The sequence below is a fragment of the Orcinus orca genome, chromosome 7, assembly GCF_937001465.1.
Source record: "Orcinus orca chromosome 7, mOrcOrc1.1, whole genome shotgun sequence".
Lineage (NCBI taxonomy): Eukaryota > Metazoa > Chordata > Mammalia > Artiodactyla > Delphinidae > Orcinus > Orcinus orca.
The window spans coordinates 19391896-19536074 of NC_064565.1; the positions used below are offsets into that span (position 1 = coordinate 19391896).

The 144179-nt window shown below is 37.0% G+C and overlaps 1 long non-coding RNA gene across 1 annotated transcript; it reads left to right on the forward strand.

The window, feature by feature from the left end:
• Positions 1 to 3654: 3654 nt before the first annotated feature.
• On the forward strand, positions 3655 to 101775 carry LOC125965056 (uncharacterized). The gene is made up of 3 exons (XR_007478538.1): positions 3655 to 3669; positions 11551 to 11649; positions 101590 to 101775. It is a non-coding gene; the product is annotated as an uncharacterized LOC125965056 (long non-coding RNA).
• The last annotated feature ends 42404 nt before the right edge of the window (positions 101776 to 144179 follow it).

A 144179-nucleotide genomic window follows, 5' to 3' on the forward strand; every position in this document is an offset into this window, starting at 1 on the left:
TGGTCTGGGAAGATCCCACATGCCGCGGAACAACTAAGCCCGTGCGTCACAACTACTGAGCCTGCGCTCTAGCGCCCGCGAGCCACAACTACTGAGTTTGCGTGCTGCAACTACTGAAGCCCGCGCACCTAGAGCCCGTGCTCCGCAACAAGAGAAGCCACCACAACGAGAAGCCCATGCACAGCAACAAAGAGTACCCCCACTCGCTACAACTAGAGGAAGCCCACATGCAGCTATGAAGACCCAATGCCGCCAAAAAAGAAAAAAAGAAATTTATTTAAAAAAGAAATTGTGAATACATGTCATATTTACATGTTGTGTGTGGATGGGCTGCATTGCAGTCACCTGGATTTCTTTATAAACCACAGCTTCTGTGTGTCTTTCCAAACATGTCTGGGAATGAAAGCCAGGAAGATGTACTTTACTAATCTCCCCATGTAAGTCTTGTGAAAATTAATATTTGCTTTAAGCTATATGTTTTTATGTAGACATGACATATAATTTTACACAAAAACATGAGTGAAATTATATCATATATGCTGTCTTTGGTATTTACTTGCAATCTTCTTTTCTGTGCTTGCCTCCCTTTCCCACCCTTATTTAGGTAAGTTGGATTAACCACCTTGGATATGTTCTTCCATATTTTTCATCACTCTTATGTATATATACACAAACATATAGACATAGATATACAAACACTGGTTTTTTAATACCCTATGTGGTTACATATGATATACTGCAGTCATAACTTTTCAAAAATGGAATCATATACTTTTTTTGCATCTTTCTTTCTTTAGCGAACCAATACTTTATTGAAATCTCCAAGTTAACTGATATAACTGTAAGGTTTCTGGAACAAATTCTAACGTGTGTGCTTGTGTGTGTGTGGATGGGGAGTTTCCACACCAATAAGAGATTCTTGGATAGTAGCTGGGTGTCCTGCACTTCAACTCAATTCTGACAGTCTTCCCGGACATAGCATCAAATTCCATAGGTTAAGCTCTCAGTCCCAATCAGGACTGCCTTCCACTTCAGATGCCACTTGCAAGCCTAGGTTGCTACAGATACTTCTGAGAAACTGGCTATAGGTCAAAGATTCCCATGACTCCCTCCTTGGGTTCAAATAATTTACTAGAGCTGCTCACAGGACTTAGGAAACCAATTTACTCACTAGACTACCAGTTTATTACAAAAGATATTAAAGGATACAAATCCACAGCCAGATGAAGATACACAAAGGGCAAGGTCCTGAACAAAGGAGCTTGTGTCCTTGTGGAGTTTGGGGTCCTACATGGTGGCACATGGGAGCATTCTGGTTCACCAGCCTGGAAGCTCTCCATACATTCCTTTTGGGTTTTAATAGAGGTTTCATCACATAAGGCATGATGGATTAAATCATTGGCTATTGACAGTTAAACCTGCAGCCCCTTCATTTCTCCGAAGTTTGGGGAAGGGGGGGACTACAAATTCCAAACCTCTAATTACATGGTTGGTTCTCATGGCAATCAACCCTCAACCTTAGGTGTCTCCAAAAGTTACCTCATTAACATAACAAGAGATACACTTATTGCTTTCATCACAGGGTATTCAAAGGGTGTTAGGAGCTATATGCCAGAAGTGAGGATGAAGATCAAATTATATACCTTATTATAAACGACAGTATTACACACTGTAATTTATTTTGTAATAGCTATAAAATATTCCATTCATTATATCTGTATAGATGTATAATAATTTATTCAACCATTTCCCTATAATCAATATTTACTTTTTGAGGACTGTTCCTTACAATATTGCAATAAATACTGACATCTTGGAGATGATTGTTTTTGATTTTAAGTGATAAATTCCTTAAAGTAGAAAAGCTGGGTCAAAGGACATATGCATTTTTAATGTTAATAGCATAACCAGATTTCTTTTAAGAAATGACTGGGACCATTCATATTTCAATCAGAAATGTTTAAATGTGAATTTCAGTAATTTCTCTAGTAGCAATTGATCTTAGTCTTTTAAACACTTCCAATTCTGACACCAAAAATGTAAAATACCATTTTATCTTTCAGATTGCAATCGCTATTGAATTTAAGCAAACTTTCATATGTTTGGTGACCTTTTGGATTTGTTCTTGTTGACTGGAAAATAAATACCACTCGCAACATGAGAGCTGTGAGTTTTAGCTTTATTTGAGGACTTACTGAGGACTATAGCCTGGGAGACAGCCTGTCAGATAGCTCTGAGGAACTGCTCCTAAGCAGTAGAGGGGAGAGGCCAGTGTATAAGTGATTTTGGTTAGGGGATGCATGCAGTCAAGCATACATCTCGGTGAAAGGTTAGTGCTAGTCACAAGGATCAGATATCTCAGTTAATAATTTTAGTTCTTTTCTGTGTACAGGAAGATGCAAAAATCTGGGTTCATTAAAATTTTTCCTGAATGATAACCATCTAAGGGCCTGTCTTGACTGTCTTCCCAAAGCACAGAGTCCCTCGCCCCGTCCTTCAGCCTGAATTCCTTTCGTGGTGTATTGTAGGTCAGTGACTGCAGTGGCTGTTGACTCAATCCTAGTAGAACCAGCTGACAAATGACAGTCCTTGCTTTACACTCTTCTGTGAATTGTCTAGGCATATCCTTTGTCCAATTATTGAATGTTTATGATCATTCTAGTTTGGCATTATAAAAGTTTTATGATAGACAATTTTTAATATAAACTTTGTTTTTGGTTGTTGATGGTGATGGTGGTGGTGGTGGTGGTGGTGGTGGTGGTGTGTGTGTGTGTGTGTGTGTGTTTTAATATGAATGTCTAGAAGCACATTGGTGAAAATACATGTATTTTCTAGGGCTCTTGACAGATGTAAATTGTCCCTTGGAATGGAGTTATCCGTTTACACGTACATTGTCAGTGCACAGGAAAGCCCATGTCCCTTCACAGTTGATACTGGGCATAATCTCTGCTAGTTTGATAGTTTAAAAATGGGATTTCATTTGTCTAGTTTGCATTTCCTACTTTTAACTTACTAGTAACGTTTGACATCTTTGTCATGTTTATTAGTTCTTGGTGTTTTGTCTTGTATCTGCTCCGTCTATCATAAGCATTCACCAGCTCCCACATTAAATATAATACCTATCTACATATTTGAGAGAAATAATAAATTGCAACTCTGCAATGTGATTGCCTCAATATATTATAAAGTGTAACCGCTTTAACCCTTTTCTAACAGTGCAAACATCAGCGAGTTGTTTTATTCATTTGTTTGTTTGAAACCAATTTAGAAAAATTGATCTCCAGATATACAGGGCAGTATATTTTCAGAACATCGTGTGGCTCATTGGATTGTTTACCCTCTTAAGTCTTTTAGGTCTTCCCTTTAGCCTCAAATGGGCTACATTGAACTGGGGTGGGATTGCTGAATATCTATCTACCTATCTATTTACCGATGTTTTATACATATACGTATATTCAGAAGGAGACAGGATTAGATTGGCTTCATTATGAAATAACTTTAAAGATTTTTTTAAAAATAAATTAATTAGAGGGGTATCTCTCAAGCAGCCAGAGTTAAAAAGGAGGTTGAAGCCCTGTGCCTCAGTCTCAAACTAAATTCTATTTATTAATTTATCATCAGCTTAAATTTGGAGTGTGCAGTAGTGGTTGATATGAGAAACATGACAAGGTGTGTAATCCCAGCAGGTGAGCCCTTTACACAGAGATTAGTGTCAATAACCACGTGCTTCTCTTGCCCTGGGTGTTTGGAGACATTCACACTATTCAATCACACATGTTTAGTGACCTTGCTGCAGTGATTGTCAACTTTCTTGCTTATTAGGTATGGACAAGACAATCCTTCTGCATAATCCAGGGGTGGGGCGTATCAATTACACACTGTGATTGTTAAATTGGAATTTTAATCCAGGAGAAACCAGGATCTGAGACTCAAGGTGAGTCACAGATGCACAGCCTGAGGAGGTGGGTGGCCTTTTTCTGAAATGTTAGTGCAGGGCCTTCTGCCTGTCTGTGCATACGTGAGCATCCGCTTGGTCGGTTGTAGGACCAGCTGGCAGAGCCTGTCTTTTTTCTTCGCTGATTACTTCCCTCAGTGTGTGATCAGCCAGAAGAGCATACGGCCAACACTCCTACTTGAGTCAACTGCTCCCATTTCCAGAAACTTCTTTGACTCTCTCCCCAATATTCATATTGAGGTGGGTGTTCCTCCTCAGCGTTCCCACAGCTCCCTGTGCCTGACTGTACCATACTCTTTACCATACTAGGCGGTTATCGTTTGTCTGTATTCTCCATGACGCTGAACACTATTTCAGCGCTGAACTTTCTTTCATCTCTGTCCCCTTAAAGCCTAACACAGTGCTTGCTACATGATAAGCACTGTAATGAAATGTGCTTAAATAAATACATGATTAATGGGCATAAGAACAAATGAATATGCTTTTCCATTTTACCAAATTGTATATAAGGCTCTGGGTGCTCACCCAGGAAACTGAGGGGTCTACCAATGAGAGGCTGAGTTTTGAAAGTCAGCATCCCTAGGAAGTCAAATCTGAGATGGAGATTAACCTGCAGGAAGTTTATAGATCGACACTTGTGGGGAATATAAAGGAAGGAGGAAGAAGCCAAGGGAGAAGTTGTGTGTCTTGCAGTCAGAGACTCAACCACTCCCTCCGGGAATTCTGCATTTGTGATGACCCTGCAAACCTGTCCCTAGGTGTGCCAGGCACTCAGGCCTCTGCACACCCAAACAGACTGGTTGTTGGATGTCTGGCAGATAATAGGCTCTCAATAAATGCTTACTGAGCCTAAAGAGAAAATATAGTGAATAGCTCATCAATTTAAGAAATCCTCTTATATAGGAAGAGTTGAAAGAATTGCTAGGCAAGCCAAGACCATTCCCTGGCACAATTCTACCCTGTCATATGCCAATCTGGAAGAGCGTGTCATGTCACAACACTAGTAGCTACATCTCATCTGAGGTCAGAATTAGAATGTCACAAAGCCAAATGACATCCGTTGGCACTCCCTCTGACACATTCCCACAGCTCCAGCCCCCAGTCTCACTTTTAAAAGGTAGTAGATGCTTTGTCAAGCATCTGGCTTCTCCTACATGCCTTTTTGTCATCCTGTCACCAGACCCTGATCAGGGGAAGAGTCACTCAGCAGGGAAATTCACTGCATCATAAATTCATAATCCATTTTTCTCCATATGCTCTGACCAACTTCTGATGTTCGTAATTAAAACTTTATGCAGACTTACAGCTACTGAGACAGGTTGATTCAGTGCTGGTTGTAGAGCATCATAAATCACCTCAGCTTACTGTATAATTGGGCCCCAATAATTATTCCATCAATGTTAAGCAGGGCTGGCACTGGGAAAAAATGCAAGGCAGACACACTCTTCTTTCAGGACCCCTGCATTTCTTTGTGATGCCATTTTAGTACCAGCCCTTGCCCTGCTCCTCATTTTTTTCCTGGTTCCCAGTCTTCCTCAGTATGAAACTTTCCCACATATTCCAGGCTCCATTAAACTACACTTCTACGAAGAAACCATCTCAGCGCATTCCATCTCCCAACAACCTGGCATGCAGTATTGGCACCATTCATGTGAAGACTGACTTTGTATTGCCTCATGGTGCAATCTATAGATGGCCCCAAGTCATCAAATACCTTGAATAATTGCACTTCTCTAATTGCCAATGAAACGGTCTCTTTCCTGTTTTTTTCAGAATGCATTAGAGACAGCTTGACTTCTTGGAGAATATGCATGATCTGGGGCTCAATACTATTGTAAAACAAAAAATGTTGTCCATCATTCCAGTTCTATAAGGCTTCAGTTGCTACCTAAGTGCAGTTGACCACTGACAGTGAGCGCTGAGGGGATTCAGGATGGAGAAAACAGGAAATATTCAGGGCCCTAGATAGTTAAGATGCATATCTAAGGGAAAATTGTAATGACCCCAGATTCTTGCATCTTCCCATATATAGAAAAACACTACAATTATGAATGTGAGGTGTCTGTTCTTTGTGATTAGCAGTAAACTTTTTGTGCTTGACTACATGTATTTCACAACAAAAAATTCATATATTATATATCTGGCTCCTCTGCTTCTTTGGAGAAGTTCCTCAGATCTATCTGAGAGTCTGTCTTCCAAGCTATAGTCCTCAGTAAGGTCCTCAAATAAAACTGAAATTCACCACTCTCATGCTGTGCTTTTTTTTTCTTTCAGTCAACAGTTTTGGGGACCATAAAGGGACCCAGCGTAAACTTCTCTCCTTGCCTGAACTCTATGAGGATCCAAATCCTTGGTACAAACAAGAGACCCTTTTGCCCATCTGCCTCCTTGGCAAGCCCACGTGAATTTGGGGGAGTCTTTCCTGATCTTGGATCTCCTGTAATTTGTTGATGATCCTCAGTTTTATTCAGCAGTGGATAAACTCTTTGCTGTGAGAAGTAGGTTTTCTTTGAACTTAACTTCAAGAAGAGGTACCTGGGTTACCCCAATTGAGCAAAGGCTGGGAGGGTGTTGCTCAGAGACGCTGAGGTGGTTTGGGCTGGGTGATTAGATAGAAGGCTGATCTGATGTCTTTCTTCAATTCAGCTATTTCAATAGAGTTTGTTAGAATAGAAGTAAAGATACCAAATGAGCACCCCCAGCTCCAAAGAAAAGGGATGCATATCCTCCTAACGGGCTACAGCTTTCTCAGGCAACTGAGAAACTTGTTAGAGTGATCTCATACGGAAACCCACTCACTAACTAAAACTACACTAGTCTGGGGAGGTACAAAAAATTGGTCACCTAGTACTCTGAGCACCTATGGTGGTCTTAGAGAAGACACATAAAAGAGCTGAAATGACTATAGGGAGACACCCAGAAGAATTAAGCTCACAAACAGCACATCAGCCCATCACACAATTATCAATAGTGATTTTATCTCTACAAACCAACCGAAGAATGGGAAACAAAGCTTTCAAAACAAAAGAAAGATAGATGACAGGTTACCAGTCTCAGACTAACACCCCAGCCAGGTTCATGCACAATATGTAGGGAGCTTACACTTGCAAGTAATTTCTTAATTAGAAACTAAGGAAATATCACCCTAAAAATGACCAAGATGGGGCTATTTTGACATTCCAAACTGGTTTTTGCATACGCAGTTAGAGATAGCAGGCTTGATAAAATATCTTTTCAAAATTTTGACCTTAAAGGAACAAAGGCTCTTCTAGGAGGAGCTTACATTTCTCCCCCTGTGTCCTTGAGCTGTAAATGTTCTACCTGATCTTCATAGGCATCTCATTCTGTGTTTTGAGAGCTTGGTCTCTGCCATCAGAAAGGTACACATACAGTGTATATTTGGCAGCCAATCAAATAGACTGAGATTCCAAGTAGTCTCTTTGTCTGGCCATACCAGCCGTAAGAGAAATTTATCATAAGGGGTCCCAGCCCATAAGGGGCCTCTATCATCTCAACCTTGATTGTATCTGCCTGTACAATGAAGGCCTTTACTTTCTTAGACTATTTTTGGGAGTAAACTTTCTGGATCTTGTGAAGGTTGCAAACTTTGCTCTCTCTTGTGGAGACACCACTTGCATCTTATTGATTTGAGTTCCTATTAAAATGCTAGTCATAAATGGCCAGATGATGGATCCTTTAAATTGGAAAAACTTCTAAACTGGTAAACTTCAGAGAACTCTCATTTATAAACAGCTGCTTTATTGGTACCTATGGAAAGACAAAATCAAAAGGTGGATACAAAGATATATAACAGATAACCTTAAGAACTTTCTTAATCAAAAAAAAACCCAAAAAACAGTTTGAGATGCCTTTTTTGTGGTTTCAGCTTTCCCTCAATGGGTCTCACATATACAGAACATAAGGTCAATTAGTGTTAATCAGGCTGATTAAAAAGGGAACAGGAAGAAGCTGAGGGGAAAGTCAAGAAACTTCTTCCCAAAAAGGTGGACATTTTAAAGGGACTCATCCCAGCAGGATGGAAATCTTCATATGGTTATTAAGAAATAGGATAAATAAAATGGACACTGATTAGATTAAAACAAAAGTTTTGATACAACACTACCTAAGGTTGGATGGGTCAAAGGGACACCCTATTAGTTACCCCCCAACATTAAAGGGCTCCAAACAAGTTTGCTCCATTTACCCCAATTTAGAAAAATTTAAAAGACAGAAAGAAAAAAAAAAAATGACACCAAGATATCTGGTCAGCAATTGCTTGGGGGCAAAAGCGAATTAAGCAAGTTAAAGATTGACAAAAGGGCCTGGATCTTTTGGCTTGACCCCTCACTGTGGACCCCAAAGCTTTTCATACAAAAAATAGATAAAATGGCCAAGAGATGGAAAGGAAGTTTCTGAGATGACTCGTAAGACCAAGACTTGCTAGTGGAGTCCTAATGGAGGGTAAAGTTAAAGGTATAAGAGACTTTAAGTACAGTGGTTGCATCTCTTTTGCCTGATTATATTTGGGGACGGACAGTATGTTTCACTGGGGAATGCTTCCTCTGCCTGCTATTATAAAACAAGGCATTTATATCCACCTCCCAGGCAATATTATTTAAACATGCTAAAGAAAAACAATAGGGTTACCTGAGCCCACATAGTATGAGGTAAAAACTAGGAGCTAATATTCAGGGACTAATAAAAGCAATAATGTAGTGTTTTTTGTTTGTTTGTTTGTTTCTTTTTTCCCTTATGGTGAATTGGCCTGGGTTTGACTTGTGAGCTCAGAAAGACGGCCTTTGTTGAATGCCGTGTGCAAACTTTTGAAGGCTTGATACACTAAACCCTAAAGCTCTAGAACATAGAAGTCTTTTGATTTCCAATTTAGTTGGAAATTTTTTCACAGATGTAAAGAAACAAAAATTTTTAAATGTAGTTAGACCAATCAATCTTTGCTCTCATTTAGGCGGCAGCCCAGTTCTTTGGGGAATTAAAAGCAACTGTCTTTGTCTTGCAAATCTTTACAAATCAGAAATGTAAATACAGCCCACAGTGACCTGAGACTAAGCCTGGTTAACTCAATCATGAAGAACTTAAAACCAAAAGGAAAAAAAAAGTGGTGGGGCGTGGGTGGGGGAGAAGAAGCTTTTTAAAACTCAAACTGCTTGAAAGTCTTCCTCACTCAAAATCTGATTCACAGTCTCCTTAAGGCTTTATCAAGAACAAATACCTTAAAAATTTTTTCTGTGACTAGTAAAAAGCCTTAGCCTTCTGAGCAGATAAACAACTTATTCCAACTGTTATTATAAATTAGTAAGGTTATATTGTAACACTTTCTTCATAACTTTTAAAAATGAAGCATTATGATCTCTTATTTTGTCTGTCTATATGTCTGTGTGTACACTGTAGATATGTCTCTACCTCTGTGTGGTATTATCAAAATTAATTTGTAAAAGAACTCTACTTAATTGACTTAAAAGTAAGCAATGATAAATTAAATATTTCTCAATGTAATAGAAACTAACCCAAATTAATTTCAAGTTCATGTGATCTGAGAAATATTCAATATTAAATTAATGTTTAGTATTAAAGTTTAAGTTTGTTGGTTTAATTAATACAAACGTATCTTACTTTTATTGCAACTAGGTTTATTAAAAGTCAAATAAGGTCATATTATCTATGGTACAAAATTTATCAGAAAAAAAAAGAAAAATAGCTTGAGATGATGGCCGACTTGTTGTAATACCTCATGAAATTTTCATGGGTAATCTAAATATACTTGTTGAGAACAAATTAATTAAGTAGATAGAAATGAGATAAAAGCTTTTATGTGAACTCTTTCAGAATACATTTTTTTTTAATATGGAAATTTGGTGTGTCTACTTAAAAAGAGTTTCTTCAGATTTTTGGTAACTTGAAACTTTAAGAGTTTTGCTAAGTTAAGTTAAATGATGGAAGTGTATTAAATATCTAGATAAAATAAGATTCTGAAATATTAATTATTAAACATAATTTTTACAGAGAAACTAAAGGTATTTAAGACTATTAATAGATGTGTTGGGTGTCACACATAAATTTTTTCTAATAAAAGCACATGTTTTTAAAAATCATAAATAGGGGATTGGTTCAAGATGGCGGAGTAGAAGGATGTGCTCTCACTCCCTCTTGCAAGAACACCAGAATCACAACTAACTGTTGAACAATCATTGACAGGGAGACACTGAAACTCACCAAAAAAGATATGCCACATCCAAAGACAAAGCAGAAGCCACAATGAGATGGTAGGAGGGGTGAAATCACAATAAAATCAAATCCCATAACACTGCGTGTGTGATTCACAAACTGGAGAACACTTATATCATAGAAGACCACCCACTGGAGTGAAGGTTCTGAGCCCAACGTCAGATTTCCCAAGCTGGGGGTCTGGCCACTGGAGGAGGAATTCCTAGAGAATCAGACTTTGAAGGTTAGCGGGATTTGATTGCAGGATTTTGACAGGACTGGGTGAAACAGAGATTCAACTCTTGGAGGGCGCACACAAAGTAGTGTGCACATGGGGAACCAGGGGATGGAGCAGTGACCCCATAGGAGATGGAACCAGACCTACCTGCTAGTGTCAGAGGGTCTCCTGCAGAGGTGGGGGGTGGCTGTGTCTCACCATGAGGACAAGGACACGGGCAGCAGAAGTTCTGGGAAGTACACCTTGTCGTGAGCCCTCCCAGAGTCCACCATTAGCCCCACCAAAGAGCCCAGGTAGGCTCCAGTGTTGGATTGCCTCAGGCCAAACAACCAACAAGGAGGGAACCAAGCCCCACCCATCAGCAGGGAAGTGGATTAAAGATTTACTGAGCTCAGCCCACCAAAGCAGCAGCCAGCTCTACCCACCACCTGTCCTTCCATTCAGGAAACTTGCACAAGACTCTTAGATAACCTCATCCAACAGAGAGCAGACAGCAGAAGCAAGAAGAACTACAATCCTGCAGCCTGTGGAATGAAAACCACATTCACAGAAAGATAGACAAAATGAAAAGTCAGAGAGCTATGTACAAGATGAAGGAACAAGATAAAACCCCAGAAAAACAATTATATGAAGTGGAGATAGGCAACCTCCCAGAAAAAGCATTCAGAATAATGGTAGTGAAGATGATCCAGGACCTCGGAAAAAGAATGGAGGCAAAGATCGAGAAGTTGTTTAACAAAGAACTAGAAGAATTAAAGAACAAACAAACAGAGATGAACAATACAATAACTGAAATGAAAAATACACTAGAAAGAATCAGCAGAATAACTGAGGCAGAAGGACGGATAAGTGAACTCAAAGACAAAATGGTGGAATTCACTGCTGTAGAACAGAATAAAGAAAAAAGTATGAAAACAAATGAAGACAGCCTAAGAGACCTCTGCGACAACATTAAACGCAACAACATTCACATTCTATGGGCCCCAAAAGGAGAAGAGAGAGAGAAAGGACCCAAGAAAATATTTAAAGAGATTATAGTTGAAAAATTCCTTAACATGGGAAAGGAAATAGCCACCCAAGTCGAGGAAGTGCAGAGAGTCCCATACAGGATAAACCCAAGGAGAAACATGCCAAGACACATAGTAATCAAATTGGCAAAAATTAAAGGCAAAGAAAAATTATTGAAAGCAGCAAGGGAAAAATGACAAATAACATACAAGAGAACTCCCATAAGGTTAACAGCTGATTTCTCAGCAGAAACTCTACAAGCCAGAAGGCAGTGGCATGATATACTTAAAGAGATGAAAGGGAGGAACCTACAACCAAGATTACTGTACCTGGAAAGGATCTCATTCAGATTAGATGGAGAAATCAAAAGCTTTACAGACAAGCAAAAGCTAAGACAATTCAGCACCACGAAACCAGCTCTACAACAAATGCTAAAGGAACTTCTCTAAGCAGGAAACACAAGAGAAAAAAAGGACCTACAAAAACAAACCCAAAACAATTAAGAAAATGGTAATAGGAACATACATATCGATAATTACCTTAAACATGAATGAATTAAATGCTCTAACCAAAAGGCACAGGCTTGCTGAATGATTACAAAAACAAGACCAATATATATGCTGTCTACAAGAGACCCACTTCAGACCTAGGGACACATTCAGATTGAAAGTGAGGGGATGGAAAAAGATATTCCATGCAAATGGAAATCAAAAGAAAGATAGACTAGAATACTCATATCAGAAAAAAATAGACTTTAAAATAAGGAATGTTACAAGAGACAAGGAAAGACACTAAATAATGATCAAGGGATCAATCCAAGATGAAGATATAACAATTATAAATATATATACACCCAACATAGGAGCACCTCAATACATAAGACAACTGCTAACAACTATAAAAGAGGAAATCTACAGTAGCACAATAATAGTGGGGGATTTTAACACCTCACTTTTACCAATGGACAGATCATCCAGACACAAAATTAATAAGGAAATACAAGCTTTAAATGACAAAATAGACCAGATAGATTTAATTGATATTTATAAGACATTCCATCCAAACACAGCAGATTACACTTTCTTCTCAAGTGTGCATGGGACATTCTCCAGGATAGATCACATCTTGGGATACAAATCGAGGCTCAGTAAATTTAAGAAAATTGAAATCATATCAATCATCTTTTCTGACCACAATGTTATGAGGTTAGAAATCAACTACAGGGAAAAAAATGGGAAAAAAAAAACACAAACACATGGAGGCTAAACAATACATTACTAAATAACCAAGAGATCCCTGAAGAAATCAAAGGGGAAATCAAAAAATGCCTAGAGAAAAATGATAATGAAAACATGATGATGCAAAACCTATGGGATGCAGCAAAAGCAGTTCTAAGATGGAAGTTTACACCTATGGAAACCTACCTACCTCAAGAAAGAAGAAATATCTCAAATAAACAATCTAACCTTACACATAAAGGAACTAGAGAAATAAGAACAAACAAAACCCAAAGTTAACAGAAGGAAAGAAATCATAAAGATCAAAACAGAAATAAATGAAATAGAAACAAAGAAAACAATAGCAAAGATCAATAAAGCTAAAAGCTGGTTCTTTGAGAAGATAAACAAAATTGATAAACCATTAGCCACACTCATCAAGATAAAGAGGGAGAGGACTCAAATCAGTAAAATTAGAAATGAAAAAGGAAAAGTTAAAATAGACACTGCAGAAATACAAAGCATCCTAAGAGACTACTACAAGCAACTCTATGACAATAACATGGACAACCTGGAAGAAATGGACAAATCCTTAGAAAGGTATAACCTTCCAAGACTGAAGCAGGAAGGAATAGAAAATATGAACAGACCAATCACAAGTAATGAAATCGAAACTGTGATTAAAAATCCTCCAACAAACAAAAGTCCAGGACCAGATGGCTTCACAGGTGAATTCTATCAAACATTTAGATAAGAGCTAACACCCATCCTTCTCAAACCCTTCCAAAAACTTGCAGGGCTTCCCTGGTGGCACAGTGGTTGAGAGTCTGCCTGCCAATGCAGGAGATACGGGTACGTGCCCCAGTCCGGGAAGATCCCACATGCCGTGGAGCGGCTGGTCCTGTGAGCCATGGCCACTGAGCCTGCACGTCCGGAGCCAGTGCTCCACAATGGGAGAGGCCACAGCAGTGAGAGGCCTGCGTACCTCAAAAAAAAATTAATTAATTAATTTAAAAAAAAATTGCAGAGGAAGGAACACTCCCAAACTCATTCTACGAGGCCACCATCACCCTGATACCAAAACCAGACAAAGATATTACAAAAAAAGAAAATTACAGACCAATATCACTGATGAATATAGATGCAAAAATCCTCAACAAAATACTAGCAAACAGAATCCAACAACACATTAAAAGGATAATACATGATGATCAAGTGGGATTTATCCAAGGGATGGAAGTTTTCTTCAGTATATGCAAATCAATCAATGTGATACACCATATTAACAAATTGAAGAAATAAAAAGCATATGATCATCTCAATAGATACAGAAAAAGCTTTCAACAAAATTTAACACCCATTTATGGTAAAAAAAATCTCCAGAAAGGGGGCAAAGAGGAAACCTACCTCAACATAATAAAGGTCATATATGAAAAATCCACAGCAAACATTGTTCTCAATGGTGAAAAACTGAAAGCATTTCTTCTAAGATCAGGAAGAAGACAAGGATGTCCACTCTCGCCACTATTATTCAACACAGTTTTGGAAGCCTTAGCCATGGCAATCAGAGAAGAAGCAGAAAAAGAAGGAATACAAATTGGAAAAGAAGTAAAACTGTCACTGTTTGCAGATGTCATGATACTATACATAGATAACCCTAAAGATACCACCAGAAAACTACTAGAGCTAATCAATGAATTTGGTAAAGTTGCAGGATACAAAACTAATGCACAGAAATCTCCTGCATTCTTATTCACTAATGATGAAAAATCTGAAAGAGAAATTAAGGAAACATTCCCATTTACCATTGCAACAAAAAGAATAAGGTACCAAGGAATAAACCTACCTAGGGAGGCAAAAGACATGTATGCAGAAAACTATAAGACACTGTTGAAAGAAATTAAAGACGATAACAACAGATGGAGAGATATACCATGTTCTTGGACTGGAAGAAATGGGAAAATGGGAAAATGACTATACTACCCAAAGCAATCTACAGATACAATGCAATCCCTATCAAATTACCAATGGCATTTTTTACAGAACTAGAACAAAAAATCTTAAAATTTTTATGGAGACACAAAAGACCTCAAATAGTCAAAGCAGTCCTGAGGGAAAAAGCAGAGCTGGAGGAATCAGACTCCCTGACCTCAGGCTATACTACTATGCTACAGTAATCAAGACAATATGGCACTAGCACAAGAATGGAAACATAGATCAATGGAACAGGATTGAAAGCCCAGAGATAAACCAATGTACCTATGGTCAACTAATCTATGAAAAAGGAGGCAAGGATATACAATGGAGAAAAGACAGTCTCTTCAATAAGTGGTTCTGGGAAAACTGGACAGCTTCATGTAAAGGAATGAAATTAGAACACTCCCTAACACCATACACAAAAATAAACTCAAAATGGATTAGAGACCTAAATGTAAGATCAGACACTATAAAACTCTTAGAGGAAAACATAGGCAGAACACTCTATGACATAAATCAAAGCAAGCTATTTTTTGATCCACCTCCTAGAGTAATAGAAATAAAAAAAAATAATAAACAAGTGGGACCTAATAAAACTTAAAAGCTTTTGCAAAGCAAAGGAAACTGCAAACAAGACGAAAAGACAGCCGTCAGAATGGGAGAAAATATTTACAAATGAATCAATGGACAAAGGATTAATCTCCAAAATATATAAACAGCTCATGTAGCTCAATATTAAAAAAAACAAACAACTCAATCAAAAGATGGGTAGAAGACTTAAATAGACACTTCTCTCCAAAGAGGACATACAGATGGCCAAGAAGCACATGAAAAGCTGCTTAACATCACTAATTATTAGAGAAATGCAAATCAAAACTACAGTGAGGTATCACCTCACACCAGTTAGAATGGGCATCATCAGAAAATCTACAAACAACAAATGCTGGAGAGGGTGTGGAGAAAAGGGAACCCTGTTGCACTGTTGGTGGGAATTTAAATTGATACAGCCACTATGGAGAACAGTATGGAGGTTCCTTAAAAAACTAAAACTAGAATTACCATAGGACCCAGCAATCCCACTACTGGGCATATACCCAGAGAAAACCGTAATTCAAAAAGACACACACACGTCAATGGTCATTGCAGCACTATGTATAATAGCCTGTCATGGAAACAACCTAAATGCCCATCAACAGACAAATGCATAAAGAAGATGTGGTACATATATACAATGGAATATTACTCAGACATAAAAAGGAACGATATTGGGTCATTTGCAGAGACGTGGATGAATCTAGAGACTGTCATACAGAGTGAAGTAAGTTAGAAAGAGAAAAACAAATATTGCATATTAACGCATATATGTGGAATGTAGAAAAATGGTACAGATGAACCAGTTTGCAGGGCAGACATTGAGACACAGGTGTAGAGAACAAATGTGTGGACACCAAGGGGGGAAAGCAGCAGCAGATGGGGGTGGTGGTGTGATGAATTGGGAGATTGGGATTGATATGTATACACTGATGTATATAAAATGGATGACTAATAAGAACTTGCTGTATAAAAAAATAAATAAAATAAAATTCAAAAAAAATCATAAATAGTATTTATAAGTTTGCTAATCTACAGAATGCTAATGTAAAAGTTTATAATTGTTCACTTCTTTGTCTTCACTAGAAATTTTTTTATAGATTAAGAATTATAATTAATATATGTAAGTAAAACTATTAAAATTAATAAGGAAAACATCTTTGTACACAATGGAAGAAGAAAAATGTTTAAAGAATGGAAATGTATTTTTTTTAAGGGAAAAGGAAGTAATTTTGTCCTGGAGAGAGAGAAAGAAAGGGGAAGCATATGCAAAATATGAATGTAAAAAAGGACTTTATAGGTTTGTGGGAAAGGAACACTGAGAAAGGAGTTCTGTGCATGGTCAGGACTGGTTAAGATTAGAATAAAATTTAATTGAGTAAATACACTTTAATATTAAAAGTAAGCTGGTAGAAAACTAAAAATTTAGTATTCTCTCTGTGTTAAAAGAACAAAGTTTTCTTGAAATATTGATTTGCTTTTGATAACAGATTCTAAAAATTTTCTTTACATTTTAAGTGGACTGTTGTAACTTTCTGTATTTTGCCTTTAAATATTTTGTCACTTTGGTTAAGTGGATAAGTATTATTTCACAGTGATCTGTGAATCTATTTGACCAATTATTTTAAAACCTTTTTTTATCTTTGACAAACTTCCCAAAATCAAATTCTAGACGTAGCTCTTTTGACCTCTCGCTAACTTTGGGATGCTATAGAAGGCCCCTGAAACATCGCAAAGAGATATACAAAACTAACTAGGTTTATATGGTATGTTAAATTACATGGGGAACATTGATGATAAAACTTCTTAAGTATATCATATGGGTAAATATTATTATATGAAGTTACTAAAATTTGGATATGTCCTGGTAAGTTATCAGTCATAATTCTAATTATTACCTTAAAATGTTGTATGTGAGAGAACTAATCAAATTTCCTTGTCAATTGTATTGTAATCAGATCTTTTAGCAAGCCATTTTTTAGTCTTTTATCATTTATAGACAGTTATTGTTTTACTCTGATGCTTTTACAAAAATAAAGTTCTTCAAGAAGATTCATTAAAATGACTTTTTGACAAATATAGGTTTCTGATGACTTTTAGATCATACTGCTGAACTGGGTAAGAAATTCTAAAACGCTAAGGAAAAATTTGATAGCTTCATAAAATACTCACAAAAAAATCACGATCATCAAAACTTAATTACATGGGACTGTATAAACTGATTAATATAATTTATAATTTTATAACTTTTTGTCAGAAATATTACTGGCTGTTAATATTTATTTCCCAGATATGAGGAAACCTTTTACACTAACTATGACTTGCAGCAATTTAATAAAATATGCCCTTGTAAATGCAGATAAAACATTTATCTTTTTCTCTCTACCTGATCCCTCCAGAATTTGGCTTCCCCAGCTGGCTCCCTTCTAAACTTGGTGGCTTATTGCAATCCAGATTGCAAATAGTTATACTAATCATTGCTTTAATTTGTTCTCTCTTTGTTGTTTTCAAACTATTTATGCTTTGTCGCTCTCTCTGACGTACCATAAATGTATTAATGCTACTAGCATTACAGGTTACTTATAATCTGCTTATTTTATAAGATTGTTGTTTCTTGCATTACCCTAAGTGTAACCAGGTCTCTAACAAAACTAATGATGGCTAAAAGTCTTGAGGCCTTCGGTCACATATACAGCTCTCTATAAAATTAATTTTAATAGTGCAACTCTAGATGTGGGAGAAAGCAACACAGAAGAAACATTTCCTGTATCATAATAGACTAGAAAGAGAGAGGACCCAGAGAAATTTTGTAGGTGAATCCTCACTTGACCTAGAAATGAGCATTCCTAGCACCAGGGGAAAAATTCTTTATGAAATACTTCGCAACCCTCAGTAAAACAAAGAATGTTGCCTTCCATTCCAGCTCTCCAAGGATTAAGTTGCAACCCACCACAGTTGCCCATTGCCTGTGCACCCTTAGAGGAATTCAGGATGGAGAAAACCAGGAAGCACTCTGTGCTTTAGATACATGGCCCTTAGATTGTTAAGACATATATCTAAGGAAAAATTTTAATGATACCAGATTCTTGCATCTTCCCACATATAGAAAAGCACTAAAATAATTATCTTGAGATGTCTGTTCTTTTTGATTAGCAGTATTCTTTTGATGCTTGACTACATGTTTTTCCCAGTAAAAAAAAAATGTGTATATATCCTGGCTCCTCCCTCCCCACCTCTTCTGAGCATTTCCTCAGAGCTATCTGAGAGTCGGTCTCCTGGGCTATAGTCTTCAGTAAAGTCCCTGCATAGAATACATTAAACTGAAACTCACTGCTCTTACCTTGTACGTTTTGGAGTTTTGGTTTGTTTGTTTGTTTGTTTTTTCCAGTCAACACTATGTAACTCTGTCACTCTTTAGCTGTGCAACTCTAGATGTTATTTAAATTCCCAGTCATAGTGTTTTTAGCTACCCAATGGAGATTATGCAAATAATATATGATAGATTTTTGTCTTGGTTTTTAGCTCTGTGAGTTTGCACAAGTAATTTAAATTCCTTAAATCTAATTTTTTCTTAGCTATAAAATGGAGAAAATAATACATAAAAAAATTTTGTCTTCCTAGTGAGGATTAGAATGAAGTAATACATGTAAAGTTCTTGTCATTGAATGTGGGTTCAATAAATGCATTTTCTTTTTTTTTCTTGCCTGTTAAAATTTTAGTGACTGATAATGAGTTTTTTTACACTAATTTAAGTGTGACTGATACTGGAGATTTCATGGCCCTGGAAAGGACAAGAGGTGGAAAATACATTAAAGTTTTGGGAACTTTAATTGTCTCCCAGTTCATTTAATATAGGATAATGTTTACTGAAACATCAAAGCAGAATGTTTTGAAGACATTTAAAATCCATTAAAACACTAGAGAACTGATATCTTGTATATTTGTGGTTAGATAATTTATATATAACTCGAGTGAGTTGTTTTTTTGTAAGTGCAGATGGGGCTAAATGGAGAGAGAATTTGTTTTTTAAGTTTTTATTGGGGTATAATTAATTTACAATGTTGTGTTAGTTTCAGGTGTATATCAATACAAATATATATATATCCACTCTTTTTTAGATTCTTTTCACATATAGGCCATTACAGAGTATTGAGTAGAGTTCCCTCTGCTATACAGTAGGTCCTTATGAGTTATCAATTTTATATATAGTAGTGTGTATGTGTCAATCCCAATCTTCCAATTTATCCCTCCTCACTCTTTACGCACCCAGTAAACATAAGTTTATTTTTTACCTCTGTAACTCTATTTTGGTTTTGTAGATAAATTCATTTGTAGCCTGTTTTTAGATTCCACATATAAGTGATATCATATGATATTTGCCTTTCTCTTTCTGAGTATGAGAATCTCTAAGTCCATCTATGTTGCTGCAAAAGGAATTATTTTGTGTATATATACATATACATATATATTATATATATATATATATGTATATATACATACCACATCTTCTTTATCCATTCCTCTGTTAATGGACATTCAGGTTGCTTCCATGTCCTGGCTATTGTAAATAGTGCTGCAATGAACATTGGGGTGCATATATCTTTTCAAATTATGGTTTTCTTCAGATATATACCCAGGAGTGGGATTGCTGAATTATATGGCAACTCTATTTTCAGTTTTTTAAGGAATCTCCATACTGTTCTCCATAGTGGCTGTACCAGTTTGCATTCCCACCAATAGTGTAGGAGGGTTCCCTTTTCTCCACACCCTCTCCAGCATTTATTGTTTTTAGATTTTTTGATGATGGCCATTCTGACCCATGTGAGGTAATACCTAATTGTAGTTTCGATTTGCACTTCTCTAATAATTAGTGATGTTGAGCAACTTTTTACGCACTTTTTAACCATCTTTAGGTCTTCTTTGGAGAAATATGTATTTAGATCTTCCACCCATTTTTTGATTGGGTTGTTTGTTTTTTCTTTGATATTGAACTGCATGAGCTCTTTGTATATTTTGGAGATTAATCCCTTGTCGGTTGCTTTGTTTGCAAATATTTTCTCTCATTCTGAGGGTTTTCTTTTTGTTTTGTTTATGGTTTCCTTTGCTGTGCAAAAACTTTTAAGTTTAATTAGGTCTCGTTTGTTTATTTTGTTTTTATTTTCATTACTCTAGGAGGTGGATTGAAAAAGATCTTTCTGCAATTTATGTCAGAGAGTGTTCTCCTTCTATTTTTCTTTAAAAGTTTCATAGTATCTGGCCTTTCATTTAAGTCTTTAATCCATTTTGAGTTTATTTTTGCATATGGTGCTAGGGTGTGTTCTAATTTCATTCTTTTACATGTAGCTGTCCAGTTTTCCCAGCACCATTTATTAAAGAGACTGTCTTTTCTCCATTGTAAGATGACCATAAGTGCATAGGTTTATCTCTGGACTTTCTATCCTGTTCCATTGATCTATACTTCTGTTTTTGTGCCAGTACCATACTCTCTTGATTACTGTAGCTTTGTAGTATAGTCTGAAGTCAGGGAGTTTGACTCCTCCAGCTCCATTTTTCTTTCTCAAGATTGATTTGGCTATTCAGGGTCTTTTGTGTTTCCATACAATTGTAAAATTAGTTATTATTATTGTTATTATTATTACATCTTTCATTGTTATTATAGTCTACAGTGGTTGGTAGTGTTCTTCATTCTGGAATTTCACTCTTGTATGTATTTTTATATTTCCCCTATGTATTGCTCAGATATTATTTCTCAGTAAAGCCTGCCCTTAATAAACCTACTTAAGATTGCAAACCTTTCTCTTAATGCTGACATTCTGTATCTTTTTCTTCTGCTTGATTTTAACCCATAATCCTTATCACCATCTTCAAAAATAATTCACTGTGCTTTCTATTTTATTTATTTATTTATTTATTTATTTATGGTTTGTCTCACTCAAGTAGCATATAAACTCCTGCTCCAGTGATATGTGGCTGAATAAGATGGCTCATGCACTTAGTAAAATGTTTCATTTATAATATATATCATTTACATTCCCTCATGCAAGTTTATATTTAAAAGAAAAGCAATTTTTTGATTCAGAATATTTATCATTACCTCTCATCATCTTACTAAGGAAAATGTGTTCCTTCTTCCCAAGCTTGGGCAGAGGAAGGTGTAGATCAGCCAAGAAAAACCCAAGTGATGAACTTTAAAGGGCTTCTGAATTGAGTCTTCAAAGTCTTTATTTGGTTTGAAAGTTAAAGCTGAATTCTACTGAATACTGAGAGTAACTTTTAGAGTCTACAGGAGAATCCCTCTCTCACCCAGGGGAAGGGGAGGAAATGACACTGATCATGAAGACAAACCTGGCTTTGCTACCACATGTAGAGATTTTCCATGGTATGGGCAAAGCTTAAGGCTCTCTCTTTTGTGTGGATGACTTTTTCTTTTTCATTTTTTGGTTGCTTAATTTGAATATTTCTTTTTTCTCCTCCCTCTTAAACAGCTGATGCAATGAAACAGACCTATACACACACATACACTGCCACATATTGCCTCTAAAGAGCACCATCAACTTGAAAGGCAATGTGAGCACCATAATGGAGTACCTGAGGTGGTGGGTTAGGGTACCTTTCTTCCAATTACCAGAAACTGAAAACTTACGTGAATCCAGAGACAAGAGAGATCCTATGAATGTGAACAGTAGCAGCAGGGAATGATAATACCTGTATCCATTTGAGAGTGAATACTCTGCTTGGGTACATCCTGATTCTTTCTTTCATTTTACTATTTTTTTAAAAAATGTTGACTGTGCAAAGCACATCTTTGCACAAATTATGGCAGTAGGCTTTAAGAATTTGAGTGTGTAACCTCTCTCTGGTGAGATAGAAAACTGTGTCCTTAAGGGAAGAGCTTGGAGGCCCAGCAAATGCATAGAAATACTCCAGGTTGAAGATGGAGGGACCAGAGTAGTCTTTACAGATGAGATCACAAATGTTCTAACCCAGCTCTTCAAAATAAGAGACCCCACAGAGCCTGAGGTCCAAAAACCTTACTAGATAATACTATATGTTTTTGGGCCTGGAGAGTTCTCTGATCCACTTTACGAGCACCCAAAGTGTAGATGGCTGATCAAGGATTAGGGGATTTAAAGGGCTAATGCATTTTATAAAGCCTATTTCCAAAACCGAATAAAATGAAGTGTCAAGACTTTTGAGTTATCACCTGTTTATATTTATCTATGTCTCATGGCTCTATTATTACAGATCTTTCATCTCTATGTGATTCAGTGATCTACTTTGATTTGGCTGGAATTTACTGGGTAGCAATATGTCAATATGTTCAGGGAACAGTACAAGCTACTATGTTAGGGGGGTGGTTAAAAAATCCCAGGTGATTAAGACATGGTCCCATATGTAAGAATTGCAATAGCTACTTGAGGGGGAATCTAAATAATACTGTGCTATAATATAGTTCTGTAAAAGCTATGAAAATGTAGGATAAAAATGACTTATACTGAATGAATTGAGGAAAAAGCAGACAGGATTTTGACAGGTAGAGGGAGTTGAGAAAGCCATATCAAGGCTGCTTTACTGACATTGAGAACCATCGGATGTATTATGCTTTACACATCACCAAATATGTGGCTCTTTTCCCAAAATTATTTTCTTTTTTTTTTGCGATACGCGGGCCTCTCACTGCTGTGGCCTCTCCCGTTGTGGAGCACAGGCTCCGGACACGCAGGCTCAGCAGCCATGGCTCACGGGCCTAGCCACTCCGCTGCATGTAGGATCTTCCTGGACTGGGGCACGAACCCGTGTCCCCTGCATCAGCAGGCGGACTCTCAACTACTGCGCCACCAGGGAAGCCCCGCTTTCATTGTTATTTTCATTTATATCATGAAGCATAGTTATAATGCTATGTGAAGTATACCAAAAAACTAAAAGCATTAACTAATATATCCCCAAAACAAAATGTTTTCTTTAATCCCAAATGAGTAGTGAAAACAATAATGAGCAACATCATACAAATTAATCAGAATTATTCCCAGAAAATGCATACTTAATCTGTAATAAGAGATAATTCCAAAAATATTACTCTCCATCCCACTTCAACTAGTTACATAACTGTGATTAGCACACTATTTTCTCCCCCTTCACAATTACCTTGTTTAATCATTCCTCAACTTCAGTTAATTGTTTTAATAATCTCTCTGGTTTCACAAGTTAGACTCTTTTACATTTAAATCACCTGGAAACAAAATGATATATAACATTTTGGGTGTTTTAAAAAATGTCATTGATTGGATCTTTAAAGTTCATAATAAATATGGCATCTGCATTTTAGATATTAGTTTGGGTGGCATTAGTACAATGCTTGGCTTGCAACTGATGTTGGATTTTTTGATGCATGGTCAGTTAGATGCCACAGAGTCAAACATTTGCTTCATTGGTTGCATATAAATATACCCTGTAGAAATATGACTGGTCTTAAAGCTAAAATATTGGTAACTTTTTGAATAATTATAATAGGCATCATTTATTAAATGTTTGCTGTGTGCTACATGGTACACATATCTATATAATTCTTATAGCTTGTTTGGTTGTTTTTCTTATGGTAAACGTGAAGACTCAGAGTCTAAGAGAAATTATGAATCTTGCACAATGTCACAGATAAAGAACATAAGTGATGAGTGAAAATCCCAAACCAGAACTATATAAATAAAAATCTATGTTGTTTCATTTCTTTCCCTGTATATCACTATGATAGGCAAAATAATGGCCCCCAAATATGTTCATATCCTAACCCTGGGAACCTGTGAATATATTATATGTCAAGGTTGCAGCTGGAACTAAGATTGCTAAACTTCAGGTATTAAAATAAACAGAGTATCTTGGGCTATCTGGGTGGTCCAATGTAATCACTAGTGTCCTTAAATGGGAAAGAGGGAAGCAGAAGAATTAGGACCAGAGAGACGGCATTAAAGGAAAGACTCAACTAATCATTACTGGTTTTGATTATGGAACAGGGCCACGTGCCAAGGAATGTTGGCAATCTCTAGAGTTTCGAAAAGGCAAGAAAGTGGATTCTCTCTTAGAGCCTCCAGAAAGGAGTGCAACCCTGCCAAGACCCTTATTTTAGCCCAGTGAGACCCTTTTCTGATTTTTGACCTCCAGAACTGTAAAATATGAAATTTGTGTTGTTTTAGCTCACTATGTTTATAGTACTTTGTTACAGCAGCAAGTCAAGCTAATACAATCACTTTGCTTCTCCAGCGATGCAACAGACGTTCTTTTATGCCTGATAGAAGCCAGCATGTGAGGAATGCAATTGAAGGAACATAGAGAAATCCATCTAAATGAAGGTGGCAGGCCTATTGAGAGGCAAGAGCAGACAGGAAATGAAAGATGCAGTTATGAGTTGAATGCCATGAGCCTTAATCATATTAAGTGTTGAACAATTACTTGCTTGATGAATAAATAAAATGATGAATGGTTGAAAAACCTGTAGACCAGTACCAATTTATACTTCATCAAACTTACAGAAACATAATTGCTAATTTTAAAGGTGAAGATGGTATCCCATTGTTTCAATGTGAATTTCTTTGATTACTAAGTTCAAAGTCTTATATATAATTATTTGCTATTTGTATTATATATTTTACTTTGTGAATTATCATTTGATTACCAGAAAATTAAGGACTTTAATTTCAATTTTGTAGGCTCTTTAGAAAGTATAACTAATTAACCTTGTATTTGGTATAAATTCTTTGCAAATGTAATTTTCCAGTTTGTTGATTATCTTTTACATAGGTTTATAATACCTTTGAAGTACAGACTTATTAAATATTTTTCAGTCAAATCTGTTGGGTTTTCAACTTTGTGACTTCTTCCATTACTTTTATACTGTAATCCTTCTAGAATATGTTTTAGAATAATATATAAAGACAACATTTATTATTTTTTAAAATAATTGGCTTAATAATTATAGCAGTATTTTTTAAAAAATCTTCTCCTTCCCTGACAATTTTTATGGTACTTCATTTAAAATACATCATTGCATTTGATATATACTTGGGTTTTTCTAAGGCTATTTATTTTAGTTCATGGGTCTGTTTCTTTATTCTGTGCCATCATTTTACCATGCTTAAAATTATTACAGCTTTATCATGTTTTCATATCATCTGTAGCTTCAACTGAGTCCACAAGTCTCATCATATCAACTTTGCTTTAAAAATAGTATTTAGTTCTAATGTCTTAATCTTCAATATAAACATGAGTCTTTTGTGTTTCTTTGTAGTATTTTTTTGACATTAGTTTAAAAGTATAAATGGACTTTTGAAGATTTGTGACAATTACAACATTGTTCTTCTGCTCAAGAAGACTGGTATGGCTTTCTATTTATTTGTTTCCTGTTTGGCTCTTGTTACATATGTGTAATTAATATTTCCCCCTCACAATTACCTTGGTAAGCAGTTTAAATTAAAGTTTGGATATTCCAATTTAAAAATCATGTTGAGAATTTTTTGTTAGATCTTCAAATTAGTTACTGCTATATATATATATATATATATATATACATATGAATGATCAACTTTTGTGTATTTATCTTAAATAGTTGACTTTGTTGACATATTTTATTAATTGTAATCATTCTTATGATGACAATATTGGATTGCTTATGTCTAAGAGCAAACATTTCTTTGTCTTTTTCAAAAAATTATACCAGGTATTTCTTTTTCATGTTTTAATTCAATGACTATCATTTCAGTATCAACTATTTGATAACTACAAATTATCTATTGGTATGGTATTTGATAAAAAGCTATTCCAGATTCCTTGGCCACTGCTCTATTAATTATAATCTTATGAACATAGTTCATTTTTTTCTCAATGATTCAAGGTTTTCATTCAAAGATTCCATTTTTGCTGTCAGGGTGTGAATAGCTGATTGATCCTTCCAGAATGGACCCCATATTCTTTTACTTTTCAAATTATTTTATCTACTATTAATTGTGTATCCCTCATAGTTTGTTCTACACTTTTAAAGAGAAGTTTTTCTGCTGTAGGCCTAAAAGTTGCCCTGTTCCATTTCACAAAAATTCTGTGACAGCAATTCTACTACTGACTCAAAAGGAGAAAAAATAATTGAATGAAGGAAAGAAGCCAGAGAAAGCAGGAGAGGAGACTCTGAAGGCAGCAGGAAGCTAGCAATGGTAAGAAAGGGCTGGAGAACAATATTCAGAAGCGTGGTAGGTGAAGTTATTTCTATCATATTCAGTTCTCTCAGTCACAGTAAGGAAACACAGGTTTAGTGAGGCCTAAAATTATCCATGTAGCTTGTGTCTTAAACAAGCTCTACCAATGGGATGCAAACAGAAAATAAAGTAATTTTTGCTGCCCACTCTCTTGCTTTTAAACAGCTCAATGGGGTTAGTGTTTCCCCTGTCCCATTAGATGACCCTTCAGGAATCTTGTGAGTTTTTTTGGTGACTTTCAGGGAATACAAAATCCTAAGATCACTTTAAATCATAAAACACAGTTTCAAATTAGAATATCTCATTCCATTTAATCGTTAACACTTTCCTCCCCAGATAGGGCCTTAGGCAGGTGGGAATAAACATCCAGAGAAGGACAGCCAGCATCTCATTTTTATAGCTCAAGTCCTCCCTTACTTTTGACTTGTTAGATTTGCACTTCCTGTGACTGGGAGATCTTTAAAGCTGACTCTTCCTCGTTTGGGTGCTTTTGAGACTGGAATGTGGGTACTCTGATATCTCCTCCACCCCAACTTCTAATGATCTCTCCTGGAGACTTTTATAGCAGCAGAGCCTTGTCTCTTGTTTGTCACATGGCTTGCAAAGACTTCTGCAATGACTAAGAATTCAGTGTTCTACCTCTTCTTACCTTTCCTTAGGCAGCTGCCCTGGGTAAGTCCTAAAATGATCTTTTGGTGGCTTTTTTTTGGCGGGGGGGGGGGGTTGGAATTCAAATCCACTCTCATCTCTCAATTACAGAGTGGAATTATAATTTATAAAACTTACTGACTAGTCTTTTTAAGGATCTTCTTACCAGGTTTGAGAGAAGGGACCCATGTCTCCCAAAGTTCTGCCTTATGGAGCCACAGGACTCACAACAGAGAGTTCTTCAGACAAATCCATCCAACCCCATAGCACCAACCTGCTCTTTTCCTCATCCTTTAATACCCTCAATGGGAATAAGGAATGGGGGGGGGGTTAAGAGTGGTCAAAATTGGATGGTCTGTTTCACAATTTACTTTGATATTTAATGTCTGCCACATTAGAATCTCAGTAGGAATTTTCAGTTTAACATTCTACTAACCACATCTTAACAGGGGTGAAGACAGGTCTTGAACTCAAGTTTTGCTACCTCCAAATAATTTGTTTTTTGCCCTAAATCATACTTATGAGTTTAAAACTCTCTTCCATGTGGTAGAGATTTCCGTAAATGTTTCTTTCTTCATATATTTATGGTTGTGTTCGCAGTAGTTATAGAAAATGTGATGCTACAATATATTTTCTACTATAGATATAATAGTTTTGAGTCACGTCTCTACTCCTAACACTTTCAAGAAAATACATCAAGTTCCATGCTAGACTATCAGTGAATTCAAAATGGAAGCAAAGGCAATTGTATTACCATGTCTTGGGAGAGATTAATTTTCTTTTTGACAATTGTAAAAAGAGAAAAAGGAAAGAAACCTTATTTGAAGCTAGGAAATCAATATGCATGAAAATAGGTCAGACTCTGGAGGATAAAACTTTTATTTCATATAAGTTAAAAAATACATTCTCTTATTTATTTAAAGTTGGCAGTCATTTTAAAAAACTTATAATATTTTCTTCAGGATTAGAATTAAAATTACAGAATATTTTCCCTCAAGACATTCTTCTTAGAAATTAAACTGCATGAACAAAGTGATTTCATTTCTCATCGTATTGGTATTTCACTGAAATTCAATTGTCATTTCTTTCTCCCTCTTTGTGGAATATCTACAAAGTCTCTGTTAGTTCATTTTTTTTTCTCTCAACTGCATTGATTTTCACACGAGCCATATTTTTCTTTTTTAATAAATTTCTCTCCACAGCTCTAACAGAGAGATCAATGATTTCCTTCTTGAGAAACCAATGGTACGGATGGTTGAAAACTTAATTTTTTTTTCATTGACAGGTATCTTTGGCCTGGCATTGAATATGCTTTTGATAAAAATTTCCTTTAGGATCTGAAAGTGGAGAAATGAGGCTTAAGTAAAATAAGGCCTGAAACCTTGGGGAGCCAGTGACCTTGCACAAGGCAGAGAGGGTTGCTGAATCTCTGAAACTTAGTTCAAAATAGACACATCTCAGAGCCACTATCTCAAGGCCAGGCCACTGATGCATTTTCAACGGCTCAGGCTAAAGCAGCCCCTGCAACCCATAAACATGCAAATAATTCATTTGACTTGGGAATCTTGAGCAAATTTTGGCCTTGATGAAATTCCAGTATGTTTGAAACAAATATTGGGCACTTTGACTCTGAGCAAAAGCTTTGATTTAAATTCTTCTTTTCTTGACTGAAGTTTTATTATTTATTTTCTGCTACTCCTCCCTATGAATGTTGATTCCTATTTCCTAAGAAAGTAAGGCCAAGTCCATGTAATATAAGAAAGGGAGGCCTGTGTTAAGGGTGTCAGGCTTTGTGTGTCTGCAGTTATTTTGGCCTTACAGAGAGTTAACTTTCTGGATGCTCTGGATGGACCAAAGCACATTAAAATTGAATTACATTAAAACTACCATAATGTAACTCAATTTTAATGTGCTTTGGTTTGTCCAGACTCTCCAGAAAATTAACTCCCTCTAAGGCCAAAAAAATTGCAGACACACAAAGCACAGCCACGATGGAAAACAGTATGGAGGTTCTACAAAAAACTAAAAATAGAGTTGCCATATGATCCAGCAATCCCACTCCTGGGTGTATACCCAGACAAAACCATAATTCAAAAAGATACATGCATCCCTATATTCATAGCATCATTATTTACAATAGCCAAGACATGGCAGCAACCTAAATGTCCACTGACAGATGAATGGATTAAGAAGATGTGGTACATATATACAATGGAATATTACTCAGCCATCAAAAAGAATGAAATAATGCCACCTGCAGGAACATGGATGGACTTAGAGATTATCATACTAAGTGAAGTAAGTCAGAAAGGGAAACACAAATACCTTATGATATCACTTATATGTGGAATCTAAAATAAGATACAAATCAACATATCTACATAACAAAAACAGACTCAAAATATAGAGGACAGACTTGTGGTTGCCAAGAGGGGGTAGGGGAGGAAAGGATCGGGAGTTTTGGATTAGCAGAGGCAAACTATTATATACAGGATGGATAAACAACAAAGTCCTACTGTATAGCACAGGGAACTATATTCAATATCCTCTGACAAACCATAATGGAAAAGAATATGAAAAAGAATATATATATATATATATATATATATATATATATATAATTGAGTCACTTTGCTGTACAGAATAAATTAATACAACATAGTAAATAAACTACACTTCAATGAAATGAAAAAAATGTTTAAGTTACCATAACTAAAGGAAAAATATAATGCACAGATTTGGGTAAGTAGTTTAATAAGTGTAGATATATGTATACATCCCTGAAACAGTCACCCCAATCAAGATTGTGACCATTTCCATCACTCCTAAGTTTCCCTCATGCCCCTTTGTAACATTTCCCTCTCACCTTCCCCCTCCCCATGTCCCCAGACAACTACTGATGGACTTTCTCTCACTGTAGATTAGTTTGCATTTTCTAGAGTTTTATTTAAATGTTATCATATGGTAAGTATTGTATTTTTGTCTCATGACTTTAACTCAGCACTCTTATTTTAAGAATCTTCCATATTGTCAAGTTTATCAATATTTCATCCCTCTATATTGCTGAGTGATACCCCATTCTATGGATATGCCACAGTCTATTCATCCATTAATCTGTTCGTGGACATTTTGCTTTTTTCTAGTTTGGGGCTATTACAAATAAAGCTTGCCCTGTTTGTTTTCTGTTAAATATCACTATCTTGACAATTGCTGTTTCATGTATTTTGTTTGTTTTGCGGTTGCTTCACGTGTGTGGGACAGAGGGGATGTGTGGTAAATTCAGTCTCTGTAACTCTATGGTGGACGGAAATGAAACTTCCACATAGAATTTCTAAACTATTATTGAATTCATTTTTTTAATGGTCAGTAATGGTCAAAAATTCCTATTATTAAATTTCAATGATTCATATGTAATGTGACTGAAACAATATGTTTATCAAACTGTTTTGTTTTCCTCTGGACACAAGAAGGTTCCAATTCCGAAACTCCTTTGCATAGAGGTGACACATGAGACTTGTTTTCGTGAGTGAACTGAGTAGAAGAAATGGAATCTATTTTCATGTCTGGCTTCTAATTATATTCCACAATACACTGCTTTATCTCTCACACACTACATGCAGCTCAAAGCAGAGACTTCTGAGATTGTTAAGACTCATAACAGGAGGAGCCCAGGTTTGAGCCCCTGCGCGGTAAAAGCTCACTCAGGGAAAACTCCCAGATGGGAATATCACCACTGGGCTATGAGTGAATGAGATAGAGACACATATTGTAATAAGGCTAGGCTTTGTTACTGATGCATAACACAACCTACTCTTACTAATACATGTGGGTGTATGGTTGGATACTCACTGTTATAAAACTATCATTCTCAATAAGAGTGGGAGTGAATTTGCCCCCCAGTGAGCAGTGCTAACAACAAAAGACATTTTTGATTGTCACAATAGGGGAGTGGTGTTCCTGGTATCTAGTGGGTAGAGTCCAGGGATGCTGCTAAACACCCTACAGTGGACCAGGCAGCCTCCCACAACAAAGAATTATTAGACCCAAAATGTTCAATCATGCCAAGATTGAGAAATCCTGATATATAAATACTCATATGTACATTAAATAACACTATATTGTCATATGTTTCTCAAAGTGACAAACTATTCTGAACATAGTTGAGAGCCTGTAAGTGCATAAAAATGGATCCTGTGCTACTGAAATATTCCAGGAAAATGAGATATTTCCATGCATGCACACATGTATCTATGGATGACATTCATAATTGTATATTTGCATATATATTGAATCAGCTTTAAAAAAAATGTACCATGTGCTATATGTCTGGGGGAAAGCAGGAGCTGAGTAAAAGAAAATAACAGACTGGGATATCAAAGGGCTTACAAATACTCCATGGGAGAAGATAAATATTGTTTATAAAGAATTACAGTATGAAATAATTTATGCTAGGTACATTTAGAAAGCCATACACAAGTTCAAAGCATACATAGATTTGGTAGAAAATTACTCTGGTTGAAGAATTCAGAAAAGTCCTTAAAAAATGACTTTTTAAGAGTTAGCCTTAAAAAATGGGTCCAATTTAGAAACAAGGAGCTACTAGGAACAACATGACAAATGGAGACATGAGCATGGGCAGCCTGAGTGGAAATGCTCAAGTCCTATAAAGAGATGTGCAAGGTTCAATTTGGCCAGACCTTGGGCCATGTGTTGGGAAGGGCTATAAAATAGAGTTTCAGTGGCAGGATGGAACTAACTTTGCTACAGAGGTAAGCTAAGAATATATGCTTAATCGTGCAGTCAAGGAAAGTTATGGAAGGTTTGTGAGAAGAAAGTACAGCATACTTTACCTTCTATACTCTTATTCAAATAACATTCCTTAATTGGAACAAGTTGAGGCTGAAAGTGAAGGAAGTATCTTAAATTGCATAACTGAGAAGAGACATAGAACTGAAGTCTCAGACTAATGGTAAAAGTGGAGAGGAAGGTATCCATTTCAGAGATAATTTAGAGGCAGAAGGCCCTGGAGGTGGTAATTCATTGCATTTAAATACAATGCATGAAGAGCCAAAACATCACAGATGATGTCAACAATCGCCCAAGAGGTCTGAAAGTCACAGTAATTGAGATTTAATGAAAGATGATAGTATTAGTTACGAAAATACTGAGTTTGATGTGGTGACAACATATTCAGGAGGTCATACTCATTAGGTATTTGAAAATGTAGGACAGAAATTTTAGGGATCATTAGACAAGTTTTGGTGGAATTTGTGTGCCTCAATGAACTAACTCAAGACCAGTCTTAAAGGAATTGATGCCACCAATGTTTAAGGGAAAAGGCGGGGAACCCAGAAAGTTAGGCATGCAAAGAATTGTCAGAGAGAAAGGAAAAACAAGTAAGAAACAGTAATAAAAGTCAAAGTCAAATCCCAAAGGAGCGTGTACTTACAAAAGCATCTTGAATTCTTTAGGAAGTTGTAAAGGGAAGCAGCCAAGAAAATATCAATGAAATTAGCGTGCTCCAACAGTCTAGAAAATCACTGAGCATAGAAGACAAAAGAAACGAGAGATGATGCTAGAAATCAGAGTCTGGAGAGATATAGACATTGAATAAGTAGGTACAGATAAAATCATCCAGAGACTGTGTACATGGCAGAAAAGATTGAAGAGTAGAGGAAGGTGAAAATATAGGAAGACATGCAATATCTTGAATATTATATGCCCTGCTTGATTTGGAGTCCCAGAAACACCAAACCTTTAGGCAGTTCCTCCATGTCCTTTGTGTGGCTTCTGAAGTCTGGTGTTCCTTTGCTCAAGCTGGCCCCTTCTACTAGAATGCCTTTCTCCCACCTCCCTTGACTCATCTTAACATTATTGTTTTATTCCTCCTAGGGAAGTCTTCCATAAATGCTTTTCTTCAGCTGAGTTAACCATTTCTTCACAGTGTTCCAGAATAATTTATTTTCTGTGTGGGTCTCTGTGCCTCTTTTGCACAGCTGCAACTGCGCCTCAGTAGCTGTGGTCTCCATGGGAGCACCAGAGAAAACTAAAGAAGACAGAGGCTGGGAAAAGTGTGTATCTTCATGCAGAAGAATGAAATTGGAGCCTTATCTCACACCAAATACAAAAAAAAAAAAAAACTCTAAATGGATTAAAGTCTTAAAGACCAGAAAGAGTAAAACTACTAGAAAAAAAGAAAAAGAAAAAAATTTTCTTGACATTGGTTTGGGCAATGATTTTTCAGATATGACACCAAAAGTAGAGGCAACAAAAGCAAAAATAGGCGAGCGGGATTGTTTCAAACTAAAAATCATCTGCACAGCAAAAGAAACAATCAGCATAATAGAAGAGCCACTTACAGAGTAGGAGGAAATATTTGCAAACCATATATTTGATAAGGGGTTAATATTTATAATATAAGGAACTCAGACAACTCAATAACAAAAAACAAATAACCAACCCTATTAAAAAATGAACAAAAGATCTGAATAGACATTTTTCAAAAGAAGACTTACAAAAAAACAACAGATATATGAAAATGTGCTCAACATCACTAATTATCAGGGAAATGCGAATCAAAACCACAGTGAGACATCACCTTATCTCAGTCAGAATGGCTGTTTTCAGAACCACAAAAAATAACAGGTGTTGGCAAGGCTATGAAGAAAAATGAACTCTTGTGCACTGTTGATGAGAATGTAAATTGGTACAGCCATTGTAGAAAACAGTATGGAGGTGCCTCAAAAAATTAAAAATAGAATGGCCATATGGACCCAGCAATCTAGCTTCTGGGTATGTACGCAAAGGAAATGAAATCAGTATCGCAAAGAGACATCTGTACTCTCATGTTCATTGCAGCATTATTCTCAGAAGGCAAGAAATGGAAACAACCTAAATGTCTGTCAGCGGATGAATGGTTAAAGAAAGTGTGATATACACAATGGAATATTATTCAGCATTAAAAAAGGACATTTTGATATTATAACAGTATGGGTAAACCTGGAAGGCAATATTTTAAGTGAAATAAGCCAGACACAGAAAGACATGCCCTCACTGACATGTGGGATCTAAAAGTATTTGAACTCACAGAAGCAGAGTAGAATACTGGGTTCCAAGGGTTGGTCAGTGGGGAAAATGGGGAGATGTTGGTCAAAAATTTTTGTCAAAGGGTTTCATGTTGGTAAAAGTTTCTGTTGTTCAAGATAAATAAAATCTAGAAATCTAATGTACAGCATGGTGACTCTAGTTAACTAGTCTGTATTGTGTACTTGAAGTTTGCTAAGAATTTAGATCTTAAGTGTTTTCACCCACCCACCCCCCCACACACAAATAACTACGTGGAAGTAATAGGTATGTTGATTAGCTTGATTGTCATGATAATTTCACAATGTATACATATATCAAAACATCAAATGGTATACTTTAAATGTATATAATTTTATTTTTCAATTATACCTCAAACAAAAAATTGAATAGTGAATTACTGCATACCCTCAGCCTATTCCCCTTAATGTTAGCATCTTATGTAACCACAGGAAAATGATCAAAACCAGGACATTAACATTGGTCCAATACTACTAAAATTACTATATATATTTTTAATAATAGAATTTAAGACTTTTTAATGTAATTATCAATCATTTGGATTTGCTTTTTGTGAAGTCTGCTCAGGTCATGAGCTAATTTTTTTATTGGGTTGTCAAATTTTTCTTCTAGTTAAATTTGTAGTTTCCTAATAATTCTCATCAATAAGAATTGCCAAAATATTCATGTATTAATTCATTATAAACACCAACAAACCCATACATGTTAACACAGTTAATATGTTGAATGAAAAATACCTATATTTTCAAAAACAAAAATCAATGTAAAGAATAACGTTGTACATTTTCCAAGTCGCTGGTATCTGGCTTAATAGAAGATAATTAAATTCACATACTAGCTTCTTCATTCAGTTTGTTATGATGCTATTTTTATTTCCCTGTGTTCAGTAGTGATGGTATACCAAAGTTTATTCAGCCATTACCTGATTGATGGGCATTCAGTTTGTTTCATGGGAATTTTTGCTTTTTTATTTTGCCATCATAAATAATGCTTCAATGAACATCCCTGTACACTAAAAAAAGGACATATTATTTACTTCACAATGTTACTTGTCATCATTAAAACACATGCTGCAATGACTGAAGCCCAGCTCAAATAGTACACTTTCAGACAGCTTTATATATATTACATCTTTCCTAGTTCTACCATCTCCATAACAAGCTACTTCATCAAATAATAAGCTGGGGACAATGAAGGAGAAGGAGAAAGCAAATCTAATCACTTCAATTACAGAGACACTCATCCCATGGCTTGTCATCTCATGATCTTACTTTCCTCTTCTTGCCTCTGTGCATCATATAACATAGGCTACCGACATTATTATGGGGAACATCTCAAGTTTCCTAGGCATTTTTGCACTGAGGATATTGCTTCCTTAATATTCCACAGTGGATGAACCCTGACAGTGTTTAAATCCTAAAAATTTATTCTGTCTAACAATATACCCATCATAAAAAGGAGCCTAGAGAGTGAAAATGCAGGATAAAAGAAGGCAACAAAAGTACTATCTGGGGAATAAAAAGGAAGAGGAATACGGACCCCTCCCATTAAACATGGGTTCCCAGTATGCATACCCCACATCCATTCAGCAATGTATTATAATCTATTCTTCATGGTCTGTGTTTCCCAATTAGACTGTGACTTTCTTTAGGTCAGGCAGCACCTATTATCTTTCCTTGTGTCCCAAGGACCTAGTACGGAGCCAGATCCAATATCGACGTCTTGATGTAGAGTGATAGTTTGGAAGAAAATAAGCAAATTGTACTAATTCATCCATTGAACACATTTTTATTGCACCTCAGACATTGTTTCAAAAGTTTAGGATACATCAAAGAAACAATTCCTGTCCTGTGAGATTTATATTCTATCAGGGAACAGATAGATAATAATTCATAAATATAAACATAAATGATATAGTATGGTTAGAAAATGATTATTGTGAAAAAAAGAAAATGTAGAGCAATATTAAGGGAATTGACAATGGGCTGGGGGCTGTAACAGATTGCATGGCTAAAAAGGGTGTTCAGGGTAGACCTTATAGTAGAGGTGAGATTTAATCAACATCGGAAGAAAGGGAGGGAGTGAGGCTCTATGATGGGCATGGCTTGCTGTACTCACAAAGGAACAAGAGGGCTGGTGTTCTTGGGGTAGAGAGAGCAAGGGGGAGAGCAGCTGGGAAGATCAAAGAAGTGGGTCACGTAGGGGCTCCTCAGTGACTGGGGTGGGTTTTGAATTAAAGTGTCAAGGGAGCAGTGAACAGAGAACTAACATTCTACATTTTAAAAGGGATCTAACTCACATTTTAAAGGTTATCCCTCTGAACTCTGTGGAGAGGAGGAGCAAGGAAAGAAGCAGAGATTACAGATAGAAGGCTCTTGTAGTCATTCAGGTGAGCAGTATGGTGGCTCAGACAAGTAGGTTGCTTGAAGATGGTGAGAAGGGTTCACATGCTAGATGGGTTTTGAGAGTAGAGCCAATCCTACAGAGATTCTGTGCTTGACCGAAAGTTAGTGAGGTCCTTGAACCTTCTTCCAGGCACATGTGTGTACATTCTTGTAAAATCCATTTTTAGCAAGAACCCTACTAAGTCTGTTTAGCAGAATTCCCCACCCTTGGTACCCGATCACCCTCAATATCTGATCACTATTCCTCACCTCCACCCTTGGTATCAGATCATCCTGACCTGTCTTCAGCAGGAATCCTGTTAGACTGGTTCAGAAAGAATTCCCCCCCCACCACCCTTGATGACTCTTCTTAGTAATTTTACAGCCACCAACTTTCCTGACCCTTGGTTATCAATTCCCACTTGCCCCTGTTGTATTTGGAATGAAGCCCATTTCGATACTGGGGTCTCTTTTGCCCTATTTCAATAGGCCTGAATACAATTTGCCTTCACAACTTTAACCTCTTTCTGACTCTAGTTTTCATTAACATTCCCAGTGGATTGGATCTGGAATGTGAGAGGAAGAAAAGTTCAAGTTTTCTGGATGGAGCAAAAGAAGAGGTGGAGTAGTCGTGAACTGAAAAGCAGAAGCTTCAGGTGGAGCAGGTATAAGTTTGAGATAGCTAAAGCACATAACATTTTTGTTGGTGGAGGTGGTGGATTTTATGCTCTTCTCATCCCCTTGCTTTTCCAATCGCTACCCAGCAGACTGCTCCATCTGTCATTGCTCTTTATCTGTTGTCCAAACAAAATGTGTTTTTAGATTTGAGGCTTTAAAAATATGTCTGGGAGGGAAATAATCAGCCCACTCTGACTGTGATTAGGAATGTCATCTGGAGAGTCACATCCTGCTACATTTTAAATTCAGGTGTATTTTAACTGACCATCACTATTAACTGTAACATGAAAATAGTTATAAACATTAAGATTAATGAATGGTTATCACTAATAGACAAGATTCCATGATATCTGTTTATGAAAGATATCAGCAACCACATACAATTATAACACTTTTTATTTTTTTTCAATATGAACAAGTAAGGACTCTTTAAGGCAGAATAATTATTACTTCCTTTTTTTTTCTGACAGTGATTTTAGTACTACATAGATGAGAATATTACTAAATAGAACCAATCCTATGATACACTATAAATCAGTTATCAAATATGAAATCTGGGTTTTCTAAGAGTTTATATCTCTTATTACTAAGCCACTTCATGAATGTGCCAAATAAAAGGAAAATAAACTGCCTGATACTGAGAAACTCATATAATGTAAGGGCAATGGGGAAAAAGTTCACCTGATTATTTGACTGGTTTCTGAAATCTAGAGTATCAAGGTAGACTCTCTAATAAGTCACTGGAATGAAATGAGATGAGTCTAGGAAGGATGCTTTTTAAATTTGTTGCTTGTAAGTAGGAGCAGTCTGTTGAAGATTTAAGCAGGAGGTAAACCGTTGGAAAGTGACTTGTAGTAGAGCTTTGCTTGACATGAAAGAAAAAAAAATGTATTAAGTGCACAAAATGAATCAAGGCCTCTTTGGAAGTCACCTGATATCACCCTCTTGTTTTACAGTTGAGGAAACTAAGATCCTAAGAAACAGAGTCCTTCAGCTGGGGTGGGGTAGAAATTGAGGTCAGCTGAAGCTAACCTCTAACTGGTATTGTCTTGTGGCATTAAGGACTGAATAACCATGAGGTCACTGTCACAGAAAGGTCCAGAAAAACATGAAGAACAGTCACTTTGTGCAGAACTTAGTATGCGGGTTATGCTAGGCACTGAACTATAAATAATTAAGCAGCAGGTGTGCAAAACCTTCTCTTCCTTTCAAGGAGGACACCCACAGGAAACATAGAAGGTGACTTAGTCAAATCCCCTTATAAACCTGCTAATGGTAAATGTCCTGGCAAAGAAACTAACATTTCTTTTGGGAGAGTCCTTACCATGGAACATTTTTATCAGAATGATTCTGGTTGTCTAGCATTGCTCATGATAAACATGTTTGGGATTAATTTATTTATGGGGCATAGTTCCCTGGAAAAGGACACAAAAACTAGTAACAGCATAAAATGGAAATGTTTCATGATCAAAATGACTCACTTCTCTGTGAAATACAGCTGGGGATATTACTTAGAGACTTACTTAGAGAACTCATATGTTAACCTGGGCTGACTGTATTCAATGCAATATGAAAGGACCTGGGAGCCACAGAGGGTCCCAGTCCTCTCTGCATTGTCTGTGTCTCATGATTACTCATAAGCTTGAAAGTTTTACTAAAGATTGGTAATAGATCAGTTCTCTAACTTTTGGGAGTCTGACTTGACAATTCATTATTTTGTGTTATGGGCTTTCATTAATGATGTGGAGGAAATATATTACCAACAATGAAAAGAAAGTAGAAAACAGTTGAAGAATGAATGGTATAAGAACTGGACTTGAATTTACATATTTTTAATTGAAGTACAGTTGGTTTACAACATTATATTAGTTTCAGGCATACAACATAGTGATTTAATATTTTTATTAAAAAATACTCAATTTAAAATTATTGTAATGTATTGGCTATATTTCCTGTGCTGTACAATATATCCTTGTAGCTCATTTATTTTACACATAGCAGTTTGCACCTCTTAATTCCCTCACTGCCTTGCTCCTCCCCCTTCCCTCTCCCCAATAGTTTGTTCTTTTAATCTGTGAGTCTGTTTCTTTCTTGTTATATTTATTTGTTTGTTTTATTTTTTAGATTCCACATATAAGTGATATCATACAGTATTTGCCTTTCTCGGTCTGACTTACTTTACTAAGGATAATACCCTCTAAGTCCATCCATGGGCATGCAAGGGAACAAGAACAGCCAAAGGATTTAGCTAACCAGTAAAAAAGCTGGAACACTTAAACTATCTGATTTCAAAATGTACTATAGGGAAGTTTGCATAGGTTAGTGAAACAGAAGAGAATCCAGAAATAGACCCACATATACATTGTCAACTTATTTTCATCAAGAGTGTCAAGGTATTTCAATGGGGAAGACAATATATAGTCTTTACAGCAAAAGATACTGAACAACAGGACATCATTTGGCACACATGGGTCCTGATCCTTGCCTCACACCATGTAACAAGATTAACTCAAAAGGCAGAATTTAGACATAAATATGAAGGTTAAAGTTATACAAATTTCTTGAAGAAAAAATAAGAGAAAATTTTGCAACTTAAGGTTGATAAAGACTTTATAGATAAGATGAAAAAAGTATGAATGCATAAAAGAAGAAAGATGCTTTTCTAAATTAAAATTTTATGATGTTCAAAAATATTGTTAAGAAAATATAAATGCAAGCCACAGAGTGGAAAAGCATTTATGATGTATATATCTGAAAAGGGATTTTTATTTAGGATATATAAAGAACACTTATAATTCACTAATATGGAAGAAATACCCCCCAGTATTGGCAAAAGCATTTGAACACTTCATCTAGAATATAAAAAAGTTAACCTATAAGCACATGAAAAAAATGCTCAATGTGATTAGTTGCTTCAAAAGGCAGTATTAAACCACAATGAGATACCACTATACAGCCACTAGAATGGTCACAATAAAAAATACTTACAATATCAAGTGTTAGTAAGGATTGGCATAGCTGTAACATTCATATAATATTACTAGTGGGAATATAAAGTTGTATAACCTCTTTGAAAAAGTTTTTGACCGCTTTTTAAAATGTTACCCTTAAAAATGATCCATAAAATTCACTCTTATCTATTTATCCAAGAGAAATATAAAAACTATCTTTGGGCAAACTCTGTTTATAAACAAATGTTTGTAACATTTTAATTCATAATAGCCAAAACTATCAATAAGTCAATGAATAAACAAATTGATTTATGTGTATACAATTGATTGCTACTCAACAGCAAAAAGGGAGGAACTCCTGATACTCATAAAATAAATGAATTTCAAGAAAATATTGTGCTGCAAGAAATTAACTATGCACAAAAACTTGTATTATAAATGATTCAACCATGTATGTAAATATAGAATCAAATACCACTAGATTGATTTTATACCCCTAGATTGATTAAAACACAAAACTCAGTAACAAAAAAAAAAATCAAGAATCCTGACTATACTGATTGTTGGCAAATGTATGGAAATAGATACACTTTTATACTTCTGGTAGATGTGTGAATGAATCATCTTTAGAAAGCACTAACTCATAAAGCTGGACATATATGTTATATTATATAACACAACTATTCCATTGCTCTGTGTGTGTCTGTTCACTAGAAAAACTCTTACTGGTTTACCAGGAGAACCTGCAAATGAATGTATAGTGTGTCTTTTTCACATTAGCAAAAGTAAACAAACAAAACCCTGGACAAAATCCAAATTTTCAGAAAAATGGGATATGTAAATTTTGGGAGATTCAAACAGTGAGATATTATACAACAGGCAAAATCAATGAGCTACAGTTACATGCAACAGCACAAATAGATGTTGAGGACAAAATCCTTGATAACATATTTATAAAGCTAAAAATAATATATCACACAAAAAGTCATGTATGAGGGAGTAACACTATAACATAAGACAAGATGAACATGAAAAATAAAGTTGAGGATATTGTTACCACTGATGGTGGATGAAATATTAAGTCAGAGAGAATACATAGAGCATCCAGCATCAATCATATTGGGGAATATACAACTTAAGTTGAGTGGTTTGTTCACAGCTTTTCATTTTATAATTATTAACAAATTATACATTCACATTCATTAATAAACTTTTGAATATATCAAATATTACATAAGGAAGACATATTTCCTTTCCACTGAGAGCTTACAATTTAACAGAACACTTAGACATACCCACAAGTAATGAAAACCCAACATCATACAAATTTTAAGGTAAGGATATTTAAAAATAAAACAGCTGTATTATATTAATAATGTATGTGCATTCAAAATTCAAACAACAGAAAAATTCTAGTTTACTGATTTTAGTACTGTGTAATTAAACAGTACAGCATCTATGGCACTCTTTAAAACTGTGCTCTTCCTTAATTAATTTTTGGTGTCACTTAGACATGGTTAGAATGAACATAAAAACATATTTTAGCAGTCGGAAATTGCAGTTATCATATGACAGAAGAATGTCCATTTTAGCTGCAATTTTTCTTTCTTAGTGGTTATAAAATAATGGTGTCTCTGAAAATTAATGATGTCTTAGATTATAAGAAATAAGGTAATAACTAATTGTCAAGGTGTTGACAAGAGGAATTCTCATTACTTCTTAGTAAAATTCATGAGATAAAATTATAATGCTGAAGAGTAGCTAATAGACATGTATCTACAATGTAACACAGCAATTTCAGTTATATGAATTGGTGAATATTGGAAAACACAAATTGCCAGACTTCAATTAAGTAAGGTCCCTATTGAGTAATTTGCATTACAGTTTCACAAAGCAATTAAAGTTTTCTGCTCAGTAATTACCATACTAAGTAAGTTAAATTGATGGGTCAACCTAGGATTGTAGAGTATATGAATGAAGAATGATGCAAATGTATTTATAAATGGCAGTAAGACAAATGGAAAGCCATAAGAAAAGGTTTTGATTTGCTACAAGCAGATGGGAAATGTACCAGAAACAGTTGTGGGCACAGTAGAAACCTTCCTGTATACAAACTACCTTTATCTAGCATTCAAGAAAAGCTTCATGAAGGGAAGAGGATTTTGTTTCTTTTTTTATATATATAAATTTATTTATTTTTATTTTTAGCTGCGTTGGGTCTTTGTTGCTGCATGCAGGCTTTCTCTAATTGTGGTGAGCAGGGTCTACTCTTTGCTGTGGTACACAGGCTTCTCATTGCAGTGGCTTCTCTTGTTGCAGAGCATGGGCTCTAGGAGTGCAGGTTTCAGTAGTTGTGGCATGCAGGCTCAGTAGTTGTGGCGCATGGTCTTGGTAGTTGTGGTGCACAGGCTTAGTTGCTCCACAGCATGTGGGATCTTCCCAGAGCAGGGCTCGAACCCGTGTCTCCTGCGTAGGCAGGCAGATTCTTAACCACTGCCCCACCAGGGAAGCCTAAGAATTTTGTTTCTTTATAGAGAGTAGAAGCTAATGATAAGTGTGTTTAAAATTAACAAAACTATTCAGTGTGTCAGGAGAAAGGTAAAAGTCAATTCAGATAACCCTGTATGGCCTTTTCTGTCACCTATTTGTTTTTTTCTTTATCTTTTTTGTTTTGGTCTCTTCTTAATACCAAGATACATATCAACATTAAAATAATGAATCTGACTTTTAAACTCACTAAATATTTTGCAAATTCAAACTCCATATTCTGTGAACATGTAACAGTCTGTGTTCAAAACCTATTTTTGAAATATGTTTCTATTTATTTATAGTTAGTAGATTTCAGTTGTGCCAATAAACTTTGAGAGATATTGATATATGAAAAGAAAATATATGTCAAGAACTAGAAATAGCCCATCACAGTATTTTGTAAACTGGCTATTCAGGATGAGGTAAGGGGTGGAAGGGATGGCTGGGACAGATATGTATTCATACTCTTAAAAATATTTATTTTTCTATAATAATATTTTGAGATTTTATTAATTTTTAAAATAAATATAATCAGGATCACCTACATGATCACCTTATGACCCAATGCTGGCATATTCAATGCCTACTTTCAAATGCATTTATGGCAGAATGAGTGCCACTTAGTACTATTTTAATTGACTCAGACTACAAACAGACCAAACAATATCAGTACAAACAGAAGAGGACTTCGTAGGAAATATTATATTTGTTTCTAATGAAAATCAACCACCATGCAAAAGTTATGCACTAGTTCCAAAAGGGGAAAATAGAGGGATAATTGAGTAATTACATAGTAGTGGGTACAATACTCAAGACCAACTAAAAAATCCTACACTTTGTATATCAGAGTTATATTTTATATTGGGATAAACATTTACTGTAATCAAACATCTCCATGAACCACACTAAGTATTGATAACAAATTTTGTTTTTATAGTTTTGTAGTTTTCAATATTTTAAACTGTTTTCAGTTGTATAAAATTAATGAACATGAAATTTTAAGCACAGTCAGCTAATGCTGCAGTAAAGAAAATTCAAGTAAATCCTAAAGGTCAGAGAGTGATTTATTTTTCTTCTTTTAAAGGGGATTTTTTTTTTAATTTGAAAAAATCTAATTTTACTTTTTATTTTGAAACAATTTTTAACTTACAGAAAAATTGTAACAATAGTACAAAGAACACTCATAACAATTTACCCAGATTTTTAAAATGTTAACATTTGTCTAAATTTTAACATTTTATCTTTATTATGCTGTGTGTATGTGTGTGCATGTGTGTAAAAAATAATTTTTTCCCACCAGAACCATTTGAGAGTAGGTTGCATTAATCATGTCCCTTTACCCTTTAAAACTTCAGTGGGAATATTCTTACATAACCAGAGTACAGTTATCAAATTCAGGAAATTCAACATTGATACAATACTTTTATCTAAACTACAGTCCACACTGCAATATTATCCATTGTCCCAATAATGTCCTTTATAGTAGGGTTTTTATTCCCAGTCTAGGGTGACATATTACTTTTAGCTGTTGCATCTCTCCAGATTTTTTTAAATATGGAGGATTCTTCAGCCTTTCTTTGTCTTTTATGACATTGATATTTCTCAAGAATACAGGAGATTATTTTATTGAATTCTTCCCAATTTGTGTTTCTCCAATGTTTCTCATAATTAGATTCAAATTATGCATTTTTGGCTAAAATACCACATTATGATGATGTACCCTTCTCAGGTGATTGTTGTTTATTGTTGACATATTTTGATTATTTAGTTAAGGAGTTGTTACCATATTAACTTTTTTTCCTTTTGAAATTAATACATAATTTGTAGGGAAATATTTTGAGATGCTGTAAATAACCTGTTTGTAATCAAACCTTTCCCCCTTAGAAGATGCTTGCCTGAATCACTTTTTTAATTATTATAGTTGCAAACTGTTGATTATCTAACTTCATCATTTCTTCATTCTTTCTATATATTTTTCAGCCTTTTACTCTAAAGTAGATCTTTCTTTTCTCCCTTAATCAACAACACCAATTTATTATCTCACAGTTCTCTAGCTTCGAAGTCTGGGCACAGAACATCTGGGTTCTCTGTTCATAGTCTCACAAAGTTAAAATCAAGGCGTCACCTGTGCTGTGGTTCCATCCAGAGCTTGAGGTGACTTTTCAAGCTCATTCACGTTGGCTGAATTCAGTTCCATGTAGTTTTTCTGTTTTGTTTTTTCTTTTTGTTTTTTATATGTATAAATATATATATATATATATATATATATTTTATTGGAGTATATTTGCTTTACAATATTGTGTTAGTTTATACTGTAGAGCAAAGTGAGTCAGCTATACATATACATATATCCCTGCCTTTTTGGATTTCCTTCTCATTTAGGTCACCACAGAGCAGTGAGTAGAGTTCCCTGTGCTATACAGTACGTTCTCATTAGTTATCTATTTTAGATTTATCCATTATTTAAGTGTGAGAAACACTGACCTAAAATACAAGAGCTACAGTTTCCCTCTTTCATAGCTTCTCACACCAGGCATGTAGATCACTTCTTAGCTAACACAGTAGTTGCAATGTATATTACTTCATGTTAATATATTTTTATTGTAATTATGCCTTTTTTACTGTTTTTTGATTTTGACACTCCAATTTTGTTTCCTAAAGACCTCATGGAGACTCTTATTATTAGCTATAATAAATCTCTCTTTATTTGCACACATTCATGGCATTTAAAATGCTTTGGGAACTTTGGATTGGAGAGCAGGACGATGAGAAGACGTGAGCCAGGAAACCTTTGGTGCAAATGCAGCTCTGCCTGCTATCAGCTGTATGAATTTGGAGCAGGAATTTCACTTCCATGGGACTCAGTTTCTCAAGTGTAAAAAGTTTGTAGTAGAATTTAGCTCAAAGTGTTGTTATGCAAGTTAACAATTCAGTTATGTGATGAAGCTGACTCAGAGTGGGCACTCAATAGAGAGCTTTGTTGCCTTTCTCCCTAATATGTAGAGCCAGTTACAATTCACATGAGAAAATCAGTGCTGCTACATTAAACTCATATCTTCCTTTTGAACAAACAGCTATTATGAAGTTTGAGAAGGATACTAGATTCAATGATACTGTCTCCAAATTATATTTTCTGCTATTAAAAATATCATTGCAATATATTATATCAAAGGGTGAAGACTGCTCACCTTTACAAAACACTAAACCAAAAAGCCTCAGATGTGGAAGGAAAGAGCTGGTAGAGGGAGTAAGGTGGACAGTTTGGAAGAGAATGAAATAGTGTACATGGGGGAGAACCTCAAAAACAAATCATACTAGTTCAGTTACCTTTTGATGCCACCATGGGCCAGGTAGTTTTCCAAGAACTGGGAATAGAGCATTGAACACAACAGGGGAAATGACAGTTTTTACTGAGCTGGCATACCACTTGGAGGAAAGTTGGGGAGGTAAGGTAGATGATAAGCAAGTAAATATACGTCTATTATATAAAGTCGGGGAGTGATAAGTGTTAAAGAGAAAAATATAGCAGGCTGTACATCTCTTGTTTTATAGAAGAGTGCTAGCCTTCTAATAGACACTTAGTAAATACTATCCCCTTTATGAATGATTAATGCCAAGAAGTGTGTAACTCTTGCTACACCTTGATCCTGAACTCGACGCTGTTGGTTTGGTGTTGTGTTATTGTATGTGGAATTGTTTGTATTCTAATTTCTGCCAGTCATATTTACTGAGTGTCTATTATATGCCTGGCACTGTTCTAGACACAGAACAGTGCATAGTTCACTATGTAGTGCATACTCAAACAAGGAAGACAGTTAACAACAAAATTATAAAGTAAATTGTATAGTATGTTATACATTGGTGAGTTCTATGTTGTGAAACAGGAGAGTCAGGTGTGTCAATAACAGCTTTAAGGTGTGGTCAAAGAAGTCTTTTTTGAGAAGTCAACATGTGAGTGAATACTTGAAGGAAATAAGGAGTGAGCCATGTGTATATTTGGGGGGATCTTGGTGGAAAGCATGACAAAGACAAAAGTCATGAGATGGCATGAGATGGGAGCTCAAAAAAAAAAAAAAAAAAGAGGAGCATTGGGGCTTAAGGGGACTGATGAACAGGAGACAATACCTGAGAGGTATAGTTTGAGAAAGGAACTCTCTTGTTGGGGGTGAAGAAAAGACACATACACACACAAAATTTTAAAAGTAAGACTTTGCTCTTTATAAGACCTACTCTGAAAAGAGAAAGAAAAACGTTCACCAACAAAAGCTTAGAGGTCATCACACTTCAATTTCCTAAAACTTCAGAATTATAGGCCTTACTTTACATAAATATATTTAAGATGCCCTTCAGGACTTGCACTGTGGTCGTCAGGAGAAGAGAAGGCCAAGGAATACATAATAATTAAGTAGGGAAAGTGAGACCTCCCAGTGCCCAGAAGAAAGTCATAAGGTGACACACTTCAAATGAGCATTTGATGTGGTTAAATTGGAAAGAGGCTGCTGGTGTTTGCTCAGTAAAACACTTAGGATTTAAAAAGAGATTGGCGTACTTGTCTAGATCAGTAAAATATTGAAGATCTGTGTCAGGGGTCAACACACTTTCTCCATAAAGGACCAGGTAGTAAATATTTTAGGCCTTTTGGGCCATACGATCAATTACAACTATGGAACTCCATCACTGTAGCTGAAAGCAGCCATAGACCACAAGCAACCAAGTGAGCGTGACTAAGTTCCAATAACATTTTATTTAGAAAAAACAAGTGATGGGTTGCATTTGACCTACAGGCCATGGTTTGCCAACCCCTGATCTATACTAAAGAGCTACAAAGTAATGACAGTGTTTGTAGAGAAGGGCAAAACAATAATGATCCTTTGATAGTTTGAGATTTTAAACTTTTATCCTAGGTGGACTATTGATAATTGCCATTTGATTTTCTCATCAGATCACATAGGACATTGGACGGCATCTTAAGGACTTGGTTTTTACTCTAAACAGGACAGGGAGCCATAAGAGGACTTTACTCAGAGGTGGGCAGTGTTACTGAATTCCATTACTGCTTTACTCTGGCTGCTGAGGTGAGAATAGGTAGTATCGAAAAGGGTGGAAACAGGGACACCAGTTAAAAAGCTACTCAAGTAATCCAGGTGTTATGGGTTGAATTGTGTCTCCCAGAAAGCTATTGAAGTCATAACCCCCAGTACTTCAGAATGTGACCTCATTTGAAAATAGGTATTTACAGGGGTAACAAGTTATAATGAGGTCATTAGGGTGGGCTCCAATCCAATATGACCAGTGTCCTTTTAAAAAGGAGTAGTTTGGACACAGACATGCACACAGGGAGAATACCATGTGAGCATGAAGACAGAGATCGTGATGATGCATCTACTACCCAAAGAATACTTATAAACCTCCAAAATCTAGGAGAGAGACATGGAACAGGTTCTCCCTCACAGCTTCCAGAAGGAACCAACCATTGATGTCAGATTGACAGCCTCTGGAATTGTGAGACAAGGAATTTCTGTTGTTTAAGCCACTCAGTGTGTAGCAGTCCTAGGAAACTATTATACCAGGTGAGAAAGGATGGTCACTCAGACAATGAAGGCAGCAGTGAACAGTTGTTGAGTTCTGAATGTATTATTAAAGGGGAATCAACGATAATTGCCATTTGGATGTGAAATGTGAGAGAAAACTTGAAGTCAAAGATGACTACAAATTCTTTGGGAGGATAGAATTGTAAGTAACCAAGTTGAAGAAGACTATAGAGGAGCTAGGTTTTAGTGGGGAGAATTTAAGAATTTTTGTTTTGGGGCATGTTGAGATTGAGATGCATGTCAGACAGTGAGAGATAAGGATTAATTTGATGGATCCCCTGCAGGATGGCCTCTGGGTCTCCCACATAGTTTTATGGAAACTGACTGTAATTGAGTGATTAAGGCAATTCATCCTTCAATAGATCAAGACTAGAAGCCACTGATTTGCCACAACAGGTAGCTTCAATCTCAAGGCCTTGGATACTTTGGTTATGCAGAGAAGGGGTTGGTGCTTCCCCAACCATGAGTGCTGAAATGGAGCATCAGGAGTCAAGGCCATGTTTCTGCCATTTTACGTTGCTATAATCATAAGGCTTTAACCTCAGCTTTCTGACTATGCCAGGAAGCTAACTGGTATTTTTGCTACCAATAAATGATGAAGTAGCAGAACAAGGTCAAGGTCCCTTGTGAAATTGCTGTTGGGTCCCAGCCCTTTATTCCAGAGGAAGGGTATTCTTTTCTAATGATGTAGTTTAACATTCCCCAGTCCAAGAGCTGAGGTCCATCTCTTAGAGTCTGATGTATGACCCTATTATATATATCCCTATGTGCCACTCTGAAACGAAATGGGCAGTGGTGAACCACATGTTTGCTAAGATCCTATCTTCATGTGCCCTGCTGTTGGGACAGTATGTTGCTAGTACACTAAAAACACTGGTGAAAGGAAGCAACGAAGTCTAAGTACTTTGACCAACGTGACTCTGCCTCCATCCAATTGAAGGAGGTCCCCATGGGAGACCATGTAAACCAACAAAATCATTAGGGTGGCCTCCACAGATAGCTCCTTTCTGAAAATACTTCGTTATGAATTTTAGGTTGACAGATCAATCACGATGAATTGATCCATACAACTCAAAAAATATTAGCTTGTGGACACTCCCCACAGTCAAAGTGATAAATAAGTACATTTACAGGAGGAACATTAAAGGAGGTGTGGACCCTCTGGAAGACAGGGATGAATGGGACACTAAACTTGTACACCATCCTTTTGATATTAGTATAGTATAAAATTTAGTCTAATAGGGTGGCTCCAGTGTTAAAACTGTCTCCTTGGACTTTAGAGTCCTCTGATAACCTCAACATTGAGAAGGAAGCACTGCTTGTCAAGCTGGGGATGCCCCCTTACACTCTACACCTGTTGGATTTGTGAGACAACTCTGTTTCCTATTGGTATATGCAGACATGGTTCATTCTGAAAATAGAGCCACTTCAATCCTTGGCCACAGAATTCTATGTCACCAAGCATGCAGCTAAAGTCTATGACTTGCCGTTTATATCTTCTACAGAAAATGAGGACTATAGAATGGTGAAAAGTGTTCTAACCAGATTCTGGCCACTAACTGGTAAGCTGGTTGGATGCCAAAATCTAGCCGGTCCCCTCCAGGGATCAATCTGTTCTCACCTCTGTTAGCAACCAAAGAGTCAGGCTGCGGGAGCTGCACAACATGGACGTCCCCTCACACAGTTCTCTTTCACTTCTTACTCAGTCAGTCTTAGGCTGTTAGAAATCTGGGCAGCGTCCTGTGCCAGAATGTGAGTGGATGCTACTTGTTATCACTGCCATCTTCTGGTTGGGGATTTGTGTCCCACTGTGGCAGGAACATATGCATTACCTTTACTCTGCTCCCTGCTATATTGTGCTTCTTGTCCAGATATCCTGCCAGGTGAACATTGAGCTGACCCACTCCAACCATCACAGTGTGGGTGTAAATGAGTGCACGCTGACCATCACAGGAAGGAAAGTGACTGAAGATGTCATGGCAATGGGAAGAAATACCTGTCTATTTACATGAAACCTGAAAGCTTGGGAGGCTGTGGTGGGATGCATAATAATTGTCTCTATTCGGATCCCTCAAAAAGGATTGGCTCCTGGGAAGTCTCCAAGTTTGGGGTGCTTCTTTCACTGGTAGCTGCCTGTTTTGCTACTGCTATTCTGTTACAGTGCTGGATACTCCGTCAGTATCTATGAAGCAGAAGGGAGAGCCAGTAGTCATTCCAGCCTCTTCTCGTGATATTACTATATTCTCAGTGCCTCCCAGATACCTGATACATTCCATTAAGTCATACTACTCAATACCTGTCAATTAAATTGTCAATTAATTGCCAATTGTGCATTCTAGGAACTGAGGCCAAGCAATGTATGCGGATAACAGACAGGAAAGGAGACTTGGGAGGAAGTCTTCAGGTTTTGTTTAGATAATTCTCAACATTCTCCCCCTACCACTCCTGTAATCGTCCCCCACCCCGGCCCCCTGCAGTACAACTGTTCAGTTCCACACAGAGCATATCCCCCCAGGAGGGGAGAACAACTACTGACTACTGAACTCCTTTGATGGGTACATGACAATATTCCATCTGTGCCATGTGCTTTTCCTGGTCTGTTCATCATATGTTAATAATGACTTCCCCTGCTTGCTGTGGGTGAAAATGACCCATATCCTCAGGCCATTGCACCCAGCTATTCACAAGTTTTATAAGAATCCCTTTTAACCCCTTACATTCACCCTCTGGCCCAGGTGGAAAGGTACAAAGAAGACATCTTCTGGGGAAGACGGAAAGGCAGAAGGCAGACTACTCCACAACCCTAGGCATTGTCCTGAATTGGTGATGCTTGAGCTGATATTGGTGGTATTAATTCTGTCAATTATTCTCTCTCTTTCATTTCATTTCAAGTAGTCATTTTTCTTATCTAAATATACGAATTAGTTTTTGAGGTTTTTTTCACTTTCCGTGAATTTTCTGTTTCTTCTATGTTCCTTATTTTTTCCTATTTCTTTGTTAGTTTGGGCTGATATGTTTTTACATTCGAGACTTCCTTCAAATATCTACTAATCTTTGTATATCTACTCAAGAATGGGGGTGCTACAAAGCTAACTGGAATCTCTCTGTGTGTGAGGTAGGCAGTGGGCTTCTCAACTGGTAAGGCTTGATATAGCTGACCTGCTGGGTCATTGCCTGGGGTCCCTCAAATGTCAGTGTCTGTAGTTATTTTCCCTTGAACTGGTCAGTGTCCTCTGAAGTAATATCTCCAATCTGCAAACATGGGAGCAAACTAAGGGAAGGATAATGTAGATAACCCCATTTAATTTTTGGCTTTACTTCAAACCACTTTTTCTGGAATAGAGCCTTCACCCATAGCAGTGCCTGATGTCATGACTCCAGAGTCTCCGGATCAATCTGTCTAGAGGACAAATCTTCAATCTTTTGATTAGTTGAGGAAAAATCAATGATCCAGAGCACTGGATAAAAAAAAATAATCTGAGCATCTCACTGCTTCTCACGGGGACTCTCAATCATACCTTCTCTTTCCAGCCCTACATGCACTTTCACATTCAGAAGTACTGGGGCTGCCAATCTCTGAACCCTAATAAGGTTATGGTGGAAAAATCAACTTAACTGTGTATGCAATCTCCCTCCGAAACTCACTATTAGAATCATTTCCGATTTTTTGTTTTGGTGTCATTGTTTTGTCTGCTGAGTCAGTTACTACTTGCCATCTGCTCCCTGGGTTCCATTATAGTGTTACTGCTGTCTCCTTTTTTGTTTTCTTTATCCACATAGGTTTATGCTTTTAAAAATGTATCTCTACTCTTATTTTGAGTTTTTTATGAGACACAGAGATTTAAATATACATATGTATATATATTTAGCATTTTTTATTTAACTCCATGGCTGTGGTGCACTTCCAAATTATAAATGAACCAGCCCAATTTTCTGATTCCTTAATACCCCCAAACTCTCCAAACTAGTATATGAGGTTGACGTGTGTGAGTGAGAGTATGTGTGTATGTATGTAAGTGCATATGTGTGGTATAGGCGTATGTGAATGTGTGTGTGCATATAGTGTGTATATGTGGATGTGTACATGTGTGTATGTGTGTGTGCATATAGTGTGTATGGGTACGTGTGTGCATATAGGGTGTGTGTGTGTGTGTGCATATAGTGCGTGCATGTGCATGTGTGTATAGTGCATATGTGCGTATGTGTATGTTTGCGCATATATGTGTGTGTGTACAGTGTGTATATGTGTATGTGCGTATGTGCGTGTATAGTGATTATGTTTTCAAATTATGCAGATGAGACAAAGAAGAGTGATTTCACCAATATAAATAACAACTATTTTTAAGTACATTTTATGAGGGGCATTTTGCTAAATGTCTTATGTGTATCATTTTGTTTTATCTTCACAACACTGCTAAGGTCTTATGCCTCTTCCCATTTTACAGTTGAGCAACTGAGTCATAGAGTCTCAGTCACTTGCCCAAGCTAATAAGTAGCAGAGCCAATATTCTCACCCAGGTCCATCTGAATCCATAGGCCAGGTTTTGAACCTGTTAGCAATACTGCTGTAGAGACTTTGATAGCTAAACGGCCCATGGTGACCTGAAGGCAGTCACTAGCGATTTTGTACTCCCAGCCATGCTGGGATTCACCCACAGAACTTACAGGAAAGCACCTCCCAGATGGTACAACAGATGCTCATCTGTGGTTCTAGTCTTTTTTTCCGTGTACTCTCCTCTGTCACCCACGTAGAGTATAGCAGAGGGGTTTCCAGAGGAATTTGCTCATCCTCCCTAGTCTCCCGAATTATGCCATCAGCCTGACCATTATGTAAACATTAATGTCACCCTCTCTCCTTGGCCATTACTGTGGGCTCCCAATGCTATTCCTGAGATTCCAATCTCTCTTCCCTTTGATCCAAAACTCTAGAAAAATATACCTGAATATCATTTAGTAAGCTGTAAATCCCTTGTCATAGATTGTTTCATCCTCACAACAAACCTATTTGTTCATTTTACAGAGAAGGGAAATAAAAACTCACAGAAATTAAGTAGCCTTCCTTTATTCAATCAAGAAATAAGTGGCATAACTGGGACACAAAGGGGAGTTTTTTGTCACTAAACCCAGTGCTCATTCCATTACAACAAATTGCCTCCTCAATTGGAAATTCACTTGCCAAGTTAGAAACGACTAATGTATATGTCATTCCTCAGCTCACCAGTCTTCAGTGGCTCCCCACTGCCTACAAATTAAGGTACTAACATCGAGTCCTGCAATTTCATGAGGCCAGTCAATTTCTGTAGCCTCCTCGCTTCCCTGTCTTCCAAATCCACCTACACCTAAACTCTAAGTAGCAGTTGAAAAGAAACCTTCCATGGTCAATCTCCAGCCCTCAGAGATATCAGTTTGGCTCACACACAATCGTTTAACTGAGGAAATAAATCATGACCACATCAACAATTGGCTGGAGCTATGTAACAGCTGCTTCCTTAACCAGAATCTAAAGCTTCCAACTCCCACTGTCCCACCCTACATCCCACTGCCATACACCCAGTGAAATGGAGCAGGACCCTAGGGTCCTTTCCCACCAAGTCCTCCACCTGCCTTTTGTCTGTGGAAAAATTTTAGCCAAAGAATAGGTTTAATCAGAGAAGTGAGAAAATGCAGAAACAAATGAAAACAGCCCAATAAGACTAAATAATGATAGGTTAGTCATTAAGCATAGTTAAGGACATTTAGTTTCTTTTCAAGGGCTATAGATAATATTCTGAGCCATATCCTGTGAGCTGTCTTGTGAATACTGAAACCCCTATGAGGTGGAAGAAGTTAACTACATGGTGACCAGGCTGTAGCCATGACATTAGCAGGCACAATTCTGAGAATTTGCCTAGAAAAAATGGAAACAAACCAACTCTGGAACTAAAGATTAACTGTACCTAAAAATATCAAGGGACACTGGTCAGACCACCACGTGACAAATTTCAAGATGACTGTCAGAGCTGACTCTGCTGTTTCTGCATGTAACCCCCTCCCCTCTGTCTCTAAAAGCTCTTGCCCACTGATTGTCAGTGGCGGGGAGTTGGCCTTTGGACAGAAGTCCGCCCTTGCCCCCAGTTTCCAGCATCCAAAATAAAGCAAACGTTCCTTTCCACCAACATTGGCTCTTTATTGGCTTTTGAGTGGCAAGCAGCCAGACCCCTACTTTCAGTAACACCAGCATGCTTCATACATGTGCTTGACCAGCTGGACCTACCTATGCAGATGAGAACATCCACACTCTATGTTTAACATAAATAGGTATTTAAAACAAACACGCCACTAAAATTTGAAAGTAAAGCTCTTATTGTTCTCAAAAGATTTAAAACATTCCTGGAGATACTTGTTACAAAGGCAGTTTCCTAGACTCCACCCACATCTGCCATATACAGAGGTGGAGTATAGAAATGTTTATCTTCAGTAAGCTGCCTAGTGTTTGCTATGTACACTAACATCTGAGGATCAGACATTAGACAAAGGGAACTGCATTCTGTGCTTCTTGTGGCACAAGTCACGTTCCCAGCCTCGTGTCTCTGCCCTTACCCTTCCCTTCGGCTGGACTCTTTTCCCTCTCCCTATCTCAAATCCTTTGGTTTGTTTGTTTTCACAGCATACTATTTAAGGGAATTTTTCACTAAGATCAAGGAGACCTTCTTCTCCCATTTAAGGTGCCAAGCTATTTGATAAGATCTTTTTATAAAACAATGTATGAAATGTCTGAATTTCAAGATAAGATAGCGTACACAAGGGATTGTCCACAGAATCTTTTTATTTTCTATTCACAACAGTTTACAAATCAGATATTACCTGATATTACCAGTATTGATTGCTTAGTCCTTTTACTCCAGAGCTCTCTTTCCTGGAGTGTAAGCATAAGTAAATAAATATATCTATGGTCAAGGTCCACTGACACTACCTGGACACTCAAAACGACATGTTCCTGTCTTCTATAGTCAAGATAATTAACAGTGGCAACATCCAACTTTTCCTTTCTCATCTGACTCAGTGAGAAGTGGCCTTGCAAAAATTCTACAAAGAAACAATTATGCAAATGTTCCCATAATAGAACACAAAATTTAAAGTCCTTACAAGGCTTCACTCTCTCTTTCTTTTGATATGTTTTATAAACAATCCAGTACAAAGAGCATGACCCAAGCCTTATTGTTCTATGTTCCCCTAGTGAGAATTGAAAATCCATGTTTATAAATGAAGGAAATACTGTCCCATGGCAAATGGTCAAAATGCACCTTGACCCGTAAGGGCAGGACTGTGCAAAGTAGGTATTCTGGTAATCCCTTCCCCTGACCAATAAAAATATATATTTCTCTTTAGTTGAACCATCTTTATTTGAATTCAATTTTCTACCAAGTCCCTACCAGATATTTTTTGAAATAAGCAGAGAAACCTTAGATATGTCACAAAATTTGACATACACACGAAAGTCATTTCTAATATGTTCATTTATATATTCGTTAACTTTGTTTTCATTTACTGTTTCATTTAAACACTTAGAGTCATCAAATGCCTGTTACTTTGCTATGCACCAGTGATACAGACTTGTATAAGACAATAAGCCAGCTTTTAAGTAGCAGAATTTTAATCCTCACCTTTATGAATATTTGCCAAGCAACTCGTTTCTTTGCCTTATCTTACTCTACCTTGTGCTTTTATGTATTGCTTCTTTCTGCTCCCAATATCCATTTTCCATTGAGTTATAAACTCCTTGAACGAAAGGCCTGTGATTTATTCACGGCACCAAGTACAGTGTCAGACAAGCAGTACTGCTCAGTAAATATTTTCATTTAGTTTGGTATTGAGCTCTCAAGAAAATGGACAGATATGAACTATACAGTCAAGGGAAATAAACGATTTTACTGTTTTTTAAAATTTTCTTTCGCATTAAATTCCCCGTCTGACGTTCTTAATATCCAAAGCCTATACTCATAAAATAATTGCCTATTTTTGAAACTCGCTATTACATCACTTGCCCTATTTTCCCTACTTTTTTGGTATTCAGATCCCTCAAGGTGTCTCTAACTTGTGGCAAGTAGCATTCTTTCATCCTACCAAACACCACCTCCAAATATTTTAATAATCAGACATAACATGTACAACATAAGAGCACTGAAAACCTAAAAGCACCCATCGGAAAGGGACCTCTTTTAGCCAGCCTCTTACCAGTGCTCTGTGTAGAAGCTAGCTGCTCTTTTAGGCTTTTGATACTTTGTAGTGTATGTTTCTGAGAATAGCATGATTTTCACAGGGCACTTAAAACCTAAGCTATATATTAATGAGGAAGGAAGCTCTTGAAGGTTTTCTGAAGAACCACAGTACCTTTCAAATTGAGGTGGCTTAGAGTGCTGTGTGTGTATGTGTGCCCAAGCACAGCACCAAGTACATGTGCACATTTTGTGACAATCTGGAGTTTTTGAAACCAAATAAAATTCTTTCCTTTTTCTCAAATAACTGACTTTCATGTTATCCTGAAATGCTGTTCTTCAGGTAAAAGCTAGCTTTATTAAATTCCAAATGGGGAAATATTATACTCTTGCCATTGCCATGGCAACTAGAGACCTCATCTATTATTAAGTTAGAAGCACACTTGGCCTGTAAGAGCAACCCCTACCAATTAGTCCCCCAGAGGTGAAAGGACTCAGCCTCCTGTAAAAGAGCACGGTGGTTTTGAATCTGCATCTCTACACAGTTTTATTTGCTTAATCACGTCAAGGTAAGGCTCAGCATTGCTTGGTAACTTTGCAGGAAGAAAGGCTTACCATATATTTGGCTTAGTAAGGAAATCCACTTTGTAATGCTTAACAACTGGAAAGATACTTCTTTTATTTTTCTGTAAAGAAAAATTTCCCAATTCCTTTGACCATCCTTATTACACTTCACCAATGACACAACTGTTATTTAAAGACCTTCAGGGTTCTTTGTTACTCTTATAAATTAAAGAGGTTTCCCCCATCCTTTTCCTCTTATCTCAGTCTGAAAAGGGAAAAGATCCAATCTCCTTCTTGGACATCCTGATCTTCTTCAATATATCATCACAGCATTTCATCCAAATGATGTATTAGTCTCACCCATCAAAAGCGTCCATTCCCCTTGGTGATATATTACTCACTGACAAATGCCAGCTGGCAAGAATTGCTTTTGTGATTCTCACCAAGAGTTATCTCATTATTTAAAATGATGAATTGCTTTTGAAATAATAAGTACTAGTTGAAGAAATGAACAGTGTGTGTTATTACCTAGGCTAGGCAAACCCCCACATCTGGCCAAGCCTGTTAGCAATCAACCATTTAATGGATGGGCATAATGTGTTCATTCCATTTTGCAAGGGAACAAGTCCATCTTGATCAGATAGAACAAATGTTTGGAAGGGATTCAATGGAAAAAAATTCACGTTCCCTTCCCTCATTGGCCCAGATTAGGTTTTAAGAAAATATGAAGGTTTCCAAAGGAAAACATTAAACATCTTACCTTGAAAGGATGTTGACTATGTCCTGATGAAGTGTTTTATTTTATTTTTTTATTGTTTAAATTTTAGTAATTCCTCATTCTCTTACCCTTTATGATAAAACACAAAATACATATCATGCAATATACTGATGGTTTTGACTCTAAGTTGACTCTGAAAATGAACTGAAATTGAATTTGAAGTGAGATTACAAAGACTTTTGATAGTCACAATCAAGAGTATGGAATTACATGGTAGAAAATAGAGAAAAGCATTTATGAAACTAGACAAAAAGAATGCCATGATTAAATGCACATACATCTGAAAATTAATTCTGGCTGTATTGAAGAAGATGATGATTTATGATGTGGATAACATGATGAAGGCCTGAATGAGAAGTAGAAAGAGAGAGGAGCCTGCCTTCAGAGAAACCAATGAAGTAGGAAAAGCAAACAAAAACACAAGAAGAGGGTGTAGAAATTAGACCATAACTGTAAAAATGCATTTAATGGTCCCTTAATAACCAGCACAGTTCCAAAGAATGTAGGCACTCAGTAAATATCTGTTGAGTTATTTAGTGCAAACAAGAACCAACATCAAGATGGATGTTAGATTCCATAAATAAGAATAATAAAAATAGCATTTATTTATATTCTCTGGACTCAAGAAAATAATAGTACTATTCCAAAACCAAGTCCTTTGTGCTTGATTATAACTCCTCACTATTCTACAAGTGCTAAGCATGGCAGACAGCAATGAATAGCAAGAGTAATGTATTTAGTACTAAACACTCTTCTCACATTGTCATTTTTGTCTACACAGAGGTTACAGTAGGTGGAGTATTTGTAGTTTTCAGCATTTTCAGTCTACACGTTAAGAAACTGAAATATTCAAGAGCCCAGCCTAAGATCACCCAGTGAAGTAATGATTCAGTGGAGACTTTGGTCCAGTGTCACATGGCCTCACTTTCTGTTTTCAAACATGAAGGAAGATGGAAAAATATAAAAATACCTTACTTCAGCAATAGTCAAACTAATCATGACACATGAAGAGCAAGCTTTCAAGCGGTAAACATATCTAGGTAAAACTGGTAATTAAAAAAAGATTTTTAATCTTTTCTGTCTAATGAATTTATGATTTAACAGAGAATCCTGTTTGCTTCTACATCATTGAAGGAAACTCCTGGGTTTCTAATAGAGCTCTTTAAAACTTGGGACTGAATATTTAACTCAAACTCCTTCAAGGGGAGTGCAGTTAACAGAAATTTATAATGTCAGCAAAGTGTCGCTTTTAAGATTCTTGTATTGTGACTCAATGTAATACCTTGCTAGTTATGGCTCTTTTAAAACATAAGGACAATAGCCCTCTGCCTCCTCTCCCAGTCTTTGTCCACACACACTTACACACACATTCACACACTCACTCACACACACTCACACTCACACACACACACACACACACACACACTTTCCACAGCCAAATAGTACTCTGATGGTAGTACCTAAAAATAAATGGTAACACATTTTAATTCCTCCTCTAAGGGAATAGAATAAAAAACCCATGAAAATAAGTTACCATAGATATCATCTAATTCAGTCTCTTGGTTTTTCCTCCTCACCTAACAAATTAGAAAATTTGGGTAAGAAGGTTACGTGCCTAAATTCACTTTAGACTATTTGAGCCCTGAATAAGGAAGTGAACAGAGTGTGGATAATGGGTAGTTATATGTCCTTAGGCAATTCAATTAATCACTTCGATTCTAAGCTTCATTGGTTATTGTAGAAATCAGATGAGATTACAGATTCAATAGAATTTAATAGGTTATAAATGTCTGTACAATGTAGGCAACATCTAGGCTTTCTTTTAAGCATAATGCTTAGATTATGGTGACTTAAGCACAGTTTCAGAAACCAAACAGGGCTGAGTTCAAATGTTAGCTTCTTTATTTACTTTTCCTCTCAGAATCTATGTTCATAAACAGTGGAGGATAAAGATAAGGGGATACTCTCATTGGGAACTCTGTATGTGCATTTTTAGAATGCAATTTATCACCATACATTTTTTTTTAAGATGTTGGGGATAGGAGTTTATTAATTTATTTATTTTTGCTGTGTTGGGTCTTCGTTTCTGTGTGAGGACTTTCTCTAGTTGTGGCAAGCGGGGGCCACTCTTCATCGTGGTGCGCTGGCTTCTCACTATCACGGCCTCTCTTGTTGCGGAGCACAGGCTCCAGACACGCAGGATCAGTAGTTGTTGCTCACGGGCCTAGTTGCTCCGCGACATGTGGGATCCTCCCAGACCATGGCTCGAACCCGTGTCCCCTGCATTAGCAGGCAGATTCTCAACCACTGCACCACCAGGGAAGCCCCACCATGCATTACATTTTAAAGGACCTGCTCCTTTTATTTAACAACCTCACTATAAGAAATTGGCCCTGCAGATTTTAAAAGGTCTTGATAACAAAATGCTTATTACACCATTTTTTGATAGTAGCAAAAAAGTTGGAAACAAGTGATATTTTTTAGATAATGGTAGAGGAACTGTTAAAGAAAACATTTTGGATCTTTATATAATATATAATTATATATATTTATGCTAGTAAAGCATAAAACAATTTCAGGATTTCAGGAAGGAATCAAAAGAAATTGTAATCAGTGGTTGCTTTAGGGAGCTAAATTAAGTTAATGAATTGAATAATTGCATTGTGTGAGTGTGTGAATGTGTGTATGCGTGTATATAGTGTGTGGGTGTATATATATGTAATATATATATAGTGATATAGTGATATATATATATGTATAATTTTGCCACCCAACCTGTCCAAGTATATAGATATAGATATATAGACATAGATATAGATATAGATATGGATATATCTAGGTTATCTGGGTGATAATACTTTGGACCATTTTTGTTTGTTTTCACTGAAAATTAATAAGTATAAAATGTATTTTTAAAATGAAAATACAAGAGGTAATTATAGTCATGTGTAATAGTAATATGATAATATGGGTAGAAGATGTAAGGTATAAGATATCAGTACTATTACTGATTATGTTGATAATAAGATGCTCCTCTTCTTTCCCTCTAACCTCTTCTCTGGTAATTAAATACCTATCAATGTATTTACACTTGTGCCTCTAATGTTTAAATGTGTATTTCTTATATAACACAAGAGCATAAGGGGAACAAAGCAGAATTGCATACTTTCACTTGTTTTAAAAAAGAAGTGGTTATTATGTACAGGATTTTACTGAAGGCTAGGAATGCAGAGATCACTAAGACATTCCCTCTTCTTGGAAGTTTACATCCAGGTAGGAATCACATAACAGGAAAACATTACACCAACTGCAATAAGTGTAAATATTCATGACATCAAGAAAAAATAATAACAATGCAGAGGTGCAAAATAAGTTGAAGTTTTTCAGATGGGGCTGCACTTGCATTTAAGACAAGCTAATATCAGACCTCAGAGTCAATCCCCATGTGTCACGGTAAAGCGCTTTAACTTAGTCCTTTATCAACATTGAACCAGTGGAGGTTTTAAAGCATAGAAATGAGGCAATCGATTTCTTTGGAAAGATCAATCAGTTGATAATATGGCAGCCAGTTTGTAAGGGAGAGGTCAATTCTGAAAGCAGAAATACATGCTGGAAAATGATTATAATAGTGTGAGAGAATTGAATATTCTGAGTAAGGGAAAAATAGTGGATATGAAAATAAGGCATGAATCTGAGTGGTGTTTGAAATGTAGAAAAACAGAAATAATTGGATACATGGGGTAAAGTCATTGATGACTTAGGATATCAAATGAGGACAACTGAATGCTTTGTGATGCTTTTAGTTAAAAAATAATTCAGTGACAGAGAAGAAAAAGAAATAAAAGGAATACAAATTAGAAAAGAAGAAGCAAAACTGTCACTGTTTGCAGATGACATGATACTATACATTGAGAATCCTAAAAATGCCACCAGAAAATTATTAGAGCTAATCAATGAATTTGGTAAAGTTGCAGAATACAAAATTAATGCAGAGAAATCATTTGCATTCCTATACACTAACAACAAAAGATCAGAAAGAGGAATTAAGGAAACAATTCCATTCACCATTGCAACAAAAAGAATAAAATACCTAAGAATAAACCTACCTAAGGAGGTAAAAGACCTGTACTCAGAAAACAATAAGACACTGATAAAAGAAATCAAAGATGACACAAACAGATGGAGAGATATACCGTGTTCTTGGATTGGAAGAAATCAATATTGTGAAAATGACTATACTACCCAAAGCAATCTACAGATACAATGCAATGCCTATCAAATTAACAGTGGCATTTTTTTTACAGAACTAGAACAAAATATCTTAAAATTTGTATGGAGACAAAAAAGACCCTGAATAGCCAAAGCAGTCTTGAGGGAAAAAAACCAAGCTGGAGAAATCAGACTCCCTGACTTCAGACTATTCTACAAATCTACAGTAATCAAGACAATATTGTACTAGCACAAAAACACAAACATAGATCAATGGAACAGGATAGAAAGCCCAGAGGTAAACCCACACACATATGGTCAACTAAGCTATGACAAAGGAGGCAAGGATATACAATGGAGAAAAGACAGTCTCTTCAATAAGTGGTGCTGGGAAAACTAGACAGCTACATGTAAAAGAATGAAATTAGAACACTTCCTAACACTATACACAAAAATGAACTCAAAATGGATTAGAGATCTAAATCTAAGACCAGACGCTATAAAACTCTTAGAGGAGGGCTTCCCTGGTGGCGCAGTGGTTGAGAGTCCGCCTGCCAATGCAGGGGACACGGGTTCATGCCCCGGTCCAGGAAAATCCTACATGCCATGGAGCGGCTAGGCCCGTGAGCCGTGCTGCTGGGTCTGTACGTCCAGAGCCTGTGCTCCTCAATGGAAGAGGCCACAACAGTGAGAGGCCCGTGTACCACAAAAAAAAAAAAAAAAAAAAAAAAACCTCTTAGAGGAAAACATAGGAAGAACACTCTTTGATGTAAATCACAGCAAGGTCTTTTTAAATCCACCTCCTAGAGTAATGGAAATAAAAACAAAAATAAACAAATGGGACCTAATGAAACTTAAAAGCTTTTGCAAAGCAAAGGAAACCATAAACAAGACCAAAAGACAACCCTCAGAATGGAAGAAAATATTTGCAAATGAATCAAAGGACAAAGGATTAATCTCCAAAATATATAAACAGCTCATGCAGCTCAATATTAAAAAATACAAACAACCCAATCAAAAACTGGGCAAAAGACCCAAATAGACATTTTTCTAAGGAAGACATACAGATGGCCAAGAGGCACATGAAGAGCTGTTAAACATCACTAATTATTAGAGAAATGCAAACAAAACTACAGTGAGGTATCACTTCACACTGGTTAGAATGGGCATCATCAGAAAATCTACAAACAACAAATGCTGGAGAGGATGTGGAGAAAAGGGAACACTGTTGCACTGTTGGTGGGAATGTAAATTGATACAGCCACTATGGAGAACAGTATGGAGGTTCCTTCAAAAACTTAAAAAACTAAAAATAGAATTACCATATGACCAGCAATCCCACTACTGGGTATATACCCAGAGAAAACCATAATTCAAAAAGACACATGCACCCCAATGGTCATTGCAGCACTATTTACAATAGCCAGGTCATGGAAGCAACCTAAATGCCCACTGACAGATGAATGGATAAAAAGATGTGGTACATATGTACAATGGAATATTACTCATCCATAAAAAGGAACGAAATTGGGTGTTTTGCAGACGTGGATGGGCCTAGAGACTGTCATACAGAGTGAAGTAAGTCAGAAAGAGAAAAACAAATATTGTATATTAACGCATATATGTGGAATCTAAAAAATGGTACAGATGAACAGATCTGCAAGGCAGAAATAGAGACACAGTTGTAGAGAAGAAATCCATAGACACCAAGGAGCAAAAGGGGGTTAGGATGAATTGGGAGATTGGGATTGACATATATACACTAATATGTATAAAATAGATAACTAATAAGAACGTGCAGTATAAAAATATAAAATTAAATTTTTAAAAGGAGGGTAAAAAATAATAAATGGAAATGCAATAAAGTTGTGTCATCATCATCATCAATGCAATAGAATTGTCATAAGTTTAGTTTTAGGTGGTTGACTTAATTTCCTCTGTGACTTTTCCACCCTTCAATAAAAACTGGAATTTACTAGAGCCATAATATCAAGAATATCCTTTATAAGAAAGACCAGAGGTCTATGGGAGCAAGATCAGTCTTCTTACCTCTTCATCTCCACGTTGACAGAGTGTTCTCAGCTCAAATATAATAGGAAAAGTGGAAATTTATAGCCAAGAAACAGGTTAGTGGATGGAAAATTACTAAGAGAAGACATTAGGGGTAAGGGGGGATTCTGGCTAAACTTTACCTAACAGGATTCGTGCTGAAGGCAGTCCAGAGTGATCAGACATTACCTGGGGGATGGGGGAGGATGAGAAACCCAGTCAGATATCCAGGGTGATCAGATATGGAGGGTGGAGATTTCTGGCTAAACCAACTTAACAAGGTTCTTGCAAAAGCTGGGTGATGCAAAGACAGACTTGAAAGTACAGAAGTTGAGGCCTATTTAGGAAGAGGAAACTGACTAAAGTTTGGTCAAAGTGAGTCTCCTTGTCAGGTTGGAGGAAGAGTCAGAATTCACAGTGTCACCAAAAATGAATGTTCCTTCCTCTGCCTATAGGGTAATTCTTCCTCCAAGAATTCAAGTTCAGGCTGGCAAAGTTCCACTGGCCTGATGCTCTACCCCTTGCCCTGCTATGCTTCTGACAAGACATCAGGATGCAGTGTGGAGTTTAGATGTTATTTTCTAGCCTAAATGTAAGCCATCTATTGGGTTTACTGACTGGAAGTCCAGGAAGTAAACAATACTACTCACTCACATATTGCTTTTGTTTGCCCACATTTTGCAGTTCTTCAGAGAAGAGATTATTTCAAAATTTCCCTAAAATAGGGATTTGCTGCCTTCCTTCATTCCCTGAGGAGCCTTGCTACTTTTCATCCCAGGCAACAGTTTATTGTGCAGGCCAACCTGAATTTGATAAATGCTGAGCCCCTGTGGCTGGCCTTGGAGAGCATGGAAGAATTGAATTCCTCAGCAGCCCAGTCTCTGCAATAAAACTCTTTCTTCCTGAAATGATTTCTTGCTGTCCTGGCAAACTAAGACATTTCTCCTGGTCACTCTGGTTTTCCAAAGCATACTGGTTATCACTGTGATCTTAAGAGGGATTTTTGTTGTGTTTAAAAAAAAAAGTAGGGATGCTATTGGCATCCCCAGTCCTTCACTAATGACTTAGCATAAATTTCCTATGTTAACAAAGCATCAAGAATTCTACCAGATACCTTTCTTTTCTATGGTTCTTTAGCAAATTCAGGGCCAAGTGCTTTTGAGCTATTATTCAACATTTATCCAGCATGGGCTCTGCCCTCTAGTAGCCTAAACTATGGTTAAGGAAGTAAGATATGGTAAGCAGATAATGACATCTAAAACGAATGTGAAAATTCATTTCACATTCACAAATTTTGGTATCTATAAATAAAGTTTGTATTGGGACCAGCTAAGCTCATTTGTAGTGTATGGCTGCTTTCCCATCACAAGGCAGATTGGAATAGTAGAGAAAGACAATATAACTCACAAAGCCTTAAATATCTACTATCTGACCCTTTACAGAAAAAGTTTACTGACTCCTCTATAAATTACACAAGTGATAGCTCATGTGTGTTTATACTTGAAACTTTTCCAGCTCTTTGAAAATGTATATGATGTTATTGTAACAAAATCCCTATGAATTGGGAAAGAAGGTATCATTATCTTCATCTCACAGTCAAGGCAGCAGTTGAAAAGATCCCAAATTAAAGAGTCTCAGTATAGATGCCAAGCAAAAAAGCACAGCAGAATGAGGACTCATACTTGCCAAAAACTTTAACTGATGCCCCTCTGTTTTGCAAGCTTCAAATTGGTGTACAAAATCTTTCTGCTCTCCTTTCTCTCTACCCACCCCCAAGGCTACCTCTGCATCTCACCCCGGGTAACAAATGAGAAATTTTGAGGACTACTGAGCACTATACATTTTCACAGCAGGACTGCTTCTCAGCCCAGGAACTTGGATAATTGTCACACATTGGTAAAATCCATGGGAGACAATTGCCCTCAAATCAACAATTCCATCTGCAAGATGCCATTGGGGTTGGGGTGGGGTAAGAATCCTGTCTCCAGTGCTGTGTATTCAGTTAAGAATTTTAACTCACTCTTGTATAATGCCTGCACACTTTTTTTAAAGTTCTCTTTCTTTTGATTGGATTGGTTTCCTATCATTATGCTTTTAAAGTTATACCTGCTGGAAGGAAATAAAATGAATATAAAAAAAATATGTTGCCTTTGGGTGGTGAGATAATGGGTGTTTCATTCCTAAGTGTCCTATATTTCCCACATTTTCTATAAAAACATGTTTGTTTTTTTTAAAGAGTTTATTTCAGTATGTAAACATATACATAAAAGCACAGATGTACATTTTATGGGACCCTTGGCAAAGACTAGCTCCTTGACCAAATTTTAGATGGGCTCCTCTGGGTCTTCTTTACAAGTAGGCCTTGTCCTTGTCCTCCATCTGCCTCATCCAGTTTTAGAAAAAGTCCTGCTAAGTCTGTTTTGAGAATCACCACCCACCAGCGTACCTTGATATCTGATCATTCTAGATGTATGATCAGATTCCTCATCCCCCACACCCTGGATATCTGATCATCCTGACCTGTCTTCAGTGAGAATCCTGTTAAGTAAGTCTATTAAGAATCCTCTTACCCTGATGTGTTCTCACAATAATTTTTCATCTATTGACTCCCACTCTGCCCCTTGGCTCTAAATCTCCACGTTTCCTCACTGTGTTTGGAATTGAGCCCTCTCTCTCTCTTATTGCATAATACCTATAAAATAATACCTATAAAATAGTCCTGATTAAAGTTTTGTTTATCATTTTAACAATGTTAGAATATTTTTTTAACTTTCTCAGAGGACGTTATGTTTTTTAAGTTGTCTTTCAGCACATTCCTTAAGTAGCCTATGTAAGCTCTGCTTCAGGCACACCTAATTTGTCCAGAATTTTACCTATAAACCTTCCTCCTTCCCCATTTCTCCATCTTTACTTAACACTATTCAACCATGTGACCCTTCCTTCACTTCTTTATCTATTAACAGTATTTTAAGAAAATATAAATATGACATGCTTTCTCAAACTATTCCACAAAACTAATCATTGCTATCTTTGCTGACAAAGACAACATCTATCAAGTCACAATTATGGAGGCCAACTATTGTGTCTTTCTCAGACTAATAATTGAGGACAATTTTAGCCTTGGTAAATCACAGCATCAGTTCATGAAGATCCAGTCTTGGATTTCTATGCCAATGTTACCTTAGTTCTACACAACCTTCTGAGGTTAGAACAGAGGATATTTGTTCAGCAAAATGTGCAATTTCAACAATCCAGTTTTTAGTGCTTGGTAAATACCTTCTAACCTCAAATGCTTAAAAAGTGAGAGAGAGGAGAAGACTGCTATTTAGGCAGAGACAAATATAGGTCTAGGTACAATATTTACAAGGTTAAGACAATTGAGCCATGGTCTAAAAGTGCCATTGGTGTAACTGGAACAGCTTCTCACTGCAAGTGAAACAGTAGAACTGGGCCCAGTAAGGGGTGTTATGAGTAGATCAACTGGGTAAAATAAGAGACATAAGATTATGTAAAGAACATTAAGAAGCTTGTTCTGATGCTAAATATAGTTCTGATGCTAAATATATCTCAAGTCAGTCTAATCACAGTGTTAGAAACCGTGGCTATCTTAAGTAAATTGTTTCATTGTAAAGACATCATGACACTAATGGCCCCATTTAAAATTCAATTAATTTCTTGAATGGAAGAAACATTAAATCATCATTCCTTACAACTCAAGAAGCTTTTGGAATACCTGCTGCAGATGGGGTTTGTGCTAAATTCTGTGGGGGATATCCAACAGCTTACAACACAACTGATAAGTTTGGCACATTAAACCTTGCCTCTAGAAGGACCAGTTTTCATTTTTTTAATCTTTTCCACTTCATCCTGAACTGATAGGTGACATCGGCACCTGACACATATGCAGTTCACGTGATTTGTCAAGTGACTTCAAAACACCCTGACTGGTCTATACCTTGTGTAATGAGTAGTGCTTACTAATCACTTGCTTGAATGTCACAACAATGTCAAATTACTATAGACATTTCTAAATGCTTACTCTCAGTTTCAGAGCTCACCTCACTCTTAATTTATAAATGCATCTCATTGTGGACTGTAAGGAACGGTTTACGGTCAGCACTGTACTTTGAGTGGCCCAAAATTAATAACTCTGGCTGCACATTAAAAATATCTGAAGAGCTTTAAAGATCACCCACCCTTAGACCCCACTTCAAACTCATTAACTCTCTGGCGGTGAAGCATGAGCATCAGTATTTTCAGGGTACCAGAGGAGTGAGATTCTTAAAGCCTAAGAACTCACAAAAGAATTTAAGGACATTCTACAATAACTCTATGGGTAGATATTTGCCTTTTCTTATTACACAGTTTATGTGACAAACCAATGTAAGATGCCAACTAGCATAAGCCTTGTTAAGGACTTACTCTTGGGTGAGTAAATTACCTTGTGTTGACCAACCCCGTCAGTATTTAGACAACAATAGTTAGCTAGCAACTTGTTCAGATAGCTATAAAAATATCTTCAAGAATTCTTTTAAAATGTTCACTTTTTTTTTCTGATTGAAAAGCAATCCATGGTTATTATAAAGCATTTGGATGAAAGAGAATGATTAAAGGGGAAAAAAACACCACCTAAAATTCTACTACCTAAAAGATAGCCACTGCTAATGTGGTGTGTTACTTTCCAGATAAACACTTTTGCACAAAAAATCACACTTTTTATTGAAGTATAGTTGATTTACAAAGTTGTGTTAGTTTCTGGGACACAACGAAGTGATTCAGTTATATGTATACACACACACATATACATATACACACACACACATATATATTTATGTGTGTGCATACACATATATATTCTTTTCCAGATTCTTTTCCATTATAGGTTATTACAAAAACACACACATTTAAAAAATAATGATGTATAGTACTGTGTGTATGTAGAATATTGTATCTTTTCATGTGCCATTATCACAAGAATTTTACCATTTTAATTATACACATATTATGGTTTTACTATCATTTATTTAACCAATAGTCTATTGTTAAACACTTGATTATCTCATTTCCCCACAGTATCAGCAATACTGGGATGATCATTCTATGTATGTAACAAATCCTTGTTACAATCTCTCTTGTTACAAAACTCTTTTTTTTCTGTGATTTCCTAGAAATAACATCAGAGGAGCAAAGGGTAGAAACATCTTATCATTTGTATGACACACTCTCTAACTGCTTTCCTATAAAATCTTCAATTTTACCCTTTCTCTAACATGGAAGGAGTGCATATTTTCTGAACTCAGAGCATTGGTAATATTATTATTTAAACTTTTGCTGAATAAAAATGGCATCTTGTTTTAATTTAAAACTGTAACAGTATGATTAAATATGTTTATAGTGATGATGGTGATAGATAAATGATGCATTAGTCTGCTTGTAACTGCTTTTCTCTTTTCAAATTATCCCTTTCTCTTTAAGGCTCTGAACCTGTGGACAAAGTTTCTTCAATACATTTTTTGAGATTTTGTCAAATATTTTCAAGTTCTCATAACATAATGTCTTTAGCAGTGATCTAAAAAACTTCTTCAATAATAGATTGGGGTGAGAGGACTGGACTCATAGAAACTCTCATGCTGAACAATCTAGAAAATGAGAACTGATAACTTTATCCCAAGTGATTAGAATGTATCTCAGCTGTACCATCACACCTAGGAAGAAATACACTCTCCAGAAACATGAGATGGTTTCAGAATTAACTTTAGGGAATACTGTGAAATTGGAAGTCAAGAGAATTACAAACACATCAAAAGTCTAAGTGGGTTTTGTGAAGCAAAATTCAGGTGAATGAATCATGGTAAGCAATGTGGCAGTGTCATGAAGGTTCAAGGTATTGTACATAATAAAGATGTGATACATAAAGCATGCCACTGGATTCTCAGGATTGTAGGACTGAACACCTTTGTGCTTCCTTTTGAACATCTGGGCTTCACAATTTATATATCCTGGCAATGTGTAGCAGAAAGGACAAAAAGCTCAGTATCTGAGAGATGGAGCCTTGACAGGGTGGTACCCACCCCCCTGCCCGCAAGATGGCCAGGCCCATTTTATAGCTGGATGGTTTCCAAAGACTGATCTAGGTTTCCTATTTGGTGGTAGCTTTGGTAATATTGCTGGGCAACTTTTGATCTAATATCCATCTGTCAAAATTTCTGAAAAATATAAGTTGAAAGAAAGGAAACAAGTGGCAGCCACTTCATAGGTGTTAGATAAATTTTCAAATGCCCCTAGAACTGTCTAATTTCAGGAGTTTTTTGTTTTGTTTTCTCAATTTAATTACTAATTGCCTTTTTTTCACCTGAATCCATCGTATGATGGCTGATTCACACAAGAGAATGCATATTTTGGGAGTTATTAACTTAAAAATCTCTGAAGATATGCAAGAAAAGACAAGAAATAAAGACCTGATGATTTTGACATTTACTTTCTATTTTACCATTTAAGAATAAAAACACTCTGGGATGTAGTTTAAAGTGGGCTATAGTTACTATTGATAATACTTAAGGCAAGCTATGGACCCTCTGCTGATTAGAATTCTTCTCTGGTTTTTCCTTGTCTGCAGAAGAACCACAAACTCCTTGGCTTATTCAAACAGGTGTCACAACTTGGTCAAAGCCTATGATGTTTCTACTCATCTCTCACTCTCCTACTGTTTGACGTTTAATTTTGAATCTGCATCTTACCAAATCCTATTACACCTCTAAGCACTTGTGGGTATTATTCAGGTACCCAAGAATACTCTTCTCTCTTCTTTATGTCCTGGAAGATTCTGTTCTTTCCTGCTAAAAATAATTTCTTCACTTCCTTGCCCTAATACATCCTTTCTCTTCCACCCAGTTATGCCTTTTCCTGTATTTCTTCCATTACGTGCACTTATCAGTACAGAACCTGCCAAACTGTGTAACAATTATTTACTTATTTTTCAATATTAAGGTCTTTTCAATTAAGCTCTGTACATAGTAGAAACTTCAGATAGATAATCCTTTAGTCGTAAGATTAATCAGAATTTAATGAGCAGAAGAGAAAAGTTATCGTACCCTATTTACAATAGAGATATTATAAATTTTAACACAAAGCCCAGTCAATTCTAAAGCCATAAATATGTAGGCTTCATCACAATGCAGCACTAAAAAATTCTCCAAATATATTTCTGTAAATATTTGAGTGTTTTTCATTAAGGATTATTCTGTATGAAGTTAATGTCATCAATAACAGCACTTGAAGTCATTTCTCTTTGCAAAGGAGGAAGGGAAAAAAACTCCAAAGAATTTTATTTGGGGTTATTTACAAAAAGTTATTGTTCTCTCATTACAAAGGCTGTTCATGCACTAAAATTCTTGCGTGTGAACTTTATAACACAGCATTAAGAAATAGGATTTGGAGAAATTCACAACATATAAGTAGTTATTAATAAAAATCATACAATACCAATCTCTGTTATGGACTGAGATAATTTTTACTGGCAAAATACGCAATGGAAGTGAAACAAATACAAACACTGTTTGGGAGAAATGACACATTTAGCCAGTGAAGTCATTCAGTTTGTTCTAATGTATCGTGTATATTTTACATCAGCTCATCCAAGCACACATTGACAGCACCATCCTCACCAGGCCCATACTATAAAAGGCAGTTAAAGCCTAAAAGCTTTAATCTGAATACACGAATCTCTTCAAAAGCCATTTGGGGAGGCTCTAGTTAAGTACTATTTTATCTCATTTTCTTAACTTCCACAGTTTTGTAGCTTTACCTTGGAAGTAAGAAAATAAAATATTTCTGCTCCCTAATTTCCCTTCCTTTGGAAAATATTTCTTATCCTCCTAGGTCTCTATTGTCATCAACATTTACATAATATCCTCTTTTTTGCCTTTTTTAACATGAAGAACCATGGATAAAAGATGGAGCTGGATTGTTGTGTTACTTGGAATAGTACCAGAGCTCTGTACTTGATAAGTGTTGGAGGAGAGGATGGAGAGATGGATTGATGTTGGAAGGCAAAGGTTTGGACAAAGTCAACAAATTACTGTTGCTTATTTTTCTTTATACTTACTAAGGATCAAAATCATAAAAGTGAAAATGAAATTGTCCTTTGGACTAGAAGATTGGCATGGGGTGGGAGACAGGGAGGGAAAGGAATAGAGGACATTCCTGTAAATAATCATCGAGGTATGTGCAAGGTTAAAGACCATACCAATACTCTGTTAATTGGGTGCCAATGTTGTAATAGAGAGTGTACAAGATGTTATGAGAATGCGGTGAGAAAAACTCACTAGGGAGATTGGAAGGCCTCCACTAAGGAAGTTACATTTCAACTCCATTGTGAAATTTATGCTATGGGTAGTTGGTATGGATGTTTCAGGCCAAAAAGATACCAGAAACAAAGATAAAAAGAAAGAGAATAATGCAATTGGGAGACAGTGGGAGCCATTTCCCCAATTCCCTAAGACTTGAGTTATCTGAAAAGTTTGGCTTGGAATTCACCCTGGAATCCCTGGCACCCAGTCTTTCCTCCTGATGCTCCTATGAGCTGGAGTAAGGGCTGAGTTGCTGGAAGTCACTGGAGGGAGTCAGCAGGCTGAGGTCCCTGCAGATTCACTTTTAGTTTTAACAAAGCTTTGCTCACATGTCAGTACTTAGCTTGGCTCAAACCCCACATCCTTTTCTCTTGCTCCTGTGCCTCCTTGTGGGAACTAGATCTACTGTATATATATATATATATATATATCTGTATATATACACACATTTATATATACAGTATATATTTGTGTGTGTGTGTATATATATATGTATATATATATATATATATACATATTTTTTATTGAAGTATAGTTGATTTACAGTGTTGTACCAATCTCTGCTGTACAGCAAAGTGACTGAGTTATGCACATATAGACATTACTTTTTTATATTCTTTTCCATGATGGTTTATCACAGGATATTGAATATAGTTCCCTGTGCTATACAGGAGGACTTTGTTGTTTATCCATCTACAGTATATTTTAAATCAGATTCTTACTATTGTTCAGAAAGTATTTCATCTGTTCTCATTGATTCTCGTGAAGGGGATAAGAATACACCACTCCAAGATATGTCACTGTGGTCTTCTTTTGAACTGAAGGTAATTAAGAAATAGCAAACAATAACCACGGGGAGCTCTCTGACCTCCCCTGGCACTGGAATGATTGGGAGTGAGGGTTAAGGAAAGGCAGGATCCCATCTCTCTCTCACTGAGCTAGAAACCAACATAGGGGCACATGTTTAATGGAGACCATAAAAAAGGAAACACAGTAATGGAAGACAAGGTTCACAATAACATAAACAAGGTCTGCTTGTAACAGTTCCAAGTTATACCCATTTCCTGGTGTAATTATTAATAGCATCCCCTTTTACTTGCAAGAGTAACCTGGGCTTGGCAATAATATAATGGTGTCTCTAGTCATGTTAGTCATAAGCTAATGAGGCAAGAGACCTCTTACTGGCATGGACACAAGCTCAGAGTTGGCTCTGATGATATTTGATTCACTGCGTTCTTTATCTTTGGGATGGTCTTCTGCCTTTTTGCACCTCACTGAAATCCTATCCTTCTTTCAAGGCACATTTTAAATACCTTGTCTGGCCACCTGAAATAAATTCCCCCATCTCTGTACCTTGGAAACATTGCATGCCCCATTTATATCATGCTTACCACATTAATTCATGTTGCTATTCCCCTTTTCATGCAGACATTATAGGAAATCCCAGGGCCAATTGTCTGTGATACATTTGTAACAGACTCATGCAAAATATAAGTGACGTGTTTTCAGGTTGAACCTCTTCCCCTTATACCACAAGAACAAAATTTTAAAGATTTCATAACACTTTCTTTGATTCAAGAAAAGTTCAAGTAATATCTACTGAACCCCTACTAGGTGTTAGGCTCTGTCCAATTTGGTAGAGCTATCTTGGAGATCAAAAACAGAAAAAAAAAAATCACTGGCCCCATGGAGCTTACAGCCTTATGGGGAAAGATCGACAATACAAAGAAACTTAAAGTTATGATCTTTCAAATCTCACAGTTTCAGTGAGACCTTTCTGACTATCGTATTTAAAATTTCAATGTCCCCACCAGCACTCCTCACCCTCTTGCCTGTTTTATGTTTTTGGGGGAGAGGGAAGGTATAAACTAGGAGTTTGGGGTTAACATATATACACCACTATATATAAAATAGATAACCAACAAGGACCTACTGTATAGCACAGGGAATTATACTAAATATCTTGTAATAACTTATAATGGAAAAGAATCTAAAGAAGAATATATATATACACACACACACATATATATGTGTGTATATAAATATATATATACATATAGATGTATAACTGAATCACTTTGCTGTATACCTGAAACTAACATAACATTGTAAATCAGCTGTATTTCAATAAAAGTTTTTTAAAAAGTATTTAGCACTACTTGACATGTTATATCTTTAATTTGTTGATTTGTTTAATGTCTGTTTTCCCCCAGCTAGAATCTAGGATCTGTGTTTTATTTACTCCTAAACCCCAGGAGCATAGAACAGTGTCTACTAGAGAGTAGATCTTCTATAAAGAGATGCTAAATGGGTCAGTAAATTATATATGTTAGAAGGTGACAGTGCTAGTAAAATTAGGAGAAAACAGTTGATACTTTTGACTACTGTAGAGGTGGTTGTATTAGATTGCAGTTTATAATTGGGTGATCAGGTAGGACTTATTTGAAAGGTGACAGTTGAGCAAAGACTTGCTAGAGGTTAGAAATGAGCTGCAAAGGCCCTGTGGAAGGAGCAGACCTGGCATTTCATGGAACAGCAAGCCACTCAGTGTGACTGGAGCAGCAGCGCAACGGGGAGAGTAGTGAGAGATGAGGAAAGAAAATTAAAGGGCTAGGGATGCAGCAGAGGATGGAGGGCTTTATAGTTCCCTAGAAGGATTTAGGCTTTTATCCTGATTTTTTTTAAATCTTATGATCTGATTTATTTCAGTAGTCCACAACCAGGGACAATTTTGCCCCTGAGGGGGTATTTGGTAACATCTGGAGACATGTATGGTTGTCACAACTGTGAAGAGAGGTGTTACTGACAGTGGGTAGAGATCAGGAATGCTGCTAAAAAAAATATCCTATAAAGGATAGGGTACCCCCACCACACACAACAAACTATCATCTGTCTCAGAGTGTCAACAGTGGTGGGGTTTAGAAACTTGATTTAACTTTTAAAATGATAACTCTGGCTACTGTAGTGAAAATACACACAAGGAAGACAAGGACATACACTGGGCGACCAGTGTGGGGGGAATTGTAATAATCTAGTGAGTAGTGCCGTTGGTTCAGATTAGGTTGACAGGAATGGAACTCATGAGATGTGGTTGAATTCCAGATATATTGTGAAGGTAGAGCCAGTGAAATTTTCTGATGGTCTAGATTTGATGTGTGAGAGAAGAGTAAAACTCAGGGACAACTTAATGTTTCTGGTGTGAACTTCTGTAAGTAAAGAATTGACAGTGGTGGGTGTGAGGATGACTGGGCTTGCAGTAGGATTTGGGGGGTGGGGTGGAAATCAAATATTAAGTTTGGGATAAATATGAGATGCCTGTTAGACATCTAGGTGGGAATATTGGATATACAGTTGGATAGGTGGGTTTGGCGTTAAGAGAAATGACAAGGCTTGAGTTATATATTTGGGAGTCATCAGTGTATGGGTGATGTTTAAAAAAGATCTCAAGGTAATGAATGTTGAGTGAAGACAAGAGAGCTAAGAATTAAAACCTGGGTGTTGCTAATGTTAAGAAGGAACAGAGAATTGGGGAGAGATCACTGGAAGGTCTAAAATAGTCATTTCCTTCATACTTTCACAGGGCTCCAGGCCTTCAAATAATTGATTTTTTTTTAACTTCCTGCTATAGCCTGGTACATGGGGCTGTCAACATTGCCCTAAGAATCCATCCATTCCAGGAAAGTGTGTCTTCCATTTCTGCTTCGAAGCATCTCTTTGTTTTATGTTTTGTTGCTTCTCTGCTTCCTGATACCTGGTCATTTATGTCACTGCTTCCAAGGTCAATATCTGCTTACTTCTGTGACAGCTGCCACTGTTAAACCTGTGCTTGCCTTTATTCTTTCCATGAAGATGATTCCATCTCCAATCCTCCAACCAGAGTTCTTTGTGGATTTGACCTCATGATTTTATGTATACACACACAACTCCTTAGGAGTTTATTTTACACATGGGTATAATCCCTACTTTCAGATCTTGCATCATACTAAGTTCTATCTTATCTCTGGGCTTTTGAACATGCTGTTCCCGATTGCTATGTAATTAGTTTGCTCTGGCTGCCATAGCAAAGTACCACAGACTGAGTGGCTTAAACAACAGAAATGTGAGACTTCCCTGGTCGTCCAGTGATTAAGACTCTGCACTTCCAAGGGGGTGGTGGGTTTGATCCCCGGTCTGGGAATTAAGATGCCACATGCCACATGGTGTGGACAAAAAAGTAAAAATAAAGAATTGTTTAAAAAAGAAGAGTATGTATATGGCCACAAGACCATGGTTTACTAGTTTGCAGGAACACATAGATCAGTCACAATCACCAGTGACACACCGAGTCACAAGATGGTGCCAGGAAGTCTGCAAATCACAAAGACCCCTTCCACTTCACCTTTTTGCCTTTAAAAAACTTGAGTACCAACCAGTGAGCAAGATGGATTTGAGAGGAGTCTAGGTCTCCCATCTTCTGGGTTGGCACCTCCTTGGCTAATAAACCTTCCTCTGCTCCAAACTCCAAAGTTTCCATTTGTTTGGCCTCACTGTGCATCAGGCACATGAACTTGGGTTGGACAACAAGGCTTCTCTCCTTGGCTTGTAGACGGCTATCTTCTGGCTGTGTCCTCACATCGTCTTTCCTTGGTGAATGTGTTCCTGGTGTCTATTTGTGTTAACTCTCCTTAAAAGGACATCAGTTGTATTAAATTAGGGCCCACTCTAAGGGCCTCATTTTAATGTAATCATTTTTTTTAATGCCTTATTTCAAATACAGTCACATTCTGAGAATAGACCAGTTTTAGGGCGACACAATAATTAAGTCCATAACAGGCTGGAATGTTCTTTTCTTCCTTTTCAGACTAAGAAACTCTGCTTCACTCCTCAGATATCAGCTAAGAGGTCACATTCTTTAGAGGGATTTCCTGGGGCTTCCAAGATTGGTTTTGGTGACCCTGTACTTATTTTTATACTAATAATTGTCACAATGTATTACAATTTTCTTTTTACTTGTCAGCAATCCCCATGTGAACACTTACAAGCTCCTTCAAGGGAATGTCTGTGTCCTGTTCACTCTTGCATCTCTCTTATATAACACAGGGTATGAGCCCAGGAAGTGTTTGTTGGGTGAATAAATAAAATAATAAATTAAATTATATGTTTTATATCTTTAAACAGGTTGAGGGTAATTCCTGATGGCATCACATGAATTTATTTGCCTCAGTGCCAGATACCTTGCATGGCATAGGGTTGAAAGGAAGGAAATAATTATTGATTGATAAAATTGAGTGCATACTGTGAATTACTGCATTCATTTCAATTTCTTCACCCACAATATTCTTGCTGAAAGGAAGCCATGCCCTGAATATTCCCTTGGGTCATCAGTCCTGACTGATATGAAATTTAAATTAAATCCATTTCTTCTTTTGCTGTCAGTAGAATAACTAAACTGAGAAAGGTGAGAAGAACAGAAAGAAATGATCAGATTAACAGCTTTGAAACTGTACAGAGTTGTGATAGTTCACAGCCAAATATGAATATTAAAGTGTGATATAAAGGTCAGGCAATGTAAAATGCTTCAGGCAAAGTAGAAATCTTACTACAGTAAACATGTGTTAGCTAATTGTGTGAAGCTCTGTAAGATCACCTTTGTGCAGCTTTGACTTTGAAACAGGTTGATTGCCAATTCATATAAATATCCCTTTCTTGTCACAAAGGTCAAACAGCTTTTATCTCAAAAAGAAACAAACAAAATTGAACCAAGCTATGAAAAATCCAAAGAGAGGAGCAATGCTGTAAAAGTAATGAAATGTATGATTTTGCCTAACTAGAGATGTGAATCTGAACACCTTTTTGGCAGATCCAGCAGACCAAGTTATTCACGGATTTCTAAATGTCACACTGTTCCATGCCTTCAGACGGCTATTGTCTTTGCTTTCAATACCTTCCATCAATCCCCAGCTACAACAACATATATAGCCCCCTCCTACTCATCTTCAATACTTAATTCCTTGATAATCCCCCCTAGATACACACACACACACACACACACACACACACACACCTGAGTTTGATTTAGGTGCCTCTTCACTGGGCTTCCATAGCATCACATCCATAATGTTTGTGAGTTCTTACTCAACTATCTTAAACTTGTTAGTTTTCTTGTCTGTCTTCCCTAATAAGTTGTGATCAATTGCAAATCATGAAGCCATGGTTGTTTCAGTGTTGTATTTCCCAATGCCTAGGATGGTGCCTAGAAAAAAATAGATGCTCATTCAATGTTGAGTGACTGTAGCCAAGAATGAATGAATCTGTGTATGAATCCATGAAAGTCAAGATTGAAGATATTTGCTATGGTGACCATTTAATTGAGGATTTCATTATGCAAAACTCAGTCTTCATTAATAGAAAGACACTCAACTCTTTTTTAATGAAATTGCCTTGGTATGATTTGAAAATATTTTGTTTTCCTTCTCTGTGAGAGAGTTTTGGGACTTTGTAGTGTTAGATCCTAACCATTGGGGTCTGAATAGTCTGCAGGGTGCCACTGTGGTCTCAAGGGTTTCATGATCTATCAAGACTGTTCTGTAGAGCTTGGTTCTACTCAGAGGATTTCTGTTTCTCTTGCTCAATGCCATTTTTTAACCTCTGACTTCTGTGATTAACCAAGTCCCAGATAACATTACACTAAATAAGAAAAAAAAAAAGATCCCAAATCTCCTTTTTGGTATGCCTTTCTTTTGGGGTATTTTTGGTTTATCCGTTTGATGCTTTACCACATAGAGTAATATTTGTACCCATGGTCCTTGAAGGACATTCCTGGACCAACAATTCATTATCAGCCCTGAAAACCCAATACACAGACATCTATCCTCTTGTGGCTAAATTGTTCAGCTTGTTCTAACAGAAAAGAAGATGAGGCCTCTTCGGCAATCCTTCATGCTTCGTGTGAAGCAGAATGTACGGCGATGTGTTCTTATGTGAGAGATTGTATCAGAGTGTTTTTCTTTCCTTTGCCTTTGCTGAAATACAATTGCCAGCTTAGTTATGTTCTTGTCTGCTTTTTGAAAGGAGATATTAAAGACAAATAAAGACAGACATTGCAACATCATATCGTGAGTTTCTGAATTAGCAGTGTAAGTGGAGGAGGCAGGAGTTGTATTAGGGTGAGCCCATGGGCTTGAGAGCCAGGCAGACTTATATTCAAGACCCTGTTCCAAAGCACACTGTGAACTGGCAGGATTATGTAATTCCCCAGGGGCCAGATTATTCAGCTGTAAGAGGAGGGATGCTGAGAAATAATTCATGAAGATTATTGTTTAAATAAAATAATTAAAAATTTTAAAGATGACAGGAGGGAAGGAAAGAAATGTCCATTTGTTAAGAGCTTACTATGTGTTCAATTTCCTAAATGAAGCATTATACTAGATTACAGACTTTGTATGTTTTACTTCTGTAAATTTTTGCAATAGGCCCTAAACCACAGTAAGCTTTTTGCAAATGGTAGTTTCTTTTTCTGCACAAAAATTTCTTAAATAAAGTATAACATATGAATTATTAACTTTTAAATATCCATTATTTCTTGATTTCTGTCTCATCTCACTTCCTGGATAGTTTAGTATATTACAGACTTGGTAGGTAAAACAACTTTGGTTCAATCTAATCTCCGGCCTTGGACACATTTCCTACCCTACCAACATGATCTACAACCTGGGTTCCCACTGCAATCTCACCTCTTAACAGCCACATAAATTTAGGAAAGTTATTCCCCAAAATATAAATCTATTAAAACTTTGTGATGCCATATCCCAAATTGCCATGCCTATCACATGCTGAAGATTGGGTCAAGCTCTCTTTCAATTCTCTTCTCCAACAGGGATGGGCTAAAATTCTTGCCTTCTGGATGATTGGGAAAGGAAAACTGGTGAGTCCTAATATCCCTGAATAAGGCTAATAAAATGGGCACCAACTCACTGAAAGATTAGTAATTGAGGATTAGTTATTAGTATTAGATTAGTAATTGAGTCCTGAGGATCCAACAGTTGGAATAAATGACCACCTGCAAGTGACTGAACTCCAGGCAGAACCCATAGAGTTTTGGGGTGCACAGCTGAACGGCCCTGTCTCACCCCACCACCACCTTAGACATTCACCAGGTTAACTACACAGATGTACACTGGTCATTCCTCTACCTTGTGGCACCACATTTTATGTCATTTTTATTTTTTGAACTTCACTTACTACTGATTGACCTTGTAGTAATATACCTGCACCAGCCTTTTGGGTACTATTAGGATTAAATGAGATAATCCATAAAAAGCACTTGTCACTGTGAGGAGCATGCAGCAAGTGAAAACACATGGTGTCTGGCTGTTATTAATTGAAATACAGATCCAAAAGCAAAAAGAATCCTTATAGTTCCTTACACTGTGCTGCCTTTTCCACACTTTTTTCATGCTGATATATTTGAAATTAAAGAATCTTACATAAAAATTACATATCTATATTTGAGAAATGAAGCTCTTCTGATAAAACAACAGCCATATTGTCCTAGTTAAGTAATTACTTTTACATATAAGGGAAGGTTGATTCTTTTGTGTAACATTGGAATGTCTGGAGTGGCATCCACACATCTAAGTTCTGGGTCCTCCCATTGGAAAAAAAAAAATACAAGGTAGGTCTCCTTTGATTCCTTGTCTCTGAACTTTTATATTGTTCTAAGACCGAGTGGGAAGACGGGGACCATAGCTGTAAGTGCTGTGTTATTCCTTGAAATAATAAAAGAACATCACTATGTGTAATGAGTCTGTGCAGAGACAGAGGCATATGATGGCATAGACATTGGTAAAGATCAAAACGAAAGACCAAAATCAGCTATGAGCCAACTACAGCTTGGAGTTTTACTTGCAGATGGTGGTTATTATCAATTCTCTGTCCTCACCCTCCTCCTCTTTGTCCTTTTCCTCCTCCTTCCTGACAAGGCAGATGAAATCATTTGAAAGCATGTTAAAACTGTGTTTTAAATAATCATACATTAAGGAATATATACAGCCTAAGTCATCAAGTCAGAAGCAAGTCCCAGTGAGGTACCTCTTTTCTAATTTAAGCCCTGCTAATTAAGGTGCAATGAAAGGAATTTCTGGGCTGTTGTAACTTCCATCATTTCTATTCTATCTCTGCCTTAAGTTACAGTAAGTAACACTAGACAGCTATTATGCTTTTGATGGTGTGCAGTAATACACTAGTGGGTTATCAACTGGTACTCCTATTTGTCCATTCCAAGATCTTTGTCCCAAACATATTTGCCAGGCTGTGCCCACATATCACACACATACAGATACACACACACATGCATCACTTTAATTTCACCACTGCAATTATTCTCATCTTCATTTCCTAAGTTTTGACAACAGTCAATGAAGAAGCTTTGCATATCAACAACACTACCAAAAATTAGGCATAAGTCACAACGTACCAAGGGATGAACCACTTCTTCAACAGTTTCCTTACAATTTTCCTGTCCAGAGACAGCTGCATATGAAACAAGGTATGCTTGAATTAAAAGTGAAATGACAATTCATATGCATGGAGTATTGCAACCTTTTTGAATTATTGTTATTTTTTTAGCACTGATCTGATACTTTGGAGTTTCCAAATATTAGTAAAGAGTGGATGAAAGAAGGAGTGAGAGTGAGTTGTTAGAGAGTGTGCTGTGTGGACTTTGGATTAACAGCTGTGTGGACTTGAGTCAGTAACTTGGGTAGCAACTTTACAGGACTCTTGGCAGCGTTAAAGGTGATGCACCAAAATGTTTGTAGAAGGAAGCAGTAGATTCCCCGCTTGTGAGAAATGTGAGATAATGTGTGAAAGTGCCTAACAGACCTCTTGACATACAGTAGGTCTTCCATGAACATTATCACCTCTCAGCCTCCACACTCTAACACCTTCACATACACCCAGTTTCAAAGAACTTTCTCCTAGAGACAATGCAAAGTAATCTGAGTTATGGTCACTGAACAGAAGGGTTAATCTTACTCTCTTGGGTGAAATATGAAACTTTGTTTTTTAAACTATACATAATTTAAAGGAATACAGCTGTAAATAATCTAATCTGAACTATTTGCATCTGAAATTCATATATATGTGCATATGCACCATTTTAACCTTTTTTTGAGGGTTGAGAGGAAATGGTCTCATGACCCTAATAAAAATTTCCACAGTAGTTTTACAAATAACACTAGGGTCAGAATAAAAGTAGGTTCCAAAACAGCTCCAAAGATGTAATTTAGTATGATTATGATTAGCAACTCAACTTTTTTAGACAGATGAGGGACATTAGTTGTTTGGGCATTTGTAAGCCTTGCTACAAGAAAAATCTTACTGAGCAGATTTATAAGCAGTTTCATTTGGAATCAATTTCATATCATTTCTTTGGGAATTTTAGGACATTCTTACAAACCATTTCTTTTTACCTTGTTCCAATTGAAAGCTTTATATTTATCAAGAAAGAAACGGTTTTGCTATTTAAATGTGTGAAATTACTCTGCCAAAAGGAATATCGTTGAAGAAAATTTGTAATATGCATCAAAATATTTTCTCCTCTTCAGTACAGACACCATCCTAGTGGAATGATTGCACTTGCTGTCCTGTTGACATCAGGCTTGGCTGCGTGAACTCCTTTGGTCACAGAATGTAAGTGGATATGGTCTATACCTCCCTGAGCAGGAGACATTGTGTGGTTGCACCTTGCTCTCTTTTCCTCCACTACAAGACTGTCGTATCCAAGAAAGGGACTCCTCTTCCTGCCTTGGTCCTGGGATAAACGGGTCTTCAAAGCCAGTTGTAGCCAACCCACAGTAGACATGCAATGCAAGTAGTAATCATTAGTGAATAGCTTGATGGGTTTTACAAAGGGAATGACTACAAAGAACAGGGAAGAGGGTATTGCCAGTAGCCCTGAAACCCTATCCTGACTCATTCCAGTCACTATTTGTCCACAAAGATAAACCTTTTTCTGACTTCCATTTCCACAGATTACTTTTAATTGTTTGTATTCTTTTGGGCCTGACTTCCTTCATTCAATATTATGTTTTTGATATTATCCATGTATCTGTGAGTAGCAGTAGTTAGTTCATTCACGTTGCTGTATAATATTCCAGTGTATGAATATTGTATCATTTTTTACCCATTTTAATTTTGTTAAATATTGGAGTTGTTAGCAATTTGGGTCTATTGAAACAGTGTTATTGTAAACATACTTGTACATATCCTTTGATATGCATAGATAGGTATACATTTCTACTGGGTACATCCTTAGGAATTGAAATGCTGAGTTCTATGTTATGTGTATGTTCTACTTTAATAGATACTGCCAACAGATTTCCAAAGTAATTGTGTCAATGTGTACATCAACCAGTAAAATACGAAAGCTGCTGTTGTTTCATATTCTTGCCAATACTACCCATCTTTTGTCACTTTACCATTTGGGTGGTTGTATGATGGTATCTTACTGTAGATGTTACTGGTATATCCTGATGATTAATAAAGTTTCTCACATTTTAATATGTTTATTGGCTATTTAGGTATCCTCTGTTTTGACTTGAATGTTCAAATTTCATGTTCCTATTTTATTTGGATTTTCCTTATTGTCTTTTCTTATTGATCTATTGGACTACTTTATATACTATGGAGTCAAGGGCTTTGTCGAATATATGTGGTACCTATACTTTCCTCTGCTCTGTGGCTTGCCTTGCCTTTCCATTCCCTTGACAGTTTTTCTATTAAAAAAGTTTTTAGGTAGTCTAATTCATCACTACTTTCTTCATGGTTATTGTTTATTGTGTACCTACCCAGGGGTCATGAAAATACTATCATATACTATATTCTAAAACCTTTGTTGTTTTACCATTCATATTTATCTATACTTTATCTGAAATTGATTTTGTAAATGGTGTGAGGCGTCTTTTATTGAGATGATCCCATGATTTTCCTCCTATTTTTAAGACAAAGGAGAGAATTTGATAATTTTCTAATTTAAACCAATGTTGAATTATTGGTATAAACTTCAGTTACATAAATTTAATATATTTTATTTTCATATGTGTTGCATTAGATTTTTTATTCATCATTGGTATAATTTTCTAATATTTTGTTTAGTGTTTTTGTTCATAAGAGAAATTGATTTGAAATTTTTTTCCCTTGTTATAACCTCATGAGTTTCTGATGTTAAGATGTTTTTTATCTTACAAAATGAATTGAAAAGTGTTTCCCTTTTTCTCTTCTCTAAAGAAGTGCACTTAAGATTGATGCTACTTCTTCAAATGCCTTGTGAGAAAGACTGACTCTGACAGTTGGGGTCACATTTCTGGGCTTTTCTTCTGGGATTTGATCTCTTAATTTTGGTTGTCTTGGTAGTTCTATGATGCTTTCAAACATATGTGCTTTACCTTTTATCCAACACTTATTTTTGTTCTTGGTAGAAGATGGGTGTGCTACAGCTGATTTGTTATAATAAGAAGCATGGGTATACTACTTATTTAAAAACTTATATGTCATTACCACACAACCTCTTCCAAAAATTAAAAATGTTTCACCTAGAGCTCACTCAACAAAAATCCAACTTTTTCAGAGAGTGTACACAACCAGTACTACATCCCCAATTCCATTCCCAACTCTAAGCCACACAATAAAGGTGTTAAGTTAAAAACAGAGAGGGATTGGGCAAAATCAGGTGGCAGTGGGATCTAAAAGGAATTAGGAGTTAGATAGTAATAAAAAGAAATGTTTTCCAGTAAAGTAAGGTGTTGACAGCAGCTTCAAAATACCCTGTGCCCTCCCCAAACCACAACCAAAACCAAACAAAAAACTTCCATAAACTTTGACCGATGTCTTCCATGAGCAAAGAAACCAGTTCATCAGGTTAGGTTGATAGGTTGTGGCCACCTGGTGCCCTAGGAAAAGCCTCAAAGGGTATAATATCTCCTTTACTATGGAGCCAAGGCTTTCTTGGGTTCAAATTCTAGTTGTACTATTTTAAAATCTGTGCAACTTTTGAAATGCCACTTGGCTTCTATGGGCAAAGTTTCATTAAGTTTATTTAAAATTTTTTAAAATTTAATATTTATTTTTTTTTGGCCGCATCAGGTGTTAGTTGTGGCATATGGGATCTTCGTTGAGGAGCGCGGGATCTTTTTTCCTGTAGCTGTTGTGACACACAGGCCCTTTGTTGCATTGCGCGGGCTTCTCTCCAGTTGTGGAGTGTAGGTTTTCTCTCTCTAGTTGTGGCTCACAGCCTCCAGGGCGCGTGGACTCTGCAGCTTGCGGCACGCGGGCTCAAGTTGAGGCGCACGAGCTCAGTAGTTGTGGCGCACGGGCTCAGTAGTTGTGGCGCACGGGCTTAGTTGCCCCGTGGCATGTGGGATCTTAGTTCCCCAACCAGGGCTCAAAGCTGTGTCCCCTGCATTGGGAAGTGGATTCGTTACCACTAGACCACCAGGGAAGTCCCTCATTAAGTTGAAACAGGCTAGTCTCCCACAATCCATTCCCACATAATTGCCAGAAGGATTTTAACACATACAACTCAAATGATGCCACTCCTTATTTTTGGAATTTTCCAATGGATTTCCATTACATTTGGGTTACAGTACAAACAATTTACCTTGACAGTAACTGTCCTACCTGTGCTGGTAAAGCCTATCTCTCATGCCAGGACTCTTTCTTCAGTAGTCCTTTATCATTCCCATGGCCAGCTGCTTTGCTGGCCCTGATCCTTCTCTTGGAAGATTTTTCTGACTAATCTTCATGCAGAGCCGGGCATCTTCTCATTACTCAGATATGCTAAAGTGACCTCTTCTCAGAATTGCCTGCCCTGAGCACTCAATAAGAAGTGATCCTTCTCATAACCGCATTCTAGCACAATACTGTATTGCTTTTGTAGCATTTACTGCTCTTTGGAATCATTTTATTTATTTATTTACATATTTATTTCCTTCCTCTTAGTTCTTAATACAAGCTTGTAAGAATGAGACCTTTTCTGTTTCTTTCTCAATTAAATCTCCAAGGCCTGGAACAATGTTTGTTACAGCACCAAGAAGAGGGTTGATGAATGAATGAATGAATGAAGTCTTGTACAGACTGTGTAAAATTTAGCCTGGCTAAACAGCAGGTGCTCAATTAGTAACAAATTTCTTCTTCTTTCTTTCCTATCTTAAACCCTCCTCTTGCAAAGTCCCGAATCTGTGCCTGCTGACCCATGTACAAAATACCAGCTGCACCTCATGTTTTCCTTCTTGGTTGTAGATAGAGTTCACCTCCTTTAATCACCAACTTGTCAACCCAAACTTGAGTCAGCTTCCCATGACTCATTTTCATGATTGATTAGGAAAGAGTTTGGCATCTGTGTTATTCCAAAAGTGCCTTGCCTAAATGTAACCATTGTTTTGAGTCTCAGCAACTTGACCACACTTACAGCCAGGGATCTATACCTGAACGACTGAAGCATGGTCTGTTTCCATGCAGGCTGGTGAAGGGGAGCTCACTCAGCCACAGAGGGCACTCAGACAAAGCTGGCTAGTTACCTTCTCAGGGAGCCAGCATGAAACAAGGCAGCCTCAGCAGCCCTGCTGTCATCACTGCTGTGATGGACACTGCCTTGTAGAGCAGGTAAGATGCAATGAATCTGGTTCTTCTTTCATAGATGAAGTTGAATGAGTCCTTTGGGGGTTCGAGGACATTCATGCACACCAAGAATAATATAAAAATAATGGGACTGAGTGTGTATGTGTTGTGGGATGGTGGAGTCACTGATGATAGTTAAGAATGGAGATGGGGTCAAAAGTGGGTTGTTGGAAAAAGGAGGATCAATGAGAGATAGTACACCAGAGGCAGGTGTTTGTGACCTACATAGGCTTTGGAGAAGGACAAACCCAGGATCAATGACTTATTAGCAATGTGATTTTGGACATGTTATGAAATGGAAGAGAATGCATGCAAAGCATCTGGTACTATTTCAGATATATAGTAAGCATTCACCACATGGAGCTATTGTTATTCAGACCAATTCTACCCTCTTTGCATAGAGAACATCACAAATTGAGGCATTTGTGAAAGCAAATATATTTTTGTTTTCCTTTCTAGAATTATTGGATGATCTCATCTACTTACTACTAATAAGCCTGGTTGCATTAACAGAGACCAGATAAGTTTTGACAGGACTCAATAAAAGAATGTTAATTTCCTACAGTGAGTGATTAGTTTCCTGTGCTGTTTACGGGCACCTGATCCACTCTTATCTAACACAACTAAGGGCACCAGCAGAATGGAATAGAGCTCAAATATAGATCAGAACTCCCAGTGTACTGATGCTTTGTCTTTGACATTTTCAGCTCTCCATATGTTAAAGCCCTTATTTAGTAGAAACAGGTTATTTCATTTTAATGAAAGACCCTGATGGCAATATGTGTGCTTCTTTGAATAAATCAAACTCTGTATGACATACACACACGAACTCTGTATGCAGAATCCGTTTATGTGCTTATTCATCAAAATCTATAACTATGCATGTATTTATATATATGTAGGCATATGCTTATAATCATATTATCCCTTAACTATCAGTGTTTGTGGGTATACATGTGTGTGTGTTCATATAATTATATTCTGGTATATCTGGAAAATATCTCTAAAATGCAGTACAGAGTACTATCTTTTAGAGTCTTTAGATATACAAATAAGAGCACAAGACCAGGACTGAAATTTGAGTTCTACCTCTCTGATTCTTAGGTTTCTTATATTATGCTTAAACTTTTTAAATCTTGAATGCAAATCTAAATTACAAGATTCCTTTGAAGTTGAAATAAAATGGCCCATAAGAACAGTATGTCTGGCATGTAGTAGACACTCAATAAATGATATATTTTCTTTCCTCCTTTCTTTCCTTTCTTTAGGAAAAAGTCACTGCAACAGTAAATAGTAACATTGATATTGAAAATGTATATATAATGTGGTAATTGCCCTCTGGAACAGATGTTCTGTCTTTAAAAATCTAATGGATATCTAGGTGCTAAGAGTTGAATGAAAGGTAGAATTGAAGTTACCAACTAACTATCATGCGGTTTATCATAGGGTTCATCCATGTGTTCGTCTGGGTCCTCTGAAAAGCAGATGCCAAGATTGAATGAAATACACAAGAAATGAATTAGAGGAAATGCTTGTGAAAGAAAATGGGAAGGACACTGGAAGAGCCTGAGAGAACTGACAAACCATGATAGAAGTCTGATTCTTATTGAAGGAAGGGAGGGAGGGAGGAAGGAAGGAAGGAAAGAAGGAAGGAAGAAGGGAGAAAGGAAAACAAGTTGAGGAGAAGGAAGGAAAGAAAAGTCAGGTAGAAGTAACCTAAACCAATTTGTATTTCTAATGACAATTAGGCAAGGCAATTGGAGTGCTCTTGAGCCAAAACAACCATCAAGAGTCCAATGTTTCCTAGGAATGGGAGAATGGGAAGAACAGCTTTGATGCAAATGCAGTGATGGATTTCAAAGCTCAGAAGCTGGTGCCCTGCAACTGCGGATCTGAGAATGGCATTTTCATCTGGGCACAGATGAATGTGAAAGGTATTTATCATGATAAAGAAACTTTGAGATACATAGCCAAACTACTCAGCTCCTAAGCACCTCCTCTAATTGATGATACAGTATCACTAAGTATGTGTGGTTTCCATATTCAGTGTTACTATATATTAATTTAAGGAGTTATTATGGTCCCTGAAGTGGAATTAGAAATATAAAGTACTTCAGCCATGAAGTGTGGCAGGGTTTAAGCAGATGTAGTCCAGTGTTGTGGACAAAAGCAGAGATTTTTGGAGTTGGAATGGATCTGAATTTTAGCTCTACGATTTAACTAGGTGACCCTGGGAAGGTGACAAGCTGCCTGAGTTTCTATTTGTTTAGAAAATGGGCATTATGACACCTATCTCAATAGGGATTTTTAAGAATTAAATTAGGACTAAATGCCAAGAAACTAGCATTGTGGACAGTTTGGTATATACCAGACACTGTTCTAAGCACTTTATATTTATTAACTTATTGAAGTCTTCCTACCAAACATACAAAATAGGATGCATTGCCATTCTTTTTCTTAACACTAATATTAAATGTTTTAACACATTTAACAAGTGAGGAAATTGCGACTCAAGAGAAGTCAGTCCTAGTTCTTGCAAGTGTCTAAGTCAGGGTAAGAAGAAAGCAGTCTGCCCTGAGCCCTCCCCCAACCACTGCTCACACTACCCAGCCTTACAAATTCACCTGGCTCTGTGAAATCCCTCATTTCTACCTCACTTCATGATCGTGATCCAGCAGGGGATAAAGGCAATGTGATGGCTAGCTCCAGAGGAGGAGCTAGTTTGAACAGCGCAATGTATGTTTTCCCCCAGAATCTGTTCAGAAACTTGAACTAGATCAGTATAATGTCCTGTATCTTGTGTAACTCCAGAAATCAAGTGCTAGGTAGCAAGGATTGCACATCATTATCATATGACCATGGATGACTCTATTATGAGATCCATTATTGAAATTATGTCAAAAATATAGATTGCTATCTAATCTTATTAAAATGTTTTTAGGATTAATATTGAATCTAGCTTTTTAGATAGCTCAGTGGCATACAGTATTTACTTGGGCAGCAGAGGCCCCTTGAAAATTCCTCAAAACGTACCGTAGGGGGACCTTTAAGATGGTGGAGGAGTAAGACGTGGAGATTACCTTCTTCCCCACAAATACATCAAAAATACATCTACATGTGGAACAACTCTAACAGAACACCCACTGAACGCTGACAGACTACCCAAAAGACAAGAAAATAGCCAGGTACATGGGTAGGGCAAAAGAAAAAACAGAGACAAAAGAATAGGGACGGGACCTGCACCTCTGGGAGGGAGTTGTGAAGGAGGAAAGGTTTCCACACACTAGGAAGCCCCTTCACTGGCAGAGATGATGGGGGTGTGTGGGGGAAGCTTTAGAGCCATGGAGGAGAGTGCAGCAACAGGGGTGCAGAGGGCAAAGCAGAGAGATTCCCACACAGAGGATTGGTGCCGACCGGCACTCACCAGCCCAAGAGGGTTGTCTGCTCACCCACCAGGGAAGGTGGGGGCTGGGAGCTGAGGCTCGGGTTCGGAGGTCAGATCCCAGGGAGAGGACTGGTGTTGGCTGCATGGACACAGCCTGAAGTGGGTAGTGGGACACAGGTGGCAGGGAGGGTGTCTGAGAAAAAGTCTGGACCTGCCAAAGAGGCAAGAGACTATTGTTTCAGGGTGCACAAGAAGAGGGGATTCCTTCCCTGTCTGCCCACAGAAGGCAGAGCACCACCTAAACAAGCTCCAGAGATGGGCACGAGCCACGGCTATCAGCTCAGAGACAGGCATGAAATGCTAACGCTGGTGCTGCAGCCACCAAGAATACTGTGTGCAAGCACATATCACTAACCACACTTCCCCCCAGGAGCCAGTGTAGCACACCACTGCCAGGGTCCCACAGTCCAGGGACAAACACCCTTGGAGAACACATGGTGCACCTCAGGCTGTTGCAATGTCACGCTGGCCTCTGCCCCCACAGGCTCACCCTGCATTCCAGTTATAACTACCGTACCCCTCCCTCTCCCTGGCCCAATTGAGGAAGAGTCCCCTAATCAGCTGTTGCTTTAACGCTATCCTGTCTGGGCAGGAACAGATGCCTGAGGGTGACCTACACACAGAAGTGGGACCAAAACCAAAGCTGAACCCCAGGAGCTGAACAAACAAAGAAGAGAAAGGGAAATCTCTCTGAGCAGCCTCAGGAGCAGCAGATTAAATCCCCACAAACAACTTGATGAACCTGCATCTGTGGAATACCTGAACAGACAACAAATCATCCCAAAATTGAGGTGGTAGACTTTGGGAGCAACTGTAGTCTTGGGGTTTGCTGTCTGTGACTGATTTGTTTCTGTTTTTTATGTTTATCTTAGTTTAGTGTTTAGTGCTTATTACCATTGGTGGATTTGTTTGTTGGTTTTGTTGTTCTCTTATTTTCTTCCTCTTATTATTTTTTTAATTTAATATTTAAAAACAAATTTTTAATTTATTATTCTTTCTTTCTGTCTTTCTTTCTTTCTTTCTTTCTTTTCTTTCTTTCTTTCTTTTCTCCCTTTTCTTCTGAGCCATGTGGCTGACAGGGTCTTGGTGTTCTGGACTGGTGTCAGGCCTGAGCCTCTGAGGTGGGAGGGCCAAGTTCAGGACATTGGACCACCAGAGACCTTCCGTCCCAGGTAATATCAATCGGCGAGAGCTTTCCCAGAGATCTCCAACTCAATGTGAAGACCTAGCTCCACCCAATGGCCAGCAAACGCCAGTGCTGAATGTCCCATGGCAAACAACTAGCAAGACAGGAACAAAACACCACCCATAACAGAGAGGCTACTTAAAATCATACTAAGTTCACAGACACCCAAAAACACACCACTGCATGTGGTCCTGCCCACCAGAAAGACAAGATCCAGTCCCACACACAAGAACACAGGCATCAGTCCCCTCCACCAGGAAGCCTGCACAAGCCACTAAACCAACCTCATCACTCGGGGCAGACACAAAAAACACTGGGATCTATGAACCTAGAGCCTGTGAAAAGGAGACCCCAAACACAGTAAGTTAAACAAAATAAGACATAGAAATATTAAACAGATAAAGAGGCAAGGTAAAAACCCATGACACCAAACAAATGAAGAGGAAATACGCTGTCTACCTGAAAAACAATTCAGAGTAAAGACAGAAAAGACGATCCAAAATCCTGGAAACCTAATGGAGAAAATACAAGAAATGTTTAACAAGGATCTAGAACTAAAGAGCACACAAACAACGATGAACAACACAATAAATGAAATTAAAAATTCTCTAGAAGGAATCAGTAGCAGAAAACTGAGGCAGAAGAATGGATAAGTGACCTGGAAGATAAAATAGTGGAAATAGCTACAGCAGAGCAGAGTAAAGAAAAAAGAATGAAAAGAATTGAGGACAGTCTCAGAGATGTCAGGGACAACATTAAATGCACCAACATTCGAATTATAGGGGTCACAGAGGAAGAAGAGAAAAAGAATGGGTCTGAGAAAATATTTGAAGAGATTATAGTTGAAGACTTCCCTAACATGGGAAAGGAAATAGTCAATCAAGTCCAAGAAGTGCAGAGGTCCCATACAGGATAAATCCAAGGAGACACACAACAAGACACAAACTATCAAAAGTTAAATTGAAAAAAAAAATTAAAGTCATCAAGGGAAAAGTAACAAATAACATACAAGGGGATCCCCATAAGGTTAATAGTTGATCTTTCAGCAGAAACTCTGCAGGCCAGAGGGGAGTGGCAGGATATATTTAAAGTGATGGAAGGGAAAAACCAACAACCAAGATTACTCTCCCCAGAAAGGATATCATTCAGACTTGACAGAGAAATTAAAACCTTTACAGACATGCAAAATTAAGAGAATTCAGCACCACCAAATCAGCTCTACAACAAATGCTAAAGGAACTTCTCTAGGCAGGAAGCACAAGAGAAGGAAAACACCTACAAAAACAAACCCAAAACAATTAAGAAAATGGTAATAGGAACATGCATATCAATAATTACCTTAAATGTAAATGGATTAAATGCTCCCACCAAAAGACATAGACTGGCTGAATGGATACAAAAACAAGACCAGTATATATGCAGTGTACAAGACCCAATTCAGACCGAGGGACACATACAGACTGCAAGTGACAGGATGGAAAAAGATATTCCATGCAAACGGAATCAAAAGAAAGCTAGAGTAGCAATTCTCATATCAGACAAAATAGACTTAAATAAAGACTATTACAAGAGACAATGAAGGACATTACATAATGATCAAGGGATCAATCCAAGAAGAAGATATAACAATTGTAAATATTTACGCACCCAACATAGGAGCACCTCAATACATAAGGCAAATACTAACAGCCATAAAAGGGGAAATCGACAATAACACAATCATAGTAGGGGACTTTAACACCCCTCTTTCACCAATGGACAGATCATCCAAAATGAAACTAAATAAGGAAACACAAGCTTTAAATGACACATTAAACAAGATGCACTTAATTGATATTTATAGGACATTCCATCCAAAAACAACAAAATACACTTTCTTCTTAAGTGCTCATGAAACATTCTCCAGGATAGATCATATCTGGGTTACAAATCAAGCCTTGGTAAATTTAAGAAAATTGAAATTGTATCAAGTATCTTTTCTGACCACAATGCTATGAGACTAGATATCAATTACAGGAAAAAGAACTGTAAAAAATACAAACACATGGAGGCTAAACAATACACTATTAATAACAAATTGACAACTGAAGATATCAAAGAGGAAATTAAAAGATACCTAGAAACAACTGACAATGAAAACACAACGACCCAAAACCTATGGGGTGCAGCAAAAGCAGTTCTAAGAGAGAAGATTATAGCAATACAACCCTACCTCAAGAAACAAGAAACATCTCAAATAAACAACCTAACCTTACACCTAAAGCAGTTAGAGAAAGAAGAACAAAAAAAAACCCAAAGTTAGCAGAAGGAAAGAAATCGTTAATATCAGATCAGAAATAAATGAAAAAGAAAGGAAGGAAACAATAGCTAAGATCAATAAAACTAAAAGCTTGTTTTTGAGAAGGTAAACAAAATTGATAAACCACTAGTCAGACTCATAAATAAAAATAGGGAGAAGACTCAAATCAATAGAATTAGAAATGAAAAAGGAGAAGTGACAGCTGACACTGCAGAAATACAAAGGATCATGAGAGATTGCTACAAGCAACTATATGCCAATAAAGTGGACAACGTGGAAGTAATGGACAAATTCTTAGAAAAGCACAACCTTCTGAGACTGAACCAGGAAGAAATAGAAAATATAAATAGACCAGTCACAATCACTGAAATTGAAAATGTCATTATAATTTTTCCAACAAACAAAAACTCAGGACCAGATGTCTTCACAGGTGAATTCTAAAAACATTTAGAGAAGAGCTAACACCTATCTTTCTCAAACTCTTCCAAAATATAGCAGATGAACACTCCAAAACTCATTCTATAAGGCACCATCACCCTTATATGAAAACCAGACAAAGATGTCACAGAAAACAAAACTACAGGCCAATAACACTGATGAACATAAATGCAAAAATCCTCAATAAAATACTAGCATACTAGCAAACAGAATCCAACAGCACATTAAAAGGATCATGCACTATGAACAAGTGAGATTTATCCCAGGGATGCAAGGACTCTTCAATATACACATATCAGTCAATGTGACATACCATCTTAACAAATTGAAGGATAAAAACCATATGTTGACCTCAATAGATGCAGACAAAGCTGTTGACAAAATTCAACACATATTTATGATAAAAACTCTCCAGAAAGAGGACATAGAGGAAACCTACCTCAACATAATAAAGGTCATATATGACAAACCCACAGCCAACATCATTAACAATGATGAAAAACTGAAACCATTTCCTCTAAGATCAGGAAGAAGACAAGGTTGCCCACTCTCACCACTATTATTCAACATAGTTTTGGAAGTTTTAGCCACAAAAATCAGAGAAGAAAAAGACATAAAAGGAATCCAAATCAGAAAAGAAGTAAAACTGTCACTGCAGATGACATGATATTATACATAGATAATCCTAAAGATGCCACAAGAAAACTACTAGAGGTAATCAATGAATTTGGTAGAGTAGCAGGATACAAAATTAATGCACAGAAATCTCTGGCATTCCTATACACTAATGATCAAAAATCTGAAAGAGACATTAAGGAAACACTCTCATTTACCATTGCAACAAAAAGAATAAAATACCTAGGAATAAACCTACCTAAGGAGACGAAAGACCTATATACAGAAAATTATATGACACCGATTAAAGAAATTAAAGATGATACTAACAGATGGAGAGATATACCATGTTCTTGGATTGGAAGAATCAACATTGTGAAAATGACTATACTACCCAAAGCAATCTACAGATTCAATGCAATCCCTATCAAACTACCAATGGCATTTTTCACAGAACAAGAGCAAAAAATTTCACAATTTGCATGGAAACACAAAAGACCCCGAATGGCCAAAGCAATCTTGAGAAAGAAAAATGGAAGTGGAAGAATCAGGCTCCTGGACTTCAGACTATACTACAAAGCTACACTAATCAAGGCAGTATGGTATTGGCACAGAAACAGAAATATAGATCCATGGAACAGGATAGAAAGCCCAGAGATAAATCCACACACATATGGTCACCTTATCTTTTATAATGGAGGCAAGAATATACAATGGAGAAAAGACAGCCTCTTCAATAAGTGGTGCTGGGAAAACTGGACAGCTACATGTAAAAGAATGAAATTAGAACCCTCCCTAACACCATACACAAAAATAAACTCAAAATAGATAAAAGACCTAAATATAAGGCAAGACACTATAAAACTCTTAGAGGAAAACATAGGCAGAACACTCTATGACATAAAATCACAGCAAGATCTTTTTTGACCCTCCTCCTAATGAAATGGAAATAAAAACAAAAATAAACAAATGGGACCTAATGAAGCTTAAAATCTCTTGCACAGCAAAAGAAACCATAAACATGAGGAAAAGATAACCCTCAGAATGGGAGAAAATATTTGCAAATGAAGCAACTGACAAAGAATAAATCTCCAAATATATAAACATCTCATACAGCTCAGTATGAGAAAAACAAACAACCCAATCCAAAAATGAGCAGAAGACCTAAATAGACATTTCTCCAAAGAAGATGTACAGATTCCCAACAAACACATGAAAGGATGTTCAACATCACTAATCATTAGAGAAATGAAAATCAAAACTATGATGAGGTATCACCTCACACCAGTCAGAATGGCCATCATCAAAAATATCTACAAACAATAAATGCTGGAGAGGGTGTGGAGAAAAGGGAACCCTCTTGCACTTTTGGTGGGAATGTAAATTGATACAGCCACTATAGAGAACATTATGGAGGTTCCTTAAAAACTAAAAATAGAATTACCATATGACCCAGCAATTCCACTAATGGGCATATACCCTGAGAAAACCATAATTCAAAAAGAAGCATGGGGGCTTCCCTGGTGGCACAGTGGTTGAGAGTCCACCTGCCGATGCAGGGGATGTGGGTTCGTGCTGCAGTCCTGGAAGATCCCACATGCCACAGAGCGGCTAGGCCCATGAGCCATGGCTGCTGAGCCTGTGTGTCTGGAGCCTGTGCTCTGCAATGGGAGAGGCCACAACAGTGAGAGGCCCGCGTACCGCAAAAAAAAAAAAAAAAAAAAGAAGCAGCATGTACCACAATGTTCATTGCAACTCTATTTACAATAGCCAGGACATGGAAGCAACCTAATTGTCCATCGACAGGTGAAAGGATAAAGAAGATGTAGCACATATATACAATGGAATATTACTCAGCCATAAAAAGAAATGAAATTCAGTTATTTGTGTTGTGGTGGATGGACCTAGAGTCTGTCATACTGAGTGAAGTAAGTCAGGAAAAGAAAAACAAATACCATATGCTAACACATATATATGGAATCTTAGCAAAAAAAAAAAAAAAGGTTCTGAAGAATCTAAGGGCAGCACAGGAATAAAGATGCAGATGTAGAGAATGGACTTGAGGACCCTGGGAGGGGGAATGGTAAGCTGGGTCAAAGTGAGAGAGTGGCATTGACATATATACACTACCAAATGTAAAATAGGTAGCTAGTGGAAAGCAGCTGCATAGCATAGGGAGATCAGCTCGGTGCTTTGTGACCATCTAGAGTGGTGGGATAGGGAGGGTGGGAGGGAGACACAAGTGGTAGGGCATATGGGGATATATAAATACATATAGCTTATTCACTTTGTTACACAGCAGAAACTAACAAAACATTGTAAAGCAATTATCCTCCAATAAAGATGTTAAAAAAAAAAAAAGGGTACCATGCAGGCAGTTCCTACTTGATGATGTATTCAAAAACTCCCCTCTTAAACAAGTGGACATTTGTGGCCCTAAAATGTAAACTGAGGTCCCAGGAGCTGACATGCTGGATGAAGAAATGGTAAAGTAGGCCTTCAGCTCCCAGCTGTGGAAATCAGGGTTTTTTTCTTGTGTCTCTGGGGTTTATATCACCCGTGGTCTCTCTTGAGGGTGAGAAGGAAGAGATTAAGAGAGTTGATGTGGATACTATGAACTGGTCCTGAGATGAAACAGATTGTCAGTGACTATAAGTAGTCCCAGGAGAGGGTAATGAGTGTCAGGGAGCGGCCGAGGGGTGAACACTACAGTTATCCACTCCAACCACAAATTCCTCTGGGATGGACACTCTTAGAAACACAGTGTAACAACTGATCCTTTTCCTGCTGTCTCTTTGCATCAGTGAAGTGTGATAGGTCACAGAGAAAGCAGGGTCCCCTCTCAGGTCCCCATTCCCAGGTGGTTTATTTGGAGAGTTATTTTTCTCATGAAGTTCCCTGGATCCCAGGAGGCTGTCAGTCTATTAAAGCAAAGGAAAGAGAATTAGTAACACTCTCTTATTTCCAAGGTATAATAACCTGCCCTATAAATCCACCCAAGACCTGCTGTTAATCTTTACTCTGTGTGGGAAGCAACTGCTATTATTGGTGCTGCATTGAGAATAGGACACTTTATTACTTTTTAAGCCATAAAATACCTCTCTAGCCAGAAGTGGCTAATTCTCCAAGACCAATTTGGGGTGGATGCCCTGTGCTCTGTGACTGGTTTGGAAAGCAGAATAGTCATCCAAAGGAGGTAAGTACAGTTCTAAATATTGGAGCTTAAAAGGCACCATCATAAAGAAAATTATGCCTTGGGAGAATACAGAAGTAAGTTTATGTCTATAAAGCGATCTTTCCCAAATGAGAGCCATAGAGCTGGCATTTTGCAGGGCTATTGTAAAAGCAACAATAACAAAAATTGTTCTGAAGTCAGTTTAAGAACCTATATTGAACAGGTTTAAACAAATTACTGTAAAATTTCTGAGCCTAATTGTGAATCTCTAGGAGATGTATAATAGGTAATATCTCCCAAATGTATTTAGTCATGAACAAGCTCCCTCCTTTCTTTTGAGGAGAGCACTAAACAACATATCTTGGCCTGTGTGTTATTTAGAAAAAAGCGTGAGGTATGTTTTTCTGTACTGATATGAATTAGTGATAGTTTTCTAATTTTTGTGGTTATTGAATCTTAACAAAGCAAGCTATCTGCTAATTACTTCTCTTCAAATCTGATTTTACATCATCTAAATAAGACAACTCCCTCCTCTGATTCATGAGTAAACAGTTTCCAGTTTTCAGTAAAAGGATGATTTTTCCCAAAGGCAAAGGCTATTTAATTATCCAGTAACAACTTTCTGGGGTGAGGCAAAAAGCCACCAGTTTATCAGTGTGAGTATCGTATGCTTGCCTGTTATTGGGATTTATTTTTCCATATTTCCCAGGCATTTGGAGTCACATCCCCAATCATCTTTCAATAAGTGACTCTTATGGATATAAAAGAAAATGTCTTTAATCATGAGAAAGGAAGAGGAAGGCAGAAAAAGGAAAACAGCCTGACCATCTGGATACACTGGTCTCCATGATTATTCATAAGACAACTCGAATAAGCAGATGCCATGGAGAGTAATTAAACCTTTCTTCTGTTCTCACTGGAATGTGAAATCAGTGCTGCTTTTGATGATAAAGTATCTGTGTCCCATACTCAAGAGTAATCACAAAAAGATAAATCATTACCTTGTTAATCATCAGAGAACAGGAACATTTTTGGCTGCTGCACTTTCTCAAGGTGATCACATTTCCTTTAGGCACAGAAACACCCCGCCTTATGAAACACTTTTCACACCTCAAACAGTTCATCCACTTGCTTGCTTGCAGGCTTCTAGCAATTGGCTGGTGTGTTTTTTTGGTCTAAAGAATTTTATTTTTGACCCTTTAGATAATTCTGCCACCTAAGACGTGAAGTTATATCTGCCCCCAAGGGATGTTCAGTCTGTGATCTTGAAAGATTTTTGAATTTGCAGAATCTGTCATTGCTGGAGAGAATGGCATTCTTTGCCTGAACTGATTATCTAGAAAAGTTGATAGCCTTCTTCCACCTTCTACCAAGTCTGCACTTCTTTATCTCTTTCTCATTTCCCAAGAAAGGCAGATCACAAGAGAAGGATTTGCTGCCTGGGACACACTGAGGGGCCAGGCAGCAAATAACTGTCCACACAACTCTCCCATTTGGCCCAGGTACAAACCAGCCAGCACAGGCAGTGCCCCTTCATCTGAGTGGCTCTGGGTAGCATTTTGGACAAAAGGAAAAGAGACTCAGAGGAACCACTGAACTAAGCTTCTTTCCTAGTTTCTTACAATTTTTATGGCTCCGTATACTTTGGTCAGTCAGAGTTTAAGTAGGATTCATTCAACAACTATTTCTTCATAACCTACTAGGTCTTGCAGATACAGAAGGGAGAAAAACAAGACAATACACACTCCCATCCCCGACTCTATAAAAAGTACAGTTTGTTGCTTCAGAGATAATATTAGCTAATGCTTATTGAGTGTGAATGAATCAGGTACCATGTTGATTGCACTGAACCTGTTCATAAATCTCACATCCACCCAGTGAGCTGGCACATTCCATTGTTATCCCTATTTTACAGATGAGAAAATAAGGAAATATACAGATAAATTGCCCATGATAATATGACTAGTAAGTAGGGGAACCTGGATTTAAACGCAATAAATTTGACTCCAGAGCCTAGCACTCAATTAATATGCTCGTTCCTGGTGCTAACTGAACACACAGTCCAAATTGTTCTGGAGATGGAGTCCTAGGGATGGACTTGATGTTCCTCCACTATAGCTTTATTTCCTGAATATGTTGTCGCCTATGTCTGTTGTGAATGTGCCTTTGAAATTATCTTGAAAGAACATACATTCTCCATGGGGCATCCTTAAAAAAGTTTAAAAATAACTTCTGGGAAGGTGCTATCTATAACAGTAATTGAAATCACAGTGAGTGAGAATAAATATACCTGATTTTTGTTCCTATGTCATCATCTTAGTTCATGTATTAGTTTGCTAGGGCTGTGTGAGATAATAGCAAATACATAGTGGTGTCTGTCCTGGGTTCCTGGCACAGAGCTTCTGCAACCCTTGTAATTTCGTAAGTGATAAGAGCACTGGGAGCATCTTTTGTTCTAATATTTGTCTTTGACTCAATTCCAGACACGGGGCTCCTGAAACCCTTGTAAATTCCTGAGTGATAAGAACACTAAGAGCGAGAGGGCAGACAGCAGAAGCAAGAAGAACTACAATCCTGCAGCCTGTGGAACAAAAACCACAATTAAAGAAAGATAGACAAGATGAAAAGGCAGAGGACTATGTACCTGATGAAGGAACAAGATAAAACCCCAGAAAAACAACTAAATGAAGTGGAGATAGGCAACCTTCCAGAAAAAGAATTCAGAATAATGATAGTGAAGATGATCCAGGACCTCGGAAAAACAATGGAGGCAAAGAGCGAGAAGATGCAAGAAATATTTAAAAAAGACCTAGAAGAATTAAAGAACAAACAAACAGAGATGAACAATATAATAAATGAAATGAAAGTTACACTAGAAGGAATCAATAGCAGAATAACTGAGGCAGAAGAACGGATAAGTGACCTGGAAGACACAATGGTGGAATTCACTGCTGCAGAATAGAATAAAGAAAAAAGAATGAAAAGAAGTGAAGAGAGCCTAAGAGACCTCTGGGACAACATTAAATGTAACAACATTCACATTTTAGGGGTCCCAGAAGGAGAAGAGAGAGAGAAAGGACCCAAGAAACTATTTGAAGAGATTATAGTCAAAAACTTCCCTAACATGGGAAAGGAAATAGCCACCCAAGTCCAGGAAGCGCAGAGAGTCCCATACAGGATAAACCCAAAGAGAAACATTCCGAGACACATAGTAATCAAATTGGCAAAAATTAAAGACAAAGAAAAATTATTCAAAGCAGCAAGGGAAAAATGACCAATAACATACAAGGGAACTCCCATAAGGTTAACAGCTGATTTCTCAGCAGAAACTCTACAAGCCAGAAGGGAGTGGCATGATATACTTAAAGTGATGAAAGGGAAGAACCTACAACCAAGATTACTCTACCCGGCAAGGATCTCATTCAGATTCGATGGAGAAATCAAAAGCTTTACAGACAAGCAAAAGCTAATAGAATTCAGCACCATGAAACCAGCTCTACAACAAATGCTAAAGGAACTTCTCTAAGTGGGAAACACAAGAGGAGAAAAGGACCTACAGAAACATACCCAAAACAATTAAGAAAATGGTCATAGGAACATACATATTGATAATTACCTTAAACATGAATGGATTAAATGCTCCAACCAAAAGACACAGGCTTGCTGAATGGATACAAAAACAAGACCCATATATATGCTGTCTACAAGAGACACACTTCAGACCTAGGGACACATACAGACTGAAAGTGAAGGGCTGGAAAAAGATATTCCATGCAAATGGAAATCAAAAGAAAACTGGAGTAGCAATACTCATGTCAGATAAAATAGACTTTAAAATAAATAATGTTAAAAGAGACAAGGAAGGACACTACATAATGATCAAGGGATCAATCCAAGATGAAGATATAACAATTATAAATATATATGCACCCAACATAGGAGCACCTCAATACATAAGGCAACTGCTAACAGCTATAAAAGAGGAAATTGACAGTAACACAATAATAGTGGGGGACTTTAACACCTCACTTACACGAATGACAGATCATCCAAAATGAAAATAAATAAGGAAACAGAAGCTTTAAATGACACAACAGACCAGATAGATTTAATTGATATTTATAGGACATTCCATCTGAAAACAGCAGATTACACTTTCATCTCAAGTGTGCATGGGACATTCTCCAGGATAGATCACATCTTGGGTCACAAATCAAGCCTCAGTAAACTTAAGAAAATTGAAATCATATCAAGCATCTTTTCTGACCACAACGCTATGAGATTAGAAATGAATTACAGGGAAAAAAACGTAAGAAACACAAACACATGGAGGCTAAAAAATACGTTACTAAATAACCAAGAGATCACTGAAGAAATCAAAGAAGAAATAAAAAAATACCTAAAGACAAATGACAATGAAAACATGATGATCCAAAACCTATTGGATGCCGCAAAAGCCGTTCTAAGAGGGAAGTTTATAGCTATACAAGCCTACCTCAAGAAACAAGAAAAATCTCAAATAAACAATCTAACCTTACACCTAACGGAACTAGAGAAAGAAGAACAAAAACCAAAGTTAGCAGAAGGAAAGAAATCATAAAAAAAGAAAAAAAAAAAAGAAAAAGAAGAGCGTCTTTTGTTCTGAGGAGGTGATTTCGGGTGGGCTCCTAGATGGCTTCTGGATGGGGGCTGGTCACCAGAAGACCAAACCATGGTGAGAAGTTTGGGATTTTTCAGCCCCACCCCCAACCTCCAGAGAAGGGAGAAGGGCTGGAAATGGAGTTAACAATTGATCATGGCTATGTGAGAATCCCAATAGAAGGAGTTACAGAAAGATTCCAGGTTGGTGAACATATCCACTTACTGAGATGTGACACTTCCAAACTTTATAACAGAGGCTTCTGCTCTTGGGACCCTTCCAGACCTTGCCTTGTGTATATCTTCATCTGACTGTAAGTTAGTGTTTCTTTGATTTCTGTGAGCCACTGTAGCAAATAATCAAATCCAAAGGGGAAAGAGTTCATGAAAACCTGCAGTTTGTAGCCACATTGCTCTTCACAAAAGCTGTGGGTACCCTGGGGACCTACTATTTGTGATTGGCATCTGAAGTGGTGTGGAAGCAGTCTCATGAGACTGAGCCCTTAATCTGTGGATTCTGACACATTCTCCAGTGTTCAAATTGAGTTAAATTGTAGTAGGACTCCCAGCTGGTGTAGTGGAGAATTGGGGAACCACAAACATACACACATTTAGTGTCCAGAAGTGTCAGAAATGGATTTTCTATGTTATCAGTAAAGGAGACACACAACAGGAGGGAAGGACTGGGTGGGTTTTCCTAATTCAGGCTTCCATAACAAGATACCCAAGACTGGGTGGCTTAAACAACAGAAATTTATTTTCCCATTGTTCTGGAGGCTGGATGTCCCAGATGAAGCTGTCTGCAGCGGTGGTTTCTTCTAAGGCCTCTCTCCTTGGCTTACAGAGAGCTGCCTTCCTCTGGGTCCTCACATGGTCTTTCCTCTGTGTGTACCTCCCTGGTATCTCTTAGTGCATCCAACTTTGCTCTTCTTATAGGGACACCAGTCAGATTGCATTAGGGCCCACCCAGACAGCCTCATTTTAACTTAATCCCTTCTTTAAAGGCCCTATCTCCAATACAGTCTGGGATTAGGATTTCAGCATATGAATTTTGAGGACACACAATTCAGCCCCTCTCAAATTGTGTGCAAGTTACTTAATGACTAACTCCCAGTTTCCTAATCTATAAGCATAGAACTTACTTTCTGAGGATTTAATTAAATAATGTATGTTGTTAGGATTAGAGGCGATAATTCCATGTTTCTTCCTAAAATGTTAAGCTAACAAACTTTGCATGCTTTTTACCCCCTTTTTTGAATGAGTGCCTCATGCATATCCATCAAGTTTTCACTCAAATAAACCCTATTAATTCCTTCATAGTACTTTCAAAACCAGAAATTGTTATTTTTCTTTACTTGTATATTATCTCTGTTATCCTACTAGAATGTAAGCTCTATTATGAGGAGGAAATTTATCTGTCCAACTTGCTGATCTACCAAACTTCTTACAGTGGAGGCTGACATATGCACAAAGTGCTCAGAAAATATTTGTGAGATGAATGCATGCAAAGCCCTTTAAAACCTACTTACAGTGCAGTTGTTTTCTTTGTGGTCTTTATCAGACCTGTTTGAGAACTTCTGCCCATTCTGCTACTCCTGGTGACTGAATTTCCTGTTTCTGAGCAGCACTTGGGCCCCCTCATATGTAGACTGCTACTTTGATGGAGAAGATTCTCCCCTAAGAGGACCTCCTCACCACTATCTCAGGTGGAAGTACGTGCTGCCCTGGTGCCCAGCATCACCCCAAGAGTCCAGCCCTACTTGCTCCCAGTTCCCTTTTGGCTTTCATCTGATTATTTTATATTGTTCAAAGTTAAGTATATTTGGAAATAGTACTCCATTAAGTCATTACTTCCCTTAGCATGAAATAATTTATCAGGCTCTTTCCAACATGATCATTTACTTGAGGGCAAATTTTAATAGAGAGAGAAGATAGAGTATGCATGAATGTGGATACTGGATCCAATGGAATGCAGGGAGCATAGGCAGGAAGTAAGAAGCTCCAGTTGCTTTCTGAAAACTGGAAACCACCCCTTAGCTTTCTCATGGTTAATTCTAAGGAAACATTTTAACACTGGAAATACATCTTCATCTTTCTTCCTAAGCATATTTGTTTCCGTGTCCCCATCTCAGTAAGGGCATCACTCCCTACTCAATCACTCAAACAGAAACCAGGGATCCTTCTGAGATGTGTCCTTTCCTCACCCTCTATAATAATTGGTCACCAGGTTATGTCATTTCTGCTCTTCTGACTCCACAGATACTGATTTGAATAAGGATCTTTCATCTGGATCACCTCATGAGTCTCTTGACAGATACCACCACAAGATCTTTCTTGTCCTATTCCTTCACAATCTTCAATAATTCCAAACTCTTATGGCATTTAAGACCCTATGGAGACCTCTGTCTCCCATCTTTTCCACTTTTCCAGCCTTCACATCTTCTAACCGTGACTAATATTTTCTTTAACCTTTAATTTTAGAATAATTTCAGACTTACGGAAAAGTTGCAAAGAGAGCATAAGGATTTCCTGTGTAGTCCTCACCCAGTTTCCCCTATTTTAAGGTCTTGCATTGATCTAGTACAATTGTCACAAGTAAGGAACCAGTGGTAGTACATTACTATGAACTAAACTCATTTATTTGGAGTTTACTAGTTTTTAATTAAGGCCCCCTTTTCTGTCTCAGAATCCCATCTAGGACACCACATTACATGTAGTTGTCATGTCTCCTTAGTCAAATCTGGGTGGTAACAGTTTCTGACTTTCCTTGTTTTTAATGACTTTGACAGTTTTGAGGCATAGTTGTCAGGTATTTTGTATAACATTCCTCAATTTGAATTTGTCTGTCATTTTTATCATGGTTAAACTCAGGTTATAGATTTTTGGACCACAGAAGTAAGGTGCCATTCCCAACACCTGTGTCCCCTGCACACATGCATGCCCAGGTCTGTCAAACCTGTGCACTGTTCCTGCCCAGCCTGGCTGCCCAGGAGGTCAGACCAGGACACACTGCCCCTGGGGTGGCTGGCCTCTTGCAGGGCAGTGAGAAACATGGTGAACAGAGAGTTGGAAAAGACTGGGCCTGTCTCATGCGTATTTGGGGGCAGCAGCTCTGGGGTGTGTAGTGGGAGGGACTTCTGTACTCTCTGCTGCTGACACTTCCTTTCTGGCCTCTGCATCCTTCCCACCCACCCCAGTCACAGGTGACAGCTGCTGCTGGGGGTTGTGGGATTAATAAACACCTTGCCCTTTTTCCCACCTGAAAAAAAAAAAGGGCACATACCATAAATATGGCTTAGAAGTGATAATGCAAAACTTGATTATCTGACCAAGATAGTGTTTACCAACCTCTCCTGCTAACCTTTTTCATGCTCTACTCTGAAAATGCAGCCCACACTCAATGGGGATGGGAAAGAGGCTGCTAAACTACATTACTTGGAGGGAGTAGTAGCTGCAAAAGTTATTTGGAATTCTTCTGTATGTAAAATGTATGTTTTCTATCCCCATTTATTATGTCATTCAAGCATTTATTTATATCATTTTCAATTCAATATTTATTTAATATTGGGGTTATTAGTCCAATACTCCATTATTTATTTTCACCCTCAAATTGTTCCAGCTTTGGCCATTGGGAGTGCTTCCTTTATTTCAGATCACTTCTTTGCTTTCTGGCATTACAAGATACTCCAGAGGTACCTTATGTACATATTCCTGCTCACCCTAAAACCCAAAAACCATGGTTCCTTATACTGGAAAGTAGTATTAGGAATCAATTTTCAGCCGTTGGATATGCCTGCTACTACCTGGGTATCATTGTTTCTAGACTCTCTAAATAGGCATAGCTAGGCAATATATGTATGTATACTAAAACATATCTATAATTATGTCTATATTAGTCTGTATAATAGGTATGTAAACATGAGCTCATACTGATATCACTGAGCCTAATCTTGTTTCTCATGATTCTAGCCTTTTTCCCTTGCTAATCTGTAACTTCTAACTCCAACAGTGAGAAACACAGCTCCCACCATCCACCACCATTCATTTATTTATTTGTTCAGTCCCAATATATATGCAAAGCAGTTTCAGAATTGTTAACTCATACCCCCATGAGATGCAACTTTACCCACTAGATTATAGTATTTATGTGTACAGCCGTCAACGTCTCTTTAGTTTTATAGCTTCCAGTCAAAGCACTGTTTTCGGAAGTTACTTAGATCAGAAACTTTTTCTAAAACCACCTTCAGTGGGGTTATGTTATAAATTCTTTTGTCACAATCTGCATTCCAACCTGGTTGATTCCCTACCTTCTGGTTTTTTGCTTTTTTTTCAATTTGTATACATTAAGCTTCCTTCTTTACGCTATAAATTCTATGCGTTTGACAAATACATAGTGTTGTATATCCACCACTAGAGTACCATGCAGACTTTTTAAATCACTTTAAAAATCCTCCTTACTTCCCTAGTTGAATATTCTCCCCTTAAAACCCATGACAATGATTGGTGTGTTTCCCAAGGATTTTGTTTTTTCCAGAATGTCATATGAATTGAATGATACAATATGCATCCTTTTTGGTCTGGCCTCTTTCATTCACCCATGTTCTTGTGTGAATTAATAGCTTGTTTCTTTTTATCACTAAATAGTAATCCATTGTATGGATGGACCACAGTCCATCCACCTGTTGAAAGACATCTTGGTTACTTTTAGTCTTTGGTGATTATGAATAAAGCTACTATAAATATTTGTGTGCAGGTTTTCAAATCAGTTCAGTAAATAGCTAAGAGTGCAATTGCTAAATTGTATGGTAAGTTTATCTTTAACTACAAGTAATAATTTGAAGTTCTCTCCAAATGCACTCTACTGTCACATGCCTTGGCCCTCATGAACATGCTGTTTCTTCTGCCTGGAATGTTCTGCCCAACTTGTTTTCTATCTGTACATTTCTTTCTTGCTAAAACAACTCCTCCAGCGACTCCTTCTCTTGTAAATTTTTTCCCTCTCTCTTTGGACCAGACCTGAGACTGTGATATATACTATGTATATATCCCTGCATCTCAACCATCATATACCATTGTAATTTGTTTATATTCTTGTCTTCCTCCCTCACAGGTCTATTAACAATTTCAGTGAAAGTACCAGAACTTTCAGTTCTATAACCTGTTTTAGTAGCAGCTCCAGTACACAGTGGAAGCCCACTGAGTGTTCAATCATGTTTTTTGAATAATACCATGAATAAGCTTTATCTACTTTCCCATTTAATTTTCCCAGGATCATCTGTGTTTGTTATAGATATAATATGCCTAATATTTATGTTTTGCTCATAAGTTAACCATAAGTTGGTATTATTCTGACTTATTTTTATTCTACATTTTATATAAATTTCTAGATATATTTCATCCTTTTTAATAAAGAGACACAGTCAAGGTTAATATTCCCCTTTGCTGTTTGTGTTTTCAGATGCTCAGTTATTTTTCTAACATTAAATGTTTTTTTCCTTTCCTCAAAATATAGGAAACAGGTATTTCTTAAGGTTTCTGATAGAGAAAGTTCAGGAGGAAGGTCTGACTCCATCTACGTAGAGTGTTAGTCATTAGTTTTATTACATATATATATATATATATATAGAGAGAGAGAGAGAGAGAGAGAGAGAGAGACAGAGAGAGAGGAATTAGAGGTTAGGAAAGAGTAGGAAACACACATATCTGCAAAATTGTTCAGAGGTAAGCAGCACCCTTACCTCTTTAAAGAGTGCTTATATGTCCTGTTAACATCATTGGCAGTTACACCAAGGAGGAACTTAGGTCCTTGGTCATATTAGAAAGAAAAAAATGAACAAAATTAGAAGTAATAATATAACATCTCTTCCTTCCTAAGTGAGTGTAAGAAATTATTTTAAAAGCCTCAGACAATCTTTGAGGTCAAATGCTTGCCCATTTCTCTAAAGGTCCATATTCTGAAAGAAGCTAAGCCTTTCTTTCATATTACTTATGCACACGAATTATTTTTCCTGAGATTGGGAGAAAATTATATTACTAAATGCTGACATCTAGTTGTGATCTGACCTGGTTGATGTTAGTGCTGGAAGTGATTATCTCTGCTTTCCCAGACACTCTTGTCATGAAAAGAAGGGAAGCTGAAGGGATGGATAAGGAGAGGAGAACTAAAAAATCCCTGAAAGTCTTGCTTTCAAGAGGTCACCAGCCCCAGCACACCAACGGACTCAGACTCACACATGCAAACATATGAGGTGAACTTAAGTCTCTAGGGAAAAGAGAAAACATATTACTTTATAATCAAGGTCAAAAACTTCTCTCTTAATGTAATCTTAGGAAAATTGACCAAGTGAGGAGAAATGCCAAAGATGACTCTCCGGTGTGGAGGACAGGCCCACTAGGGTGGGTGAAGCCTGTGATCAGAGAGCAGCAGAGGAAATGCCAGTGGTATATGAGAGTGCAGGTCTAGATCCATACCTACCTTGTTCACATTCTGGTTACTCTGAGTTATAAAACCTCTCCTGCCTTAGTTGTATCATTTGTAACTTGGTGAAGACAAAAAAGTACCTACCTGCTAGAGCTACCATGAGAAATTAATCAGTTTTCCATTGACAACATTAGACCAATCTGGCACACATCGATTCTCACTGTTATTTGTTCTCATTCCTTCTCCAGCCTGTCCTGATGGGAATGACAGAAAAGCCAGCTGCCCATGTGAGACTAAGGGGTAGTCCCTACTGTTCTGTGTTAATTGAATCTTCAGGTCTTTGTGGCAGAAAAGCACTATAAAAAAGGAAGAGACTTCTATCAATACAGATCCAAAGAAAAAGGGATATTTGCTGAGTCCTACCTGCAGAGCTCAAAGAAGGGACAGATTTTTTTTTTTTTTTTAAAGAAAGGAGTCGAGACTTTCTGAAGCTTCACAGAAAGGAGTTGTTACGAGACCATAATCATTGCAACTTGCTCATGTTTACTGCTTTCACTTCCTGTTTCTCACTGTGATGCTTTCAACCAAATGCCCTGTGCTCTTATCTTTAAGGTCAGCACAAAATGTGGCAAGACTCTGTGTTATTCTGCTACCAAGGTTTAGTGGAAATAGAAATTTGGGGAGAGAAAATAGTGGCAGTTCCTGATGAGAGAGGGGATCAGGTTGAGAATCTGCATCGCCTTTCTGGGAGTATAAGAGATGGCTTGGAGGCTTTGCCTTAAAAAGCCTGTGGATTGGCTCCTTAACCTAAAGCATCCTTTTGTTCTTTGCTTTTAGGTGAGGGTGAGAAACAAATGATAAGGAGCAAGTTATTTTAGGGATATTGGCATAAACAAAGCCAGCTAGTTATTTTCCTTTGTGCCCAGTTCTTTCTTTCCCTTCTTTCATGAAAGGAGTAAGTGAAAATCCCCAGACAGTCTATCAAAGATGAGTAAGCAGAGAGCTTCAAGGGTTACCGCATTTTGACACAAACTATACCCTGTGTTGATAAAATGGGCTGATCTGCACTGTGCTGAATCCAATCTCCCTAATCAATTATTGATGGCTGATGGGGAGTGATAAATGGCCTGCCAGAAAGAAAATCACACTGCTTCAGCTCAGCATGGAAACGAACGATAGGATTTTCAATATACACAATGAGACCTTTCCGCTGATACTCAATATTGTAGAGTTTCATTCTAAGGCTACAGGAGCTTTCAATTTAGAATCTAGGTGTGTTCACAAAGCTAAAACATTAACAGTTGGCAAACTAAAAGGAAAATTACACCAAATAGTATCTTTCTCCAATTTTAGAACAGAGGTTAACGATGGCACAATCTAAAGCATATCTAGAACAAGAATAATGTGGAGAGAGAGAGAGCATACATTTCTGTTCTGCTAATTCCTTGCTGTGACATCTTGGGCTAATTTAATGTCTCTGTGCCTCAGTTGCTTCATATACAAAATGAGCATATAATTTACTGAAGAAAAATAAAGAGCTCTGCACAAATCTTGCACAAAATGACACTGAACAGGAGTTAGTTCCTATTCTATTGTCATTGGTGGGGCTTTGCCCGTTGTCAATGGAGCAGTGATTCAAAATCTTGCCTGGGCATAATAAGGATAATGGCACTTTAATAAAACAATAAATATGAAAATATAAATTAAAAAAATTACAAAGTTCCAAACCAAATCTACTGAAGCAGAATTTCTAAGGAAAGGACTAGCAACTTGTACTATAGGTAATTCTGATCATCAATCAACTTTGGGGAAACACTGATTTACAGCAACCTCTCTTTCCTGGTCTAGGCTCCCTTTCTGCTAAAATAATTTTACTTTAAGATATGGAATGGGAGCTTTCTTGTGTCTCTTCCAGATTTATTTTTTGTATTCTTCTTGTTCTAATTCCTGAATCTGTGCATGGCCAGGTGTGCCAAGCGCCTGGCCCCCTCTCCAGCTGGATAATAGATACTGCAGATTTGTCTTCAGGGCTCAGCATCCTTCAGCTTCCCAGCCTGTACCCAGAGGTTAGATGAGGGACTTGCAGGAAGAATGGAGATCTTGAGGCTTAAGTTCTTGAAGAAATATAGAAGACTGTAACATATTCTCTAATCCAGCTTTGTGGTAACAAATTCACTCAATTTCTTGTGCTTCCTTTCAAAGACCCAGAGTTAAGATAGATATAAAAAATATAAATTCATAAGGAAATGACTCACATAGTGTATGGGAAGTAAGATGAAAGATCAAATGATCTCAAATATTCCTTCCACTGATTCTAAGTGGTGCTGACTTCTCAAGAATGGTTTTAGGTTAAACCAATAACATCTGTTAAAATGGATTTATTTCGGGCTTCCCTGGTGGTGTAGTGGTTGAGAGTCCGCCTGCTGATGCAGGGGACACGGGTTCGTGTCCCGGTCCGGGAAGAGCCCACATGCCGCGGAGCGGCTGGGCCCGTGAGCCATGGCCGCTGAGCCTGCGCGTCCAGAGCCTGTGCTCTGCAACGGGAGAAGCCACAACAGTGAGAGGCCCGCGTACCACAAAACAAAACAAACAAACAAACAAACAAAAAATGGATTTATTTCAAAGGAAAGGGAACACATTAAGTCAGTGTTGGTCACTAATTTATTTTAATTAGATTATCAGATTTTATCTTTAGCAGGGATCAAATAGAGATAGATTGAATGTATTTTGGAGGCCAACTTTGGAGGATAGGATGCTTCTCTGCTCCTGATGTAGAAGGAGATCCAGAAAACACACTGGGAAGGTTAGAAAAATTAAAGAAAAAGTAAAGAAAATTTGAAATTTTCATAGGAGGTCTTTAATCCAATTGACATATGTCAATGTGGAAAAGTATCACTAGATTTTAGCATATATATGGAGTGAGGATGATTAGGTAGTAAATGTATGACAAATTCTACAGCAGAGATATTCAGAGATTCATTTACACAAGTAATGACAATTACAAAAAGGATAATTGTGACATAAACTCACTGAGTCATGGGGCACGGTGATAAAAGGGAGTGATCCATTTAAAATGAGGGAGATATCAGATTTTTGGATCTTACCAACTAGTTGCTATAGAAATCAGTTGGGAAGTTCTTAATGCACTCAAAATATTTATATTTCATATTTAAAATGTAGCATGATACTGATTTTTCTGTTTAAGCACTAGGGTGCTCTTTTCATATTTTTTGTTCAACTTGCTATTCTTTCCCTAATACGCTTAGCTTGGGTTCCTGATACGCACATCTCTCTTTCATTTGGTATCTGTTCTGAGGGTTTCTGACTGCTAGGATTCCTTAGAGAGCCAGAAGGACTCTTAGGTATATTCATTTCTTTGGCTGTTCACTGGGGTGCATGCCCAACTGTTAGAATCCTATAAGTGAAGACAGTTTCACAAGTGATGGACAGTACCATTGTTGCCAACTCTGTGGGCCAGCTGACGACAACAGCCAGAGTGAAAGTAACCTGTCAAAATACCACGAGTTTGTCTTACACAACCATGTTATTGCAAGCTCTTAAAAGTTAACGGAAAGAGGAATCAGTTCAACTTCTCCTCCTTCTCCTCCAAGCTGCCTCAGCTCAAGAATCTCTAGGATCAACTACTTCCCATGATTAGTCAACTGTTCCTTGTCATGGGACATCCTGATGCTGTCCCCAGATTCTCCAATACCTGTAGCCTTAGTTTCACTCTTTACAGTCAGCTTTTAAATCTTTAACTTGAAAATATATCTTGTGGGGATCTTGCTTTATTGCAGATTCTGATTCATAGGTTGGACTGGAACCTAAGATCCTGCATTTATCACAAAATGCCACATGAAGCCTTTGTTGCTTGTCTACTCATTACTGAATAGCAAGGGATGAGGGCATGTCCCCTGCAACCCCCAGGTGCTTCACTGGTGCTCAATAGCTAGTAAGTCAGATGGTTTGTAATTGAAGTAAAGAGAAGCCAGGGTGTGTTCAGACTGCCATCTCCTCAACATCTCCCAAATTCCTAACTGGGTTTGGAAGCAGAATTCAAATCTCTATCACATGAGGTAAGCCAGTTAATTCCAGTGTCTAACATGAGGAACATAATACCCACTTCATGGATTTGTTGTTAGAATTATACAGGAATTTGTATGAAATTGTTCTGAAAGCAGGAGCACAGAACAAATATAATGGCATTAATTAATCACTCTTGCTATTATGAATGTATGTGAATATCAAGCTTCAAATCCTCTTTGATATAATGATCATTGCACCCTGTTTCTGTGCTTGATTAAAAAGAAGAAAACCTAATCAATATCTTACTTACATTGAATCACAACATGATTAAAAGATTGTTTAGGACTTACATTAATCATCTCTTTTACAAAGTAACCAATCCAACTCTTTTAAACTTTCACCAAGTTTTTCATTTTGTTAAATCAGGAAATAGCTTTTTGGTGCAATTATCTCTTTCTGTCTTAAAGTGGAAAGACCAATGAGCAATGCACCCTAACAACTAGAATATGACCAATACAGAGAAAAGCAGCAAAATCTTGAGCTTTTCTGTTTCTTTGAATTTCCTAGAAGATGAGGGAGTATTTCAGTGGAAAATAAACCATCTGAATGCCTAATTATGCTTTTTTGCTAATACTGTCCCTAAAATCTGGGAAATAATTTAAGAATATAGATACAGAGGACATATTGGTGGTTAGCAGAGGGGCGGGGTATAAGTGAAATAGGTGAAGAGGGTCAAAAGGTACAGACTTCCAGTTATAAAATAAATAACTCATGAATGGATTGTAGAGCATGGTGATTCTAGTTAATAATACTGTACTGTATACTTGAAAGTTGCTGGGAGAGTAGATCGTAAAAGTTCTCTTCACAAGGAAAAATAATTTTTGACTATGTTTGGTGATGAATGTCAATTAGACATATCGTGATTATTTCACAATACATACAAATATCAAATCATGTTGTACACTTGAAATTAATATCATGTCATATGTCAATGATATCTCAAAAATATTTACATAATCTAAAAACATAATATGATTGTTACAAAGAATTAAGTCAAGTTAGGAATGACTTAAAGACTTTACTAAGCTGAGTTAAAGAAAAATAAAGCATGTAATCATCTCAATAAAATTAAAAAATACACAATAACATGCTTTATTTATTAAATCGGGTTTCACTAGTTAGAAGGAAATTAATATGTTTGAGCACCTATTGTGTGCCAAGTGCTTTACATAAGTCATCTGAATTAATGCTTACAGCAGCCCTATGTTGTAGTAAATATGATCCACACATTACCTATGAGAAAGTAGGTTTAGAATTACTAAGACCTTGGCCACACTTACAAGATAATAGGAGGTAGAGCTGGCAATCAAATTTGACTCCAAAGTCAGTCACTTTTTCACCTTAACACATCTAGTCATTTGCCAACATGGGTCCTAAGTAAATAGTCTGAAGTGTGCTATTGTAAGAATGGAAGGATTTAATGCAATATAAGGTACTGTCAAACCATTCCACATTGAAGTTGTGTACAGTAATTTCTTAAAATATGAATAGCCCAAGAATATATTTCCATGCATTTATTATGCATGGAGGATTATGCTATATAAGTTTTTGCATCTGAGAAAACACAACTTGTGATTGGTCACTGGAGGAAAACCAATTTCCCTAATAGATATGTTTCAATAAAAACTAGAATTATCCACTTCACATAAGCAAGCCAAAATATATGAACCAAATAGCTTTATACTTTCCCTCAATTCCAGAACTCCAGAGATCTGGGAATATCCCATACCAGAGCATCTTTAGGGAATATCTTTTCCCTTAGGAGTTCTTCCATCTCCTCTTCCCAGGCCTTCCCTTTTCTGTGATACTTATGCTGTCCTCACTGCAGCATGGAAAGTAGACTGTCTGTGTTCACCAGATTGGTACCACACTATAGCTTAGTCCAATCCTTACAGTCCAATCCCTGTAGCCTTTCTCTTATTTCTCATGTCTCCCCTTTTGCGACATACCTGAACTTTTGTTACTAAAGCTAATCTAAAAAGCATTCTATGTTAGAGAGTAAGAGGACTTTAGAATAGGAGCAAATGCTAGAGTTAATTTAGGACAATTCTCCTCATTTTATATATGAAGACATTGAAGCACAAAGTAACATATATAATTACCTGCAGAGTTTCTATCAGAGCCTAGGAGTCATACACCAAGATAGGTGTTTTTTTTGTTGTTGTTGTTGTTGTTGTTGTTTTTACAGTAGCCTACAGAGACAGGCTACCATGTCATGGTGAATTCACATTTGATCCTTTCAGGTGATATAATACTTTCTTGCATTTTATCTTATCTTTCAGTTCCTAAACCAGAGATTTAATTGGTGATTGGAATATAAATAATCATGACATAATTAATTTGGGGTGGTTTGTAAATTAGGAATCTTTAGATACAAAAAAATAGCATATCAGAAATCCATTAAATTAGGAAATATTTTTGGGGGGCTTATATAACCAAAAAGTGCAGGGATGGAACTTCAAGGATAACTCATCCAGGAATCAAAGTTATTAACTCATTTTCTTTTTCTCTATCTCCTTCTATTGCTCTCTTCTTGTCTCACTCTCTCCTGCTTTCTCACTTCTGCTGTATTCTCATGATGAACTGGCAGCTATATTCTCTTTCATGCTGCCTTAATTGTTTTTAAAGTTGCAGTTAAAGCTGAAAGGCTTGTCATAAATCAGGGAATATGGCCAGTTGGAATTGCAAGACCCAAGAGAAAAGAGGTATTTCCATGACACTCCTACAAAAATGTCCCAGAGGAGGATTCTAATTAGCTTGGCTTGGTTTAAGAGCCCATCTGGGGACGAATTATTACAGCCAAGGAGATGGAATATTATAGTCAGCTCAGCTTAGCCTGGGTTACAGCTCACACCTATGGGGAGAATAGAGTCATATGTCTATTTCCAAATAAGTGGATGTACAGGTGGGAAAAGATACCAAGATACTAATTTGCTAACTCTCAAATTAGAGCCTGTTGGCTGTTATGTCCAATTATAGTACCAGTCTTGCTCAAAGCTGGGGCATTAGTAATAAAACTTTTATTACTTTTTCACTCAATTCTGGTTACAAGCCTTTAGTGTGATGATCTTCTAGAATTCATATAGAACTCAAAATCATGAGAGAATGTGATAGTGAGGCAGGGGATAGATGGGCTCCAGGCTAGGCATTTACAACTAGCCTCCTGTTTACATTTCCTGAGGAAGAGGCAAGTGGGCTCTAGGCTAGATACTTACAACCAACCTCCTATTTGCACTTCGAGATGGAAATAACAACAGGAACAGGGTAAATAACTGGACTTTGTCTCCTATGAACACTTTAAGATAACAGTTATGGCAGGGACAGAGACGGGCTAAACCTGTTTGAATAAAAGATCAAGAGTTCACGTATTTCCCATCATTAGAGCAAGGGAGACACTGCATATGTGCAGAAAGTCTCCTTGAGGGTGAAAAAGGAAGGGGTGCAACCCCATAATAGGTGATATCAAGCCCTCTCCCATAGGCCTCTAGGCTGGAAACCACCTTGGAAAAAAGTTGCGCACATGTTGGGGAAGGTCCTAGGCAGGTCATGTGTGGAAAAAGAAACCAGATAATTGGCCAAAGGTAAACAAAGACCCAGAAGAACTGCCCTATATAAATGATTTAACCCCCTCTTTACTGTGCTCCTCCTCACTAGGGAGGACGCTCACACCTTTTCTCTCAGGGTGTGTATCTTTGCCTTGTTTCAGTCTTAACTGAACAGTTTCTCTGTATGCTCTTCCACTTGTGCTGTGTCTCTAATAATAAACTTTGTGCCTGTTTTCACAGTTCTTGCCCCCTTGAGAAATGCATTTTTCAATGGGAGCAAGAGCCAGGGGAACCTTGTTTCTAACCTCTAGACCCTGGCAGACTAACGTCTAGGATTCCTGGTTTTCATCCATGCTACCCAGGTCCAATTCCTGGGTAGCCTGGATGAAAGAGAACTAAGATCTTGCTTCAAGCCACTGCTTCCCACTCACTGTTGTCTCTCCAAGATCAATAGAACACTGGCTTAGAAATCAAACTCAGCTTCAAACTGTAGTTCAACCACCTCCCTATCCTTTTTTGCTCTTTTGAGTAAGCTATGTAATATCTCTGAATTTTTAATTCTTCCTCTACAAAATGAGAATATTCACTTTGGCAGTTTGTGAAGTTAGGTAATTTCTAACAGCATAGGGATTCTCATACTTTTCTTATGTTCTTTCCATCCTCTACCCCTTCCAAAGCAAGAGAGGACTTCACGGGAGACTGTAGGAAAGTCCTCTAGTGGAATATCCAGAATGATGACTTCACACAATTGAAGAAAAAAGGATCTCAGATAGAAAACTGAGGAGGTAAACTGGTAAAGGTGAGGTCAAACTAAAATGCTTGTGAACAATAAAAATGTCAAATAGAGGGAGAAATGCCATAAAACAAGAGAACACCCATCATTCTCTGAGAAATTAATTGGGTCACTGCAAAGGCATTGCATTTTGGAAGAAGATGACTAACTTGATTGGAGAAAGGGACCTGTGAAAATTGTAGATGAGAGTGAGTACCAACTGTGTTTCTGGAGAAGCAGGTTTGTATTACATCTTATCTATACCTTCTTTTCTTTTAGAAATTAAAGAAAAAATAGGCCTTGTAAGAGAGAAAGGGAAGAACTTCTAGGGCTTGTATTTAGCAGATTTCAGTCATATTTGAATGTGACCCTGAGTCCGCATCATCAGATCCACAGAAGAGTCCTTCCTTAAGGGCTGATGGATTATCGAGCAAAGTATGTATTCAGATGAAAATAAATTACAAGGGCAACATTGAATGTGGAAAGAAGCCGCTGGAAGGTAGTGGCTTTAGGGATGAATTGCAAATGGGAATAAAGGCTAGTTCCACTCACATCCCCTTCAGATCTAGGCAGGGAGTCTTGAAGTCAACTGACTATATATATATATATATATATATATATATATATATTTATTTAACACCCAGACCTCAAAACTATGAGCTTTATGTCAAAGGCACTGCCCCATTCTTGTCCACCCATCAAGAAGCATCTAGAACAGGGAGATCACCTCAGTGCTTTGTGACCACCGAGAGGGTTGGGATAGGGAAGGTGGGAGGGAGATGCAAGAGGGAGGAGATATGGGGATATATGTATATGTATAGCTGATTCACTTTGTTATACAGCAGAAACTAATACACCATTGTAAAGCAATTATACTCCAATAAAGATGTGAAAGAAAGAAAGAAAGAAAGAAAGAAAGAAAGAAAGAAAGAAAGAAAGAAAGAAAGAAGGAAAGAAGGAAAGAAAGAAAGAAAGAAAAGAAAGAAAGAAAAGAAAGAAGAATCTAGATCTCCCATCAGCTCAAGTGGTAAACATGATCCAATAATACCATTCTCAATATTCTTGTGTTCAATGTGGTGCTTTTCTCCATTCAGACCTGTGCTGGTCATTTTATTTGCACATTGTCAATGTAAGTTATCAAGTTAATAGCTACACTAAGAATACTTAAATTTTACAATGACAAAACCATAGCCCTGAGAATTTTGTGTGGGAAAATAAAGCCTCCATGTGTATGATATAAGGATCTAACTTGGCAATGCTAAGATTTTAGAAAATAAAAGAAAACAAATATGATAAATCTATGATGAACTGGCAGTTTCATTCTCAATAATATTGGCCTAATTTGTTTCTTGTAATGATATATATTTCCATTAAAGCTGAAATATTTGATAAGAAATTGATGGAGTCAAATGATATAGCCTCCAAATTTGAACTTATACTTTTAACTTTTCTGTCTATGTAAATTAATAGTTCTGGCTCTTACACCATTGATATCTTTTCCAGGTGAGCTATTATTAAGAGGGATTAAAGCAATAAAACAAAACAAAATATCACAAAGGTGGTAACACTATTTTGGTCAATGATCAGGAGATATTTGCTTTTCCTTGCCAGGCTGTAAATGAATTAATACATTCTATTCTTAAAGCAATAAATGAAAGGTTAAGAAATGTAAAATAGACATCAGCTGGAAGAAGATTTAAGATATATCTCTTAATTTCCTAGTAACTAAATCATAATCAGATATTGTCTACATCCAATATGTCTCTTCTTTTTTTTAATGTTTCAAATATCTGAGGAGGCTTAGCACCTGTCTCTTTGTTAGGAGCAGAGAGAAAAGTGGCCTATCACCAGATCTAAGTGGATGATTAGATACTAGATATCATTTCAGAGAACCAAATGACTTAAATTTTCCTTTCTTACTTAGGATGCTTTTAAGTCTCTAAAGGGACTATCACAACATAATAATCATGCAGAATTTTTCACAAACTTCTGTAAATTTTTTCCAAATTACAATTTTTCTCAATTTTCTTGTTCTAGGTTATTGGGAGGATGGAATAACCTCAGATTTGCTCTATCATGCTTTCTCATTGACGCTTTCCAGCCACTCATTTACAGAGAACACATTATCAATCAAGTTAATAGTCAAAGGCCTGGCCTGTTGAGGCAGGGGTTTTCCATGGTCCCAAGGAAATAGGTGTTATGCTAGCTTAATCCCTTCTGATTTTATAGCTTTAGTGCTTTTCAAAGAATCCTGACAATTTTATCAATATTGTTTAGGGCCTTAAACAATCTAGGCCCATCCTATGTTTTGTGGCTTTTATCACTCTGTTACTGAATATATTGTTTTCAGGACTGGTTAATTAACTCTCTTCTAATCAGCAACATACCAACAGGAATTATCATCATTTTACTTTATTTTTATATTTAAACTATAGTGCAATTTTGAGATGCAACTTATATTCCAGGTACAACATCGAAAGGGCTTGTAAATATTTAGTGAAAATAGAGAATGGAAAGTTTTGCCAATTTTTGAGGGCAAATGGAGACTGGTATTTCTTTTTTTAAAAGAAATACTATTATGGTGTATTTTGTACCCATAAAAGAACATAGCATTTAAGGAAAATGTGACCAATGTGAACATAGGTTTTTTAAAATACTTACATGCTCATGAGATTGGCATATTAAACGAGCAAAGTTAAGAAATATTTCTGACTCAATCTAGGTAATTCTGTGAAAGCAATATGCTTTAAAATTCTCAGGTGATAAAATTGGGTATTTTGTAGAAATGGTATAGGGTTTTCTCTTTGGCTGCAATTATTTTATGAAATCTGTAGCTCCTTATGCAGTACAAAAAAAATTCAGAAGCGAAAAATATGTAGGCTTGAGGGAGAATATTTTCCTATCTGTGACACATTATAAAAATGTAAATTAGATGACAGATTATTGCTCAAAGATTGCAAGCTCTTACAAAGGAAATAGAAGTGTATAACATGCTCATATTTGAGAATGCATGAGAAGCTCTTAAAATTTTAATATTTCAGCCTAGGTACTGTACACCCAGATTCAATATACTTAGAGCATTTCTTCACAATTAACTATCAGGAAAATGAAGTTGTAGTACTTTTTATGATGATGCAACATGGCAATTATGGTCAGCTAGACACTTTTTCAATAGTGCCCCCTACCTCCCACTTGGAGGTCTCCAGAGTTATAGTGTCTGAAGCAGTTGTCAAAAAGGAGATGACAGTGAGAAACATTTCCATGGGATAGAATTTTATGGGATTTGTAGTACTCCTAAGAGACTTGCACCCTTGTTGACTTACCCAGGGCTGACTGGCACCATAATGATATCAGATGATAGTGATCCAATTAGCTGAAAATAATGGATTACACTAAAGAAATTTTCATGGTCACCTACACATAGGCCATTCAAATATCTAGTGTCAGGTCTCAAACGTTTTAATAAATGAAAATTAAATAGTGTCTTTACACTTGCCCTTGTCCCTTCCCTCAGCATCTGACCCTATAAACTTAGGGGAGATGCCAGCGGAGGGGTAAGAAAAGTATGAGGATGAATGAAGAGGTTATTTGCTCTTATTCAAAAACAGATCTGGAGCCTATATAAGAAACCTGAGCACTGGTTGAACAATCAATTTGAAATATTTATTCCTCAATACATTACACCAATCTGAAAAGCACATCTTTGATTTCAGTTAGGCTTAAATTTTTTTCAGCTCAACATATCCTTACCTTTCTCATCCAATAAACTGTCTTATCCATTTTCCTTTTGATTGACACATATCCTCTTAGATCTCTACTTGATCACAGATTACTGAGGTTCTTAGAGAAGAAAGAGCATAGAAAGGAGAAGTAAATCAATAGGTCATAAGGAGTTTTATCAGCTGTTATTTATATTAATGAGCTCCAAGCCAGGGAAGAATCTGGGATGAAGATGGTTGTGATTTCCTCCCCAAAGTCTGCCATTTTTCCAGGGCTCTTCCTCTCAGTAAATGGCACCTCCATTCACCAATTTACTTGTCCAAAAAATTGGAATCATCTTTGACTTCTCATTTTTTTCTTATATCCAATCTACCAGCAAATCCTGTTAATTCCATCAACAAGATCTATTTGGAACCCTTCCATTTTCACCTCTTTCTTTCCCTTTATTGTAGTCCAAGCCACCATTATCTCTCACCTTGAATGGTGCCTCTTAATTGGTCTCTCTGTTTTTGCTCTTATCCCCTTACTTTTTATTCTTTTCACCTTAGCTAACCATCCAATGGCTTCTTATTAAATTTACAATGAAACTCTAATACTTACCACGATCTACAAGTCTGTATTTGACCTTGCCTTTTACTCTCTATTTTATCTCATTTCCAAATCCCTCATCTTTACTCAGTATGCTTCAGTCACAAACTTGCTCTTCTTCAAATATTCCAAGAACTTTCCTGTTTTAGAGTCTTTCTGCTTTCTTTTCTCTCTGCCTGGATGGTACTTCTACAGAAATTTGCATGGTTCTTCCCAACCTTGACTTCATTAAGACCTCTATTCAAAAGTCAATTTTTCAGAAAAACCTTCCCTCTTCACCTTATCTGAAATGACATTCCCCCTCTTCTCTGTAGCTTACCCTGCTTTTTTTAATAGCATCTATTACTTTTTGACATACACATTATATATTGATTTGTTTATCATTTCTATTTTCCACAAGAATGTATGTTTTATGTGGTTAGGGAATTCTATGTTATGTACAGTGCAATGTCCCTAGCACTGAAAACAGTAATTCACATTGTATATATTAAATAAATACTTACTGAATTAATAGCTGAATTGTTACTTCTGTGACATGTTAGAATTACATATTGGTTCCTACCTAATCTTTAGCCTAGGATCTAACAACTATAGTGTCAGGTTTACATTTTACCAAGTTTCTGGTAAGGATAATCAGCATTCAGATGACTATCATGAATAAAAAACTAATAATAATAATTTAAAGAATTAAAAACTAACACTAGTCACCCGATCTGACTGAAAATCTAAGACTAAACGTTTTCATTTCTTCTCTTCCTTCTTTTACAGAGAATGTGGAGCTGAGAAAGTGACAGATGTCACTGATAGAATTACTTGGTAGTACTTCCTGAATGAGGATGTAATTTTTATATCAGACATCAATAGTCTATGTGGCTCAGGGGATTGGACTGAATGTTCAGCTTCTATTTCTGGACCTCTGACAGGTTTGTTGGGTGACTTTGGATAGTTAATGAGTTACCAGTTTTGACAAGGATATGATAAAGATTGATGATATGGATTCTATGAATTGCTCAGAACACTTTGGAGAAAATTGAATGTTATTTCCTTTCTCATATTTAATGGCTTTATATTATTAAATAACCTAGGAGAGAGACATCTACTTCTGTCAATGACAGAGTAGCTTCTATCAGACCAATACCCTTGCTGTCAACAACTATAAAAGCTATATGAAATTAATTTTGCAAAGTAACTATTTGAAAAACTCCTAGAAGAGGACAAAGGCAAAACATTCTCTGACATAAAATGTACCAATGTTTTCTTAGGTCAGTCTCCCAAGGCAATAAAAATAAAAACAAAAATAAACAAATGGGACCTAATCAAACTAACAAGTTTTGCACAGCAAAGGAAACCATAAAAAAACAAAAAGACAACATACAGAATAAGAGAAAATATTTGCAAATGATGAGACCAACAAGGGCTTAATATCCAAAATATACAAATAGCTCATACAACTCTATAACAACAACAACAACAAAAAACCCAATTGAAAAATGGTCAGAAGACCTTAGCAGACATTTCTCCAAAGAAGACATACAGATGGCCAGTAGGCAAATGAAAAGATGTTCAGTATCACTAATTATTAGAGAAATGCACAAAACTACAATGAGATACCACTCATAACTATTTGAAGGTACAAAATTAAGAAGCAACATATCCAGAATTTGAAAGACAAATATCCTAGATAGAAAAAAGTTGTATTGAGGTGAGCCCAGCATCCTCTACCACTTCTGCATTTGAGATATTTGCTGATTTTTAACCTGTGAATGATCACAAGGCTAGAAGCCAACAGAGAGATTAAAAGCTAAAATATAAGTAGGGCGTTTGATTTTTTCATGTTATTAGAGTGAAAAATAATTAGAGTTCAGGGTTAACCAAGAATGAGGGGACCTGATTAATATTCCAGACCTTGATTTGTGACTACTAAAAGCTCACACCATAGAAAAAGGGCAAACTAAGATAGAAAAGCACACACAAAAATGTTTAAAACTTCCCTCAAGGTTTGCATTATTTGTTTCTACTGCACCTACCTCAAAAACAAAATTAATTCCTCTATGAAGGAAGATAATATCATACAGAGTCACTATAATTTTATAGACACAAGGTTTTGAATTCCATAACAATTACCATATACACCAGTAGACAAGACCATTTAACTGAAATAGAAACCATAGGTAATCCAGATATTGGAATTATAACAAGGTAAAGACTCAAATTTTGAGAGATTTAATACATTCTGGATACAAGTCTTTTATTAGAGACATGAATTGCAAACCTTTTTCTGCTAATCAGTGACTTGTTTTTTCATTTCCTTAACAGGAAAATATTTCAACAAAATATTTTAACAACAAACAACAAAATTTTTTAAGTTTGATTGGAGTCCAATTTACCAATTTATTCTTTTATGGGTTGTGTTTTTGGTGTATTGTTTAAGAAATATTTTCCTAACTTTAGATCACAAAGATTTTCTGCTATGTTCACTTTCAAAATGTTTATAGTTTTAAGATTAATATTTAAGTCATCCATTTTTAGTTATTTTTTGTGTATAGTATGAGACATGGATCCAAGTTCTTTTTTTTTTTTTTTTTTGTATATGTTCCAGCCTTATTTGTTGAAAAGAAAAGAGTATCATTTCTCCATTCAATTGACTCTGCACCTTTGTGGAAAATCAGTTGTTTATACATATGTAGATGTTGGTCTATTCTGGACTCTATTTTGTTCCATTAATCTATTTGTCAATCTTTACATTAAAAACACAAGTTACTCATTGCAGTATATTTATAATATGCCCTGAAATCAGATAGTGGTAGTATTTCCACTTTGTCCTTATTTTCAAAGATATTTTGGTTATTTTAGACCCATTTACATTTGCACTTGAGGTTTAGATTCAGCTAGTTAATTTCTGAATAAAACAAAAAAAGCTTGCTGGCATTTTGATTGAGGTTGCATCAATCTATACATTTATTTGGAGGAGAATTGTCATCTTGACAATCGCATTTTCTAAGCTGTGCACACAGCATATCTCTCCATTTATTTATTTTTTTCTATTTTTACTTTTTATCATTAATATTTTATAACTTTCAGTGTATAGGTCTTGCACAATTTTGTCAGTTTTTGTCCTTAAGTATTTCATATTTTATGATGCTATAAGTGAATATTTTTTAAAGGAAGAAGTAATTTTATTTTAAAATAAATGCTGAATAGTCAACTTTACAAAATAACTTTATTAAGATGAATAATTTATAAATAAAAATAGGAACTGAATGAACCACATCAAATTATACTCTCATTCATTGACATGAGCACACCTCAAAACAAATTAATACAATGACAAATACATAAATATATACAAAAATATACACACTCAAATAATAAGCTACAGACTCACCCACCATTTCCTGAAACAAAAATTTTCACATAAATATACTGAAAAATACAGTAAAATATTATTGTAAAGAAAAACACATGTACACGTATGTGTAAACACCAAAACAAAAAGTGATATGTAAACATATACAGTTTAATCCGTAGTAAACTTCAATACATATTGTTTATTGATAGTGTACAGAGATGTAATTGAACATATATTGATCTTATAGCATATGGTCTTCCAAAACTCATTTATTAGTTACAAGAGCTTTCAAAAATAATTGAAATAATCTTGAAAAAATAATTCCAGATGGATTTCTATATATTATTAATGCCATTCTTCTTTGCGTCTACATTATTTTGATGTTTGCATTTGAATCTCACTAATTAACAAACACAGAAAATGATTTGGAAGATGTAGCATTTTCAGAAAATACTCAGGTAATATATGCCAAAACAAGCATAAATGAATGTCAGAATATTAGACTCTTCAGATTTTCTGTGCATTCCCTCTTAGGTTTAGAAACAAAACCAGAAGTTGATAGTCTTATAGCACATTGTTTCTTTGAGAAATATTGTTTCTGAAGGCATAACTGATGTGTACATTTGATCTACAATAAGTCCCCTACATACGAACAAGTTCCATTCTGAGAGCACATTTGTAAGTCCAATTTGTTCTTAAGTCCAATGAAGTTAACCTAGGTATCTAACTAACATAATCAGCTATATAGTACTGTACTGAAATAGGTTTATAATACTTTTCACACAAACAATACATAAAAACAAACAAACACACAGAAAAAAGAAAATATTTTAAATCTTACAGTACAGTACTTTGAAAAGTACAGTAGTACAGTACAACAGCTGGCATACAGGGGCTGGCATCGAGTGAACAGATAAGAAGAGTTACTGACTGGAGGAGGGAGAGGAGGTGGGAGATGGTAGAGCTGAAGGATCGTCAGCAGTAGGAGGTGGAGGGCAAGCTGCAATATCACTCACGCCTGACGTGGATGGCACAGGTTCTGGTTCCTTGCTGGAACCAGATGCATGTTTGCTTTTTCAAAGTTTGCAACTTGAAGGTTCATATGTAGGGGACTTACTGTACTCCTCTAGGGGTACAAACTCATACACCTAGGGACCAGTAGGAAACAGAAATGAGGTAAATGTGTTGGGAAAAATAGCAGAAAATCACTAAATACAAAATAAATGGGGAGGACCTTCAAGATGGTGGAGGAGTAAGATGTGGAAATCACCTTCCTCCCCACAAATACATCAGAAATACATCTACATGTGGAACAGCTCCTACAGACCACCTACTGAATGCTGGCAGAAGACATCAGACTTCCTAAAAGGCAAGAAAATCCCCACGTACCTGGGTAGGGCAAAAGAAGAAAGAAAAAACAAAGACAAAAGAATAGGGGAGGGACCTGCACCTCTGGGAGGGAGCTGTGAAGGAGGAAATGTTTCCACACACTAGGAAGACCCTTCACTGTTGGAGACGGGGTGTGGGTGGGAGGGATGCTTCGGAGCCATGGAGGAGAGCTCAGCAACACTGGTTCAGAGGGCAAAGCAGAGAGATTCCCACACACAGATTAGGTGCCGACCAGCACTCACCAGCCTGACAGGCTTGTATTCTCACCTGCTCGGGCAGATGGGGGCTGGGAGCTGAGGCTCGGGCTTCAGAGATCAGGTCACAGGCAGAGGACTGGGGTTGGCTGTGTGAAAACAGCCTGAAGGAGCTAGTGCACTACAACTAGCAAGAAGGGTGTCTGGGAAAAAGTCTGGACCTGCTGAAGAGGCAAGAGACCATTGTTTTGGGGTGCGTGAGGAGAGGGGATTCAGAACACTGCCTAAAAGAGCTTCAGAGATGGGTGCAAGCCATGGCTATCAGCTCAGACCCCAGAGACAGGCATGAAATGTTAATACTGCTGCTGTAGCCACCAGGAATCCTGTGTGCAATCACAGGTCACTATCCATACTCCCCCGGGAGCCTGTGCAACATGCCAATACCAAGATCCCATGACCCAGGGATAAGTTCCCTGAGAGAATACACTCAGGCTGTTGCAACGTCACAGCAGCCTTTGCCACCATAGTCTCACCCTGCATTCCACTTAAAACTACCATATCCCTCCCTACCCCCAGCATGAGTGAGCCAGAGCCCCCTAATCAGCCGCTGCTTTAATCCCGTTATATCTGGGTGGGAACAGATGCCTGAGGGTGACCTAAATGCACAGGTGGGGCCAAAACAAAAGCTGAACCTCAGGAGCTGTGCAAACAAAGAAGAGAAAGGGAAATTTCTCTGTGCAGCCTCAGTAGCCATGGATTAAATCCCCACAATCAACTTGATATACCCTGCATCTCTGGAATACCTGAATAGACAATGGATCATCTCAAAATTGAGGTGGTGGACTTTGGGAAAAACTGTAGACTTGGAGTTTGCTGTCTGCAACTGATTTGTTTCTGATTTTTATGTTTATCTTAGTATAGTTTTTAGCACTTGTTATAATTGGTAGATTTGTTTATTGGTTTAGTTGCTCTCTCTTTTTTTAATAATTATTATTTATTTTAATAATTTTTCCTTATTTATTATTATTTCTGTTTTCCTTTCTTTTCTCCTCCCTTTTCTTCTGAGCTGTGTGGCTGACAGAGTCTTGGTGCTCTGGCCTGGTGTCAGCCTAAGCCTCTGAGGTGGGAGAGCCGAGTTCAGGATATTGGACCACCAGAGACCTCCTGGCCCCACATAATATCAGTCAACAAGAGCTCTCCCAGAGACTTCTGTTTCAACACTAAGACACAACTCCACCCAATGGCCAGCAAGCTCCAGTTCTGGATGTCCCATGACAATCAAGTAGCAAGACAGGAACACAACACCATCCATTAGCAGAGAGGCTGCCTAAAATCATACTAAGTTCACAGACACCCCAAAACACACCACTGGAAATGGCCCTGCACCCCAGAAAGACAAGATCCAGCCCCACCAACCAGAACACAGGCACCAGTCCCCTACACCAGGAAGCCTACACAAACCACAGAACCAACATCACCCAATGAGAGCAGACACCAAAAACAACAGGAACCAAGAACCTGGAGCATGTGAAAAGAGACCCTAAATGCAGTAAGTTAAACAAAATGAGAAGACATAGAAATATGCAGCAGATAAAGAGGCAAGGTAAAAACCCACCAGACCAAACAAATGAAGAGGAAATAGGCAGTGTACCTGAAAAAGAATTCAGGGTAATGATAGTAAAGATGATCCAAAATCTTGGAAAAAGAATGGAGAAAATACAAGAAACACTTAACAAGGATCTACAAAAATTAAAGAGAAAACAAACAGTGATGAACAACACAATAAATGAAATTAAAAATTCTCTAGAAGGAATCAATAGTAGAATAACTGAGGCAGAAGAATGAATAAGTGACCTGGAAGATAAAATAGTGGAAATAACTATGGCAGAGCAGAATAAAGAAAAAAGAATGAAGAGAATTGAGGACAGTCTCAGAGACCTCAGGGACAACTTTAAAAGCACGAACATTTGAGTTATACAGGTCCCAGAAGAAAAAGAGAAAAAGAAAGGGTCTGAGAAAATATTTGAAGAGATTAGAGTGGAAAACTCCCTTAACATGGGAAAGGAAATAGTTAATCAAGTCCAGGAAGCACAGAGAGTCCCATACAGGATAAATCCAAGGAGAAACACACCAAGACACATATTAATCAAACTATCAAAAATTAAATAAAAAGAAAAAATATTAAAAGTATCAAGGGAAAAGCAAAAAATAACATACAAGGGAATCCCCATAAGGTTAAGAGCTGATCTTTCAGCAGAACATCTGGAAGCCAGAGGGAGTGGCAGGACATATTTAAAGTGATGAAAGAGAAAAATCTACAACCAAGATTACTCTACACAGCAAGGATCTCATTCAGTTTTGACGGCGCAATTAAAACCTTTACAGACAAGCAAAAGTTAAGAGAATTCCACACCACCAAACCAGCTTTACAATAAATGTTAAAGGAACTTCTCTAGGGAGGAAACACAAAGAAAGAAAACACCTAGAAAAACAAACCCAAAGCAATTAAGAAAATGGTAATAGGAACACACATATCAATAATTACCTTAAAGGTAAATGTATTAAATGCTCCACTCAAAAGGCATAGACTGGATGAATGGATTCAAAAACAAGACCCATATATATGCTGTCTGCAAGACACCCATTTCAGACTGAGGGACACATACAGACTGAAAGTGAGGAGATGGAAAAAGATATTCCATGCAAATTGAAATCAAAAGAAACCTGGAGTAGCAATTCTCATATCAGACAAAATAGACTTTAAAATAAAGACTATTACAAGAGACACAGAAGGACACTACATAATGATCAAGGGATCAATCCAAGAAAAAGATATAACAATTGCAAATCTTTTCACACCCAACATAGGAGCACTTCAATGTATAAGGTAAATGTTAACAGACGTAAAAGGGGAAATCGACAGTAACACAATAATAATAGGGGAGTTAAACACCCAACTTTCACCAATGGACAGTTCATCCAAAATGAAAATAAATAAGGAAACACAAGCTTTCTTTCTTTTTTTTTTAATATCTTTATTGGAGTATAATTGCTTTACAATGGTGTGTTAGTTTCTGCTTTATAACAAAGTGATTCAGTTATACATATACATATGTTCCCATATCTCTTCCCTCTTGCGTCTCCCTCCCTCCCACCCTCCCTATCCCACCCCTCTAGGTGGTCACAAACCACTGAGCTGATCTCCCTGTGCTATGCAGCGGCTTCCCACTACTTATCTATTTTACGTTTGGTAGTGTATATATGTCCATGCCACTCTCTCACTTTGTCACAGCTTTCCCTTCCCCCTCCCCATATCCTCAAGTCCATTCTCTAGTAGGTCTGTGTCTTTATTCCCATCTTACCCCTAGGTTTTTCATGACCTTTTTTCCCTTAGATTATATATATATATATATATATGTGTGTGTGTGTGTGTGTGTGTTAGCATATAGTATTTTTTTTCTCTTTCTGACTTACTTCACTCTCTATGACAGACTCTAGGTCCATCCACCTCATTACAAATAACTCAATTTCTTTACTTTTTATGGCTGAGTAATATTCCATTGTATATATGTGCCACATCTTCTTTATCCATTCATCCATTGATCGACACTTAGGTTGTTTCCATGTCCTGGCTATTGTAAGTAGAGCTGCAATGAACATTTTGGTACATGACTCTTTTTTTGAATTATGGTTTTCTCAGGGTATATGCCCAGTGGTGGGATTGCTGGGTCATATGGTAGCTCTATTTGTAGTTTTTTAAGGAACCTCCATACTATTCTCCATAGTGGCGGTATCAATTCACATTCCCACCAACAGTGCAAGAGGGTTCCCTTTTCTCCACACCCTCTCCAGCATTTACTGTTTGAAGATTTTTTTAATGATGGCCATTCTGACTGGTGTGAGATGATATCTCATTGTAGTTTTGATTTGCATTTCTCTAATGATTAATGATGTTGAGCATTCTTTCATGTGTTTGTTGGCAATCTGTGTATCTTCTTTGGAGAAATGTCTATTTAGGTCTTCTGCCCATTTTTGGATTGGGTTGTTTGATTTTTTGTTATTGAGCTGCATGAGCTGCTTGTAAATTTTGGAGATTAACCTTTGTCAGTTGCTTCATTTGCAAATATTTTCTCCCATTCTGAGGGTTGTCTTTTAGTCTTGTTTATGGTTTCCTTTGCTGTGCAAAACTTTCAAGTTTCATTAGGTCCCATTTGTTTATTTTTGTTTTTATTTCCATTTCTCTAGGAGGTGGGTCAAAAAAGATCTTGCTGTGATGTATGTCATAGAGTGTTCTCCCTATGTTTTCCTCTAAGAGTTTGATAGTGTTTGGCCTTACATTCAGCTCTTTAAACCATTTTGAGTTTATTTCTGAGGAAACACAAGCTTTAAATGACACCACAGACCAGATAGATTTAATGAATATTTATGGGACATTCCATCCAAAAACAACAGAATACACTTTCTTCTCAAGTGCTTATGGAACATTCTCCAAGATAGATCATAACTTGAGTCACAAATCAATCCTTGGTAAATTTAAGTAGATTGAAATCATATCAAGTATTTTTTCTGATCACAATTTGATGGAGACTAGATATCAATTACAGGAAAAAATCTGTACAAAATACAAACACATGGAGGCTAAACAATACACTACTTAATAACCTAGAGATCACTGAAGAAATCAAACAGGAAATCAAAAAATATGTAGAAACAAATGAAAATGAAAACACAGCAACCCAAAACCTATGGGATGCAGCAAAAGAAGTTTTAATAGGGAAGTTTTAGCAATACAATCACACAACAAGAAACAAGAAACACCTCAAATAAACAACCTAAACCTTACACCTAACACAATTAGAGAATGAAGAACAAAAACACCAAAGTTAGCTGAAGGAAAGAAATCAGAAATATCAGATTAGAAAAAAATGAAAAAGAACTGAAGAAAACAATAGCAAAGATCAATAAAACTAAAAGCTTCTTCTTTGAGAAGATAAACAAAATTAATAAACCACTAGTAAGACTCCTCAAGAAAAAAAAAGGAAGAAGACTCAAATCAATGGAATTAGAAATGAAAAAAGAGAAGTAACAACTGACATTGCAGAAATACAAAGGATCATGAGACACTACTACAAACAACTATATGCCAATAAAATGGACAACCTTGAAGAAATGGACAAATTCTTAGAAAAGCAAAACCTACTGAGACTGAACCAGGAAGAAACAGAATATATAAAAGGACCAATCACAAGCACTGAAATTGAGACTGTGATTAAAAATCTTCCAACAAACAAAAGCCCACCACCAGATGGTTTCACAGGTGAATTCTATCAAACATCTAGAGAAGAGCTAACACCCATCCTTCTCAAACTCTTCCAAAATAAAGCAGAGGGAGGAACACTCCCAAACTCATTCTACGAGGTTATCATCACTCTGATACCAAAACCAGACAAAGATGTCACAAAAAGAAACTACGGGCCATATCATTGATGAACATAGAAGCAAAAATCCTTAACAAAATACTAGCAAACAGGATCCAACAGCACATTAAAAGGATCATACAACATGATGAAGTGGGATTTATCCCAGGGATGCAAGGATTCTTCAATATATGCAAATCAGTCAATGTGATATACCATAATAAAAAATTGAAGGATAAAAACCACATTCTGATCTCAATAGATGCAGAAAAAGCTTTTGACAAAATTCAACACTGATTTATGATAAAAAACCCACCAGAAAGTAGGCATAGAGGGAACTTACCTCAACATAATAAAGGCCATATATGACAAATCCACAGCCAACATCATTCACAATGGTGAAAAATTGAAACCATTTCCTCTAAGATCAGGAAGAATATAAGGTTGCCCACTCTCACCACTGTTATGCAACATAGTTTTGGAAGTTTTTGCCAAAGCAATCAGAGAAGAAAAAGAAATGAAAGGAATCCAAATCAGAAAAGAAGAAGTAAAACTGTCACTGTTTGCAGATGACATGATACTATACATAGAGAATCCGAAAGACTCTACCAGAAAACTACTAGAGCTAATCAATGAATTAAGTACAGTAGCAGGATACAAAATTAATGCACAGAAATCTCTTGCAATCCTATACACTAATAATGAAAAATCTGAAAGAGGAATCAAGGAAACACTCTCACTTACCATTGTAACAAAAAGAATAAAATACCCAGGAATAAACCTACCTAAGGGGACAAAAGACCTGTATGTAGAAAACTATAAGACACTGATGAAAGAAATTAAAGATGATCCCAACAGATGGAGAGATATACCATGTTCTTGGATGGGAAGAATCAACATTGTGAAAATGACCTTACTAACCAAAGCAATCTACAGATTCAATATGATCCTTATCAAGCTACCAGTGGCATTTTTCACAGAATTAGAACTAAAAATTTCACAATTTGTATGGAAACACAAAAGACCCTGAACAGCCAAAGCAATCCTGAGGAAGAAAAATGGAGCTGGTTGAATCAGGCTCCCTGATGTCAGACAATACTACAAAGCTACAGTAATCTAGACAGTATGGTACTGGCACAAAAACAGAAAGATAGATCAATGGAACAGGATAGAAAGCCCAGAGATAAACCCATGTACATATAGTCACCTTAACTATGACAAAGGAAGCTAGAACATTAAATGGAGAAAAGACAGCCTCTTCAATAAGTGGTGCTGGGAAAACTGGACAGGTACATGTAAAAGTATGGGATTAGATCACTCCCTAACACCATACAAAAAAATAAGCTCAAAATGGATTAAAGACCTAAATGTAAGGCCAGAAACTATCAAAATCTTACAGAAAAACATAGGCAGAACACTCTATGACATAAATCACAGCAAGATTCTTTTTGACCCACTTCCTAGAGAAATGGAAATAAAGACAAAAGTAAACAAATGAGACCTAATGAAACATAAAAGCTTTTGAAAAGCAAAGGAAACCATAAACAAGACCAAACGACAACCATCAGAATGGGAGAAAATATTTGCAAATGAAGCAACTGACAAAGGATTAATCTCCAAAATTTATAAGCAGGTCATGCAGCTCAATAACAAAAAATCAAACAACCCAATCCAAAAATGGGCAGAAGACCTAAATAGACATTTCTCCAAAGAAGATATACAGACTGCCAACAAACACATGAAAGAATGCTCCACATCATTAATCATTAGAGAAATGCAAATCAAAACTACAATGAGATATCATCTCACACCAGTCAGAATGGCCATCATCAAAAAATCTAGAAACAATAAATGCTGGAGAGTTTGGGGAGAAAAGGAACACTCTTGCACGGCTGGTGGTAATGTGAATTGGTTCAGCCACTATGGAGAACATTATGGAGGTTCCTTAAAAATCTACAAATAGAACTACCATATGACCCAGCAATCCCACTACTGGGCATATACCCTGAGAAAACCATAATTCAAAAAGAGTCATGTACCAAAATATTCATTGCAGCTCTATTTACAATAGCCAGGAGATGGAAACAACCTAAGTGTCCATCATCAGATGAATGGATGAAGAAGATGTGGCACATATATACAATGGAATATTACTCAGCCTTAAAAAGAAATGAAATTGAGCTATTTGTAATGAGGTGGATGGACCCAGGGTCTGTCATACAGAGTGAAGTAAGTCAGAAAGAGAAAGACAAATACCATATGCTAACACATATATACGGAATTTAAGAAAAAACAAATGTCATGAAGAACCTAGGGGTAAGACAGGAATAAAGACACAGACCTACTAGAGAATGGACTTGAGGATATGAGTACTGGGAAGGGTAAGCTGGGACAAAGCGAGAGAGTGGCATGGGCATATATACACTACCAAACGTAAAATAGATAGCTAGTGGAAGCAGCTGCATAACACAGGGAGATCGGCTCAGTGGTTTGTGACCGCCTAGAGGGGTGGGATAGGGAGGGTGGGAGGGAGGGAGACGCAAGAGGGAAGAGATATGGGAACATATGTATATGTATAACTGATTCACTTTGTTTTAAAGCAGAAACTAACACACCATTGTAAAGCAATTATACTCCAATAAAGATGTAAAAAATAAATAAATAAAATAATAATAATGAAACTTACTATGAGACTAGACCTTAATTATTCTAACCACTAAAAAGAGATTATAATTATGTAACAGGATAGAAGTACTAATTATCACTACAATGGCAATCATATTACAATATATAAATGTATCAAATTAACATGTACACTTTAAATTTACATAATGTTATATATCAAGTATTCTTCAATTTAAAAAGACAAAAAATAAATCCTGGGAGAATAAATATTACTTTAAAAATTGTGTGTAATTGAATTTATTGTAATCAGTACCAGAAACTAACTTTCTCTCTTTTCCTCTGCTATTCATTTTTTCTCTCTTTTCTCTTTCCATCTCTTATCCTAGGAACAAAAAAGTAACATGTAACTCTTCTCTGTAATATGTATTTGGGGATTTGTATCCTGTAAAGTTGCCATACTGCCTCTTTCACACTTTATAGTCCACTTTCCTGGTTGTCAACAAAAGACACAGTCTCCCCATCTAAATATCATAGTAAGGCAAATATAATGAAGTAAAATATGAATAATATAGATGATATAATTTGGGGAAGATCAAAGGAGGAAGAAATCATTTTTGAGATTTGTGATGAGAATAATAGGCTCAAAATAATATGCAATAATATGTGGGAAGTATCATAGAAGATTGATCTGGAAAAGCTTCATGATAGAGATAGAATTTTAAGTGTGTAGAATTTGTATAGGTCTATTTGTAAGCCATATAGATGGAAAGTCTCCACAGGGTCTCAAGAGCAGGTACAGCCCCATACATGTTCAAGACTTCCAGCCTTGCTCTCTGCTCTTTTGGTTTTGGCTATATATTTATAACTTTAACCAGTTGTAAATTATAGCAATAGAAGACTTTCAAAGGTCTGGTGGGGTTTTAAGCAGTCAGTTCTCTAAGAACAACGCCTTCCAATAAGCCTTCTAAAAGCACCTGTCATATAATAACTATATAGTTCTGTGGTCTTGAGTAAAGCAGCCTAAATACAGCTCGTGATGTGCCCCAGCTGCACTACCATGGTCCTATGAGACTGACTGGCTACCCATCCACTGCCACTTGGCCCCAAGTTTGCCTGTGTAAATTAGGGATCTCTGCAACTTCTCTCTGTCCCTGTTGTCAGGACATCACTTTTCTAGTACCCTCTATTAGCCAAAGACACTAAAACTTTTCTGCCTTTAGTCCCTAGTTCTAGCAATATATTGTTCCCTAGATCTTGGTCATTTAGAAAAAATTCATATGTATGGAACCTCTGCCTTCATAGGTTCATGAGTCTAAAATGTTTTAACCTATTTGAAAAATTGTCCTGTCTCCATGTCTTATTATCTCTCTGGTCTTTGGTTCATCAGGCAGGTAAAGTTGCTGAGCTACAGATAAGAAGCTGATTCTTCTTAGTCTTGAATTTTAGCTGATTTTTTTTCAGATTTTTGAGGTATAATTAACTTACAATAAAGTACATGTATGTAAAGTATATATTTTAATAAAATTTGGCATACATAAATATCCATAAAACAATCACTGCAATAAAGGTAATAAACCTATATATTTACCCCTAAAGTTTCCTCATGTCCTTTTTTTAAATTGAAATATAGTTGATTTACAATATAGTAACTCATGTCTTTTTGGAATCTCTCCTTCCAATCTCTCCGCATCAATGTCTATCCCTTATTCTCCAAGCAATGCTGATCTGCTTGCTCTCCCTCACTGTAGATTCCTTTTAATTTTCTGGTAATTTATATAAATGAAATTATGTAGTATATACATTTTTGGCGGGATTTGTCTTCTTTCAAGTGACATCATTATTTTGAGATTCATCTATGTTATTGTATATAACAACAGTTCATTCCTTTTTGTTATTGAGTATTTTCCATACCACCATGGATATAGAAAGATTTGTTGATCCATTTACCCATTGATAATATTTGGGTTGTTTCTAGTTTTTGGCTATTACAATTAAAGCTGGCATAAACATTCATGTACAAGTCTTTGCATAAGCATATATTTTTTTTTTCATTTGGTAAATACCTAGAGGTGAAATGGCTAGGTTTTAAGGAAGGTGTATGTTTAATTTTAAGAAACTTCTTAATTATTTTCCAGATGGATTGTACTACTTTACATCTACCAACTTGCACTGCATTCTAGCTAATACACAGTATGTTCAGTTAATTTAATTTCAGCTCTCTAGTGGTAATGTACTTGTATCCTATTGTGGTTTTAATTTAGCCTCATTTTTAAAGGTTTCATAACTCAATGGACATAGAGGAAGGTGAAATAATTCTGGAAGGGAAGAAGCTAAGAGAAGAGAAGGGAAGGGAAGGTACAGAATCACATATGTAAAGAAATGGGTAAATAATACATACACAATTTTAAATGGTTTTATTTTAAAAGTAAGTGCCAGTGGGGAGGTAGAAATTTAAAATATTGAGTATTAGCATTATCCCTACAAATCAGGAAAGAATTTAAAGTCTGTACAGTTGACCCTTGAATAACACAAATTTGAACTGTGTGGGTTCACTTATATGTGGATTTTTTTCAATAAATACTTACTGTAGCTCTACATGATCTGTCGTTGGTTGAATCCGTGGATACAGAACAGTGGATTAGGAGGGCTACCATGGATTTTCCATAGCACAGAGGACCAGTGCCCCTAGCCCCTCAGTGTGTGCAAGGGTCAACTGCATATGGGAAAACAGCATAATAACAGTGGTGTTACATAGACTATCGACAGGTTTTCAGTACTGGTGGCCAAAAGAGTTGAAGAAAGATAAACTACAGTAACTGCAATATTCCGGGGGGCAGTTAATGAGAAAAAGATGGGGGTGGTAATAATAAAAAGAAAAAAATTTCACCAATGAAGACTTCCAGTGCTTGGTAACTGACTAGAAGGAGTGTGGGTTATGGTTTCTTTGTGCTCTTTGTACTTGTTACTGGTTTTTTGTGTTTTTTTTTTTTTTGCATCTTTCAAAATAAGCATGTGTCATTTTCTCCCGAAGTGTTATGAAACAAACAAAAAAAAAAATGAAGATTTGCATTTCAATACACAATATTAATCTGCAGTTGTTTAGGCAATAGTATGATGATGGACTGGCTGGCAGGGGGGTGGAATGTGATCATGGGGCGCTGTCTTTCTGCCTGGGTTGGAGCTGAAGGGAGGCCGCATGGTTCATCTCTGAGCTTCCTTTTGAGCTTCCATTCTCGAATCCCCTTCTCCACAGAGGGCCTGCCTCCGTGCTTTGTGAGCATTAACAGCCTTATTCTTAGCATTTCAGAGAAATGAATTGTAAATTCTCAATGACTTCATGCCTTCCAGTCTAGCAGCACTTCCCCAGGGTATAAGTGCTGAGATTTTCAACAGTTTTGCATGTCAAATATTAGTAATCATCTATATCTGGAGTGTTTGAAAGCCTGTGGCTTTCTGTCTCTCAGTGCTGCAGCAGAAAGTTTGAACTGAGCAGAAATTAAACAGAGGCAGGGTCTTCTGTTGTCTTGATCTATGGGACGAATTTGGCTGAAAAGACTTGGTCTTTGACAGTGAAGTTCCTGGAATTGGTATCTCAGTGCTCGAAAGGGCAGAAAAGAAGACAGTATTAATAGCACAAACCCCTAGCCAGTGTTTCCAGAGCACCTAAGGAATCTTGAAGCCATCATTTAGTCAGCTGAAATGCTGAAATTTGAGAGTCTGTTTTAACACCATGACTGAGGCAGCATTCAACACCAACCACATGTCACATCAGCGGGGGAGGGAGAAAGTGCTGGGAGTTTTTAAACTTGAAGTCTTATCAATGCTGCTAGAAGAGACCCAGCTACAATTAGGAGAAAGGCATGTCTGTAGGGCATGCAAGTGGAGACTGAACACACGCAGACACCTGGGGCATTCTGTATGAGAAATTCCAGTGGGATAATGGCACACGTAACACTTTGCAAGTGCATTGAGGCAAAGTATTAAGCAGTGTGATCTACTTGTGAATTGGTGGTTATTATCTTCATCCATAAACCTAGCCACAAAGAAGAGACAAGTGTTTTCAAAGACAAGATTGTGAATGTAAAAGTACATTTTTGGTACCTATTTTTGATGTTTCCATTAGGGCACGTGACTGTCAGGCACAACCTGGTGAATATCCAATTCATACTTACATCTACAGAAACTACATATGGTTTCTTTTAGTTCATAAAGCCCTTCTTCCTAATGTGAAAAATATTAGTGCAAGTGCCACAGTCTGAAACAATGTTAGCAGTACAGCAACACCATGGTGAGAAGGTGGGTGCCAACACCAATTTTGGCCTTTTCGGTCAAATGCATACAGATTTTAATCATTAGTAATGGCATACCTGTGAAAACTAGTCTTGTATCATATTCATTATAATATTTCACCGTTAAAAACATTTAATAATCTCCTTGATTTAGTTAACAGTGGGGGCCACATATTTAGGAAAGAGAGCTAGACATGTAAGCTCTAAGTCTAAAGGTGAATCCCAATTTTTTTTCACTTCAGAAGCTTATATCACTTGAATTTGGACATGAAGCTCTCACTGGTTGAATCTCCATTTTCTTACCTAAAAATGAGGTTATAAAACATACTTTAGAGCAAATCATAAACAATGCAAAATATCTACCGCTGTGTTTGATAAATATCTGGCATGGGTGATGGACTCATTCCAATCTGAACAAGGATTTTGCCTAAAATGGCCCTTAGCCTGGTTCTGCTTTGAAAAAGCTGTAAAGGGAGAGACTTTAGTCAAAGAAGAAACTTTCACTTCTATATCTCAGGGAAGGGCTACAGATGGGGCTAGAGAAGGAAATGCAAACAAATTTGATTTCACCAATTGCCTGTAGCCTGTTGCTTCCTGCCTTCTTAGCTGTCTTCTAGACCCATTTCTGCACAGATTTACGTAACCGTGATGAAGTGTCTGCTTCTGCTGGGTCGCGTGGGTAAGACAGTTTTCTTGTAGGATATATCTTCAAAGAAGAGCTTACTGTTCCATATATCTAGATGCCATAGAATTCTTACTTTTTAGTAGACTATAATTCTTTGTAATTAGACTTTCAGTTCTGTGTAAGAGAATAACCACTTTTGCCTCTTTCAACTTGTAGTTACTGCAACTACACGTAAACACTGAGAGTCTATAACAGGGCACGTTCCTTTCGGCACTGTGCTTAGGCAAGTTTCTTAACCTCTCATAGATGGCTTGGCTGAACTACCTTAAAAGGCCTCTATGGGAACCCCACAGGATAAAGTATATGAGGGTGACTTGAACTGTACAAAGTGCCAGAAGGGTAGGGAGCACTATTAAAGAACCTTTCTTTATTAGATTTGCAAGTCATGTTTGCTTTTTCTTCTTGCTCAATAATTAACTGTCCAGGAGTGTTTTCCTTGTCTTTATAGGACTTATCTTTCCACTTCTGCTTATGTGGAATAGTTACCGAAAAGCTTTTGTATTTGTGAAGAAAACCCTGAGGACTCAAATGCACCTGGGCATTTGTTTTGTACTTGCATATGAAGTAACTGACATCTAGAAGCAATCAAAAATGATTTAGTGTAAATTGTTTCAGAAACTGATAGATCACTATTTATCATCCTGTTTCCACTTGTTGTAGATATGTAATACAAAGGAGAGCAAATTCCCCTTTCAGATTAATGAAGGTGGCAACAGAGATTCTAATTTCCCAGGTGAAACACTTTTTACACAGAGGTAGCTTTGGGAGACAGGTCTGAAGCTCATTAAACTTGCTGTGTGTTATACATGGACAACCTAATTCAATTCCCATAAAAACAGGCAAATAGGCCGTCAATGTAAATTAAATCCAAAAGTAAACAAGTGTCACCATGACACTGTATTACATGAGCATTTATCTCATAAATGGAAAAGTGAATTAAACTGTTAATTTCAATAGCAATTTTAGAAAAACAAGTCCCAAACTGTAGGAGTCAAAAAGAGAAGAGTGTTTTTCTTCATGTGAATTACAATAATCTCCTTCTGAGGTTCACATTTTGCTTCAGCCTTCCCTTTTAAAACCAGATTTTCCTTAATTTCCATTTTGTCTTCACTTAAAGTTTCTAATTTAGCTTTGGACCCCCAGGGTGACCTTCTCCAAACCATTCTCCTCACCACGATCAGTGATGTACAACATATTCCACTGTCACCCCCCTTCTCCAGTATTTCATAGCTCCTTAAAGCCTTCACAATAAAAGCCTAAAAATGTGGTGCACACAAGGATGAGCATGACTGAGCACCATCTCAATGTTCACTCTGACCCCCTCACATTTCTGCCTACTCTATCCTTCCACCATCAGAAATAGAGGGGATGGACACACATTTCATCTCACCAAGCAACTTAAAATTCTTTGATTTTCACCACTAAGTCTTTTTTCACTGGTAACCTTTGTCTGGGATTGTGTGCCTAGTTCCCTTATAAAACTAGAGTACAGTGTTTTATCTTTCAAGATTTAAACAGTCTGTGCTGCCTTGATCATGAAGCTTTCCTCTATGAAGTCATTGACCTGCACTGTGGCCCCTCTGCTCCCAATGCAGGATTCGGTCACAGCGCTGTTAGATGGCTTCAAGACTGTTTTCCTCATCACTCTTCTATCTTCCTGATGGAAGAGTAGTGCATCTTGCTCATCTTTGTTTTTCTAATATAAAGCACCATGCCTGCCACAGAGTATATGCTCAGGAATTATTCAATAATTTTTTAATTGAATGAATGAAAGCTGATAAGAGGAAGGTAATAATAGATCTTTAATTTCAGTCTATAGGCTCTTAATCTCCAGAGTACACTTTATCATAACCCTGATTCTTGTACGAAAGTAATTGGCCCATCCTAGAGATTTTGCATGCACCCTTGTAGACAAAGGCTTGAGCTGCAGTTTAACAGAGTGTAGATAGGACATTTTGTGATCCTCCATGGACAGGAGAGGATGGGTGGGCTGTTGAATCTGCTAAGAGTCATCTCCCATTTGCCCTCCTAACTTCCCTTAGAGGCTGTCATGGGATTTCTCATTGCCTCTGAGGTAATTTCTACTTCACTCCCCCTAGAATAGACCTACAGAATTAAAAAAAAAAAAAAATTTAACTCCAGTCTAGATTTGGCTTCTACAAATCCTCTGACATATCCTCTGACTTGCATATCCTCTGACTTGCATGGTTGTTAACTTTTGTTTCACGTGGTTCTTTTCTGGGTGTGTGGTGAGAACCACAAGAAGCACATCTGGTTTATTCTTCTTTTCACTGTCTATGCAAGTAATAAATTGTCTGTATCTGAAAGTGGTCCTTATCTTAACAGGTTGGATCAGTCAGGCTTTGACCTTATCTTGACTTGTGAACTTGACAGTTCTTTCTTATTTCATTTCTTTCAGTATTATTCTTTATTGCTTTTTCTCTTTCTTTTCTTTATGTTTCTCTCCCTTTCTTCTTTCTTTCATTCTTCTTCCTTTCTTCCCTCTTTCTCTGTCTCTGTCTATCTTCATGACCGTGCTATCTGGTTTAGATTATATATGTTTAGTATTCAGAATTTATTATCTTAAATTTGTTAGAGGTCATCAAATGATCAATGGAATATTACTCAGCTATAAAAAAAGAATGAAATTCTGCCATTTTTGACTGTGGATGGACCTAGAGCATATTATGTTTAGTGGAATAAGTCAGACAGAGAAAGACAAATACACTATGTTATCACTTAGATGTGGAATCTGAAAAATAAAACAAACAAATGAATATAACAAAACAGAAACAGATACAGAGGAAAAATTAGTGGTTACCACAGGAGAGAGAGAAAGTGGGAGGGGCAAGTTAGAGAGGAGGGGATTAAGAGATACCAACAACTATGTATGAAGCAAATAAGCAACAAGGATATATTGTGCAGCACAGGGAAATATAGCCATTATTTTGTAATGAATTTAAATGGAGTATAATATATAAAAATATTCAATCATTATGTTGTATACCTGAAACTAATATTGTAAATCAACTATATTTCATTAAAAAATAAATAAATAAAAATTTTTTAAAATAAATGAAAGTCATCAGTTGAGATCTTTATCCTCATGTGTGTAATAACAATGTTAGAAAAGCAAGTCCCAAGTTGTAGAAGTCAAAAAGAGAAGAGTGCTTTTCTTCATGTGAATTACATGACAAGGAAAAGATACTAGAGGATAATAATTTTCTGTTTATAGGAAAACTTCTGATATTATATTTGACACCTTAATATAATTCTTGTTTCCCCTACCTCAACAAAAGAAACTTCCATTTAAGAAATGGGCAATAAATATTGAAATGTTGTGGCATCCTGGAGGTTGCCCCCCTGTGGGTAATGTGTTGGAACACTCACCATTGTCCACAAAAAGGAGTGTGAGAGGCATTAATCACACACACACACACACACACACACACACAAATAATAAAAACAAAACAAAACAAGGAGGACAGAAAGTCTCCAAGGTACCCAACTTTTAAAAATATTTGTCTTATTTTTCCTTTCATCAAAGATGGGAACTAGGGCAGAAACCTTGGTCACTTGAAAGTTAATTCTTTCTCCTGGCATCAAAAATATTGGTTGGCCAAAAAAATCATTTGGTTTTTAAGTAAAAATAAAAGACACATTTTTCATTTTCACCAAGAACTCTATTGAATAACATATTCACTGTTTTGTTCCACTATCTTCTGCCATTTTTCAGGCAACTTTGTAATTCCATCTTCCCAAAACTTTTTATCTTTTTGAGCAAAGAACTGTTCCATGTGCCTTTTATAGTCTTCCAGGGAATTGAATTTTTTCCATTAAGAGAATTTTGTAAAGACAGAAATAAATGGAAATCCAAAGGTACAATGTCTCATGAATATGGTGGAGGAATCAAAACTTCCCAGCTAAGATGTAACAGTTTTTGCCTGGTCATCAAAGAAACATGCAGTCTTGTGTCATCCTAATGGAAGATTATGCGTTTTCTGTTGATTAATTCCACACACTTTTCGTTGAGTGCTGCTTTCAGTTGGTCTAAGTGGGAGCAGTACTTGTGGGAATGAATCGTTTGGTTTTCCGGAAGGAGCTCATAATAGAGGACTCCCTTCCAATCCCTCCATATACACAGCATCACTTTCTATGGATGAAGACAAGCCTTT